The sequence below is a fragment of the Fundulus heteroclitus genome, chromosome 10 (genome assembly GCF_011125445.2).
Source record: "Fundulus heteroclitus isolate FHET01 chromosome 10, MU-UCD_Fhet_4.1, whole genome shotgun sequence".
In the NCBI taxonomy this organism is placed as follows: domain Eukaryota; kingdom Metazoa; phylum Chordata; class Actinopteri; order Cyprinodontiformes; family Fundulidae; genus Fundulus; species Fundulus heteroclitus.
Genome location: NC_046370.1, coordinates 27,766,248 through 27,897,243, shown reverse-complemented (window position 1 = coordinate 27,897,243; position 130,996 = coordinate 27,766,248). Strand labels below are relative to the sequence as shown.

At 40.3% G+C, this 130,996-nt stretch overlaps 2 protein-coding genes across 2 annotated transcripts; one reads left to right on the top strand and one right to left on the bottom strand.

Moving 5' to 3' along the window:
• Nucleotides 1-43,575: 43,575 nt before the first annotated feature.
• Nucleotides 43,576-96,806, bottom strand: LOC105935634 (cytohesin-3). The gene is made up of 13 exons (XM_012876150.3): nucleotides 96,376-96,806; nucleotides 74,130-74,212; nucleotides 72,736-72,800; nucleotides 70,562-70,628; nucleotides 70,256-70,374; nucleotides 67,221-67,301; nucleotides 67,018-67,130; nucleotides 62,760-62,908; nucleotides 62,503-62,614; nucleotides 53,514-53,590; nucleotides 49,444-49,515; nucleotides 49,153-49,307; nucleotides 43,576-44,139 (listed from the first exon to the last, which is right to left on the bottom strand). Exons 1-13 carry the CDS (start codon nucleotides 96,392-96,394, stop codon nucleotides 44,067-44,069), a joined length of 1,185 nt encoding a protein of 394 aa, XP_012731604.1. The 5' UTR covers nucleotides 96,395-96,806; the 3' UTR covers nucleotides 43,576-44,066.
• Nucleotides 96,807-113,040: 16,234 nt separating this feature from the next.
• LOC105935606 (ras-related C3 botulinum toxin substrate 1) lies at nucleotides 113,041-127,526 on the top strand. Its single transcript, XM_012876112.3, has 6 exons — nucleotides 113,041-113,356; nucleotides 118,736-118,807; nucleotides 118,953-119,070; nucleotides 119,513-119,575; nucleotides 119,799-119,958; nucleotides 125,809-127,526. Exons 1-6 carry the CDS (start codon nucleotides 113,322-113,324, stop codon nucleotides 125,940-125,942), a joined length of 582 nt encoding a protein of 193 aa, XP_012731566.2. The 5' UTR covers nucleotides 113,041-113,321; the 3' UTR covers nucleotides 125,943-127,526.
• Nucleotides 127,527-130,996: the final 3,470 nt, after the last annotated feature.

Here is a 130,996-nt window from a genome sequence, read left to right as displayed (position 1 = left end):
GTTATAACAAAATAAAATAATTGCATAACTGAATCAAGCATTGATACTTCCAGAAGGATATTAACACTTGCATTATTAGTGTTGTACCAAACAGGGTAGTGGCACTTAAACTATATATTTCTCAAAATGAGGTCAGAACTATGCCCCTTCTTTTTGGGTTTGCCCAAATTAAGAAAGTTAGAATTGTTGTATTGTAAGTAATAATTTTTTTTATTGTTCAAAAAAACCCTTTTCCTTCAAAAAATATTGCCGCAGTATTGGAAGTGGTATTAAGTATGAATGTATTTGTCAAGTATTGATATTGAGTTTTAAATTTTTGTATTGTGACAACCCTAGGAGCTGATCACAGAAGCTGAAGCTAACATCTAGTGTGAGATGAGGCAAAACCAAAGTAGACTCCATCCTTTTTAAATCCCCTCCAATCTGGAAGGCATTGTAGCAGTTAAGGCCAACTCTATTTTGTGAACCTTTGACCCAACATGATGTTCTGTTATTCACAAAGAAGTGGCTGAATACTAATAATCTACTTTTGTGCTGCCAACAATCTTCTTTTGTAATCTGCTCTGTCTTCTGTAACCCCAGTCGGTCGAGGCAGATGACCGTTCATACTGAGCCCGGTTCTGCCGGAGGTTTTCCTTCCCGTTAATGGGGAGTTTTTCTTCCCACTGTCGCTTCATGCTTGCTCAGTATGAGGGATTGCAGCAAAGCCATGTACAATGCAGACGACTCTCCCTGTGGCTCTACGGTTCTCCAGGAGTGAATGCTGCTTGTCGGGACTTTGATGCAATCAACTGGGTTCCCGTAGATAGGAAATGTTTTTGACCAAAATGTATAATCTGACCCAATCTGTCTAATCTGATTAAATTTGATTTTGGAAAGTGACTTGAGATTACATTTTTCATGAATTGGCGCTATATAAACAAAATTTAATTGAATTGAATTGCATACTGAGAACGGAACTTGTTAAGTGTTTTAAAGTTATTGTCTGAGAAAAAAGATAAGACAATGTAAAAATTTATACACGCAGATTCCCTTAATCTGCTATGATAGTTTTGCTTTTTTTCACAGTTTTACTTTTGTATCAGGCATCTGCTTTGACCAAGTGCTTGTCATGTTCTGTTTTTAGCACATTTCACACAGGAAGCTCTTTGGTGATGCACGCTTACTACCTCTATGTACGCTATGAATATTAGCAGCTTCTAGGTAACCAACCTACCGATGATTTAAAGGTTGATAAAACAATGTTTGTGTAAATTACTATGATATTTTTAAGATAAATATTTTAAGAAGGTAGAAGCCTGCTCTTGATACCTTTTGGACTAGCCTTTGGCTTCAGGACCATCTAATCTGGATTTTGCACTAAGCACTGTTGCTAAGGTAAGATATTACTGCAAGTAAGATATTAACAGTCTATTAACTTTAAATAGAACCTCACTTCATAAACTCTCCCTTTAAATCTGGTACATTAAAAGGCCATATATGTAAGGAAACCATATACAACACAGTAGACAGTAACAATTGGAGATTCAGTCTGCTTAATATTCCTGTTGAAAACAGTCCTTCATAACTTTTTTCAATAGAAAATTGACATTTGTGAGATCTGAGAACAATTTGGGAAAATTAGCGGAGCACACCTTATAGATGGAAAGTCTGCAATTTCTTTCTTAGCCTGACCTCCAAATTGCATTTAAAAATTGCTGTGATACCTCCAGTAACAACGGGTTTATTTGCAATTCTGACTTGAATCTCACTGAACTGGACATATTGTGCAAAATCTATCTTTTTAGCTCCTAAATACAATTTGTTGCATACTTGGGAGTCTCTAGGAGTGGAGAAAAATGTATTTAGTCTGTCAAGGTTCTGTGTACATGTATTTATTCTGTTTGGGTCATATTTTTTAAGCCAGTCAGTTTTCTCTATTCCCTATTACGTCACAGTATTTGCTGTAAAACTGCTAAAAAAGGTTGTGGACTTCCAGCTAACCAATAGGGTGTTTTCACTGACGTCACTGGCCAACGTCCGGTCCGCCATATTGGGTGGCACACTTCCTTATCTCTAGTTGTCTTACACGTATTATCGTATCGCGAATGGATAAGTACGCCAGCACGCTAGAGCGACCAGATAAGGACGTATACCTGAGGAAATGTTCCGTGATTGACCATATGGACCCGTATGCCCTCCACGGTGCCTTGTTTAGCCGTAATCCAGATGCATTACCTGGTGTTCGGTGAAAACCCTCTGCACACTCTTGAGGAAATGAGAGCTTACAAGGGTCTAGAGGCTCACAACCAGTTCACATCTGGTTATGTACATCAAGGAAATCGCCATCATACGTGGACGGGTGAGTTTTAATAAGATGGTAAAAATGTAAACAATCCGACGCAAATGTGTCGCATGCTTCTGCGGTGGCTGGCGGCCGGCGGCGGGCGGTGCGCGAAGGCGCTTGGCTGCAAGGCCGATCGACGCCGCTCGCGGCTTTAATTATTTAAGCAGAACAATGACCAGTGCAAAATTAAGTTGTATTTACCGTATTGGCGCCGGTAGGAGCTGCAGATCATAAAGCCAGCAAACAGTGGGAACACAGCAACTCGTTCAAAGGTAAGCTGCGCTCAGACGGGCTCTGGCCCATGCTAGTTTAGTAGCTGCTAACCGTCAGTGCTAACAACCACTCGCGCATGTAATGTACTTTTAACTTGCTGCTCTGTGTTTCAAACGTTTAGAACACACTCTCATTGACATCGGGATACTGTGGAAAGTTATGTTCGGTCGACTTACAGCCGCGATCCAAGCGAGCCGACGATCTCTTTGTTATCTCTGTAACTCGTTCAAAGGTAAGCTGCGCTCAGACGGGTTAGCACATGCTAACCGTTAGCGCTAACAACCACTCGCGAATGTAATGTACTTTTAACTAGCTGCTATGTGTTTCAAACGTTTAGAACACACTCTCATTGACATCGGGATACTGTGGAAAGTTATGATCGGTCGACTTACAGCCGCGATCCAAGCGAGCCGACGACTCTTTGTTATCTTATCTCTTGTTCTCCGTGGTTGCGCCTCCAGGCAGGAAAGCGGTGGAAAATTAATCTGTTTCTATGTTTTTCCCATGGCGATCATGTGTTGCGCTGTTACAGCCCACAATACAGCAACGGTTTACCATGGTTGAAATCAAGTTAAGGTGAAATTAATCAAATTAAAACACGGCTGAGAGAGGGAGTACAGTATGCGGTAGTAATAGGCAGTAGAGGCGGCGGAGGCAGTCAACATGACAGCCGCGGAAAGTAATAAGTCATAACGCCCAAGCCCTATTATTAATATATTCTTCTTATATGTTTTAAATACTTAACAGTTAATTACCTGTGACAAAGTGAGCACCGCAGACTCTGGCGTATTCCAGCTTAACACCGTCCAAATCGGACCTGGATATCCGTGTCAGCCATAGGTGACGGCTTTGTTCAGACAGCTGTTTTTTTTTTTCACACTGATTCACTATTACGGCTGGTAGGCGATAGAAAGAACGTTGATCTCCACCTCCACGGGCCGTGCAACCAACCATTAAACACGTTTTCCCCATTGTTCACTTCCAATACTGCCTAAGGCGTCATACAATGCAGGTCAACGGTGCGAAACGACTGCCACCCAATATGGCGGACGCGCTGAGTAGTCACGTGAGCGTGACGTCAGCTGAAAACCCTCCATTGCGCAAATCCGCCATTTTTATTGTTGTAGCCCAGGCTCACGCCTCTCGCCAGGTGAAAGCTGGAGATAAACACCAGCAACCCCCACAACCCCATGAGGGATTAAACGGGTCAGAAAATGGATGGATGGATGGATGGATGGATGGATGGATGGATGGATAGCCCAGGCTCAAGGATGTTGAAGCTACAAGTTGATAGGTGAAAGTATTCGGCTGTTAGTTGTATTAACCCACACAATTCATTACATCGTCCCACTGCATAATATAAAAATGGCCCCTTGCAACCACGTGACTCCGTTACCCAGAATCCCTTGCGTGGCGGCCATATTGGTTGGCACGCCATTTGACAAAATGACGAGTTCTCCAGGTATTTTTCTTCTTTAGATAACGTATCACAAGATCGTTTTAAGAGTAAGTTGATGGTTGAGGGTATCAGATTGCCAGATCCACACAGCAAAAGCCTGAAGGGACGGAGCGAGTCTGTGAAATGCTGCCAAGGGTTTCGTATGGCGACACAGCTGCTTTATAAACACGCAGGGCAGTACGGACAAGAGAGCACGAAAGCCATGAAACCACTGGACGGCTGCAATTATTTTATATCAGGAAAAAGGCTCCATCAACGCCCGCGACGCCATGAGGGATTAAGCGGGTCAGAAAATGGATGGATGGATGTTCAGACATGTTTGTGTAACAGCACAAAGCAGAGAGGAAGACCCGCCCGGTAGGTTAAAAAAAAATCACTCACTACGGATTATTTTGGTGTTTTTGTCTTGTTAAAATGGGTGGGGGTGTCGGCGACATTGCAGCGTAAACACAGACATACTAGCTCCCGTGAACGGGCGGAGGGGAGGTGGCGATCGTTACACTGACCGAAGAGCCGCCGCTGTCTGGAGCAGCAGGAAGCGGGTGCTGCTCCAGACAGCTGCGGCTCTACACGGGCCGGAGAGCCGCCTCCGCCGCCGCGGCTGCTGCCTCCGCCGCCGGAGAGCCGCCGCGGCTGCTGCCTCCGCCGTAGCCGCCGCTGTCTGAAGCAGCAGACAGCGGCGGCTCTCCGCCACTGTCTGCTGCTTCAGACAGCGGCGGCTACGGCGGCTGCTATAGCGATCGTTACACTGACCGGAGAGCCGCCGCTGTCTGAAGCAACAGGAAGCGGGTGCAGCAACAGCGGCTCTCCGGCCCGTGTAGCGGGCCGGAGAGCCGCCGCTGTCTGCTGCTTCAGACAGCAGACAGCGGCGGCTCTCCGGCCCGTGTAGCGGGCCGGAGAGCCGCCGCTGTCTGCTGCTTCAGACAGCAGACAGCGGCGGCTCTCCGGCCCGTGTAACGATCGTAACACACGGCCCTTGTAACGATCGCTATAGCAGCCGCCGTAGCGCCGCTGTCTGAAGCAGCAGACAGCGGCGCTACACGGGCCGGAGAAGCGGCCCGTGTAGCGCCGCTGTCTGGAGCAGGCTTCTGCTCCAGACAGCGGCGGCTGCTATAGCAGCAACAGCGGCTTCTCCGGGCCGTGTAGCGATCGCTACCTCCCCTCCGCCGCTATTTAAGTAGAACAATGAATAGAGCAGAATTAAGTTGTATTTACCGGAGATGAAGTGTAGACTGCAAATTCTCTCGTAGTATGATGCGCCCCCCCCCCCCCCCCCCCTCTCCAGTCCATTGGGAGTGTCTGCCTGCGCTCTTTTCATTGAAAATATCCATTTCTTTCTTCGTCCTTTCTCCTTCGGTAAACAACAGAAACGTACATCCGACGATTTGGAATGCCTCTGTGTGCAACCGGGAGCACAACAAGTCGTAGGCATTGCTTAGATTCCAAAAATAAACTAACTAAAAGTACACTCTAAATCACCCGTTTTGTCATGTAGTAGACGGGCTGTCAGGCTAGCCTGCCCACCAAGATGGAGGCGCGCACCCCCGATCACGTGACTGTGACGTCAGATGCAAGGGGTCTATGAGTGGAACGCTCTTCGACCAGGAGGGGGGCAGGGTGTGCAGTGCCTCATTTGCATTTAAAAAGAGCACCAAAACGAGTGGCTCTCAGACAAACCTCAGAACAGGGGTAAAAGAGGAACTTTGGGGCAACAATAACGAGGATTAAAAAGGATGCTAAGTTCCCTTTAAATCAGGCACATGCTTCTGTAAGCCAAAGTGGTGCTATAGTGTTAATACTGCATACATTTAGCAACAACATACTGTATTTGGTTTGTAGTGTTGTTGTTTCCAGATTCAAAAACAGGATTCCCGGGTCAGTTAAATTTGGCATAAAATGTGCAACACTTTAGGCTTTCCTAAAAAAATTGTTTTGTTTTCAAGTTTTGTGTTTTCATTTTGACATTATCTTTAAGAAAAATGCACCTGATCCCAAGTGTGAGTGGGTGGACAATGTGCCAGAGTGTAAAGTGTCAACATCACGGTGCAGCCTTACGTCTGTCCCAGCCCCTGACGCTAAACAGATCGACGCTACGCTTCAAACTAAGAGCTAGACTCCCTCAACTCTGCACAAGACTGATGTCCTGCATGCTGAAAGGAATTTCAGATAACAAAACAACAACAAACAATAAATCTCAACACATCACTTCTCCCGGCTTCACGTTGTTTCACCGTCTATTTAGATTCTGAAAGCCCTCTTAAGCTCCAAATCCTTAACTGCTCTGATATCAGACCCAGTTTTTTAACCACTGATAAGAAAGATTGCTTAACTCTTTTTTTTTAACACGTAGCACATTATTGGCCCTTCACAAACCATCGTTGCACACTGCCAGTCAGCTGGCCCAGAGATTCATCAAATAGTAAGTAAGAAAATGAAAGAAATGCATCACTCAGTTAGATAGAACCAACATTGTGAACTGCTTTGAGATGGCATGTGTTTGGTGCAATATAATTAAACATTAATTGAACTGTATTAAGTTTCTGTCCTTTGAGTTACAGTGCAGGCAGAATTCCCCAGACCCAATTGTAAACCAACACCAGACTTGGTGCAGCCCATGAACAAAGATCCGACTACAGTTCCAGAATCCCCCCTTCTCCAACTCTCTTCACCCACACAGCACACATGGAATGTACTTTGCAATTTATCTCACAGTTTCCTGTTGTTTCCTCACCAATGTGACCACCAGCCCTTCCCCCTCTGTTATACCCCCCCCCCAAGCAAATAAAAGACAATCAAAAAAACTAAATGCACCAGTTCTCCAACTTCTCAAGGCGATCTAGCTTGTCTTTCATTCTCATAAAATCCATTTAATTAAAACGGCTTGTGGCGGTGCGTAGAAAAAAAAATGTCTTTCCTGCAGCTTTGTGGTTTGTCGTATAAGTCGAATGGCTCCACGGAGTCCTCTGAGGGCATCCTTTGAAACAGTGCTGGGGGCTGACAGGGTGGCTGAGTGGATGCTTTGTGGAGTTCCTGATGAGAATGTGTGATAATAAACCAGGAGCTGAGTTCTCCAGATTGCAGCTGAAAAAAGATCAGATAACTGCGGACTTGTTGCTGTCATGTTGTTGTCTGGAGATTTTACAGTCAGTGTTCGGAAACTGAATATACTCATATGAGTAGTGCACAGTGTGGCCTTGTGAGCATGGAACAGACTGGGAAAAAAAGAAAACAGCTGGCAGAAAAGAACGGGGGGCAGCCCGCTGTTGAGCTTCAATGAATATTAATCCACATTAACAACACTGGTGAATGTAACGTACAAGACAAGGACATTGGTTGGATATGAAACACAGCACGCTCTCACAGCAAGTCCTCGATGCCTGTTGCCATGGCTATGAAGCCGGCATGCTCTGATGGCTGGTTGTGTCTGAGTAGAGAGGGGTAGAGAGGCCTGTGTAGACTACCAGCCGGGTCACACGCTGGGCTACAATGACTCTCCAGAAAGCATTAAAAGGTAATCTTCTTTTTTTTTTGTCAGCTAAACAAAGAATTTGTCACCAAAACATACATAGATTTAAGCATGTGTACACAAGCAGTGAATGTGCTGCTTTGGGTTCTTCTGACTTCCACGTAAGGCCATGTTCAGGATGCCAAGTGAGCTTTTCTGTCCACCAACCAGACAAAAGACAATAAATCTAGAACTCTGCTTGTAGTAAATGAACTCTACATGTAATCATCATCCATTCGTTTTTAATGGAGGTTTGTACAATATTATCTCTCCTTATAGCATTTACAGCAGCAAACTGTCAACCAGGCTTAGCAATAAGTACTAATTTATCTAAATCCAGTTTTTTTGAATTCCATATAGAGCACAGTTTCACAACAAATCTCATCAGAAGACCATTTACATTACAAACAGGACAAATTAGCGTCTATTTTGTACAGGTTCTTCTGGTTTAAATTCATATTTATTACATTTGGTCCAATGTAACCCAGTCATTCAGTAGAGCACCATTCATATCCGGTTACATACAGTACAATTCAAACCTAATTACAATACAGTAAAGTCAGATTAAGTCGGCACTTTATTGCCAAATGATAAAAGGTTAGCTTCTGGAAGCCCAGCCAACTGCGTCGAGTTGTCGTTCTTCTTGCAATAGTTCGTCATCCCCACCAACAAAAAAGCTCTACATAGAAGCATTGTAAAAGGAGTAATTTATTTACAAAAGAAAAACCGGGAAAACGCAGAAGTAATGGCAGTAAAAGTTTTCATCCAGGTAGTTCTGGTATATATGGAGATATTCAGAGATTTGTAACTGCTATCCGTCATTCACCATGCAGTCACCACCATGAAACAAGTTTCAACTTTTAAACACAAACATTTGTACTAAATCCAGCATATATAAAACAAGTAAGCTGAGCATTTGTTTTTTATTGGTTATTCTGGTCTGTAGAGGTGGGAGTGTGAAGTCTGAGCGTTTCTTGACAGTGGGTACGTCATCAATGTTTCTGTGTTTTCTATGTGTTTGTGTGCATGTGGCAGGACGTTCAGCTGAAGTTTTGGACTTTCACATGACTTTGCTGATTTCCAGGTCTCCACACAGGGCTCAAGCGAAGGAATGTGTAGCCTGGGGAGCTAGGTGGGGCCGGGGACACACTCCCTATTGTCATGTTGCACCTGTTTTCTTAGCTTAGCTTTCAAATAAAGCCGTGGAAGCCAACAGGAAATGTGGAAGCAATAATCCACCGCTATGCAACATCATGCTATCATCACACTGCTCAGTATTCCACTATAATAAATTATTTTCTGTGTTTTGCAAGAAGCTGAATCATTAAAGATATATCCTAGAATTTAGATGGAAACATTGTAAGCAGGAGCCGAGGAGGAGCTCTAAAGATGTGCAGATTTCACATGTTATTGAAGCTGAACAAAAAAGTACTGTTAACAGCTTAAGGAGGATTTTTTATGTGCCCAGAGCACATAAACACAGGGAGCTTGGCAATCTTGCATTCATAAGCTGTTAGAGAACAACAAATAAAGAATATAATGTTTCTCAGCTTTAGATGGACTTGTCCAGGGTAATTTGGTTACCTACAGATATTCCCAGGCAGTGGTGGTTTTTGCATGGGAAGAACCTGCTTGTTATTCCTTCACACACAACCATTTGTCAAAAGATTTATATAAAAAAAAAAAATCACGTTTTTATAACTGCTAATACACAAAGGTTTAACAAATCCGAAACTGTATTTAGAAGACTTTGAAGAAGCAACCTAATTCAGCTGAGCTTGACCAGTCCAAGTATTTTAGACTTATTACAAATGATTAAAGGTCATCCAGATTTTACATAATCTCTAAATATCACCTTGACATAACACTGAACCTGTCATGATTTCCTTAGGTAAATGTCAGACCCACATGCAGGGCAGTGGCAATTTCTCATTGAATACTATGGAGGCTAAACCTCCTCTGTAAATTTTGTAAAACAAATTTATCATATATGCCTTGTTACACTTCATAAATGTAGTCATTAAACTGCATTGAATGTGTGCTAGAAATGCACTTAGTTTCATAAGTATGTTGCGCATTAATCAGCTGTTGAGTCCGCTCTCGGACGCAGTCTCCCCTCTGCTCTAGAGCAGCAGGACGCTGCCTGTCAGATTCTATGTGAAATCCCTGTTGAGGTTTGAGCCTCCGTGCATTGAAGCAACCAGCGAGAAAGTAGGGGCCTGATTGGAGAACATGCACAATTTCGTCACTTCCAGTGAGGTTAAAGCTCTTAGGGGGTTTATGGAGCAGAGACGGGCGGGTCGGGAAGCTGGCTGCTCGATGCTGACTGGCATCTAAAAGATTTGTGACTGACAGTGGCCAGACAGTGGGGAGGTTTTCCTAATGAGACTCAGACGAGAGGAAAAAGCGATCATTCAGTCAGAACAGTCGCCTTGTGCTTAACTCTTGACGTGGTTTCTGGAATGTATTTTTTCAGAGCGCTTCACAACAGCTATTTTCACCTGTTGTATACACAACATTGTAAATAAATAACAAAATCCCAGCATTATTGCACCATTTGCATCTTGTTAAAGTTTTGTTTGTTCGTTTCTTCACCATTGTAGGGAAGCAACTTGCGAGCTAGCTTGTTGTTAGCCCAGCCACGATGGCAGCAGACAGTGTTGCTGCTAACATTGTGGACACGCTTTTAGGGAAGACATTTGATAGTCTTCCTTATGAGAAAAAAACAACTTAGAATTGAAAGTACAAGGTAGACCAACACCAAATATTAGCTTAGTTCAAAAGAAGGGTAAAGGAAACAGGTCATTTCAACTCTGCTGGTACAATTAGGTTAACTGGCTCACAGGGAGTGCTGCTACAAACAAAATGTATTGTTGGCCATGTCTTTTGATGGAACCATCACAGGGATGTGTTGTTTGGTCAAAGATAGGGGTTTTCAGAAAAAGGATACAAAAAACACGAGCAGAGAAAAGAACAGGTGGTTTCATTTGCACAGTTAAGCTGTTTGGGTTTGAACATACTATCAATAAAGGTGTGCACATTCAGGTAGCAAAACACAATGAAAGGGTGAAACAAATATGGACTTATTGATGTTACGTCTTTACTTGCCAAGAGCTGGCATTCAGGGGGCATGATGAGGGCAGTGAATCAGCTGATAAAGGGAAGTACAGAGAATTTACAGACTGTCTTGGCCTCACAATTCCAATCATTAGCTGTGTTTTCTGGTATGTCTCAGTCCATCCAAAATGATCAGATTTCTGCTATTGCTGCCACTGTTTCTGATGAGCTCAAAAGTGAAAATCAATGTGTCCCATTTATTGGATGGCAGGTGGATGAAACTAAAGATTTATCATGCCATACACAGATGTCTCTCATAGTTCGATAGTGCTGGCAAAATACAGGGACGTTTCATTGGATTTTTTGATGTGTCAGAAGGACGAGATGCTCAGTCTGTGTTTGAAGTTTTAAGCCACAACATGCAGAGCTACAATTTCAGAGAGAAACGAGTGGCCCAAAGCTATGATGGGGCTGTGGTCATGGCTTCTTCACTCAATGGCCTGCAGGCCAGGGTTAAAGAAATAGCCCCCCAGTGCTACATTTGTGCATTGTTATGTACACAGGCTGAAGCTAGGTTGTCTCAGGTTGCTAAATGTAACTCTCACTGGGTTTGCCACTTTTTTCATGGTCTACAAAGGAAATGTAATTTCTTGAGTCTGTAGTAGAGTATTCAAAACAGCCCAAAAATCATCCTACTAGATGGAATTTTACATCTCACATTGTGAGCACTGTGGCAAATAATTGTGATACCATGCTACAGGTTTTTGAAAAGTTTGTATCTGAAAAAAACAAACAAAGGTACACAAGGGTACATAATGAAGATGGAGGACTTTGAATTTGTTTTCCTTTTGTACACATGCAACCAAATCTTCAGTGAAACTGATGTTGTTTTTGACATTGTCCAGCTGAGGGCTATGGATGTGGGGTTTTGCATAATTAAAATTGAATGTCTCCTGGAGAAAAGGTCAGGAGAGGCTTTTCAAGTTGTTTATTCAAAAGCAGCATATCTCACAACAGACCCTCGAAATGAGCCCACGAGAAAACACCACCAGTCACAAATGCGTGACCCTCAGGATCACTACAGAAAAGTGTACATGGCTATCGCTGACAATCTGACAGGACACATTTCAAGGCGTTTTTCAAACTTAGAAAGTCTGCAGTTTCTGGAACTGGTCAATCCAGGGACATTTGATGAAATGAAACAGGTGTTTCCAGAGCAGGCATTCCAAAGTGTCCTGAAAATATATTTAATCTATTTGATTCAGGGAGACTAAAATCCAAACTTCAAGTTATATATTAAAATTTTGACCTACAATGGAAGAGAAGAAAACTGTGTGACTTTTCAGTATTTCTTTAAAGACGTGGAATTAGATGGTGCAATGTCATAGCTGTACCAGCTGTGGTGGTTGGTTGCCACAATAGGAGCTAGATCAGCTGGTGTACCATGTGTCATGATCCAGCATGGATGGCTGCACTCTGGGCATTTCCTGCCTCCTCCTTTCCCAGTGCAGCCCTGATTAGGCACACCTGCCAGACTGCAAATAACTTGGACTGGCTCCACCTGTTCACTCCACTATATAACTCACCTCAGTCTGTTCCTCGTCGCCGGCTCGTTTCCAGTCAATCCAACATCACGCCTGTCAAGTCCGTTCGCTTCTGTCTCCCTCACCACCAAGCCTGTCTGTTCCAGTCCTCATCCGTCATGTCTCGCTCCTCGTCTGCCAAGCTAAGTACATGTTTGCTGCGCTGCTGGATTTTGCTCCTTCTTCATTATTCTCTGGTCTACAGTCCTGGTTCTGCAGCAGTCCAGTTCCCCCGGATTTCTCCTTGCTCCGTTCCTGTCAGCCAGCTCCTGCAGCCAGCTCCAGACTCTGGTCCTCCTCATCAACTACCCACTGTTTACAATAAACTCTCAAAACCGGCTCTGTGTGTGCGTGCTCTGTCCGGGTTTATCTAAGACAAATCATGACACAATGCAGCTTCTCTTGCTTAAAAAGAGTCAAGTCATACACACGCAACACAATGGGCCAAGAGTGTTTAGGCAAATTTGCTCTACTGGCCAAATCAATGGAAAAGACAGTCAGTTGGTATGCCAGGGTCATAGACCATTTCCTGGAACAGCAGAGAAGGGCTGATTTTCTTTATAAGCAATGTGTTTTAACATTTGTTAATGCAATACGTTACGTTTGGATTTGATTAACACCATTGAGCCTCCCCTGTTTCATAGACCAGTAGCCGCCACTGATGCAGAGACACTCTCAGGAGACCAGGGAAAGTTTATTTACAGAGGGTAATTTGAGTTTGGATGGGGAACAGAAGTGGATCCAGGACCAAAGATGGCTGTTGGGCAAACTAGAACGCTGGGGACAGACGGAAACAGGTGAGTTGAAGTATTGGATGGAAAGAGGGTAGGAGGAAAAACTGGGTGCTTACTGAGAGTATAGCGATAGGGATCCACCAGGGAGAGATAAGGAGATCTGTGCACTTGAGGGTTTGAAGCCAGGGAGCACGGTGGAGAGTGGAACAGGTTCAATGGGGCTGGAGGAGGTGGAATTTGTTTGTTTGTTTTTATTTGGATCCCCATTAGCTTCAGCATCAGCTAAAAGCTATTCTTCCTGGGGTCCTCCAGTCTTCCATGTGACAATACAATGTATTACGTCATGTTACACACTATACATACAAGACATATACACAAAATTTAATATATATTTACATTTAACACTATTTATCACTAAAAAGTAAAATAAATAAATAAACATTGTGAGGAGCCAGGAAGTGCCAGTCTTGGTTTGGACTGGCACTTGGAATCTAGGTCTCAGGTCAGAGCAGTTGCAAGTGAGTAAAACGATTGGAGAAAGGAATGGAGTCTAGGAGACGCAGAAAGTTCCTTCAAGTACAAAGCAAAAAATACAATGAGCCAGGTTCGAAAAGAGAGCAAAACATGCAACACATGAAACTCTAGGAGCTTGGAGGGCTAGATGTTACCACAGAAGGCAAACACTCTGGTGACGAACAACTGGCTAAAGGCCCCTTTTAACACTCCACTGATGAGGGTAGATAATTTGCAGGTGTGGTCAGCCGTATCACCTGTATCAAAAACCACCAGGTAAAGGGTTTCCCTCCCAGCCCTAAGGCATATATTCTAAAAGAACAGCAAGAGAAGATCAGTTAAGTACATTTGTCAATTATTTAAATGAAGTATACCAGTAAGATCAGTGACTTTAAGGCAAAATATTCCCATTTCCCTGTGACAAATGTTGTGCAAGTATGTTTTCAATTTAACACCTCAAAAATATCAAGATACAGTATATCAAGGTTTTAAAAAGTTAAATTTTCAAAACAATTATTTTTTGTGCTAATAAACTGTTATTGTTGTAGCCTTTTAGTGCTGTCTACATGTCCTTGTCAATAAGTAATTGCACTGCTTATAACTGTCAAATCTTGTATCTTGTAAGCTGTAAGTCACTGAAAACAATATTTACTCAAGAGATTCAGAATTGTTAGGGATGTTGTTGCTATCACACAGTGTTTGCTATGACCCTAAAGATAATCTAAAATTAGACACATCCTGCCACCACCAGCAAGAGACATCTTAAAGTTTTTTAATGTAGTTGGAAAAAAAGGATATTCCAAATGAAAGAAACAACTGTTATGCCAGAAAAGAATTTTAGAACTAAACATCAGATTGTTTTTGAAAACATTGAAGATGACTTTGAGTCTGATGCAATTTTTATATTAAATTGTTTTTTGTTTTTTTTGTCTTCAACAACATAACCAAGTTAGCGTGCGTCTCTCAAGGTCCCAGGGGTAAAAGTCCACATACGCCCCATCGACGCAGAAGGAGTTAAAACACCTGCTTTACAGTTGCACTGTCTCAGAAATGTTTAATCATTAAAAAAGGGGGAGTCATTCAATTCTGCATTCCTTCCTCCACTGGTGGAAAAAAAACTTTTGTTTGAATGAACAATCCTGTGTGGAGGAGTGGTGCATACAGGAGGAATTGCTTGGTCTGCAGGCCTGGGGCACTGATAAGTTTAACCAACACTCTGTCTGATAGGGCTTTTCTTCTCAGGTTTGAGAATTAACTAGCACACAACTACCAGATTACATACAGCAATAGTCGGATGACCAGGAGATGGACTTTTAGTGACTCACGTTCATTTTTCCTGGGCAAGATTGTTGCATTGTTTCAGGGAGTCGGTCAGGCGAACATTAGAACTCAGTCAAGAGTGGATTTTCCTTTCCTCCTTTGGAACACATTAACTTGATCTTTAACAACCTGGTGAAGGCCACTCTGTCGCTCGCCTGTTATGTTGACTAAAGGAGCAGCCATCTGTGTGCGGCTGTCTGACTCAATGGTCTCATCTTTCACGCGTTTCTGCTGCCTTCAAGGGCACAATGCTGGAAAACATGACCACATCTAGCCCACATTAACACTGTTATCGCTTTAGATTATAGATGCCGAAATATTGTCTAACAATTGTCTGTGAAAGTTGGCTAAGCATGTTCACGTTTCTATAATCTAATTGTTACCAGTCTCGCCACTCCTCGCCCAGCGTAATAGGTAAATATATGGGGCTGTAAACCTGATGCATGGCACTGGTTCCGAGCTTAATGTAATTCTGTGGACAGGCGGTGGAGTGATGACCCAATCTGAAGGCTAAACGCTGTAAATCTGATCCGTAAAAACCAATGCTACCTTGTCGCTTGCTCTCTCTGCCGCGTTGGGAGTGAGCCGCTGTGATTTACGGAGCCCCTCGTAAAGCCTCCTTCCTGTCTGCGCAGCATCAAGGCGGCCTGCTTTCCTGAAGCTGGAACATCTCTGGTTATCCCTCAGAGCTAATGTAAACCCTGGAGATTTCTTTCCTTTTGTCTTTTAATCGCCTCTTTGGCGTGGGTGTTCTGTATAACCACACGGTGCCGTTGGGTTTATGAATTTCATATCATCTGTTTTGACTGCTTCAGAACTGGCAGATGTTTCAGATGTGTGTTCAGGCGGCTGCATTTGCTGATAACAAATTCTACTTCTCCAAAAGTTACATCAGAAAATCTTTTTTCTAGGAAGGAGTTTACATATGCACATCTTTGGCATGAATGTCATATTCATTTTGCGCTGTTAATGATGCATCTGATCTGGTCTTTTTCTTATATTTCTATATAGGTTCAGTCCATTTACCACTTATTTACCATTTAAGGTGGGCAATAATAAAAAATAGACGTTCTCTAATCACCAGCTTCAAAATATTACAGGCTGAAATTTATACAATACAGCTTTATTAATATTTAGATAAATGTCCATTAGAGACATTTATCTCTCCTTAGCCACAAACATTTTGTAACTGTCAACAAGCTCCTGCTAGATATTCAACCACTAATCTTATGAGAACTGGTAAAGCTCATTTGAATATGTTGCCACTGCAGGTTAAAAAATACAACAATATCTACTTCAATATAAATCAAAAAATGCAACGCTATCAAGCATGATGACTCCACAGGATCTCTTTCTGGGGGTTAGTTTGTTTTGCCTGACCGGCACCGCCGACGGGGCAGAAAAGGTGCTTTTAGCTCAGCCCTGCTACATCAGGACAGTGACAGGACCGGGTAAATACGTCTTGTTGTGCTGAAGCTTTTTACTCCATCATGATGCAGTGACATTTATTTATTGGCTTATGATAGGTCCCTTGTCTTCATAAGCCCTGAGACTTCAGCCTCAGGAAACCCGTTCATTAATGCGGGCTTATTAGAGGCTTGTCCTCTAATAGGACACTGATCTTACATAAATAACACATTTTTAACTGGATAAAGCAGGCTAAGATTAAGCTTCTGGAATGGCCCTAACATTAACCGTAATGTAAATTCATGATTCAAAGTAATGTTTGTTCAAAGAAATCAATCAATTTAAATGAACCGTACAATTTCTGAAAAGGAGACTGTTCAAGTATCAAGAATTATGCAAGATGATTTGAATGGTGAGAAAAAGTCTGGGGATTCAGTTGATAGTGTGTGAATCCACGCCGTTCCTCTGTGCTGTTCTTGTCCCTTTGTTTCCTACAACAAGTGGCGTGGAGATGTACTCTGTGGACCTGCACATTTTCCACTCAGCTGAATGGTCCTCTCAGATCATTAAATGTCCATTCATTAGTGAGGGACACAGCGAGGGACTTAGCATCAAGGCAAATACAGAGAGGCCTGGGCTAGGGGAGGGGTGGCTCATTACTTAACAATGGATGACTGCTAGAATAGTGGGTGGCAACAGTAGCCAAGTGTGGAATCTGATATAATCACAACCGAGACACAGTTTCATATGGAAATGTCACATTCTGGTGTCTAAACCCAACCTGTATCAGGTCAAATCAGCAAAAAAACAGCAGAGTAACAGATAGGAAAGAATTTAAAAAAATGAATCCAAGCTAACTTGCTTGATGAGCAGTGTTTAGTTTAGAGAGTTAAACTTCATATGAATGTATAAGTCTGATTCTTCTGTGTCAGCCTGTGAAAAAAAAGAACCCAAAAAGTGATGGGAACTGCCGACGTCTGCCTTGCTCAGACATGCCTGGATGAAACGATGCCTCAGTTGGGTTAACAAGCACACCAAATAAGCAGGTAGGTGTCTTACACAAGACTTTTCTATGATTTCCAATAAGGGGCAAACATAAACCTTTGCCTTTGAATGTTTGATGAGGTAGACACTAGTTGAGGTAAGCCTTGTATTGTTCTGTGTTCGACATAAACTTACGCAATATTTGAACAGGCTTACACGCTGGAATTTTAAAGGTGAGCTTAACTTGACTCAAACAAAAGAACCCTTAGGAGCTTTATATTTTAGTTCTGGAAAATCTTTCCTTCTCTATTCTTACAAAGTGAAAGAATATAAAGCTACAGTGCCTTCTAGAGGGAGACTTTTAAAGCAGCATTGGATTAGAGAACAATATTCCAAGCTCTCTTATGGGGCACAGTTCAATCCATGATCTGAGAATGGAAAGAGTGCAAGACTTCAAGTCAGGACCAGATGCCTGAACCAAAAAACTACTCAAGGAGAGCATTAATCAGAGAGGCAGCCAAGAGGCCTATGGTAATTCTGGAGTAGCTGCAGAGATTACCGGTCCTTAAACTTGCCTGCAAGCTGCATTCTCGCGGTACTTGTGTGTTCACAAACACATGAGGATCCATCTTCTCCCGCTCCCGCCTCAATCGTTCGGGACCGAACCAAAGACGGTTCGGGCCAATCAAGTTCCAGTATTATGGTTGAAGGCCGGACATACAGCTGTGATGATAGCAATAGCTGCCAAACCGAAATAAACATGGCAGCGCAGAGGGGACACATGCGTAGCTGCTGCTATCACATCTGTTTAGTCAGAGTCCACGGTTTCATCATTGAAAGAAGAACAGCAAGAAGTGTCTTTACCAATGTAACTTGTGCTTTCTCATGGCGCCTGCTGCTTGTGGCATTTTAGTTTGATCCCATGCCTGGTTAGAAGCAACCTATTGTAGGCGGGCACTAGTTGTCACTTTGCCCAATCAGCTTGGAGAGTTCTGCTGAAATTCCCACCTTTCCCCGAACGGATTCGATGGAAGCAGTGCCAGATTGATGATGAGCAGAATCTAGAGTGCTATGCATTATCCATCTGCCTTGCAAGGTTAACAAGTCCTGTTTGCAGTCTACTACAAGCCATGCAGGGGTACATGTGGAAGAAGGTGATCTGGTCGGATGAAACCTAAATTAACATTCTTTTCCTTTCCTCCTTTGGAAAACAAAAATATTACGTTTGCAAGTCTAACATTTAGTTTGTCTAAATATTCAGTTTAGAAACTAAATATTTAGTTTCAAGCTAAATATTTAGTTTACAAGCTAAACATCCATCCATCCATTTTCCAACAGGCTTATCCCTATTCGAGTTGCAAGGGGTGCTGTCAATGGGCGTAGATAGCTCCAAATCAAAATATTTAGTTTTAAAACTAAACGTTAATAATAATATTAATAATCTTAATAACAATGATGATGATAATAATAATAATAATAATAATAATAATAATAATAATAATAATAATAATAATAATAATAATAATAATAATAATAATAATAATACATAAAACTTATACAGCGCTTTTGGCTCTCCTCGTCAGCCGGAGTCGGTTATCAGAGACCAACCAAAGTGATGCGGCACTACGGTATTATTTTCCAAACTAAATATGTAGCTCGGACATAAATATTTTGAGCACATCTCAAACCCTTCTTTTTCTGCGTGGTCCTCCTTTATTGCTTTCATTACCTCGTAATATCCGCTTGCGTATTTAATGTTATTAACTCATTTTCTTATTTGAATAGGATACATTTTTTAAGTGTGCGTTTTGTTTTTTAACTGTTGTGTTTGTGTTGTAAAATATTGTTTGAAATGTAAAGAATGATGGAACTATCACTTTGGGTAATGAAGAAAAAAAAAGATGAAATCCTGTGTCCTCTTGCCTTCAGAGGGAGATAATCAGTGGATTGGAGGGAGTTTCATCTAGTCCGCTACATGTCTCTGTCTGAACCAAAACAAACTGCAGGGTGGAGCTTCCTGCTGAAAATCCTAGGAGAGCCAACCCAACGAATCAAGGAGACCACGGTCGTACCCAGGGCCACAATTGCACTCCTTAGTGATAAGCACCAAAAGCTCTGTGACAAAAGGGTGAAGGGTCAAGTTGTGGGCATGTTGCACTTTAATGCTTTAGAGACTAGGGCAAATACTACAAATGAAATTAATCTTAGTGGGAAGTAAAACCTCACTGCTGCAGAAGGTTTTAGGGTACTCATATATATACAAGCAGTGCCTTGTGGATTCCTTTGGCTCTCCGCCCTGTTAGAGAGCTGCTGCAGTGAATAGAAAAGTTTGAGGGGAAGGTGAACAAAGAGGCAGTAATCAAAGAAGTCTCTCCTCTTTCTTTTGATCACCGCTTGAACAGCTGTTTCTGCAGGCCGCTCTTACTCATCCACTCTTGGCAGAGAAGAGCCAGATAATTGATGCATTCTTGCAAGTGAGGCCAGGGTTGCCAGGATGGGAGACACTTATATGGAGTCCTCTGTGTAGCCTCCTGTTTTAGAGCCAGCTGGGAGGACGAGGCAGGGAGGACAAAGAGTGGTCAATAGAGGGCACCGTAAACAGAAATGACTAAATAAAATGTGCGAGCTCAAATGTGAGCCCCCAGAATTGACAAAGACTGCTGGATAGGCGTCAGAACGTTTAAAGAAAGAGCTGAGCGAAAGTCCGGTTGCCTCCGATTCAAGCCTGTTTGCTGTGGCTATGACCCGGATAACTGAGAATTTACACAGGCAAATAAAACGTTATATCTTTTTTCTCATAAAATATATATGACTTAATCTTTTAGCATTCCTATTCCATGTTAGGTTTGGGGTTATACATGTTTCAATGCTGGGAACGCTGGACAGATGAGTATTTACATATAATTGTAACCTATTGTCTTCCATGTAACTTCATGCTGGTCTCTGATTTGACTGCTAAAGATTTCCTCGTGGCACAGCTCTCTGCCCCGTGGATAATCAGCACTTCACCCATTCAGATTAATTCATAATTTAAAAGTCACACACCTGGCAGCTTAGATGTGCAGGTGCAAATGTCCAACATACTGATACAAACGGAAGAGTCAGACAGCAACAATGATAAGACAAGAGAGAATGGTGCAGTGAAAGAGAATTAGGTCATTTTATGTGGAAAATAATAAATTCTCAAGGCTTTCGCTTGTAGAAAAAATAGTGATAAAGGAATTTAAACTGGACCAACAGGATTTATGCTTCATTCAGACCCAAAAAGGCGTCCAAGGCCTCAACTGGGACACTTGTGCACCGCGTCAGCAAAGTGTGAACCGACTGGTCTGATGCGCGTTGGGAGGACCTAACCTGTTTTTTTTCCCTGAAATGCGAGGAAATATTGACCACGTTATAAGTTTTAATAACTTACCCGAGATCCTGACTAATCCTCCTCCAGGCAAGTTCCTTTACTGTCTCTGTAGTGATAGATCGACTGATCATAGATAATAGGATGGGCACAAACAGCAACAATGAGTTTGACTTCCTGCCTTCCTAATTTCACTGTCGACTTCCTGGCTTTTCACTTCCGTCAGGTTGGACATCCGCCACTACCTCACATAGCGGCGTCTCTCTGATTGGTTGACGCTCCGCGTCCAGCTGTGAAAGTTCAGAGCTTCCAACTCAAACATGCGTCCCTTCGGATGCTGGGACGCTTGAAAACTCAAAACACGCCGCGGCCAATGCTTGAAATGTGCCACAGGATCTCTTCACTCTCCTAGAGGCGCATCTACCACAGACTTTGCATGTACACCAGATGCACCTGACGCTCAAAACACATTGGGTGTGAATGCAGCATTAAAAATCAGCAGCAGGTAAGTGACCTGGGACTGATTTATTTTTAAGTATTTATTTCTATTTTATTGATTTATTTAACGTGGACATCCATCCATCCATCCATTTTCCTGACCCGCTTAATCCCTCATGTGGTTACGGGGGTTGCTGGCGCCTATCTCCAGCGTTCATTGGGCGAGTGGCGGGGTTTTAACGAGGACAATGTGTATTAATTAACTTTGCTGTAAGAGCACCAGAGTTAGCCAGTAGGCTATTTCTCATTCAGTGTTCCTGGACAGATGGAAATAAGACTCACTAAAAACAAATAGAAGTTTATACAGTAAAACATTACAAAGTGAAAATAGACATAACTTATAAATTATGTGGATACAGTGTATGAAGTAACCTACAATATAAAGATGTTATGTAAAATAATCAAAAAGATTCAACAGTCAGAACTGTTATAAACATTCACCCATATTACCAGAAGTGCTGACGTGTTTGATGTATTATTAACAAGTTCTTTAAATGTTCTTCAAACAGTTTCTATGTAGTAAGAGCTGTAATTCCTGGGGGGCAGCGTTCCTCTCCTGCGCAGCCATAACTCAAAAGGCACTCTGACTGAAAGCACTTTCCTGGAGACGGACAGTACAGTCATCTCAGGTTGCCCCTCTTGTTGATCAATACGTTTTTTTATTTCTGATTTCTACAAACTGACCGAGCGCTGAAGATGAGAGACGTTTAAACATTTTACACATCAAACAAAGGTCAATAGAGTTTAGTGTTCTAATCCCTGACCTCCAGTGTGCCCCCTCCCTAAAAATGTGTTATCACCAATCTCCACTGACGAGGAGAAGATAGCAGACTGAGGGAGAAAAAGTGGATGTCGGAGGAAAAGGGTGCAGGCAAATTAAGTTGTTGAAAAGATGAATATTTTTGTAACAGCTGTCATCCAAATTTTTATCTTGTTGCAGATGTCGCCACATTGCACAGCACAATTTAAACATACATTCCTACAAAGTAATTACAATGAGTGGAGGGCATTTATATAGAGATTTTCTAGCATTACCTACCACTCAAAGCAATTTATATTAGAGCCATTCCCTCAGTGGCACTCACAAGCACCCATACATGCAAACACCGATTCTCAGATCAGTTGGTAACTTGGGTCAATGCCTTGCTCAGGCTTGCTTGCACAGACACGTTGAACTCACAACCTTTGGATTGCAAGACAACTTCCCAGTGAATTTTCTATGATGTTCTGGGTGAAATCTGTCATTCACAAAGCAAGTCTTTTTTTTCCCCATGGAGAGTATGGCCAGTTCATTCTGCCTCTTCTGGGTCACGGTGTTTCTGAGCAGGATTTTTAGTCTTCCCAAGGTTAAAAAACACTCCTCAGCATCTGCTGCGGTCATGACTGTGGTGATGATCATCTTTAAAAGGGTGGCAGTGTCTGAAAAGATGTCTTCTAGCTTGTTCCCCATGAAAAGCCGAAATAGGTCCACAGAACCACAACAGGTTCTGAACTCTTCTTTGCTTCAGATGAGACCAAGGTCTGTCTTTAGCTAGTTTCTGTCTTGCATCATGCCTGTCTGTTGTTGTTTGGACTGGCCAGCCGTTCGCCGCCTTCTGTGCTGTTCATTCTGTTAATGAGAGTGAGCAGATTCAACCTTTCTCCTGAGTTCCTCCACCTGTTATCCTACAAAGACCTGCCTCTCACAGCCAGATTGTCTTCAACCCTGTTTTCTCGTTGGTGGATTCTCCGGTCTCCCCTTGTCCTTGCTCGGACACCTCATTGGCTCTCTGACTCCTGGACACGACTGTTTTGATCACTTTGATTCCTATGTAGCCCTTTCGGTTCTGTCTGCCACTTCCTGCCTGCCCTTATCGTGCATGAACCCAGTTCTTCTCACAGACCTGCTCCCTGTCTCCTGTCTAATCTGCCCATCATCTCCTGCTGTGAGCAGCCGGCTCTACACACCATCCGTCTACTTATCTACTCTGACCTTTAACCTGCCAACACAAGTTTCTGTTCATTTTTTTGTTCTTTAAATAAACCATTTAAGCAAAACACCATGTCTGAGGTAGGCCTTCATGGTACTGAGAAGTGCATCTTAAGGAAATGTCCTGTGAGGTTCCTCAAACCTGTCTCCCTGCAACAAGGCTGCGTAGGCATGATGGACTGTGATGGAGAAACGTTCCTTGGTGTGTCGGAGAATGATGTTGAGGGCCCACAGAGAGAAGTATACCAAAAAGAAAAAAGAAATATATGTAATTAATTTAAGTTTGTTGACACTTTTACCCTCTATTGCTGCATGATTTTGGAAAAAAGGCAACTGTTTTGACTACTGTAATTATGATATGATTTAAAATATTTGTGAAATATTCTCATTGTGTGTGTGTGTGTGTGTGTGTGTCCTGTCATTAAAAAAGACCCCCAACCCCCCCCCCCCCCCCAAAAAAAAGAAAGAAAAAAAGAAAAGGGTGATAGGCTGGTACACATCTGCAACAAGAAAATGACATATTTAAAATGGTATTTCAAAACATTTCCCCGCTAACGAATATTATAATCTCCAATGAAACATGAACTATGACAGATTTCCACCACATAAACTCACCTCTCACGTCTTTTGCAACATTGACAATATTCTGAACCGAGTACCCAATGAAGCAATAGAGATAATTTCTGTAAAGGATAAAGAAAAGTCATAATTATAATCAAAAAGGGGAAAGAGATAATGATTAAAGAAATCTATGATAATATTACTAACATGAATACTTATTGCTTGATGTTTTGTTTGTCCTGTTCGTCCTGCTGGAGGTTCCCTTTGATGTGGACTGAGTATGCTGTATGTTCTTCTTCTGGAGCTTGGCATAGAAAAGGTCGACATGTGGCAAGATGGGGTGAAAAAGTTCCAAGGAGAACTGAAAGTCCTGATGTTCCAGCAAGTTTGCATTTTTCAGAGGGATCTTCCAGGTCTCTGATCCCCATGGTTGTCCAAAACTTTAGTGCCAACACTTTATTGACACTTGAATAAGCTAACATGAATCAAAGGCATAAAAAAGCATTTCTGATGTCACATCCAGCTAACCAACTGTGTTTGGCATAGCAGAGGTGTCCATCGATGGTCATTTGCCTGCTGTTGGATTTGTAAGTCTAGTCAGTCAGGTTGAAATTACTTCATCCTTTTTTTCTCCAGCAAAACCCTTGTAAAATTATTATTTTGACCAAATGTTCCTTTGACGTCGTCTTTGCTTCCTGTCTTCACTGTTCTAGTCTGACTTATCTGTTTGTGTCATGTGTGAGGGACATTTGTGTCTCGTGACTTTTGATAGGTATCATTAATTAGTCAAATTAGATAAAGGATGACACAAATAGATTATGGAGAATCTTTTGGTAACCAATTGGAGATCAGCATGAAATCACATGGAAGCCACATGTTTAAAGATATACATACACAGTCCTCTCACCATTGAAACACATCCACAAAAAATAACGCCAAAAGTAAAACGGAATGGGAATGCTGAAAAATAAAACTTCAAACAGATTTTGTTAGAGATCAGAGATGATAATGCTGTGTCTATAATTGTTTCCTGCTATTTTGATTGGGTGGCGCCGTAGCACCCCCGTTAACAAGCTGCCACCGTTAAATATAGAAAAAAAGCTAATCTTTGTTAAAGCCACATAAATTACATAAAAGCTATCCGAAACAACTTGGTCTGTGTAGATACAAAACAAATCATGGCTTAACTCTGATTAACCATACATTACGTTTAAAATTCACTAGCTACACTCAGGGCTGAAAGCTGCTTGACCTGTTGAATAAATAACTCAAATAGTGCCTGCCTGACAACATGAAGTAGGCTAAAATATTTTAAAAACCAACACATTCTGTGGAAGTGGTATTGTGATGGTTTGGGGATGCTTTGCTGCTTCAGAACTGATGGAACCACAAATTGATTCCTTAAAGGGGAATTGAAGTGTTTTGAAGTTAACATTACTTAAAAGTAAAAGACGGCTATTACAAAACAATTGTACAAACTTGATTTTAATATTAACAGTATTGAAAGAAAAAAAAACTTCCGGTGTGTTCCGCATTTTCCGTGACCACTAAAATGTGTGACGTTAGTTTTGCCACGGAGGATCACAGCGTACAGCAATTCAACAGCGATTCAATAGTGGAAGTGTAAAGATTCCACATGATTCCTTGGCACCCAAAAAATAAAAAAATGGGCAAACTTGGATGTAAACTCCGATGTGAGAATCACTATCCAAACTTGAGTGACCATCTGTGCAGGGACCACACGCTGAAGATTTCCACAAATAAATAGCTGGAAAGTAATGGTGTTCTTGAGCATGATGTTGCACAACTGGCGTGATATAGCTCCACCCACCAAAATCAGCCTACTGGGGCAGTTACTGACAAAAACTTCAAAACAAGCTATTTAAGTTTGAGGTTAGAGAAATTGTTCCCTGGTATGTTTTGTGGAAGTTTCATTGAATGATATTGCAGCTATCTCTGTATTTGCAGATTTGATTTGATTTCCCGTTTAAAGAAATTGTCCTGCCATCAATTAGGTTAAAAGCATTTCATGGCACTGTATGTATTTGGTGTCGCTGTAGGATATCTGTACAAAATACTTTCTTTGGAAATACATGAATGACTGATGTGGGTTATAGAACATCACCAAAAACGTCATCAAAATGAACATCATCATTTTGGGTTTTTAATTCTAGGTTGAAATGGCTTGTCATCATGACATCAAACCGTATCTGGGAAATATTCATGTTAAAACGCCCTAAATCCTGCTCACGTGTGTACAAACAGTGAATGTGTACAAAGGGAGTCATTGAACCAGAGCGAGCAATGTTAAACGGAAGTGTGTTAACTAAACGTGACAGCAGAGACACTAGTGTCATTAGTGCCTCACTGAAGGGCAGCAGACAGCCAATAGCATCGATTCCCACTTACTTCAGGTCACCGGAGGAGTAGTGTGGGTTGAAGACATCCTGCAGAGGAGTCTTTGGCTTTGGAAGGCGTTCCGGTTATGTTTCCATGTAAGTTTGGAGTGGGGGAAGGATATGCCTTTTAACATCTTGTCACACGTGTCTCGCGTTAGCCTCTTGACTCCTTTGGCAGCTGTTTACCCCAAGGAGCATCTATCCTCTGCTCCTACATGTGTGCCACTTCACAGCAGGGCCTCTTTTCCATAGCTGGACTAATTTACAACGCCACTGGGAACCTGGAAAGATCATTTGTTCCAGGTAGATCCCAGGTCAAGCAATTGAAAAACCATTTAGCGCATTTCCATTTTCACTCTTTACTAAATAAGTCATTGTCTGATTTATCTATTTTCCAACAAATCGACTTAAATGGCAGGAAATGAGCAATGGAGTTTTCTTCAGAAAGTCTCAGGTGATTTTCGGTGCTTGCACACACAGGTTCTCATTACGCAGATGTCCTTGACTCATTCATATTTTCTCCCATTTTATCTCACTCCAGGGCCAAAAGAGGGAGAGGCAGACCTAAAGAGAGATTTAACAGTTAAAAGACTTCCTTGTCTCCTACTCATGAGTGTGCCGTGACTCCTCCAGGGGAGCGTTCACTGGGATCAGCACAAACTGACCGCTGGAACTCAATTATCTGCAGGAGCTCCACGCCGCTCCCTTGAAAATCTTCAAAGGGAGAGGGGATTGCGTTGATGGTTGCGCGTGGGCGTAGGAAGCAATGAGCGGCGTTTGTTTTCATGGCGTCACCCTCTTCCGTAATTACAGTCCCTCTGTCCTCCACAGTGTAGGCGTGCGCTTGTAGGATCATGTGCATGCTAATGACGAGGACCCATTTGTGCTCGTACCATGAGTAGGGGGGTTAAATACACAATGCACTGTTGCTACAAGAAGTCTTTACTGTGTAAGTGGAAGCATTTGTATATACATAAATATATGGTTCTTGACTGTTGTTTTACATAGAACATGTCCAGAACCCTTGAAGTTGTTTTTCTTTTACATTTTGTCCCCATACAACTACAAATCTCAGTGTATTATATTGTTATTTTATGTGACAGAGCAACACAAAACAGTGCATACCTGGGAACTGGAAGGAAAATTATATGTTGTTGTCAATTTGTTTTGCAAATAAAAATCTAAAAAGTGCGGCCAGGATTTGTATTCCCCTAACCTAATAGAAAAAATTGCCTTCAGCCATCACATCCTTAGTTATATAGGTTTCACCTGTGTTTAATTTTATATGAATACAGGTCTTCTTCTTTCTGCTGGTGGCTCAACTGTCTGAACATTAGTGGCGGCTGGCCCATAGGTGGCGCTGCTCCTTCTTATGTGGAAGGGAAAAATATAGTCAAAATATGTATATAAATAAAAAGATTATCATCAATTTCAATCTTAATAGTGTGTATCTGCACGCAATCAGATTTTTTAAACACTATTTACATCAACTTGCTCTAATTTAACAGTGGATTTCCACCGATAGAATTCATTATTTCTACTCCAGGGTGCTGGGAAAAGTGATCCACCAGTGCGCTGAAATAGCCAATAACGTACGGTTACTAGGTGAAATGAATAAATATTTGCCAGATCAGCATTACAAAAAATGATGGTTTTGGGGTGCTGGAAATGTCACCCCTGCTGCAGAAATTGCACATGCATAAAAGTTTTGGACAAGATGGTGACATCAGTGGAGCAAGGTGCAGCTTCCATAAAATTCTCCAAGTCATTGCTGAAGTATCCTTCCGTGACAAAGATGATGGCAGAAAAATCAGCGCTACAGTTGTGACCCGACAAGCCCGAAACCACTCAGCAAACCAAGGAGAAAGATAAACATACAACAGGACTTTTTGCAGGGGTTGGTGTGAGTGTAAGTCATGGCTGACACCCTGTGGAAGTCAGCTTTGTCAGAATGCTGGAAGATGAAGCTTTCTGCTTTTTCTTTTTCCTTGTTTCACAAGATCATTATGCCACATGTAGACATGCTTTGTAACCAGCTGCAGAGCAGAAACATTGATTTTGTCTACATCACAGGAATCATCCAGACATTCATGAGCTGCATCGAGGCTATCAGGTAGGCTAAATGCATTAGCGTGTAGCCTAAACTAAATGTTATTCTGTCTGCATAAATGAGACAAGTAAAACAATGGATTTATCTGTGAAGTTTAGAAATATCAGATGCCGGTAATGTTAACACTGTCTTAGGTTTGATTAATATATCGCTGGACAGTTTTCAGAACTAAATCAAAAATGTATGTATTGGATCACGTAGGCGGTTCCTAATCTGGTCGAGGATGCAGAGCACAGGCGAAGTGTTCAGGAGCCACAAACAAAGGAAGAATGATGGGTGAAGAAGCACAGCAACATTTGGTGTTGGAGCTACGTACTTGATCTGATTTGAATCAGATTGTCAAATCAAATCCACTTAAAATGCTTTCTGTTTCCTATAATGTTCCTGATTGAAATACATATTCTCCTATTATGATACTAGTAGTTACAGTATAGCACTTAAATTTGCTACATAAAACTGCTAGTACTGTTATCATATATTTGATTGGTTACATTTATATATATTAAAACTCCTTCAGAGAGAGACAGCTGAATCCTGGATGCATAAAAGAGCATTATCACAGATCCTTCTTCCCAGCTGCTGTTAGACTTTATAATTATCACTGCTCCCAACAGGCTTAATATGTATTTACATCAATGCTGCTGGTTGTGTTAGTTTATTTATATATTTGTTAATTTTTCTTAATTTTTTTTAACTATTCTTTTTTTCTCTTGCATGACCACAATGCACATTTGTTGTGTCACATATGCCATTTTAAAGACTTCTTTTTCATAGATTTTAATTCTCGTGGTATGCTTTTATTTGCATTTTATTGATGCAAATTTGCCATTTACCTAGATCTTACCCTTTTTACAAAATCCTATATGATTGCATAGGTATGTGACGCCATTAAGAGCCATGCCAAGGAGAGATTTTCTTTCTGTGTGTGTGTGTGTGTGTGTGTGTGTGTGTGTGTGTGTGTGTGTGTGTGTGTGTGTGTGTGTGTGTGTGTGTGTGTGTGTGTCCTGTCTGGCAAGTGTAGCACTAAACTGCTGTCTTAATGCCAAAGAGAGCCCAAGAGATTTTACTTTCACATATGGAGCATTACTGCTTTCACTATAGTGCTCCGCTTGATTTATATATGAATAAAGCTTTATTAGGCTTTATTCTGTTAATATTTCAAGCTCAAACATAAAAGAGAAAAAAAGGAAAGAAAAGATGAGACGAAATGCGAAAAGGCAGAAGAGGTGAAAAGAATAATGGAGCAGAAAAGGAGAGAACAAGTTAACAAGTTAATCATCGGAGTCTGCTTCTACATCTACAAAGAGAGATATAAAAAGAGAAGCAAACTGCTAAAGCATTACAGGTATAAACAACGAACGCCTTGATAATGTCACTGAAAAATGCACAGTATTATTTAATACGAGATGTATAAAGAGAAATGTTTTCTTTCACCAAACACTTCAACCGCATCATTGTGTTCCAAGGAGACTTGTTCCAACAAAGGAGCAGAAATTTCCCGGGTTCAGTTTCAGTATTGAACAACAGTGCGGAAGCCCGTCCCTCATTGGACCAGGCCCAACCTGAATAGAACTGTTCCTGATCTACGAGGATGAGGAATTCCAGCATTGCAGTGGTGCACTGCTTCTCTATCCAGTTTTGATGGAAAGTAACCCACAGCATAAATTCCCCCAAACTGAAAGTCTTTTAAAGGTCCTCATCACCACACTAATGACAACAGAATCCAAGATGTGTTTCTCCACTTTAAAAAGGATCATCCTTCTTTCAAAACACTGTGGCACATGATCGGCTCATTGCTGTATCCATGCTCACCATAGAAAAAGAACTGGCACGGGGCATTGCTGATTTCAACACCAAGGTCAATGAGATATTTGCCACTCAGAAAGACAAGCAGACTAAATAAGACAGACTATCTATAGTTAGCTCCATATATTTGTATTGATAGATTTTCATTGTGTGTGCTGTTCTCTTAATAGATAAATACAAATACAAATTTTATCTACTCTCGGTTTCTGTCTTATCACATCAGTCCCACTTAGAATTTTTTTACCAGCCGCCACTGCTGAACAGTAACTTACCTCTAAACGCATAGACGTGTAGAGAAGATTGTAAAAGTATTTATAAAATGTTAACAGCTACATCACTTTAAAGGGCCTATATCAAGCAAAATCAACTTTTGTAACCTTTTGTTTATGTGATGATGCTATTCCTTCATTAAAATCATGCCTAACGTGTATTTAGCTTGATTGAGTAATCCTGGTGAATTCTGCTCTTTGATCAGCAGTCCCTCCCTCTCCTGGAGAACAGTGGCCATGACCGGACTATGTAGAGCAGTCATTACCCGCCCTGTCCAGGAGGTACCTACCTTGACCGCCGCGCCCCTGCCAAATAAACAACACACCCAGGAGTGGTAATGTGAGGCAAAGCACTATCATTTCTACTTAAAGTTTAGACCAAGAGCCATTTAAGCACCTTATCTGAACAGCAACTGCTCCTTTTCTGATACCATCTTCCTGGATGGAAAAATGACACCTGAAAACAACAACTATTTCATAACATATGAATATTCTGTAGCACCAAAGGCAAAAATATTGTCACATATTTGCCTGTAGTTGACTTAGGAAGGCTTAAAAAAGCATCATATAGAACCTTTAAGCCTAGTTAGTTGCAAACAAAATGTAGAAAAGCATTACTTCAAAATGCCCTAAAATTTGTATTTATTTAACTTATTAACTTGTTAAGTGTGTTCTGATGTTTGTAATACTCTTGTTAATAAATGTGTTATTGATATTGGTGATCCTATCATTCCATCCATCCATTTTCCTACACGTTTATCTCTCTAATTCCATTTTTGGAACACATTGTTTTCAAAGTCCGAGTTTTGAAACAAACAATAATGGAAAATGCCTGTGCAAATTTCCTATTATCCGTGTCATGGCAACAACAAACAGGCTTAAATCAGAGGCAAAGGGACTTTGAATCAGTTTGTCTGAAAATGTTTTATCGCCTACCCAGGAGGCTTTGTCAAGCTTTTCATTTTCACAAAACCTATTCTGAGTAAACTGCTATTTCAGGATGTCCCCAAATGTTTTTTTGTATCACTGATTAGGATTATTGTAGCTTTTTGACCCAAATGGGCTCCCTTAATCACACCCATGACTCATGAAGGTTTGATGGGTTTAAAACCTGAGGAAAATTGCTTTCAGTGAGAGAAAACAGCATCATTTATCATGTACAGAACAAAAGGTATACTTAAGTAAAAGGAAAATATTTGATGGTGATCAGACCAAACCCAGCCGGTAATTGCAGGTTTTTTTCTGCACAAGCTCTGAGCTCTTGTCCCGTGTTGGAACAAAGCCAGTTGTTCCACTTTTACACACTGCATTAGAAAAGCACAAAACATGTCCTGGAATGCTGTCTAATGTTACCTTGTAGTGGAGGAATGAATGGTGGGTTTAGACTTAGTTCGGTTTACAAGTTGTGGGCCTCTTTTAGGAAAGGCCTGAAGACTGATAGATATTTTCCAATACGTTATGTTGAGGATTACTTCAGCTCATTTATAAACTTATATGTACATGTTTACACACAGATAAACATGTAAGTATAAGCTCTTACTTAGATTCAAAGGTTGAGGATCAAAGTTGGCAGAACTATTGGGTTCTATCAGCTAAACCTTTGCAACACAAAGCAACTGGGAAGATTTGTGATCATAAAGCCACACAACCATGCACACACGGTTCCATTGGGTTTACGTCAGGGGTGTCCAAACTTTCCGTCACGTGGGCCAAATTAGTAAAGCCAGAAGTACACAAAGGCCACAAAATATAGACGCTGTATATTAGAAAAACTAAAATGACCAAAAAGTTTATTGTGATTTTTTTACCCTGCTCCACAAAATATGTGCATGAAGTATTCTAAATTAAATTAGTCAGATTTGCTGTTGGAAAGAGAATATGTGAATAGATCCAAAACTTAAAATAGCTTTGCCAAGTTAAAATTTCATCTTCCAGGTTTTAAACTTAAAAGTTGATTGACTTTTTATTTATTTATTTGTCTATTCTCAGTAATAAGAACAGCATTTGGGTCGGCATTTCTCTGAAAACCAATTTTAATAAACAAATAAAAGCAGAGTTTGTGCACCAAAGTCTGCGTTTAAGCCATTGGACAGTTGTTGTCCCATTTGCTATGAAATTAAAGAGAATATAAAAAGTGTAGTTATTAAAAGATAAATGCTTTGTGTTGTTCTTAGTATTATCAACTGAAAGAAACTTTTAACTTGTCTGCAATAACTTTTCCCTAATTAAAAACCGGTGCTGGTGGAACCAAATCGTTTGAGAAAATGCAGTTGGGGGGGCCGCAGAAAATCAGCCCGGGGGCCGCAAATGGCCCGCGGGCCGCACTTTAGACACCCCTGGTTTACATTGTCTGATCACTGTCATGAATGTCACAATCATCATGGCCTTCCAATGATACATTTCTTTTTTGTGTGTGCTCTGATTATATGGATGATTTTAGGGAATTGAAGGAAACTTCTCTGTTTGGAGAAGCCCACTGTTAAACCAACACTTTTTAAACAGCGCCTTTGGATTCAGTTTTAGCATTCAGTCTTCTTTGGTTGGAGTCTATACATGTCCCACATCTCAACTGGTTGATAATTGTCCACTCATCCAGATTTACAATTCTCAGATTATGAATTCATCACTTGCCCTCTGCAGGTGACCCCACAGGTTTTGTCTAATTTCGCTTCGGCCTTTAATTTTCCTCTCACAAAGTCATTGTTTTGCTGACTTAGATGTAAAAGTAAAATCCCTTTTCATCCTCAGCTTTGTAGCAATGACGCGCTTTAGGCTAAAACTGACTGGTATTTGAAACTATTCAGTTGAAAATAGTCAATTCCCTCTGAAGAAAAGATACGCCAGAGCCATGTCCGTCTCTGATTGTAGGTACGGTGCTCTTTTGGTGGTGTGAAGTTTTGTTTTTGTGCTAGATATACCTTAGAAAGACCATAACACTTTGTCTCACAATGATTTGAGAAACAGCTGCCAGACCTGCATGTTTCCAATGGAAGAAAAGGCTCCTCCTTAGTCCAGACCTATGGGCAAACAGGAGTTGTGTTTTTTCACATGTAAAACACAACTGGTAGCTGTTTAAAATGACTACTGCTCATTCACTTGTCTTTTACTTTATATCTGGACTGGATATATGTCATTGTGTATCTAAAAACGTTTTCTCAGGGTCAGTTTTAACCTCCTAGAAACCTGGCTGGCGTTTGATTATCCTTCAGCAAGTTGGATATAAAAAAACAGGGGAGCTCTGAACCCCAATGCAAAACATGGTGTTGGCAGCTTTCTCACAATATTTTTTCAATTGGCTCATATTTAGTGTTTTTTGAAGATCCACGTGCCAAAAATGGCACTGCAGCTTTTTCTCCCGATTAGTGCCACCATCTACTGGCTGATCAATGTTACTACAACATGCAAAACGCAACTCAGATCAAATAACTTCTAAGTCTAAAGGTCTTATGTTGAATGCTAATGAATGGGGGTATTTTTTTTGTAAATTTGCTGAGTATGTGGTTACTGTATAGAAAGCCCCCCACACTTTTCTACATTTTCTTTTTAGAGCTAATTGAGAAACCCAAGTGGACATGCCCACTTAAGTTCCTAATTCATCAACTGAAATATGATTTCTTGAATCTCAGATTATATGAAACAAACAATTACATATTTTCTCACTTTCAGACATACTTATCTGGAGCAAGTTGAAAAAAATTCTAGCTACCTTCTGGCTTGGGTATCATTTTTAATTTCACATCTTGCCTGACGTTAAAGGGATTCAAAGTTCTAGTCAAAATCCGACTAAGAAATTTGTTAAGATCTGGAGGCCTTTCTTGACATGCAGTATTATTGAATAGTGAAGCCAGTGATGCACCTGTTAAACTGTGATGGCCTGAATCTCCTGTGGACTTGACTGGCTTTCCTACAATATAGGATCATGACACATCCAGCTTGGCAGCAATTTGTACCAGCTGGATGACACACCGTAAGCGTTGTGGATGTATATGTATACGTGAAAATGTATCAAGCAACAGCTAACGAGGGTAAAAGGGGTAATTTATGCCCTAATTTATAAGGGTTGTTGTTAATGGGCTGGAAAAATGACAAATTTTGAGAGGTTATTTAAGAATATATATATATATATATATATATATATATATATTTATTTTTTATTGATGGTGATGTTTAATTCTATTACACAGTAAAATAGACAGTTAAACAATCAAACTTTAAAAGATTGCAGTTTATTTTATTGTTTTATGTTTAACTGGAGCTGGCTTTTCTTTGTTCAACTGTAGAAAAGATTGGTGGGAGGGGCGTGCAAAAACTTTCTTTTAAATCACAAGGGGGCCCACTAAAAAAAGTTTGGGAACCACCTGTGTAAGAAAATAGAACCATAACCAGACATAACCATGGCATCAAGACAACTTCTTACAAGAAGGAGCACCTGGTCGACATCACAAAAAAACACCAATAATACCCAAATCCCACCCCCAGATTCCTGCTGAAGAACTGTGGATGTATAGCAGTAGCAAAGCAAAGACAGAAGAACAGGATGCTATGTCGTCCTTTCCATTGGGGAGCGAGAGATCTCAGGCAAATGAAAAGGCCCGGCTGACATTGCCAAAGCATCAGAATATGCAGTGTTAGGAGGTTTACTGAGATGTGGCTACAGTGTTATTTCTCCACTAAAACATTATACTTGATATGGGCACAGAGATTTGAAGAAGATCCACAAAGCGAAGTTAGTTGATTAATAGTGCCTGTCCATAATGGATGGCATAATCCCCCGTGAAACGTTGTCCCTGCAGCCTGGATATTCAACTAGTAGCATAATACCCACCAAGGGATAGTCTGGCTGACTTTGCTGAGGAGAGTAGACAGGGGTTGTGTGGTGTAGCAAGTGGTTTAATTACAGAAATTGAGACAAAAAGTATTCAAAGTTACACAAAACATTCTGAATGTAGAGTTTAATATGACCCAAATAAACGTAAACAAATTTAAAGCATTTAAATCAAATGTTAATATCAAATGAGCTCAGCTACTCTGGCCTGTTCGTCTTTATTAGAAAATCCAAATGTATTTGCTTGAATAACCTAAGCTTATTAATACAAAATGGATCCCAATAGAAATCTGTGTACAATAAATAAGACAAAAAAAACTACATTCATCAAGTTCAGAATCTTACTCTTTATCAGAAACAAAAAAAGTAAAATTTATTAGAGTTTAGCTACTGCTTTAAACATCACACATAAAAAAAAAGTTTGTTACAGGAACACAGGAAGTGACATAGCACTTCTTCCTTATTTTGTTTCAGAAACACAGGCAAGCTGGGTTACAAACAAAAGGAAAAAGGAACAATTATCTTTTGTGAACATAAGCGACGCTGAATAATACATGTAATACTACTAACCCTGGGATAGTGAATGTAGAGAACAGGATGTGATGAGACTAAATAAGATAAAAATGGAAAAATGATAAACTAAACTCTGTCACAAATCCCAGTAGCGGAACTCATCTGTTTGTCATGCTCTACCGTAGAAAACAAAACATAGGATTTACTTTATGGGAGTGTCAGTGGTCCATACATCTCCTCTGCAATACCTCCTGAGAATCTCTACTGGGTTACATTGAGGCTGCAGATTGGGATCCACTCTGTGAGACTGAGGGAAGTTAAATGTGGCTATGCAACAGGTCAAAGTTGTGTTTTTGCTGACAGCATCCCCACAAGAAGAGTGAGATCCTGGATCACCAGAGACCCAAAGGAGCTGCTAAACAAGAAATAAAGGCCTTCAGGAAATGAGACAGGAAATTATTAAGGAGCGTTCAAAAGTTCCTTAGAAGTCAAGATTAGAATCAAGAATCAAGATTTTTTTTTTGTAAGCTGATTCCACCAACAGCACTTCCTGAGAAGCTTAAAGCGTGCAAATAGCCCTTAGCATCTGATAAGATTCATGTTCAAGTTAAAAGGACAGATAGCAGTCAGATGATGGAGATGACTGTTCAGTTGCATGAATGCAACAGACGAACGCTCCATGAGAAGTTAAGAAATGCACGCGGAGTATAGTCGATTCGGGGTGACCCCCCCCCCCCCCCTTTGGTCAGTGTTGGATGTGAGTGTTATGTGGGAATGTGTGTACAGCATCTTTTTTTTTTTTTCTGTGTGTGGTGAGTGGGGCACAAGGGAGGGATGGGGTGAATGAGTTTTCCATTTTTTTTTTTTTTTTTTTTTTTTTTTTTTTTTCACTCCCAGGTATGGGTGTGGTCCGCTCCCTCTCCCAAGAACATCCCCCCACGTCCTGCCCTCCTCCACTTCGTTGGCGGGCGCCTTGGCCCCCTGGCGCATTGGTTGGCTTCGGGTTTGGGGCGGGTTCCCGGGCGTGCGCCGGCCCACTCCCGGCGGCCTCTTCGCGGGGCCTGGCCCCCCGGGGGGCGGCCGGGGCCCCCCTCGCGGGGGCGGGGCGCCCCTGGGGCCTCTGGCCCTCAGGGCCCAAGGTCGGGACCACTTCAGCGGGGCTAGCTGCCGGCGGAGCCCACGGGCTCGTCCCCGCGGCTCTTGAGGGCGTCGGCATTGCGGTGGCTGGGGGATTTCCTCGGGGTCGTCTCTGCTCCTTCCTTGGCGGGGGGGGGTTGCAGATATCCTGTGTCGGACCCTCCTGGGCGACCTGCTTTAGGGGCCCCTTTGGGAGTCCGGGGTTATGGGTCCCCTGACGCCTGCCTCTGTGCTCGGGGAAGGTGGGTCTTCGGTTCTCCACAATCACTATCAAGCTATTTCTGGATAATCTTCACCTAAACTAGTGCACTTTCACATCTCCCACAGGTGCTGGGTCCCAGGTATTAAGTGTTCACTTATATACAGTAATCTTATAATTTATTTATTTATTTATGTTTTTTCACTTTCTTTTTTCAAATATCACATTACACATGTCAGCTTACATAATAATATATATGATTTAGCAATGGCATCTAGGTGTTATTCGAGTGTATCTGTTGCTTTATGTCTGTTGGTTGTGCTGTTCTTTTTGTGTCTCTTTCCAGGTGATGGAGCAGACAAAGAAGGTTTTATCATTCTCTTCCTTTTTTCTCCTCTTTCTTTCACCTCTACTCTTTTTTTTCTTTTCTTTCACTTTTTGTTCTTCCTTTACTCTCCCATTGTCATGTCCATATAATTTGAAATTCTCCTTGCAGGAATCATAATAAAGCTATTTACAAGCATAAATCAAGTGGAGCACTATAGCGAAAGCTGTTCGCTCCACTAGTAAAAGCAAAATCTGTCGAGCTCTATCTGGCATTGAGACATCAATTCCTATTGCCATATTGCTAGACAGGACACTGGGGAAAAAAAAGAAAAAAAAGAAAAGAAATGCACACGGAGTCATTATCAGAAGGCCAAATGTTCAAGTTGAAATGCTTCTCATGACAAAAAAACAGTAGCAGTCAGTTTACAAGATGATGTAAAATGCTGTGTAATTCATTTAAATCTTCAAGTTAGAGAACTGTGCAGTTTGCGTGGTTTTCCCCGCGAAACTAAAGTCTGTGAAGAGACGCATATGAAGATGCTTGAGAGCAAGCTACACATCCCACCACCAAATAGACCTGAACAGAATGCCATCGGCCCACCTGAGTAAGGAAACGAGCAGCTTTCAGGAGCCTCTGGTCTTCACCTATCAACATGGAGCTGGAGTCCAAGGCGCCATCTTTGGCCTGTTCAGATGTTCATTCTGTGCACTTTAGGCCTCCTGACTAGAGGCTGATTACAGAGAACTGATGTAATGCTTTGCTGAATAATTGGAAGCTTACAGCTCATCTTAAATGTGATCTAAACAGAATAGATTTGATTTATATTCATACTTTTCAAGTCCTCTTTCATACTGCACACCCTGTGCACATTCTCCTTATTGTCGTTCTTGCTTTATGTTTTCTAAAATGTAGTTCTTCCCCGAACTCCTAATCCCCCTTTCTTTCAAATATTTTTTTTGTGGTATCTGATTATTATTTTGCTGGTTTTAATTTGACAAGATAGATACATTTTATTATGAAACGTGTGCTTCAGATATCCTACCTTCTGAACTATCCATGTTGCTCATATGTCTAATATGCAATGTGGCTGTAAAGTGCTTTCGCATTCATTTCCTTAAATTTCCTTACAGTAATTTCATTATCAAAACCCTTGAACATTATAGAATCTTTAGAAATTTAGCATATGCTTTGTTTTGCCTGATCTGCAATTGTCTTTGGTATTTTTTGATTTTGCACGTCATACATGCAGTATTGTTGACCCCTTATTTTTAATTTTTCCAACCAAATCCTTTTTTGTTTTATTCAGATTGTTCGACAATTTATTCATGTCAAACCACTATTTCAACTGACTAATTTCAGCTGCTTATCGTCCCAAAAACTGCTGCAAACTCCCCCCTGAGCAAGATACATTGGAATCATCTACAAACTGTATAATGTTCAGCATGTTTTCACATAAATTCATTTTTTCTTTATTGCTCACTTTTAATGTTTTAAATGGCCAAGCCCCATCCCATCTACCTGATCTCCTCAGCATCAACATAGCTTTGAGAGAACTCCGGTCAACCAGCCAGTTTGTCATCGATGTTCTGAGATCAAAGTTAAACAAAGAAAGCATTTGCTGTGGCCGACCCAAGACTGTGGAATATCTTACCTCTACATGTCTATGCAGCGTTCAGAGCATAAAATCATTTAAATGTTAGAAAAAAACATCTGTTTTCCCTGGCCTTTGACTGATTTAGAAGTCAGTCAAAAGTCAGTCTTCTGGATTTTTAATCTATTTGCTATTTTATGGTTGTTGGTGTTATTGTGAAGAACTTTGGTTAAGTGTTTTGTTTTGAAATGTACCATATTAACAGATTTCACATTGACATTCAGTATATTTGACACTTTTCAAGGTTAATATGCTTTACATTTTTTATACGTATAACACATCGCACAATTTAACCAACAGAGATAGACCCTTATTTCAGCAGCTGCAGTTTCTAGTGAGGCAAAAGTCCAGAATATGTCCAGTTCAGACCTGGGTATTCAGAATCTGAAGGGTTGAAAAACAGTTTGAAAGTTGTTGAAATTATGTTTCTTTAAGAAACACATCTGCAGGGAAATTGGTTTGGGGCTGAGGTGGTGTGTGCAGAGTATTTAATGGCCTACATGAAGATTCTGGATTTAAGATTTAGTGAGTTCCTTAAGCCAGGACTCTCCTTAAAGACAAACACAGAGGAGATTCTTGCATTAACTTTTTGTTTGTAGCAGGATGCTGCATATCTTATACGTCTGTTGTGGAGGGTGTAATCTGTTCTGCCATCATCTCTTGTGGGTAGCAGCATCAGAGCCAGTGACTGAAAAAAAACTTCACAGACTGATAAAGAAGGCTGGTTCTGTTCTGGGGACGGTTCTGGAACCACTAGAGATGATTGTGTGATGAAGTATGCTTCATAAAAGGAAAGTAATGGACAACTCCTCATCACCAGACAGTAATTCAACAACAAAGTGTGTTCAGTCAGAGGCTCCTTCACATCCACAGTAACAGGAGTTACTTCCTGTCCATAGCCATCATATTTTATAATAACTCTGTAAAAAACCTAGATAGTTTTAGTCACCACAACATTTAATTTAGCTTTAGGATTAATTAAATTGTTTTGAAATAACTTAAACATTTTCATTATGCGGACCCTATGTATGGTGATTCTGTCAATCTTGATTAAAAACAAAAAAAACATGGTTTCATGATTAAAGTTACTTACTACTTACAAAAATGTGAAAATGTCAAACACAATGGGATTTTATGCAAATACAGTCAGGAAAAGGTTCAGTATAGGTGTTAAAATGACATAAATGATAATTGTATTAATAATTTTGGGTGTTTACACTCTGTCCATTGTAAGTTGGCACTGATAAAAAATGTCTAATAGTGGTGTTGGCACCCCCTGCTGTGATGGACTGTCCCTTGGTGCCTATAAAAGTGTCACATTTCAGTGGCTTTAAGCTTACAGTCTGAGTTTATTCCCAATGGCTGATTGCACAACACTGGCTACTTTGTCCATTTCAACCTGCCTCCCACAACCATTCCTTGCCAGATCATCTCTACTCTCTGCCTGCATGAAGTTCATCTCAGGCATTATGGGCAGCTTGTCTCAGTCATCTTTTAGTCAGCCACCTCTAACTAGCTCACCTACAATATGTTCTACCAGCCTCCAGCCAGTTAAACTGTCATTTTCTGCTCTGGCATCATTTTGCCTGGTCATCCTGTCATATTGAAATATCCCTTTCTACAATAAACATTTTAAGCCCAACTGTGTGCCTGGATTGAATATCTGGTTCACTGATCCTCTGTTTATGTTGCTGTCCATGCTTTCAGCAGTTGGAAATTTTCCTAACAGGGAGCTTTATGGAAGCAAATGTGTCTCCTCAGATTTTAAAATTCAAAAGCATCTGAATCTATATTTAAAGACACAATTTATCCAGTGACAGCGACTTCATAGTTTGGCAGTCCTGAGTTTAAATCCTGGCACAGCATAAAGTTTGCATGTTCTCCCATGAATGTGTGAATTCTCTCTGGGTACTCTGGCTTTCTCCCATAGTCCAAAAACAGGGCCGTTAAGATGTCTGGTCTCTTTTTTTTACCCTAACGTATAAGTGTCTGCATGCAACCAAGGCCCTCTGACAGACTGACAACCTGTCCTGGGTGGACTCCACCTCTTGCCCAATGACTGCTGGGTAAACATAAGCTCTTGGTGACCCTGTAAGGATAGTCAGGTAAGGACAGTAGATGGGTTGTTTTTTTTGTTCGTCTTCAAATCCTAGCCATCAAATTGTTTGGCACCATTTTCAACCTTTTGCTAGCTTTGAAAGATTCAGCCTAAATTTTCCTCTTTTAAAAAACTTACCATTCAAAGTGTGACTGGTATAACATTCACAAGAAAAGGCTTGATGTTACGTGATATTAGGTTGATATATATATATATATATATATATATATATATATATATATATATATATTTTAGGGGAACAAGGAATCTAATTTTTCTGTTTTCACAAATAAAGGTCTTACAGATTACAAAATGTATTTTAAAGCATTTATAACGATTTCTAAGGGTCGACTCGTCCATATGTAATGTTTGTTTATTTGTATAGTTCAGATCCAGTTTTAATGCTAAAACAAAAGCTCTTTTCATGTTTTCAAAAACACAAAAGGTTATCTATATCTCAAAATGTATTTTTAAATTCAGGGAAGAATTATCCAGTATAAGTTTGATCTGTCCAAACATTTCAAATTTCAATCTGGATCTGAAAAACGAAAAAAACTGTGAAATAAACCATATAGCAAGCGCAAAAGTTAGCGGTTACTGGTTAGCTGGTCGTGGCTCTCTCTACAAATCATTCTCATCTAGTCTGTATCTGTTTCTTTTATATAGAGTAACCAAAATGCCATTGAAAAGTTGTGGAGGCTTCTCACAAACCTCTGGATCCATGTTGCCAGAAAGCAAGGTCCATCATACAACCAGAACACGACTGAAGATGTACCTTCTGAAAAGTGCTTTATAAATAAAATTAACTTGTCGTGCCTTCTGGAAAATAAGTGTCCAACAGATTGGACGTTTTAAGCTTAAAGCCCGACCTTCACATCTTGGTCTAAAACAGCAACTGCTTTTTAGCTTTACCGGACAAACTTCAATCTGATGTGACATATTGTGGTGTTTTAATACTGTGAGGTCTCACACTATAAGATCTTGTTGCACCACTACTCATAAAACACACACTAGACCCATTTTAGAACCACAGGATCAGTCATCAGTGCATTTTCTCACTGGGCTCACATGAACACAGAACTTTTTAAGGAGTATGCAATTTTTTTTTATTCCGATTGTACATCAAAGTTTTCAAGGGCTGTTCCCCAAAAGTAAAACACAACCATGACAAAAGCAACTGCTCCATGAGTTTGGTTCGGGCTGCCGGTTGCTCAGATTGAGTCAATGTTGACATGAAGACTCAGCTTGGCCGTCGGTATGGTTACATACTTAATATAGTTTCTTTAATCCAGCGCCAGTTATTCATTTCTCATCAATAACAGGAATGGGAGGAGGCTTCATTTCTCCAGCAGAAGCACAAAAAAGTCCCACTTCCTCTATTATAGGTTGCTGGGTTAAAACGTTGAATGGTGAATGGCTGCAGCCGTGATCAACACTACATGAAAAAAAAAGAACGAAACCTGCACATTTTATACTATACGCACTATCTGTAAGGGGGAGAAATAAAAAATACAAAAGAGTTAAAATTAATGAGGAAGATAGATTCTCAGACACAAAATACTTTCAGGAGGCAGTATACAAACTGAATTAGAGCTTTTAAAAACTACAGTCACTTCAAAAATGTGTTATTACACTCTATTGCAAGGTCTTCGGCCTTCAGTCGTGTTTCCATCTCTTTGCAGTCAGATATTAAATACCTGGGCTTACTATAATTTAAGTATGTGAATACATTTACAGAATAAATCAGAATGATTGCATAATACAGTCATTTGAAGGCTACCAACCAGACCAGCTGACTGATAAGCTTGAGGCTCTCAGAAGTTGCTATAAAATATTGTTAGGTGTTGGCAGTTGAAGGAGGTGGACGTCAGAAATGGCAGCAGGAATGTCGCTGGTACATCCGCCTGGGCGCGAGGGAGGCTGCCGTAAAAGGCAACGCATTCTGGGTTTTCTTTGTTACTCTGCGTGTATACCCTGCAGTGTCTCACAAAAAAAAAAAATACTCCAACCTCTAGAACCTTTTCACTACTTTTCACATTACAGACAGAAACTCCAGTCTGTTTTATTGAGAACGTATGAGATAGACCAACACAAAACAGTGCATCATTTGTGAAGTGGAAGAAGAAAAAAAAAAAAAAGAGTAGTTTTCACAACATTTTACAAACGGGTACCTAAAGAACGTGGGATGCGCATGTATTCAGCCCCTTTTACTCTGATACTCGTAAACCCGTTCTGTGCATGGCTGTCCGGCTAAACTGACGAGCCAGGCAAGCAGATCGCTTATCAGAGAAGCACATGTGAAGAAAATGTATGGCGGAAAACAAACTCATCCTCCAAATTGTGTAATATGGTGATGGCAGCATCATGCTGTGGGAATACTTTTTTGGGGGGTTTTAGAAAGATGTGTCAGACCTGATTGCAGGATGGGTGAAGCTACATAGAGAAGCTGTAAGAAAAACCATTAGAGACTCTGTTTAAGTTCACTTTACAGGAAGAGATCATGCTTCATGCAGCTACGATGGTAGCATGACTTGAAGTCTGATGTTCAGAAATGCTCTCCACTGCATTCTGATGGAATTTGTTTTGCAAGAAGAATGGGCAGAAATGTCTGACTCTAAATTTGCAAAGCTAATAGAGACTTCAGCTGATGTAGCAACAAGTTCCTCTACAAAGTGTTTACTTTGGGGGGGGGGGGGGGGGGCTCAATTCAAATGCATGCTACTCTTCTTAGATTTTTATTGGTTCAGAAAAGAAAACCATGTATTTTTACAATTATGCACTACTTTGTGTTTGTCTGTCACATAATATCCTTTTAATATACATTGAATAGACAAAATATGAAAAAATTCTGAGGGTACCTTTGCAGTTAAGTTGAAGTACATTAAATTTCTGAAGTGACCAGCAGAGGGAAATCCACCCCAAGCATTACAGAAAAAACAGCTCCCTTATTCCAGTAACAGGTGTCTCTTCTTCTGCCATTCTTCATTATAACTCAGGTTGGAGAAGAGTGCATTCACACTTTCCTTCTTCTTCCTGACTTTCACATCAGAAAAGACTTGAGATGCAGCCAGAAATGACCCAGAGTCCCTTGTGTCCCTCAGCCCCGAAATCAATGAACTGTAGACACCTGGGACTTCGGTAAAATAAACACAGAGACGCACAAGGACTTTCAGTCCGAGATACGCAGTCATCATTTTTTATTGGCTATCCTCCTCTTCCTGGTGGCCAGCATGTCATAGAAAGGATCCCTGCTGATGCTCGCCCTGTAAAAGGGGACAGGAAGGCACGGATTAATGACAGCATCCAACTGGTCACTGTGAGGGTCAGTTTGTCAGCGCTGTGAACGTGTTCCTATGACTGTCAGCTTCCTGCAAGGTGTTTGCACTTCATGTTGGTAGAGAATGGGAAAGGAGGAGGGGGGGGGGGGGGGGGGGGGCAGCCAACCTGCTGCAGTTCTGACTCAACAAAAACAAATCATTTTTTTACCTTTTTAATCTCCAAACCCATTTGTCAGTTGGTGGTATTAAATATACGTTAAAATCTCATTGATTGTGTCATTGAACACTAACTGGAATTTTAGTAAATATTTTTTATTTTATCTTTATACTTAATTGTTAAATATTATAATATATATAAAACATATTATATCTACCATTCTGTCACTGTGTTTGTCAAAATGAGGCGTTTGTGCATATATTTAGAATTTTAGTTGGTTTTGGGTTCCACTTTACAGATGCAGTTGCGTTATATTCTATATGCTCATATAGGCTTTCTCCTGACACCAACCACCCACACGTGTCCTTTTTTAATCGTATCATCATTAGCTTGAACATTTGAGAAGCTAAATGAGGTCTTTAGGTTCTGACCAGAGGGGTTATTGAGCTTTTCTCAGGGCTCTGGAACACCTTTGTGGTGTCCAAACAGTTTGCACCACAGTCTGAACTCACGCACTTGAAAGTACTCTGAGGCCACATTATAGTATATATTTATTTCTAAATAAAAACCCAAAAAATATTTTATTGTGAATTCTCTTCTTTTTTTACCTGCTTAGCGATGAATTAATGGCACATTACATTAAGGAAAGTCAGTAGAACATAATACCTGCACAGTAATAGTTGTTGAAAAAGAACCAGAGGCGCTTACCTTAATAAAACAAAAGTGTACAGTTTCCTAACTTCTTGAATCAAAGGTTTTCTCTTTAGTTGGTCTAGAAAATGTTTTCAGTCTCCTCCCAGCATTAAAAACATTTTGCTTAAGAAAGTCTCGTCCTAAAACATTACAATAAGTGTCCATCTGCATCAGCTCCATTCTATGGAGGGCCACATTTTTACCATTCTTGAACTACAGTTGGTGGGAGCCACACACAATTATTCAAATGACCCTCAGCCCCACTTTGGACAACTCCTGCATGGATCCTTTCTCTAACCGGTTCTGACTTAACCTGAACAGGGTTGCCTTTCACACTGCCACCTAGGGCACACAGAGCTCACTGCAGTACAACATGCAGAAGCATCTGCCTGTATTTGATAACTGGTAGAAGAGAAAGTAGAGAAAACGCATTATCTACGGCTCTAACTAACTTGTTTGACCATTTTAAGTGTTCCTTTTAGAAGTTTAGGTTTCATCTTTTTTCAGATAATATTACTTTTAAAGTTTATACTGAATCATGTATATGCTTGTGAAAACACAGTTCTGTCTGTGCCCAGAAAGTTAGAAAGATGGGGTTCTAACTGGCCAGCAACAGGCCAGGAACAGCATCCACTAACCAGGGTCAGGTCTCTTTAGATCAGCGCAAATCAAACTGTGGCCTTAAAATTCTTCCCAGATGTGGAATCAGTTGCTTCTTTCAGGTGATTGCTGCTTTCCACTCTGGCACTGTATTAACATACATTTGTTTGGCTCCTGATCAACAAAAATCAAGAAATTTTGCTTTTATAGAGATGCTCACACTGATGATGAGCAATTTACTCAAGTGCAATCAGGCTCCTTTTGGAAACTTTTATATCCTGAAGCCTTAAAAACATTGAAGTAAGTGAGGGGGACGTTTTCTTTTCAGCATGCCTGTCCGGTGTAAAGCTGGCTCTGTCCGAGGTTGTTATTTGGTGAAAACGGTTTCTTGCTTTGCAGAAAACACTGACATGAGGGTGCAGTGAAACCAAAACAGTGAGCAAAGAGAGGCAAAGTCATTTTACTTATGGGGTCTGCAGAGGACTTTCTCGTTTGTCACCTTTCCAAGTAAATCAATCCGATCACAGCAGCTTTATGCAGAGTGTAAATCCATCTCCACATCAGCCCTCGCTCCGTTTAGAAGAACGGCAGCCTCGTGTTGCACTCAGAGGATGGGAAAAACGCTGAATAATTAGCAGCTGACGGGCCGCTCCCTCCTCTGTATGCATGAACACAGCAGCAGTCCCCGCCGTGGCACATCCATCAGGTCCGGACGGTGTGCGCACGTTCACATACAGGCTATGTGTGTGTAAGAATGTGCTGACTGCTGACTGCTGGGTAGCCGTCTGCCCCCTCAGTCCACACAAGAGTGGGTCCAGTCTGTGACGGTTATTATCCCCACAGTGAAAAGGACGGCCTCTTCATGACGTTTGTCTGGATCTCCCAGTGTCATATTAAGGGAGGCTGATTCTAAATGTTCTAAACGCAGACTAACGAGCTCCTCCGCCTCTGCTCCGAATGTGAAGCAGCCTCAACAAGATGTAAGGAACTCCCTGTAAATGGCACCACTCTCATTTAACAGATACACATCTGTCAGTGCTAAGAGGCTCCATAACATCATTAGTGCATGGAAGAATAGCGTAATATAATTTTCTGCCCTATTATTGATTGTATGTTCCAGTGAAGCAGACGGGAGGAAAGCCAGTGGAGCTGATCAATAACACACTGAGTCCAACTTACAGAGGCATTTCCACTATCCCCCCACTGGATAACAAGGCAGCTTTTTGTTGATAATGTCATTAAAAATGGGCACATCCACAGAAAAAGGCAGCAGCACAACGTCAGGTAAAACCATCTTGATATATGATAAAGGTCTTCACATTGCAGGACTCCATTTCTGGCTCCTTTATCACGCTGTAATGTGGCACCAATGTAATAACAATCTAAAGAACCACGGACAGCGCCCTTTTAAGATCGTATCGCATGATCAAGAGCAGTTTATGTGATGGAGCAACACAAAGTAGTGTTCTATCATTAAGGGGAAAGAAAATTATGCAATCTTTAAAGAACGTTTTACGAGTAAAAATCTGAAAGTGTGGTGTGCATTTATATTTGGCCCCTTTATTCTGATACCTCTCATGAGAAAGTCAACTAATTAGTAGAAGGGTGACCCAACTGGTGTTCTTATTGTTGAGAAACAAATAAATGTTTTCCTGCGATTTTCCATTCGACTGAAAAGAATTTCCTGCATTTCTTTCAATAAGGCAGACATGGAAAACTATTTTTAAGTTTTGGATCAACAATGATTAACATCTCTTTTCTACAAAAATTTGACTTGATAGATTGATTAATCTAATAAAAGATTAAAAAATAAAACAACTGAACTTTATTCTGAAGCTGAAGACGTTTTGCTTTTCATCCAGGATGCTTTCTCATTTCAAAATGTCTGGAGTAGTGTGGAGTTCCAAGCTTTATAGACCTGCTGGCCTCATTAAACCTTAGGTTCACATGAAGATTCACCTGAAATTGTTCACCCCTCACAATGAGGAGTCATTAGGCTCTCCATTGTCTGACTGGCTCACAGGAGGAACGTTGTGGTCACATTCATGGAGGTGTGCATTGGGGTGAAACTTATTGCTGTGTTGTAAGTTTTTGAAAGTTGAAACCTGAGCCCTCCTCCTCTGTTTAAAGCTTTTTTTCTCGCTTTACGTAAATGGCTTCCTTCACCCCTCTCTCAAACCATCTGTCTTCTCTGTCCAAAATGTGAACACTGGTTCATTGGTCCTCAAAAGAGTGTCCTCTGTCTTTGAGGTGCAGGTGGACGGCTGAGTCTTGTCCTGAGGAGGTAGCTCTCCTGTGCACATATGATGCTTTTCAGTTCTTCCTTGTCACATTGAAGTTACTCAGTTGTGTTCTATATAAAGCGGAACTACAATGCTTTTGTTTGAATCCCTCATTAATTTGGCCCTACATTCCCCCTTTTTACCTCTGTTCTGAGGTGAGCCAGAGAGCAGCTGTTTTGGTGCGGTCTCTTTAAATCTAAATGAGGGAGTTCACACCCTAACCCCCCCTCTGGGTCACAGAGTGTTCCACCCCACCCCGTTCCGCCATTTTTATAGTATACTGGTGTAATGAAGAACCAAACATTTTAACTTATCCACTTGTAGCTTCGGCATCCTTCAGCAAAATTGCTCTAAGAAATAAAAATGACATGTTCGCAAAATTGGTGAGTCAGAAGTCTGTCCTTGTTTAGCAGCTCTGTAGCAAATATTGTGATGTTATTGTTTGAAAAATGCAACAGGGAACTGAATGGCTTGATAAATATGACCCAAACTAAATATAAAGATATCTATGTAACTCCTGAACAAACTGCATTCAACTTTTCTGCACTCCAAGAGACTCCAAGTACACAACAAAATGTATTTAAGGGCTAAAAAAAGTGGATTTGATGTAAAATGTCCCCCTTTAAATCTGAGTATTGAGCATGCTATTTCTAATTTCTGTAACGTATATTTTTTCTTAAGGTGTAAATTTGCCCATTCTATACAGTCTCTTATTTTCACTTCTTTGTTTTTATATTATTATTTTTATCTTGGTGTGAATCTGCATGCTTTTTATTTGCCTTTCACTTTGCTGCTGGTACATCTGAATTTTCCCACTGAGGGGAAATAAAGGATATTTGTATTCTATTCTAAATACATTCAGGTTTGTGCTTGTAATTTAAGAAAATGTAAAAAAACAAAAACAAAAAAAACAAAAAAGAAAGAAAGAAGAGGGTTTGGTTCATTTGCAAGGCCCCGTAAATTGTAAATCCTTCCTGAGTCCTTATTTGGGTTTTTCCTCCTTGCTTTTTAAGTCAAAGGGGAGTGACCTTCTTCGGAAGAGCAGGATTACCTCTAAGTGTTTTCTACATGGAAGTGTGAGAAGTAGATTTACATTTAGCCAGCAGCCTCTCTCTCTGTGTTTTGTGATTACACTCCCTTCTGTGTGAACGCTCGCTTCTCACAGTGTGAAGGTCAGACGTGAGAAAGTCTCATGTGGGAGCAGGCCGGCGCAGGGTAAGTGCCCTCTGAGTGTAAATGGATCCACGCCAACGTGCCGGCTCTTACTTGATGGACTTGATCCACTCCTCCTTCTCCTCTGGGGTGGGGGCTGATATCCTGTACACTACGTGGTTACCCTCCACGACCCGCCCGTCAGCCTCCGTCTTGCAGGCCTTGATGACCTGACCTTTGTGGCCGGGGTTGTAAAGCTCGAAGCAGTTCTGGAAGATGTCATACAGGCAAAGTCGGTGTTTCATGGAAACAAACTGAGAAGAAATGTTTTTCTAATTCTTGTTTAGGCAACAATAAGTGCGTAAAGGGAAATGAGGGAGAAGGACTACGAGAATTGCTCCTTACAGGTTTTCTTGGTTCATCCACCTCTCTGATACTGAGGTTTTCAAGGGGAATAATCCCACGAGGCTCTTTATCCTGAGGGCACAAACATAAAATAGTTCAGCATCAACATATTGTTTTTTTTTAATAAATGCATTTGCCTCCACTTAAGATCAGGACCAGGACCACACCTCTGCATAAAGAAGGGCATTAAGAAACTAAGGAACCCCCAAGGAAGCCTTTTTCAAAGGTTTAACCACTGCTTCGGCAAATGTAATCTTGACTGAAGTAGCACAATATAATAATTAGCGATGTCTGACTTTTAACAAAATTACTCCAAGGTAAGGAACCCTTAAAATTTAATCTTCACTGTACTTTAAGAATATCTTAATTGTATAAATGTAGCATAATCTATGGCCTAGGTGGTATAGGCATTTTCAAAATAAGAACATGCAATGCTAGTAAGGTAAATGTGCTCTTCGGAGGTTAGAATACAGCGACAAGAAAATAGCTACCTACCTAAATTTGCTTATATCTATGGTCAGATCTGCAGTTAACATGCCATAAAAAAAAAAACACTTTTCTCCTCTGCCATCTCAAATATAAATGTGGAGTTTGCTAAACGTTACCAGGACCTCTGGTCAGATGGTGATCCATTCCCATCGTAAACACATTAAATGACACATTGTGTCTAATTGAATTGGGACAAGACAGATCACAGCATTTACCTCTATCAGTATTGTCAGAACCAGTGAAGCTTGAAAACAAAACAGTCCTGTAACGGTCTGCTGGGGGGTGCACAGTGAAGCAGAACACAATGATGCTTGCTATGATTTAAAGTATTAGAGAAGTATTATTTGACATAAGTCAGTGCATTTTATGCACAAAAGTTTGTTTTTTGGCAACCCCCCCCCCAAAAAAAATAAAATAAATAAAAATGAAAATAATAGTCCAACAACACTCCAGGGGGTTTGTTTGCAAGTCAAAGTGTAAATATATGGGGGAAAAAACTTCATTGGCCACTATTGAGTATGGTGGAGGATCTATGATGCTATAGGCCCATTTCTCTTCCAAAAAAACTTAAAAACTTGATGGTAATTTTGCATCATGAACTCTGACATATCAGGGTATTGGTAATAAAAGTCTGGTGAACTGTACTAGTAGAAGGAAAATGGGTCATCAGTGGGTGTTATAGGGGGATACTGATCAAAAACCTATAGCAGAGCAGATACCTGGGATGCCAATAAGCGTGGAGATTGTTTTAGAATTTTCAAAATAAAGCAGATTTGGTTACAATTTATTTTCTTTAACTGATAATATATTGTTTTGCCCTCGCTTCCCGCCCATTGACAGCTGGAGATAGGCACCAGCACCGCTTGACACCCCACAAGGGATAGACGTGTTAGAAAATGGATGGATGGATACAAATCCTTAGTATTGCAAGTGTAGTGTAACCTTTATTAGAAACTAGAACAGACTATCAGCATAAAGTTTTATCTTGATTCATCTCATGAATCATTTTTGTTATTAATTCCTACTGTACATAGGAAAACTCAGGAGTCACTAGCCACCAGTAATTTTGTAAAATAAACAATAAACATTCATTTAACTGATTTTTTTAATACACTCTGCTGTCAAATTAAAGTAAGATTAATTTTGAGTGACAGATGATCCTACTGCTATAAAATAGTAGTTGATAAACAGGTTTTTAACACATCTTTACCTGGTAAGTATCGGATTTGCAACAGATCACTACTTTGACAAAGACATATTACAAATAAAAGATTCATCTGAAATAAATTCCATGTCTGATGCACCTCTCCGAAGGATTACTGCTCCTTTTGCTTTGAGTGCAGAGGTTTCTGAAGGAACAACGCAGATGAAGTGAAAACACGCTGAAGGTTTCAATTCATTCCAGTCACATAAAGGACAGCGCCTTAGGGAGACCAAACCTTGTGCTCTACATTCATTCACCTTCCTGTTGTGACTACAGTCACCTGTCTACTGTCGCTACAACTGTTGTAGAGTGATTGTGATTTTATATTTTTCACCTGCCTGCGAGGCATATTTCCTTACAGGGACAACAATAAAGTGATTCTGATGAGTGTTATTAGATGTCGAGCGGGTAACCATGGCCTGCTTGTCATCTCTCGTCTAATGGAGGGGAACCAGGAGCGAGGCAATGCCCCGGGACAGAATCTTACAGCTGGTTTGGTGAGACCCGTGGACCCCGCCACCACAACAGGATCTGTGTACTCTGTGGGATTCCATGCTGTGGGGTTTTGAAAGGGGCTTACATCTTTGCAGTGCCAGATGTGTTGCTGTGGATTTTTGCAGATGTTTTCAGTGAAGCCTCATGTTAATTGCAGGAGTGTGGCTCGTTTATGTTCAAAGGGATGCATCTGTTAAACAGTGAACCTGGAGGGTAAAGAGTTGTGCCACTCTCTGTTATGTATCGGGGACTAGCAGACTACATATATTTCATCTGCTCCACTCAATTCTTCACAACAGCCTTTTGCCACATTTCAATTTTAAAGTTTAAGCATCATTTTTCAACAATTCATCAACATCAACAACAGATGTTGAGAAAAATGCTCTCCTTGAACAAGCCGGTCTAACTTGTTTAAAGTATTTTTCTACTGCGCAGATTCCAAAAAGAAATCTTTTCACATCTAAGAGAGAATGTCATATCAGCAGGAGCTATGTCCTGTAGAGTCTGTTTAAATACTCAGAGAGGTGCTGTCGTAGTATGAATGACTGCAGCTAAAACAAAAAACATTTGAAAGCATGAAACATAAATAAATTGAATCTTAAACTGAAATAGTAGTTTTAAAACACACTTTTATGAAATCTTTTCTTTCTTGCCTATTTTAGTGTGTCAAGGTTCAGTAAAATAGGACAACACTACCACATATGGATTATATACCATTTAAAATGGAGCCATCTGGAAATCTCTTTTGATAAACTGTTTACTTGACAAAAAAATACCTTTTTAATTGAACAACGTTGTATGGATGTGTGACCACTTTCTGGTGATCTAGAAAAAGGATTGAGCTCCTTTCCTATAAAGATTGTCCTTTACAGGAAGTGTGGATGTACTGCATGGAAGTCAACACACGAGAAGAGGGCAGATTTCTCCACACCACAACACACTTTTTGCTCCAGCATGATGAAACAACTGGATTCTTGATTTAAGAGGACAGGACACACTTTTTTCATGGCTACGACCAAGAGCTCAAGCAGAATCATCAACCAGAGCATCAAGCCATCCCAGCTGTTGTTCATGAACACAAAGTTTATCAGGTGATAGCATGATTTCTATTATTGATAATAACAAGAGGTTGTTTTCAGACAACTAATTGTAGATGGCCTTTCACAGTCCGAGTCCTCACACTAACGCTTTGACAACTCAATTACTGTAGTTTAATCCTCAGCAGTAAAACATGGACTGATTTGAAGAAAAGATGATACTTTCAGAATCACTGCATAATTTCCCAACGCAAACTATTCTGCTGATACAGATGTTTGGGAAAGTTGATGCCTAGGGGCTTTAGAGTAAAACTGCTGGACAGAAGCTGAGCAGAAATTGCAACCTTACGCTACCATACGTTGCAGAGTTGCCAGTTTGTTGTGTTGTTTCCAATCCACACATTACTCTCGTCTCCCTCCATCTCACTGAATGAATCTACATATAAATCTTCACTTGATGAACTCAAACTTTCTCATTACTGTCATCTTGGGTGTCGACTTGTGTTATGCATTGATGATCAAGTTTGACATTCCAAATCTAGCATTAATACTCTTCAGCATATTTTCCAGACATAAAACCCTCCCCCCCCCCCCCCCCCCACCTCCCCCCACCCCCCCACCCCCCCACCCCCCACACACACACACACACCTCCCATCAGCCAAAACGGAAAAGCGAATGTAGACAATGGCTGGATGGATGGCTGGATGGATGGATGGATGGATGGATGGATGGATGGATGGATGGATGGATGGATGGATGGATGGATGGATGGATGGATGGATGGATGGATGGATGGATGTGAACCAATCTTGCCTTTAATTCATATACAAATGATGATACTTACTGTTGTGTATTCAAAGTAATAGAGGCAGTTGTCGGTCAGGATAAACCATCTTCTCTTCCACGTTTTGACTCTGCCGCCTGTCGGGGAGAAACAAACAGCTTTTGAGCTACATTTCTGGTAGCTTTTTTTTTTTACCCACTTAGAAGGTAACCTCCAAGAGACCCCAATTTCACGTGCCACATCTGGCTCTAATCATAACATTGGATAAGGGCATCTAACGCTCTGCCCCCTCCCCCTCAGTCCCCAGGGGGGATGCAGGAGAGGTTTGTGGAGTCATTAGAACATTGTGTTGCCTTCAAGAAAAAATATCCAAGACGCAGCACACATGGTGGCCACAGCATCAGGGCAGAGTGTAGTTCCGATCATACATGGTCAAAACGTTGGTGAGTTTGACTTGGGCAGAAAACTGACTTTTCTGAAATGTTCTAAAGAAAGTTTAGTTTTCAAACATACAGATTTATGTAGATAGCTATCTGACCCAAAGCTTTTTTTTTTGTTTCATGTGAGGGAAAATCTCTAAGTGCCACATTAAACTGAAGTAATAGGATTATCAGATCTTGTGTTTATTACCCTGTCTGCACTTTGCCTATGCTATCAATGAACAATCTGCAATTTGTGCTCCATAATAACATGTTTGCTGACTTTGTAGAAAGTACAAAAGAAGAAAAAAAAGCCGTTAGTGATGTAATCAGACACACTATTCTGAGGTAAACTTCCAGGATTAGGTTTAACCTCGCACCACTGCAGTCAGTCCACACGCCTGTGTGCAGAGTTGCTAATCTCCCTCAGCCATATGTTTGATGCTGTCCTCAAAAACTGACATTTATGATGTGATGTAGAGGCTCCTGGATATACAGGCTTCTGGGGAAGAGTTCAATCGATTACCTGCTGAGTTAATTTTAAGACCTGGTATGCTAAATAGTCAGAGGACCGTATAAAGATTTATAGAGCAGCTTATTTCTTTTTTTTTTTTTTTTTTTTACCTTAGTTTGCTTTTAACATCTATAGAGGCAGGAAAAAAACGTTCTGCATTTTATTTCCCATGGCACTGTCCTGCTTTACTTCAGTTTAGAATCTTGTTTTTATTTCGATGATATTCAAATGATGCTCCATTCACTGTACCTCAAAAATGGGGCCGCATAAATATTTCTAAATTAATTTGAAGAATCAAAAATCTTTATTGCCACCATCTGTTACCATAGTGACGTTTATTGAGACAGACAACGGGTCAAGGATGCCCACAGATAACACATAACACGCAGACACAAGATATTTTCACACCTTTAAAAAATAAATGAAATCAGGTTATTGCACTGACCAACACACTTCCTGAGAACCTTAAAGCACGCAAATAGTCTTTCGGGTCTAATAGGATTCTTCTTTTTTTTTTTTACGTGTCCTGTCTGTCAGTGTATCATTAAGAAATGTTGTCTTAATGCCAAAGAGAGCACAACAGATGTTACTTTCACAAGTGGAGCCTTACTGCTTTTTCCATAGTGCTCTGCTTGATTTATATATGCAAGAAGCTTTATTAGAATTTTAGTCTGGGACTATTTCATGCTGAATGGACACAAAAATGGGAAGGTTGGAGAGAAAAAAAGAAGAGAAAAAGTTGAGACAACATGCTAAAATGGAGAAAGGTGAAAAATAGAGAGGAAAAGGAGAGAGTAATATAACATCCTCGGTGTCTGCTTCTACACCAGCAAAGAGAGATATAAAAAGAACAGCAAAACCAACGCCTTGATACCATCACTGAAAAATACTATTATTTAATAGTAGATATAGAGTATTATTATAGAGTATATATAGAGTATTATTTAATACGGGATGTATAAAGTGACAGCTAAAGCTAATGACAGTTTTATGTATAGAAGTGAATCTCTAAGCACCTGGATCCAAGCACATGTAGGTGTTTGCGAGACTGCTCTTGTGTATGTAAGGTTTATCCATAATAAAAATGCTCAGTAGTGGAGGTGAGGAGCCAAAGACCCGCCCCCAGCACGCCGAGTCAAGCACCTTGGGAAACTTAAACCCAAAATGCCAATTTAAACAGTCTCCACAACCCGACCTACTCTGTACATACCCACCCCCACCCCAATCCCAGCTCAGGCGACACATGACCCCATACACCCAGAGATGGGGCCAACATGAACTGAACCAACCAGAGCCCACCCCATGAACCCTGAGACGCTGCCTCCCACACACCCGACCCTCCATTCATAAGTCCTACCCCTGTATGCCGAGGGAGAGCCGAGGCACCAACCCCAGGGGAACCCCCGGGACATAGCGTTCATGCCAGACCCTGGCTAGGTGGCCCACTTTTCTTTGAGTCACCTGACCTGCAGTGCACAGCAAAGCTTGGGAAGGACAAATGGGGCACTACTCTGTGCTCTGTACAACTGGAGAAAACTCGGGTCACTCTGGCACTTAGTCTCACATCTCATTTAAACAACTGTGAAACTCTAGGGGCGGTCCTTAAATGGCTTAGCACCTAAATACATCACAGACTTGTTATCAGTGTATCAACCATCCAGACCACTAAGGTCTTCTGGCTCCAGCCTACTCTGCATACCTAGAACCAGAACCAAACATGGAGAAGCAGCATTTAGTTCCTATGCTCCACTTATCTGGAACAAACTTCCAGAAAATTGTAAAGGTGCGGAAAGCCTGAGTTCCTTTAAATCAAGATTAAAAACACATTTGTTTAAGATTGCCTTCAACTGTTCTAGTTAACTGAATCACCACTTTTTTTGTTCTTTTTTCTATCTACATTTTATTCCTACTTGCTTTTTTTCTGTTTTATTTTGCTATATTTTAATCATGTAAAGCACTTTGCATTGTCTTTTTACTGAATTGTGCTATATAAATAAATGTGCCTTGGCTTGCCTTACAACAGAACATTTCTGTAGTTTTGAAGGCATAACTATTGGTAACTATGACTGTTATGTCTTGGTATCGGTATGAGGCCATACCAAGTCCTAAAATAAGATATGACCAAGACATGTCTTGACATCCTGTCCAGGTTTGATGGTGACAGGATCAGGCAGAGCAGCAGTCTCAGTCCTCGGTAACAGCACGGTGTTGTGAGAGCACAGACATTGGACTTCACAGCAGCAGAGAGCTGACTCCCTCAGAGAGGGCCTTCATTAAGACGTGAACAATAATGTTCCCTCATTATACTAAGCTGAGGTGGCGCTGATGGAGAGTGGAGTAGCAAGGGAACGCATTATGAGGGAAAAAAAACTGTCCTGTTGAAGAGCAGCTGGGTTGCACAGCGAGCAAAACAGGAAGAGATAGGATGTCATCACAAAACAGTGAGAGGCTTGCAGGGCAGCAACACAGGAAGGAGGATGAAAAGGGGCAAGGGTGTTGTTGATTTCACTGCATCAGCAGCCCCACAGCAGTACGTGTGCATTCCCACAGCACAAACTCACGCATCCCCTGAAACTCAGGCATGGCTACGGGTTCCAGCTGCAAAGGAGCATCATCATGTGCAGGACATGGGCTCACCTGTAAAGCTAAGGTGTGGATAAGCTAACCGTACTTACAGGAAAAAGCCAGTTTGTATTCCTGTTAACCTGAAAGGATCGGAATCCTGAAGTTATTAGCTTTTAATTTTATGCTAAGCTGTACTAAACTAATTTGAACATTGGTGTAGCACAAAAACTTTAAAGAAGAGAATATACAGCTGTATGTCAAGCTATTAGAATATCAAAACATTATTTATTTCAATCATTTAGTAGAAGAAAACAGCTGATGATTATGGCTTACTGCTAATGAAAACAAATGATACAGAATCTCAGAACATCTGTAAATGATAAAGACTAATAAAAATGTATTTTAAATTCAGAAATGTCAGTCCTTTCTTGTTGGCTGGGAAAGTCTTTAAATTTAAATTACAGTTATGGAAAAGATAATTTTAATGCCCGGTACAACTAAGGTACATTTGTTTGGACAACTATAATGACAACAACAAAAATACCTTTTTTATGAGCTGATATCAAGCCATTTTTCATGGTTTTCTTGATAACCAAAATACATCTATAGCTGTGACATTGTAATGCCAAAAACAGTGCTTTTAGGCATTCCACGTTTTAGTCACTTGATACACACAGGAGTTAGTACTTGACTGCATAAGCATTCTTTTTAAAGACTACAGGTGGTCTAATCATTTTTTTTAATGACACATTACTCATCTCATAGTATATCACATCTGAACCTTGCTCATCCTGTTACTGGCCAGTCGAACAAACCAAAAGTCATAACTACATCCCTCCATCGACCTGCGAAGCCCCTGTAGAAGTTAGCCTTTAACTGCATCGTTTGGTGAGTCAGGAGAGTAAAAGAAGTACCCCTCGGCACATAAATCCTTTCACAAAGCACATAGAGATGGCAAAAAGGCACCTTAATCCCCTTAGTCCAGTCCTTTACCACCTCAGCCAAAATAATACATTGTTTTTTTTTATTGTTCACCTTTTTTCCTTCCACTAAACCTTCCGGTAGTATGCTTTGATAAGGCACTTTCAACAGCCTTCTTTTTTAGCGGTGAATGGAGTCAATGGCTGTCTGCGGCGTTCCCCATGAGTGTGTAGGCCGTAACGTAAGATCTCTGTATTAAAAGTCTTTAATTGGTTTTAATGTAATAACAACTTTTTCTGAAACACAAATTTTTGGATTTTGATACGCTGTAAGCCATATGCATCAAAATTAACAGAATTAAATGCGTCAGATATATCTCAAATATATCAATATGCGTGTTACCAATTACGGAAATGAATTAACTTTTTGGTTGTATTTTAATTTATTGACATGTGAACTCGTGTGTTTGATGTGAACATTCAAACAAAATTCTGCCCATTTATTTATAGACCCTCAAGTCTTTTGTTTGATTCAAAGGAAAGAAAATGAAGACATAATGAGGAGCACTTGGGTTCTTGGAAAGGTTTGTGTTGGAACAACCTAAGAAAAGCCCAGTGCATCATCCAACCGTCTGCCGAGTCACAAGAATAATGCAGACAATCCCCGTGCAGGTCGAAGACCTCAAACCTGCCTGTGCCTGAGATAACCCATCACCTCACAGTGCTAATAAATCTTTTTGTCCCCTCACAGCTCTGATACCACAAGCCATTTTTATGAGGTGGCTGGCACATTTGGGGCCCCGGCTTGCATGGAGAGATATGGCAGCCGTTGCTGGTACAGGGCTCTCTGCGAACTAGAAGGGAACAGCCATCACGGAAAAGTATGGAAAAAGGCAACAAAGGTTTGACAACAATGTTCTGAGACAAAGAAATGCTGAAGGATTCCAAAAAGAACAGTGAGCATAAGGCAGAAGGATTAACAGAGGTTCCTAGCTTAGACAAAACAAAGAGCCGTTTATGATGTTAGATTGAGAAAGAAAATTGAGAGCCATACGAGAGGCACACAAAGTTACCATGATGAAGTTGCACAATTTTCAGAGCAAAACTTAGCTAAAGCAAAAAAGATTTGAATATTACTGTAATGATCCTGATGCGTTTGGTTATGGTTTTCATTTTGTGCTTGTTTTCAAGCATCTTCCATGGTAATTATTAAATTCTATAGTTCTTGCCGTATTCTTTTAGTTTTGCCATTTGGGAATTGCCACAATGGTTCATTTCCTTGTGCCCATCATTGTCAAGTGTTTTATCTTCTTTATTATTTCTGCTTCCTTGTTGTTTTTGTTCTTTCATTGCTTCCATTTTTATTCACTCAATTGAGATCAGCTTCTTTGTTCGTACCAATGCTCATTTTGTATTCTATTCTGTTAGATTTTGTCCTGTGTTTTCTCCCTGCTCAGCTTCCCCTCAGCTCTCCCCCTCATTGGTTTCAGCTGTTTCTCGTTGCTCTCACCTGCTCTCCATGACTTCTCTACACAATTTTCCTAGTTGATATTCTTTCTGGTTTTCTCTGTTGCCTGGCCGGCTTGTTGCGTTTACTCCAGTTCCTGTGTATCTCTGTGCTAGATATTTTGTAAGAGTTCTTTTTTTAATTATCATTAAACACTCGAACTGATTTTCCATTCTGATCTGCGTTTGAGTCCTTGCAGCCTAATTATGTCTATTTCCCCTAAATTCACTAGGTCAGAAGTCATGAAGTAGAGAAACAGCATTATCTGTGTTCTGATAAACAGAGCTCTCTACAGCCATGCTTAGAAACAGCTATGCTTTGCGATAAAGGTTAGATTTGCATACCAAACATGCCTACAGATACAAAGTTACCATGCACAAGGTTATACAATTAAGAGGTCCCTGCTCCGCACTTTATTCCAAATAAGCAGATTGTTTAGGTATGAAAGTTTATTTTGTTTAAGAAATTGGTACAAGAATTGATTGTAGTATCAAAACTGCTAATGCCCAAATGAAATGGCTAAATCTGTACTGCCGACTCATCTAAAATATCCAACCTTACCAAGGTCCCCATGCTTCCTGTTAGCTTCCTGATGGCAATAATAGCTGTCTGAAATGGAAGTGGTGACCTTCCTCTCAGAGGAAACAAGTTTAAATGGCAAAGAACCTGGCAGGAACCACAAACAACTGCAAACTGACTGAAACATGCTGTTTATGTCTTGTGGTAAATTAGTTTTATATGAGTAAAGATTGGCAGGAGGCCGTAAAGGCAGATGTCACAGCTCAAAAAAAAATACAAATGTGGAAATGTGACTTAAAAAAGCAAGTTATTTCCACTTATTAATAATATATTTCAATAAATAATTGGAATCACCCAAATTCTTGAGTTTTAATCAGAAGCAAGGTGGTGCTAACCTAACTTGAAGATTAGCTTAACACAAAAACTAGAGTAGATCCAAAGAAAACATCACAAAATATCTATTTACAGGAGGATATATATATATATATATATATATATAGATAGATAGATAGATAGATAGATAGATAGATAGATAGATAGATAGATAGATAGATAGATAGATAGATAAGTGGATTAAGGGTATCCAATATACTAAATCTTAAGAATGATGGGAGTGACAGTTGACCATCTATCAATTTATAGAAACCAATTTTTGCCAGTTACACATTCCAAAAAACTCTCGCAGGAAATAAACTACTATTAAGCAAGCTAACAAGAAACCTATATAATTTTATATAAAGAAATCCAAAGTTAACAATTTGATTTGACAACAAAATAAATGTTAATACTTTCAGATGCTATTTTTTGGGTGAAACTCTATTGTGACAGTTATGTTTTGGTTTTGCCGATGGCCTTTTTGCTTTTGCTGCCATCTGTCTTTTGCTTCTGATTTTGACACGAAGGTCACAGCGAAGAGGCCCTGTCAAAGCTTCACGCTCATTGGCTGATACATTTTTAGGAGCCGGCTCAGTGTAACAGATGTTTAATATAGTGGAGTAAAAAGGAAGACACGACTGACATCTTACTTCATCACCTCCATTGGTGGAACAGTTGAAAGATCAGCAGTGATCTCGTCATATCCTGGTTGAGACCTTGTTGCTTATATTTTCAGTAAATCTAAGCATTGCAATCTGTTCTTTAGTAAACAATGTAGTTTTCACAGATATCCCTTGTTAGCTTAGTATGTTGCTAATTGCAGTGTCCAATCCATCTTGTGTGTTACCAAGTAAATACATGAAAAATTTCTAGATGTAATTTCCTTTTTTTTCACTTAACTTGCCTTACAATAATTCACTTGAGTAGGCAACCCCATCTGATTTGTTATTTGTCGCCATTTTATTGCTAAACTATTGTCTTGACTCACTATTGACATATCCTCCTGAGATTAAGATCTTATGTGCCGTATGCATTCAGCATGGTTAGGCTGTTTCAGTCAGACACTTCAGAAAGAAAGACGAGAGAAAAAACTGAGACATTCTGCCACTTAACTTTCCTTTGTGACTGCAAGTACAGCCAAAATATTAGCAAAAAAAAATCTGGCTTTATTACACGTTTATAACTAGCCTTATTGTCCTTTAATTGTTATGATCTTAGGTGTTAGGTTTTGGTTTGTGTTCTCATAATCTCCTTTTTTATTATGTTGTATAAGGTTGTGCCTTATACAGTTCATTTCTCAGTGTTCATTGTTATCGCTAGAGTTTTCCACATTCATTTATTTATTTCTGTTTGCTTTCTTAATTTATTCTTGTATTCTGTTACCTTTCTGTTCTAGTTTATTCCCTGAGGTTGGTATTTCTCCTTTCTCCTTGGTTAAGTGTTTCTCTGTGTCTTAGTTCAGCTCTTTCTGTGCTAATTAATAGTCTCCCTCCCACCATCTCCCTGCGTACCTTCTGCCCTGATTGACCCACTTGTATCCAATATAATTCGCAACACTTCCCTAAGTATTTAAGTTCTCTGTTGGTCATTTTTCTTCACTGTATCTCCTCTTACTCTTCATTGCTATTCTGGCTGAGACTTTGCCCATTTTCCACGTTTTGTTAGTTTCAGTTACAAAGTTTTGTTACATGTCTTGTTACAGCTACAGATTTTCAGCTATTATTATTATTATTAAATCATTATTATGCACATCCCACATTCCTTTCTGCAGCTGGGTCCTACTCCAAACACACATTGGTGTGGGTGGTAGCATCATGACCTGGTGCTTTTTTGGCTCCCTTCTTGGATCAGAGTGTTAGATTAAACAAAATGGATAGAATAATGAAAAAGGAAGAACAGAATTATTCCCATCACCTATCAGACAGGCAATTGATAGAACTGGGAATTACAGCAGCACAATGTCATCAAATTTGGGTGTTCAACTCAAATGTCGAGTATGACACTGCCATGTCATGTATGGGACCTACCTGATCTTTTAAATTTAACAAAGCCACAGATGTTTCCCACCAGAATCTATCAACCTCCAACATGGTCTTTTAAAATCCAGCATTTTTGCAAACAGAACATTTAAACACGCCAGCTCAGCAGGAAATAGAAAACCAAGTTAAAAGTCATTCTGATGCTCTGCTGACAGAAAACAACAAAATCCAGGTTCTGGTAATCCACTTACCCAGCTTTAAGAGCCAGCCCTCTCTGTCCGGGTTGAAGAACGTGTGTGTCAGGTCATTCCCGTCGTCCTCTGGGATTTTGAAGGGCTCGTTTTTGATGCTGTCGTAAAGATTCTGCAGACGAGGCAGGGAAATTATAAATCAAACTGGGGAGCAGGGGAGAGCACGGCTCATTTGTGCTGAGTGCGAGTGCCAGAGGCATTATAGATTATCTATCATCACACAGAGACTCACAGTCCCTCTACAAACAAGCCCTCACCCTGAGAAGCTCTTCTGGCAGATCCCCTCCTTCATTGATGCCTCTGTTCATGGAGATGAAGCGTTCAACAGGGGGCTTGTCTCTGACGTTTGGGTTGTGTAGACTGGTGTTCAGCATGATGATAGCAAACGACAATACGTAGCAGGTATCTGCAACAGGTAGGGACTGAGTATGTTAATTTTAACCTCCGACCATTAGACTCATGTCTTTCTTTGTCTGGATGTAAAGAAATGGGCAACCTGAAGACAGCCTTTCATAGTTTTCTAATTAAAGCATTACTTCAAGTTCATCCGAGTCTTAGCAAGTCGTGACTCCTTTTTTTCTCTGGGGTATAACATAACAACACTGAGGTCCATCTCTCTCCATCAGTGCCACACTTCTGGATAAAGACCCGATTTTAGCCTGTCGTATATGAAGGAAGGTAAGAAAGATTAAAAAAATTATCTAAACCTCACTGTTAGAGATCTGCATCAACGAGTACCATCTCAGGCTGGCTAAGTCTCTATAACAACCATCGGATTATATCAATATGCCAACCAATCACTTTGGAGGTTTCCAAAAAAAGAAGCCTTTTCTGTCCTGCCATCACCAATGTAAATGTTTGCTAATCTCTACTGGGACTTTAACAGGTTCTATATACTTTAGTCTGAACCAATGTTGATATGTGGCAAGGCACTACATTTCCATTGTTAGATATTGTGGAGCAAATGTTCTTACACAGGAATCAAACCAGGGATAACTGCATTGAAGATAGCAGCCTCTGCTTATAGTCCATATGCTCTACCACTATTTGACCAAATCAACACAGAAATGCTTCTGGGACACACTATCAACCTTTTTACACCTTCCCGGGATCTAAATCTTACAGAAAACCTGTGCTGTCATACTAGTGAAATGTGGTTGTACATAGTATTAACAGCATGGGTCCAAGTAATTTTGCCATTTAGAAATACATGTGTGTTGTAACATTCTTTAGAATGTTCAACAGATTGTCGTCAGCAAAATATTTTATCTAGTGCTTCTTGTGAATTTCTCAATTTTTATTTACATGTATACTGTGTACTTTGGACATCATATTACAAATAAAAAATGTACTTCTAAATCTCAAAAATGCAGATTTGACTTAAATGACTTAAAAGCATTAACGGGGGACACATAACCCCTGTAATTGGGTACATTATTTACTTATTGTTTGTGAACGTTGTTGAGAAGAGAGGATTGTGTAGCTACTACTGCTAGTGCAATTTAACATTCTTAGAACATACAACAGATTGTCATCAGCATATCGTCTTATCTCAAGCTTCGCATCGATTTCTGTGTTTGAATCTACTTCTGTCTGTATCGCAGGATTTTGCAATCTGACTTCTGAATCACCAAATGACAGATTTGACATGCAAAAGATTAAAAGCATTAGGTAAAGACACAGAACTGACAGACACATCTCTCCCATAGTTTTTCAAAAATGTTGTTTGAAATTTATCAGACTTAAATTAAAACCTGTGTAGACAAGTGAAAGAAAACACGATCCATATAAATGGTGTTGAGAAGAAGACAGATTCGTGAGATCCAACCTTGTGTGAATAGCCTTAGACTCACACGGGCCAGTGGCTGCTTGTAAATGAATCATTCATGCTTTTTCTGTCTGCTTTCCATGACACGCTTTCTACCCTGTTGTTTCTTTGACTCCCCCAACCCCCCCCCCCAAAAAAAGAAAAACAAACAAAAAAGGTGGAAAGATTTGCTCTTAACTGAACACCACACAGTATAAGGGGATAACTGTGATGGAGGAATTGCCATGCAATCCCCAATAGCAGGGCATAACAAGCCGCTTCCTCATGTTTATGGAAATGAAAGACCTGGAATGGTGTAGACTCTGTGAGCTCAGAGCATCAGCATTGTCAAAGATAGTGTCCCATGTTAATAGTCTGTCTCACATCAACTCTGATTCATTAAAATGTCCCTTTATTTTATCCCAGAGGAGTTGATAGATTAAAGATGTAGGATTAGTTCATTAAACTGTTTAATCAGGGAAAACACACATCACAATTTTTACTCTGATTTTCTTAACCAAATGACTGTACATCCATGTTTCTCCAGATAAAGCTGCTCAGCTGTATATCATCATGCCTTTAAAGCCCCTTTAAATATTCATTGTTAGATGTAGCTGTAGGCTTTTGTTTATCACAACAGCATGTATCACTCAGCCAGGTTGACTCGTCCTGAATAATGGATGAGCCTTGTTTGTTGCTATTGTTTATCGTGCAGCTGCAGATAAAGTGTCATGCAAAAGTATTCATACAGCGTGAAGGCTTTCATATTTTTACACATTATAATCACAGGCTTCAGTGTATTTTTGGGGGATATTATGTGGACAAACAGAAAATGAGTAAATATTTATAATGTTTATTAACATTTTAATGTACAAATATCTAAATATCACGTCTTTGAGGCATGCATTGGTATTCAGTGTGGTATTCAGTCTGATTCCCCTAAATAAAATTTAGTTAAACCAATCGCCTTCAGCAGTCACCTAATAGGTAAATGGGGTCCAGCTGTGTGTAATTTAATCTCATATGAATCCAGCTCTTCTGTGAAGGTTTGTTAGAGAACATTAGTGAAATAACAGCTTCACAAAGACTTACTAAGACATGGCCATCCAACCAAGCTAACAGGCCACGTAAGTCATACAAGCAACCAAGAAAACTATCGTAATTCTTGAGGAGCTCCACAGTTTAAGTGGAACAATATGTCAATAGGACAACTACAAGTCGTGCTTTCCTGGCCTTTGGAGAGGAGGGGCAACAAGCCTTTGTTGATAGAAAGCCATCAGAATTTGTGTTGATAGTTTGCAACAAGCTGTGTACAGAGCAAACATGTGGAAGAAGTTGATTTTATCAATTAAGACCAATACTAAACCTCTTGGCCTTCAAGCAAAATACCATGTGTGGGCAAAATCAGCTTGAACACAACATCCCAAAGGTGAAACTTGATGGCAGAATCATGCTTTGGGAATATATGGAAGATGAATCAAGGTAAATCCTGGAAAAGAAAACATGTTGGAGGCTGTAAAAGACCTAAACCATAGCAGAGGATCACCTATCAGCACGACAACAACCCTACAAATGCAGCCTGAGCGTCAATGAAATCTTTTAGATGGGTGGTTACCCTGCTTAATTTACAGAGAGCCCCCCATTTAGCACTGCCAACAATTCTCTACAACCATCCACCATTTTAGTACCAACGTGCACAGTTGAGCACACAGCCGACTCATATACACACATAAGTATCTGCTTGTGTTTTAATATTTAAAGAGAAATTAGTCTAATGCAGTCATTACCATGTACTTAATCCATTATCTCATTTTAATTTTAGCCCACGTGTAATGTGCAACCGTATGTGTGTAAAAGCAGTATGGGCCTATGATGCAATTAAAGTTAATTGCTCTTTTTGATCATCTTAGTGTGTTATTAATAGGTGTAAAACATGTTGGCAGTCTCTTTGACATTGAAGCCCATGGTCCTTCCATAGTTCCCTGGGGCCCTCCTTGGGGAATCACTGATTTAAATCAAAGCATATTCATGTCTAAAAACGGCTCAATCCAAACTCAGGCCTGAATCTAATGGAGAATCTGTGGCAAGGTTTGAAAACCGATGTTCATTCCATCCAATCAAACAGAGCTTAAGTTATAAATGCAAAACAGAACTGTCAGAAATGTCAGTCTCCAGATGTGCAAAGCTGGTAAAACCCTACCGCAAAGGACTTGCAGCTGTAATTCTGTCAAAGGTGGTTTGACAGTGTTGACTTAAGGGGGCTGAATACCTTGCATGCTTACTTCTATTTTTTTTATATGTAAAACAAATTTCAAAATCTTGTATTATTATTCTCCCTCTTCATAATACGGCACTACTTTGGGTTGGAACACTAATGATATATTTTAAGTTAAAGAATCTTTATCATAAAATCCAAATCAAACACATGATTAGCCAATGTATATTCTGTTCAACTAACAGATAAAAAGATGCAAAGGCTAAAAACCCAGTTATACTCATGCCCTTCGTTTCTGGTTGTTTCTCAGTCTTGCAACCCCCTCCCCCCAATCCCAATATGTCCCTCCACCTTAACACTTGTCATGTGGAAAAAACACACGATGGTGATAGAAGGGGTACAGGAGCTCATCTGACAGCTTTGTGATGGACCACCTGAGAGAAACATTCAGGAATCTTTGGTCTGTTCCACAGTAACCAGCGGCTCATCTGACCTGTCGACTGGAAGACTCCAGGGTTGCACTGGCAGTAGCGCGAGGCAAACGCCTCCATCATACGGTCGATCTTCTGGGCTTCACCTGGCAGGCGGAAACTCCAGAGGAACTGCCTAAAACGGAGAGAAAGTGAGAGGACGCGCACGCCTTAGATATTACACCTTTTCTTCTCTCCAAATACGAGAGGCAGTAACTCTCCTCACCGCAGCGCTTGGACGAGGTTCAGGTCTGCAAACTCGTGCAGCTCCACGAAAGCCTGAAGCACCTTGATGTTAAAGTCGTCCCTGGTTCAGAAAAGAAAGTTTACAGATTGATGTCAGTTAATTGATGTCAGATTGATGTTGTTAATTACTCTCCACATGAGAAGATTCAACTAGGAGGTACAGGAACGATGTGAATGCAGGAGACCGGGTGGAAAATCAGCAATTTTGTTCTCTGCATTCCTGTCGTATTTGTACCCTGTTGTGTCAGAGGTTCTGTTCGTCTGGAAACAATTGAAGCAGCGGGCTCAGTTGTAGGAGGCGGGTGGGTGCGGAACATTTGATGTAGATGGAAAAAAAACATGCAACAAGCTCAGTTTTCTTCCTTTGTCAGAAGTTTGTTTAGGCAGTTGAGGGTTGTCAGAGGGAAGGTTTATCTGCTCGCCGAACGTATTTATCGTAAACGGACCTCATGATCCTGAGCCTGTGTGTCTTCAAACCAAATCAAGACCCTTCTGACAGACATGTTTGTGTGTTACGCAGCGATATGCATCTGAGGACAACAACAATCTCACGTTACAATAACAGTCAGTGATTTATTTGGTGGAAGAGTGGGGAGTTTCTGCTTATTGCCGGGTTGTTGGACCCGTTATTGCTCTGTCTCAGTCGCACCTAAAGACGGCTGTCCTCTGAGGGTAGAAGCGGATTTCCAGACGCCTTTATTGCAAAGAAAGTTCAGTGAAGATAGCTGAAAGTAAAGTACTCATGCATGGCAGAGGATGACAAAAGTAAGCGTACTGTAAAGAGTAACGCTCATTTGCACATCCCCCTGTGTCCCTGTCTTCATCTCCGCCTCTGTTCAGCATGTAATGATAGGCTCCTGCTTCTTGTATTAGTTTAATTAGTGATAATTACGGAGTGCCGACCCTCAGCTTGTGTTTGGTGTGGATTCAGTGGGTAGGTGGCCTCTTTGATGACTCTGAGTGAATAAAGCCTTCAGTAAAACTGACTGCAGCTGCACAAACTGATGCACAAGCAGTAGTTGTGCCCAGACAACTGAAGCAGTGGGATCTAACAGAATACTCGCTTTTGTCAAACAACCCAAGCAAGAACTGCAAATGCACACCTGAAAAGATTACTATCTATATTTTATATGCTATAGATTCTTGGTTTAAGGAGATTTGTTTGGAAAAAATCAGAAAAACAAGCAAGCTTCTGTAGTCTTAACAGCCACCCTCACAATTATTGGCACCCCTGGTAAATAAATGTACTAAACAGAGATGCAGTGATTACGGGTATTGAGGTTCATATCCAACATGCAGTCTCACAAAGCTTTAATCAGCCACAAGCTTCAGACAATTTCTCTGTAAGAACTATAATACAAAAAGATGGAATAACAGCATTTAAAATACTTTCCTAGCCTTCTTGTCATAATGGGTCATTAACATTGGAAACTGACATTGAGATAGTGGACCCATACACGTAGTTGGGTAAACTGGACTTGAGTCACAACACTGATGCTTTTTACAGGAAGGGTCAGAGCGGACCCTCAGATAGCTGCTGAGGACACTGACATATTTTGGACTGCAGGGACCTTTTGGACTCTAGAACATAACTAAGACCCCTTAGAAATTAAGCTCTAAGACAGAGTGGGTGTCTTGTTGTATGAAGTTAACCCATGTGGACTTAAAGTCAGTAAGAAAAAGAACCATCTAGCTCCTCACACCTCAGGCCAGACTGAAAAAAAGAAAGAATTTTCAGTTTCTCTGGAAAAAAAAACCCTGAAAAATCTTCTATGGTGTAGTTCGTTGGAGCAAGGGTTAGGTTAGTGGTTAGATAAACTTTTTAGAGAGACCAGTTCTGATTTGGATGTCCATTCTACACAGCACATTTGGTAGGACCAATATGCTCCCTCGTCCCAGTGCAGGTAGTGGGAGACACTGCCCAACATCACTGCTGGACGGTCTCTCCATTCAGTGACCGATTGCTGCATCCCAGGTGCACGAAGGAGCGTTATCGTAGATCCTTTCTCCCAGAAGCTGTTAGGCTTCCACCAAATTCAGTGCTTACATCTCTGCTGCTTTTACAGTTTTTTCATTTCTCGTAGTCTTGTTGTTTTTTATCTACAGATACGCATGCAAGTTCCATACAGTTTTATAACTCCCAACCTAGTCACACATTTCTATAAATCTGCGTATGCTATGTTTAATAACTGGAGAGTATTATCTTTCTTATGTTGTAATTTTCCATTATTGTATAGTCATTTATTGTTATTTTTTTGCTTTTATTTTTTTTGCCTTTGTGTGTATTTGCATGCTTCCATTTGCCTGCCCCTTTGCCGCTGGAACACCTGAATTTTCCCACTGAGAGACAATGAAAGATATTTCTATTCCATTTTATGATTTGAATTAGGAGAAGAGGTTGGGGTCACACTATGTATGTAAGTAAGTAGTCATAAATAGGGTTTACTATCATTTTAAAACAAAGAGAAAAGTTAAAATTTTTAAATGGATGTATTGTAATTCTATTTGATAAAATATGAGAGCTCAGTCACACATCTTTCAAATATTCACGTTTCCATTTCGTACCAAGATTTAGTTTTTGAAAATAATCCATTCATGCTTTTAAATGGCTTAGATGTCACACTGCACCTGGGACTCATTTAAAATGCATCACTCTGACATATGCACATGCAAATTAGCCCCTCCCCTTTCCAAACAGCCTGCCTGGTCACAGCTGCTGGGTATGTTTAACTGTATTAACTTTACTTCATAAGGCCTCAAGCCTGATAAACTTTACAGACTGTTTCATTCTTGTTTTTTTCAGCCTGGCCTGAGGTGTGAGGAGCTAGATGGTTGTTTTTCTTACCGGCTTTAAGTCCACATGGGTTGACTTCATACAACAAGACACCCACACTGTCTTAGAACTTAATTTCTAAGGGGTCTTAGTCATGTTCTTAATAAGTCAATACAGTAAATGATCTTCTTTAATCACATAGGTGGGTATTAATCTAATGAAAAGAGGATTCCCTCCCTCACCGCTCGCCCAAGTAGTCCCCGATGACGGTCTTGTTGAGCCCCTCCCCTTTGTAGAGGAACTGGGCGATGTCTTCTGGAGTGTTCTGGAGGAGGTCATTCTCCAGTAGGAACTGGATCCCCTGCAGGAGAAGGGAGGAAAACAGGACGGCTGTTCATCATCAGTCCCGTGTGAGTGATGGAAAATGACAGATTTCACTGCTGAGTCTGGATCACTGTGTTCTGCTGCTCTGGAGAGTGGTTCAGCTAAAGGCTGTGCAGACACTGCAGGTTTGGATGAAAGCTTCAGGATGAAACAGAGCAGCATACCTTTTTGGGATCCATGTTAAATTTCTTCCTGCCCATAGCAATCTGCTTGTTCCTCTGGGATGTTTTGCTGGAACACAAACACAGACGTGCTTCATTTAAACTAAACAGGTGTTTTTCAAGGTAGACGTGGACATAAAATTAAAAAAAATATATTTTCACGAATAATTATACTTAAATACAAATGGACAAACATCTAGCAAAGGGGGGATATAATAAAGATCATACTCATTTTGAATTATAATCAATCAGAAACAAGTAATGATGGTTTAGAACTTAGCTGCCAAACCCAACAACAACAGCTATAACAATTAATCTATGCAAAGCTAACACAAGATATGACTCTGAATTCTTGTTCAAATACATCAGGTTTTCTATAACTTTAAGAAGTAAAAGCAGCCTTAGAATCAGTTTTATTTAAAAAGTAAATAAATGTTATATATCATTTTCAAATTGTTTTAGAATAAAAACCTGAAATGTATAGCCTGTATTTGTATCCGTCCCCCTGAGTCAATAATTTGCAGAACCACCTCTTGATGTAATCACATCTGCAAGTCTTTTCTAATTCTTCCCTGCAAAATAGCTAAAGCTCAGTGCTATTAGATGGAGAGACTATGGAAACATACATTTTTTATGTCTTCCCACAGATTCTCCATGGGTTTTATTTCTGGTCTTTAATTGGACGATTATAAAAGATCAACATTTTGAATCTATCTAAACCATTGGATTGTAGCTCTGAATCTAAATTCAGGGTCATTGTCCTGCTGGAAGGTGAACTTCCACCACAGTCCCAACAGGATTTCCTTCAGTTTGGACTACAAAATCGCTCAGAGAAGTAAAAATGGGAGACTGGTACTGGTCCATGACCTTGTTCAGCAGCTCTGCAACAAATACAGGGACGCCATTATTCAAAAATCATGATAGAGAATAGAGAAAACAGAAAGGCTTGAAAAATATGAGCCAACCAGATTATAAAAATATCTATGCAGCTCCTGGACAGACTACATTCAAATTTTATGCCATCCTAGAGACTCCAAGTGCACAACAAAATGTATTTAAGGGCTAATTAAGTACATTTAACCTGATATGTCCCCCATATCTAAGTAGTTTTGCCGTATTTTTATTTTATTTTTGTCCGATAAGTTGAACCATTTCTCCATGAGATGTGCAAAAGGTGGAACATTGTTTTAGAACCTAATCTTGCTTTGGTCTTCGTGACCCCGGTTCTCCAACCTTCTCTAAGATACCTCTGAGGGCAGAAACAGAACTGCTGCATTTATACTGAGACTGTGTTTTACCCATGTGGACTCTATTTACTAATTGGGCAACTTTTTAAATTTTATTTTAATTTATATATATCTTTTCTGGGTTTTTGTGGCACTAGTGCCTCATTTTTACAAAGTAGGCTGACAGGAAACGGGGTTTGAGAGAGGGGGGGAAGACATGCAGCCAAAGGACCTCAGGCCACAATTGAACCCGGGTCAACCGCGCTGAGGACTGAAGGCCTCCGTACATGGGTCATGCTCACTACCCCTGCACCATCGGAGGACACCCATTAGGCATCATCTTAAGGCAGATGATAGCAATACATTCTATCTAGAGGTGGCAGAGTAAAGCAGGCTTTTAATTTGCCAAGAAACTTAAACCATTCGACTCAATGATTATGAGCTTCTGTGTGTATGTCTATCACATAAAATTCCAATAAAATACACTGAAGCTTAGTTATACGGAGACCAAATGTGTAAATATATATATATATATATATATATATATATATATATATATATATATATATATATATATATATATAGAACCATTTCACAACAAAGAGTTACTGTGGCGAACTAAAACACTTCAGACCATCTTTACTCTGTAAAGGTGATTTCCTTTAAATTTATTCTGTTGACAGAAATTTCAACTGAATTGCTACAATTATATAATAGAATCTCATTTTGTACTGGGATTTTTATACTAGAAAACATCTGAATGAAACCAGAAATCCTGCTGCCTGTTGCTTTAAGTTCCACCACTTCTAGCAGAATTGTTTGGATAAGAACATTTAAAACAAAGAGTAGGCCTATCAATAAGAAAAAAAAAACATATACAAAAGTAATTACAAATACAAGTTGATATGCTAAAGCAAAGCAACACAACCATGAACACAGCATTCTGCCTACCTTTCCCCGACACAGGTCAGCTGTTCGATCTCTGTCATGACCTCTGCGATCTCAAATTTCAACCTCTGAGAGAAGGAAAGCAAATCATCATCCAGCTGTTTTCTTTCTTTGTATCAAAAAAAGGAAGTGGTAAATAAGAATGAAGTCGCAGGGTTGGACATCAGTACATCAGTTCTAAGGTGTGAACTGGCTGTGCAAAGATCCACAGTTGGACTATTTGCATTATTCACAGCATGCAAATAGACCCACGGAGCTGCAGCAGAGACACAGGGCAACTGATACTGTTGACATGTAGGACATTTGACTAGGTAAGCACTGAGAATAAAACAGGTACATTTAATTCCCAAAATAAAATACTTTATTCCACCGGTGTAAACAGTGCGTTGCAAAAAGTTTGAGAACTCCAGTATACAGGAGTGAACAGGGTAACCACACATTTAAGTTTTTTTAAAGCCAGCTGCTACAGTGTAAATACGAACTTGACAATGACTCTATGGCACATATATTAAATATGGGACTGCATGGATGGAAATAGACAATTAAGTCTGCAAATACAAATACTGACTATTTATGTAATTTCAAATAGCTTTTTTTGTATTCCTGAAAAATATCAACCATGCAAAGAGCAGTGATAATAAATATCAATTATTATTATTATTGTTATTACTACTACTAATAATATTATATAATAATATATGTTATTATATAATAATATATATTATATATATAATATATATATATATATATATATATATATATATATATATATATATATATATGTATATATATATATATATATATATATATGTTCAGGGTTAATTTGGTATACAAAGGATTTGAAAATATTAAAAATATTAAAAATATTTAATATTTTACATAGGAGAGAAAATGAAAGGGGGCAACATCCTAAAGGTTGAACATCCCAAGAAAGAGCAGTTATTAGTCTGCATTATGGAAGATGCAATAACAGAGGTTAGGTTTTGTGAACACTGACAATTAATGTCTGGTAGATCACATAAACATAATTATCAAAAGCAGAAATAGCTTTTTGAACTTTGGATCACTGTGGATGAAACAGGGAACAGATTGTAACAGAAGCAACATCTCAGATTCCTGCAATATCTGTCACACGGGAATGTGCACAAATATTTGCACTGAATTTAATTTGTTCTTCTAAATTTTAAACTATGAAAGTCCAAACAAAATCTATATAGAGATAATAAAGAAAGTGCCTCATCTTTCTCTTTGTGCTTTTTCAAACTCAGGTCTTAGCTTTTTCAAATTTAGATTTTTCCAGCCCCAGTAAGAAACAATCAATAGACGTGTCGGCAGATATTGATCAGACGGTGGCTCATTGGAGTCCTTACTGTACGATCAGGACTGCAAACACGTACCTCAATGTCATCGAGCAGCTCCCTCTTCCTCCGTCGGATGTTCGACAGCTCATCCCTCTCCTCCAGGGACAGATCCTCGGGGACTGAAAGACATGATGGAAAAAAAAAAACGCATCAAGCTTTAACTTTCATTTCTGAACAGCCGCCACGTCTTTCTATTCAGTGCTTGCCATATCTCACGATGTCACAACAATAAGTAAAAACGAATGACACTTGCCAAGTTCAATGAGAAACAGGGGAAAAAGTGATCCCTAAGTCCGGTCAAGTAGCAAAATGTGCCAGAAGAGCTGGAAAATCAGCATGAGGACTCCGCTCTGTGGAGCAGTAAAGTGAAAAGCTGCAGCTGTTCTACCTCATTCAGCTGGAACAGCACATATCAAGACCCTGGAAGTTCATCTTAATTAACTGCAGAATGAGAGCGGCTGAAGAGTCTTAATTATTCCAGTTGAAAAGCATTTTGCTATGTCCCTCCCTCCTTCTCCATTTAGCCCAGGGGAAAAGGCTATTAATAAAACTAATCCAGATTATCTTTTCTTTCATTAAATGTGAATTTGACAATTTAACACAGCCTACTACTACCCTGATCCCCACACCCTGAGTGTTTTATAGCTCAGAGCAAAAACAGGCAAGTGGAGAGGATGGATTTACTTTGTGTCCGTTTCGTTTTTACATACTTTCATCCCTTTCTTATCTTAACCTGTTTGATTTGCCTCAGTAGATTTTGCTCTCGTCATTTCCCCCCAAGCATTCTTCAAGCACAAATAGGCAAATTCATATTGCTGCTGTATTTACAGGTGTTAAATGCTTGCAAACGTGAGTTTGCATGCCCTTCAAATTTTGAAAATAGTCACAAAAGGTAGACGTGCTCCTAAAATAGCTCCATTAAGCAAATAGGGTCTCTCTATGTGACCCAGTTGGCCCACAAATGCAGTCGCAGGGCACCGCCATTTTTACAATCTATGCGGGGACGTTTTGGGTATTTCTTCTTCTTCGTATATTAGGCAGAGACGGAGAGAAGGGTAGGGAAGCCTAAACCTAAGGTCAGTGGATGTAATTTGACTTCATTAACTTCCTGTTGGACTTCCTGTTGGACTTCCGTCCGATTTTGGGAGCGACTTGCGGTGATTTCCTTTGACCTCCATTGTGTTCATCCGGCGTAGATTGTAAAAATGGCGGTGCCCCGCCGCTGCAGAATGGTACTCTTGCATATATGAGGCACAGCGGATAACCCATATTTATGCATATTCAATTAAAATGACGTCCAAAAGGAAAACGTATGCAACTTTTAGAAAACCACTGACGTTTGCATTCTGCAGAATGTGAAAAAAAAAGATGCCATCGACTGACAGCTACAGGTACTATTAGCACAGGAGCAGAAAAAAAAAACTGCCTGCTATGGTGCGGGTTTTATAGAGTACATAAGGAATACAAATCTTATGATTGCAACAGAGGTTTCATGTGCAGAGGTAAATAAACACAATTAAAAATAAACTATTCTGTGATAAGATCTGTCTGTTTTGCACAACTTAAGTGAGGCTCACTGAGGAATGGTGGCCTGCTTGGAGCTTGCAGGTGAGCCACATGAAAAGAGGGAGGTGGTGTGGGAGGTGCGGTTGGGAGTGAGCATAGAGCCTGAATTCTGCCATACTTAATTCAATTCAAACTTTATTTATACAGAACAATTATAAAAACTAAGTTTAGATGAACTGATGAACAGATACTAAATAAATATATATAAAGAAATTATGCCTATTTGCATAATAATAACAATGTGCATACTGAAATGAATAGATAATGGAAATACAGTGAAATAAATGAACAGAGAATGAGTCCAGCTCAACATGAATTAAAATCCAAGGAGATAAAGCAGGTCTTTAAAGAAGATGGGCCTAATGGGCCCGGGTAGGCCTGTTCCAGTAGAACCCAGGGCCAGCCCAAAGGCTCGGTCACCTCTGGTATTCATCCTTGTCTTGGGACTTCCAGTAGTAGCAGATTTGACGACCTAAGCGCCGTGGCTGGAGTGCGCAACTGCAGAAGGTCAGTGAGACATGTTGGTTTACCAGTGAGAAGATGAGCAGCAGCATTCTACAGCATTTATTTCATTGGGGTTAATAAAGTATTTTTGAATCGAATTTCAGTTCTGAACAAGCTAAAGACAATGTATGATTAGAAACAGAGACATTTTTTTGTCTTTTAAGTGAAAAGCATAGAATGTGATCCCACAAACGTGCTTCTTTCTTATTAGGATATAATTCTAATCTAAAAACAGTATCTTTGTATAGATTATACGTAAAAAAAAATGTATAACTTGCTTATGGCTGGGCCTTTATCGTATCATCTTATCATTATCGTGAAAAATTTCTCATCATATTAAGAATTTGGATTTATCTTGACAACGATTAAATCCAACTAGTGGTGTCTTAAAAAACCAAACACTGCCAGGATTGCTATTTTTAACTATTTCTTCCACTGGGGGTTTATTGAGAGCATCAACAAATATTAATAAATAAAAAATTATAATTAAAAGCAGTTACTGTGTGCAGTCTGGCAATACAATTACACTTCTTTATGTAACTAGAGTCCTGATGAATCATGTTTTGTATTTTGTTTTAATATACATTACATTTTTAAATCTTTTTTAAGGACAGTATTTGGGCTTATCCTGTTATTAATCTGTTATCATCACTTTTATGGTTATCACAACATCACCGCAAAATATATATTGTGACAAAATTTAAAGTCCATTCATTAAAGTCCAAAAAAAAAAAAAAAAGTCCATTCAGCCCACCCCTAAATCTGATAAATTTTTAACTTTTATATTACAACGCAGCATCACTTAAAGCTTTAAAAACAAACAAAAAAAAGATGTTTAAGATTTCTATACTATCTAAAATAATTATTTTTGAGAAGAAAACTGTTCTATATCTGTTCTCTTTATTTCGTTTCCACAGCTGTTGTGTTTGTGGCTAAAAAAAAATAAGAAAAACTACAACCTCCTGCAAAAATACGTACAAACTGCCTTGCTGGACTTGATGGGTGTTTTTAAGTCTGCATAGTGCAGTCTGAGTAGTGGTGAGAAGAAATGAGTAAAATGCACATTCAAAAAATGAATTAACCCCCGTTGGCTTGTAAATCCTAATCTTGCAGGAATCTCCACTAATTAAAATAAAACCGGGTCACTCGGCTCAAGAGGAAGAAGCTTTCAGCCTAGAAGGTGCACCGAGGGGCCGCCAAGTATCGTTACATGTTAGAACAAATAACACTGAAGGGTCTTCCTCAGCCTGTTGTATAGTGATGATGAGCAGCAGGTACACAGGAGAGGATGCTGTGGAATTTCCTCCATGGAGCGTGTATTGACAGACAGCAACAGGGCATATGAGTGAAGAATGGTTGACAGCATAAAAACAAAGATGTTAATTAGCGCTGCGGACCCCCGGCTTCCTCTGCTCTTATGTAACATAACTCTGAGCGGTCAGCCGGGCTTTAAAGCCAATTAGAGCTTTCAAAAAGTTTCAAGGCTGTTTTACCCAATTCTTTGATGTTGTAATGATAGACTGAGTTCTAAACTTTTAGCCCACTGTACTAACATTAAAAATAAAAAGAAACTTTAGTTAGTTTGTCCTACAGCATTGAAACACGGCTAATTAGGCTAATAGCAGCTAACTTGGTTGGATTTCACGGCTTACAAGTAAAACAAAAAAGGAAGATCTTTATTAAACCTATCCTGCTGTATATATGTTACATACATTTTTTATTTAGAAAAACAGAAGCCAAAAGTGTGAATAACTAAGTACACCCCCATGATTCAATGATATGGACAACGACATTCAGCTGTTTTTGAAGGACTGGTTTTCACATTATTGTGGAGGAAATTTGTTTTGCCCTTTTTTCTTAACAACTTTGCTTTAATTCATTGAGGTTTGCTATAATCTCTTCAGTTGTCAGACAGATGGCCTCACAATCAACTCCATAATATTTTGGTATACAAAGGATTCATTGCTGACTCAGCAATGTCAGAGTCCTGTATGTGTTGGGGGAAAAAAGCGTACTTTCTTTTAACCATGGTTATTATCCACAGTTCCCCATGCTTCAACATTTTATTTCTTTCAATGAAAAGTCAGAAAACCTGCATACTAAAAATGCAATATACACAGAAAAAGTATTTATCAAATTATCCATGTAGGCAACGATGTTAGTTCTGAATGATGAAAATGATACAAAAATAAATTAAAAAAACTGCTTGCAGCTGTAACTCAGTTCCCATTATTTGCAGCGGTGAATAGATTTAGTTGATTAGATTTGTCACAGATTTGTAGTTCAGAGCTAACATATTCCAGCAGTGCATAACTCCTTAGTTTTCAACTGTAGCCTAAAGTTTATTGTAGAGGAGAAATCTACCAGAAACCTGTGGTCAATTTAATGCCAGAGTCCAAAATCATGTGAGATGTAAGCAATGTCAAAAGCTATAATAAAGAAACACAGGATGTGTTTCTTTATTATAGGTGTTCTAAATATTTATTAACTAGCTGTCCTGCCCTGAATAACCTCTAATTATTTGCCGCCGTGTGATGAATTACAGAGTTGCATACTAGATTAATTATTAGCGCAGTTAGAGGTACTAAAACAGTTGTTTCAAGACATTGTAGGTATTTACTTTACCTGTAAGATTTCCAAAAACGGTGCAAAAATGTTCAAATCAGGCATGATTCATGAGAGAGAAGAGATGGAAGCTCTGTTCAGCCTTCCTGTTATTTGCTGAAGGTTTGGCTCTCTCACACATTCTGAATAAACTGCAAACAGATTCCAGTCACCGACCAATCTCTCTGTACACCCAGCTGTCTTATAAACAACTTCAACCTTGATTTATTGCAATTTCAACGATAACAAGATTTTTCATGTCAAATTGTTTCTATATCCTGATGGTCTGGATTTCCCGTTTCTCAAAGTTAATTACAAAACAGGCCGACTAATGCTTCTGTTAACGAGTGTTTTTCTTCTACTGTGGTGGGCCACCAATTAAATAATTGAGACACTTCCTCCCACTGAGTCTCTATGACTAACTCAGGAAACAAGTCACCGACAACCAGGTAGTTGCTACCATTCGATTAGTTCAAGGCAATACAGCCACACTTGAATAATCAACAAAATCATGTGAGATGTGAGCAATAGAAAAAAAAAAAAAAACAGACTTTAGAGGGATTCCAAAGTGGGCTCTGAGAAATTCACAGCGGCTACTGAGGGTTTTAAACGTCATGGTGAGTTCCCCAAGAACAAGAGCCTCCAGTAATTTCCCCCTAAAAACAAAATCCCTCAAAATCGACTTTTAAGACCTAATCCCCTGCTGCTCTTCCCACCCAAAACTAACAACTGGTGCTGACCACCCACTGGAACCAGAGGCATTAGTGGTGTCTCAACCAGCGCAGAAAATACCACAAGCCTGCTCCAGTCACTTTAAACAACTCATAGCTCAGCCTGGTTACATGGCAATCTATATTTAGGTCATTTATTGAGGTCCAGATACAGAAAAAAGTCATTGCCAACCTATGGAAAACTGATTCAAGGATTTGACTAAAACCAGCACTGAGTGAAAATCCCACGCTCACTTAACGCTGGCAGCAGACCCAGTCACACTGGCTCAGAGACGAATTATCCAGAATCACTGGCTTTAAACTAACAACTTTACCCTCTGTAATGACTTTAAAAGTGGATGAGCTTTAAAAAGACAAACAGGTAACCCGTTACCCAGCTTGGCCCTGCAGCATACCGTGTCACGTGCATGGAAGCGGGAAAGACGAGGAAACTTCCTCTGGATCCAGATACTAATCTGAGGCCCACTGTCCCAAATCCCTCTGAGACCTGCGCGGGTCATTTGCACAGACAGACGGACATGTGGCGGGACCGCACATGAGCTCAAAGACACCACAGCCAGCTGGCACTAATCCCACGCACACTCACCCTCCCTGACGCTCTTTAAGCCCAATGAGTCCGTCGAAGCAGAAGTTCAACGTATATACACAGATGTTCTGACTGCATGGCCGCTGCTTGACTTTAACCTACTTTACTTCAGTGACGCTGGGTAAAATGAAGAGAAAGTCTGATTAGCAGCGCATAGTACACTGTAGCTGTCTGTAGGGACTGACTGTATTTATGACAAACCATTAGGGTATTGAACAAATAAAGAAAAAGAGTAGACATATTGGCTTTGTAGCAACTTAAAACAGAAAGCCTCTGCATTAATGAAGAAAATGAAGAAAATGAAGAGAGTGATTAAAGAGTTACACTAAGCTGTCTTTAGTATCTAATACTAGTTATTGCCATGAAAAGCGCTGTTAGTATTGCATATGTCAACTCCAGCTTCTGTCTATTACCTACCGTATTTTTCAGACTATAAGGCACACTCAAAATACTTAAATCTCCTCAAAAATTGATGGTGCACCTTATATATGATTACCGTTGTGCTTACTGATCGATTTTATTCGGTAAAATGTGCTCAAAATTCTGTTAAAATGTGTAAGTATGACTTTAGTAAGCAACGAAGCTGCTCCGCTCAATGGATATTCAGAGCATTACGGTACACTACCTGTGTCACTACCTGATTGGACCCCTGAGCTGTCTACAAGACTGCCTGACCGTAATGGAAAAACTAGAAGTACATTCATGCAAAGGCCCTCCACATACTCAGGCATAGTTCTCTCCGCGGAGGTCCGCGCGTACTAGAGGTGTACTGAAGGTGGACTCTGCATGGACTCCGCGCATACAGGTATGTGTCACATTATAAACTTCTCGGCAGCAAGAAGTCTTTACATCAAACTGTTTTATATGTGACACCAAGCTAGACACACTGAGCTGCTCCAAGCAGGCAGTTGCTCTGTTCTCCCTGACAGGTGGGAGCCTGCTGGAAAAGAAATGGCTCTAGGAGCTCAGCTAGCTAATCACACATTTTACCATCCATTACGCCGCTTCGTTCCACTGGCAAAAAGTGTGGGAATTGTAGGAATTTACCACAAGAAATGTAGGCAACAGTACGCTGGACTATGAAGGGTAAAACATCCGCCGAGAGTCAGGGTGGAGAGTCGGCGCGGAGTCCACCAAGCTCACAGTAAGCACACATTATGCCCGATTATGTGAGAGCCTTTAGGCAGCCTGCGTCCGGAGTATGCGCTAGCAACAATAAACCTGGTAAGTTAATTCAATATAAAATTTATGTTTATTTCTAATGTTAGAAACAGAGCAGTGTAGTCCAACTACTCCGTCCTACCGACAGAGACGGCTAGAGAGCGGTGGGCATGGAGGGGTGGAGTGATGTTACACACTTGGGAAGAATATTTAGTGTGCCTTATAGTCCGGTGCGGCTTATGATCCGAAGAATACGGTATACAGTTAGTGGATGCACTACCTTAATAGTGGGAGATTCAATAATTTGTAATCTCGTATGTAGATTTAAACACATTGAAAGGAAACAATGCACACATTTTGTTCGTCCTTTGTCTTCATCTTTAAACACCTCACTGATAAGAGTCTTCTGTCCAAAGTAACAACTTCCACACTGAAAGATGTTTTTGTTACTGCAAAAAAGTCAGCACTTTCCATTGGGAAAATTCACAGCCTAAATAATCAAATCGGCCTTATCAATACACCATTTGCTCTTTCAAATTGCAGAAAAATGCTCAAACAACATACACAAAAACAGGTTTTGGTTTTTACATTCAAATAGCAGCAAATATGTAGCCCTGAACCGATATGTTATCTCGATCAGCTCTACCATCTTTACTTCCTGCATGTAAACAAATTAGGTTTCAGCCAACAGTATGCATGTGTTGCAGATTGTTCAGTAATACATCAGAATAAAACACTAAGCCTTTGCGTGACTGAAGAGATTTGGGGGGTTAATATGACCTTTACTTGTTAACTAACTGTGGGGTCACATGTAGAATCTGGAGCTTGGGGGAGAGGAGGCGCCCCCACACTAAATTGCTGGTTAATCTGCAGTCTTTGAAAGGGCCTCCTGCTGTGCCTGTATTTGTGTAGTTCTGTTGCATAGGAGGTGGTCTATACATTATATCCTCTTTATATCACACATCTGCTCGGCATCTGCCCTACGGCATCATTTGATTTTGTGAGTCTAGGAGCTCCCCGACCATAGGACGGCAGCCAATGCAACCTAAACCTGATGATTTGATTGGCTAACAAAAGGATGAGATTGATGCTGGTTCTTTTGGTATTCTAGCCAGGACGAGAGACTCACTGGCTGTATAGGATCCAAGTTAACTCTGTGCTCTCTCACACCATTTAAATATTGTTTTTTTCTTTATTCTTTTAGGTGTGGAATATCCAATAAAGAGAGGAACCTAGAATGGACCAAAATGATGTCTTTGTGTCTTGTGAACCTAATGTCATGTATCATCTCACCCACTAACTTGGATGTTTTGTTACACGCCTGAGTGAACACCGACCAACACATAAGACCGTTAAGGTGTGATGATGCTGGGTGTTTTCCCTTTCTGTTCAGGCAGAAGCCAAGAAAAACATGTTGCCCCCCCCCCCCCCACCCCCGGACGCCTCCCTGTTCTCATGGTCAGCCGGAACCTGTCTTCTCTTAATTCTCCTTCCACTGACATTAGGTGCAGATTACTGGAACACATTGCATCTCTGCTGCTGTCTCTCAGCGCTGCTCCCAGATTTAATTTGCCATGCCTTTTTATCTTTGCTCGCCATCTTGCCCTTAAAGAGCTTCTTCTCCTACTTACAGCTCTAAGTAATAACTCAAGGCAAAGCTTCGCTCTGTTTACAAGAGCAGAAATGGGGCCTTACAAACAGACACAATGCCTCACCTCTCTCTCTCTCTCTCTCTCTCTCTCTCTCTCTCTCTCTCTCTCTCTCTCTCTCTCTCTCTCATACACACACCCAGACCCAGACTACCATGGAGATGGCGACACATAGGGAACCCTCCAGACTCTTTTCTAATCAGCTCCATATGTAGTCTCTTCTTTCAGCCCCGACTCAATCCTTGCACATGGAGCCACCACTGTCTGTGTGTTTGTGCATTGCCTTGTTACATGTGGTATAATGTACTGTGTGTTTAATCTTCTAATGCTGACCACATAACCCATAATCTTGGCAGTCTAAATAATTTTCAAATCATCCTTTAAGCCTTTAAACACCACCGCCCACCCACTGGGTCAACCGCTGGGGCAGTAAAGAGCATATTTTAGCACCTTATAGCGCCTGTGCTGTAAATCAAACAGGAGTCTCATTTGTCTAAGATAAAATGGGTTTACTTAATGTTTTTGTTAGGTTTACATCACTGTCAATGCAATCATGAGAATAAGTATTTACACCCCTGCTGCTCCCAAGTGCTATCAGAGGGAGAGCAGCAAACAGATGCTGCTAATTAACCCGTCATCGGTGGGGGCGGCTGCCAGGGGAACAAAGGTAAATCCAGCTTATCACAATGAGATGAGACATGACTTAAGCCATAAAAAAACCTATGGCACCCAGTGTTTTGTTTTCTAAAAACGAGAGTGAACCTTTCACAGAATATAAATAGTTTTTTAAAGAATGTGTAATTAGTGCAGATTACTCTGGTCTGTGTTTAATAAATCCATTTATATAGTTTGGTTTTTATACTTGTCTAATTCTAAAGGGGTTCATAGTGCAAAATAAACCAAATTACACTTCTTTTTGGGTTTTCACAACCAGAGTAAAGGTTTAACGAACCTCAAACTATGTTTTAGGCGCTGTTCAGTGTAGAATAATCCAGTTCAACTACTACAGGTGATCAAATGTAGTCCAGACTTGCCACTTTTTGCACTGACAGGAAGTTTAAAAGAAAATGCCAAATTAAACATTTTAAGTGGGTAGCAGTTAGCTGGTCACAGCATCTTCATGGTGCTTTTCAAATTGTTCATGTGCTTCTATGTCCATGTCTATGTGGATGTTTATTTATTCTATTACCCAACTTATTCTAAAGTAGTGAAGGCTTCTTCAGTATAGATGTGTCATGAATGGGTGGATGGATTCACTAATGCATAGATGCAAGTATTGACAGATCAATGGAGAAATAGATTGGTGAATCGATGGAGAGAAAAGTCGAGGGATTGATGGATGGATCAACGAATATATGATGGGTGGATAGACGTATTGGCACTTGGCTGAAGGGATTGAAGATTGGCTGGATTGGTGGATTGATAGAGGAATTGAGGGTTAATGAACAGACAGATGGGCGGATTGACAGGTGGATGGTTTGTGGGCAACCAATTTTTAAAGATCTTGTTATTTATTGTGTTGACGATGGAGAATACAAATGTTTTCTTTTCTTAAAAAACGTATCCAAAATCCTAGAAAATACTTAAATAAACTTCCAATATTTTCCAAACACTGGAAAATCTGAACGTAGATTTGAAAAACGGGTGTCGAGCTTTTTGTACACACCTTCATTTTGTGGTGTCATAATAATTGGTTCCAGTTAAAGTGGAACCTATTAGTGGAAAATATTCTAAACAGTTACATTTCTTTCCAAGAATGGGTAGCCCTGAGAATCATATTCTGAAAAAGCAATATTAAGACAAATGCTAAATATCCCCAAACAGATCCATTTATCTCATAGGCCTTTAGAGTATGTAGGAAATGTTATAGCACATTGATGTAGAATCAGAAACAATTACGTTTTAACTGAAAACAGAAAAAAAGAATATCTATGCCTAGCTTTCTGTTTCTATAATCTATGTTTCAAAGTTGCATCTAAGGGTGTGTTCACACCTTTGGTCCAGACCAGAAGAAGCAATTTTTTGGTTTGGTGTTGTTTGCTTTCACATTTTGTATTTTGCAAGTGAACTTTAAGTTGTAACAAAGCCATGTAAGTGTCAATCATTGCTCCCATTGGACAGATGGAAGGATGTGGCAGAGAACTGGAAAGCGAAACAAACATGGAGGTCCTTTGCACTGCATTGCTGTTTTACATATCTGTGCTGGTTTTACAGCTGCAATCTATTTTTGAATGTCAAGAGCAGCTCATTCAATGCAGGTTTCATGACATTATATTTCTAATTTTGGAGCGACATGAGCGAATGCTTGCTGCAAGCCGAAGAAGATGATGCGCTCTGTGTTGCTTAACCCACTGTAGTAGCATTAGCAGCACTAAGATGTCTTACAACGACACGTTAAGTTCAAACCAGGCATATGTTTCCCGTAGTTTGGGTTGGATCAAGGCCGTTTTGCATTCACACCAGAAGCAAACCGAAGCAGATTGCATTTGGAAGATCACCTCCAAAAGTGGGTCTGATCTGGTTGTTGTGTCTGGACCAGGGTTCGCTTGAGTATATTCATACTTACACAAATGGTCCAGACCAAGGGGGGAAATGAACTTTGGTCAGTGGATCATAAGTGGCAGATGGGAATACAGACTAAATTACTTCCGTTTACAGTCTGTCAGAATTATGTTTGGCGGTAGTGCACAGAGATTGTCAGATCCCGTTCAAATTCATCACAAAAACAGCTAAATAGCCTTTTACTTTGAGACCAGATCAGAAGCTCCAATTTGGATCTCAAGAAGAAACTATTTAAAAGTACTGAGGGTGATTCTTAACCGCAATTTAACCAGAGAAAGTCCTGTTGACAATTAAATGGTGCTTGTTGTTTAGCCATCACTTCAACAAGAAATATCGTTAAATATTGTGAAATCTATAGCTAAAAGCTCTTGCAACATGCCAGTAGTGTTCAGATCTCTGCACTTATGCCTGGTCTGATCACTCATTTCACACAGCTGCTTTGCTCCGCCCATTCCTCTTTACCACTCATCTGATCCACCTGCATCTGTCACTACATAACCAGCCTTCAGACCAGTCATCAGTGCCAGATCATGACAAGCCTTTCGGTGAGACTTATCCAGCATTCTCATTTCTAATGGACCTGTTGATATGGACCCGATTGCCTCCTGATATCTGAGCCAGCCTGATCCGTGTTTACCTGATTGTCCTGCCTGTTTCGAACTGCTAACTTGTGTACCTGACCTAGCCTGTACCTGGACATTCTGAGCTTGCCTGATCACTGTCAGTTATCTCTGCCTGTTGTGTACTGAACCGGACCAGCTACTTGACCACCTAGCTTGCCTGATCTCATCTAGCCTGTTAGCCTGTCCGTGTACCGAACCTGTTTCCGTTTCCTGACTATGTGCTCAGATCCTGTTCTGGACTTTCCTGCACTTCTGATTCCCGGTTTTGACTAAGGACTTCTTATCGATCATGAGCTCTGTCTTGTCATGCCCATCAATCTGTCTGCTTGTAATCCCATTTCCTACCCACTACCTGCCCATAATAAACCCTTTTAAAATATAATTGCTCATCTGGTTGAATACGGTGTCCTTCTGTCCAGCTTCTGACAAATAGAGAGCACGGTTCCCCTGAAAATGGCTCTGAGCAGTATTTACATCAGGAGAAAAGCTCTGAGGATTTCCCAGAATTGGAGCAGTTTCAGATACATTAGTGACAGTTTCTTTGGGTTTTGCTGAATTGATTTGCCTTGGAGTAAACCATATCCCAAAACATTGTATCTGATCCAAAAAAGTCAGTGTATAATGGCATTTGGCCAAACACTTCAGAATCTTTACTGTGTTATTCCAGCCTTTCCCAGGCTGTTTATCAATGGCACACGTCTGTTGCTATGTACAATGGGAGACGTACAAATGTGTAGTAAAGTTTAATGTATCTGTAGTAAAGTAATATCTGTAAAAGGCAACATGTAGCAGTTCAATTATACCGTTACCGTTCTATAGCACTGTGATTTCACTTTTGTTTTTAGAAATAAAAGTCAGTCATTGAGTCACTGAGTTGATGTTGACGGAACCATATTTTTGTGAAATTACAGCGGCAACTGTTTTCTGTTCTATCTCTACTAGGTTAGGACAGCTAGAGAAGAAAATGCCAAATTAAACATTGGTAGTGGCTAGCAGTCAGCCGGTTACAGCATTTTCACAGTCCTTTGCAAATTCTTCATGTATTTCTTTATCCCTTTTTGAACGTTTCTATATTCTACCAAGTAACCAAAAATACTTCCAAATTATTCTAAACTAGTGAAGGCCTCTTCAGTACCATCAGAACTATTTCTCTTGTCAGCTAGCTTTCTCATTCTTTTTGCACAATAGCTCAATCTCAGGCAGGTTGGATTGTCTCTAACAACTTGTCCTTGCAGAGTGGTATAGTCCCTAGTGCCTATCTCCAGCAGTCATTGGGTGAGAGGCAGGAGACACTCTAGACAGGTCAACAGTCAGTCAAAAGGGAACACAAAGACACAGATGACAAATAAGCCATGTATGCACACACACTTCTTTTCTTCAAGGACTACTCTCAATTTGGCTCCATACATCTTTGTATTTTTATAATGTTTAGGGTGCAGGCCAAAAGGTTTTGGTGATACCTTAGCAGAGCACCCTTGTTCCACCTGTTTGCTGTTTATCCTACATGGTTTGAGGCAAAATGCAAAATAGACTTTTTATGGCTTTCTAAGTGCATGACTATTTGAGGCAACTATGGCTCTGTGTGTAGAGCAGTAGTTTTTGAATCAGAATGAACCTCTGGGCAGAGCGATTAACCCCAGGTTGTCTAATGCGTTATGAATGTGTGCATGTTGGTGACTGTGATTGGGTGAATGTGGCTATACTGTAAAACGCTATTTAATTTCAGTCCATTTACCATATACAACTACTGGTTGCATGATCCTAAGCATGATCCTAAGCTCTCACTTGAGCTTAGGATCTCTGCAGCTCATTAAGAGTTACAAAGGGGCCCTTGGCTGCTTCTCTGGGTAAATATGCGTTGATGACTGTCCTTTCAGTTTAGTGGGACGGCCATGTCTTGATAGGTTAGCAGCTGTGTCATACTCGTTTTATTTTCGGGATAATGATTTAACAGAGCTCTGCGAAACACTGGGATTACATTTTGTAACCAAATCCTGCTTTAAACTTCTCATTAAGTTTATCAAGACCCTTCTGTTGTGTTCCTTGGTCTTCATGAAACTGTCTATTATCTAATGTTCTCTGGTGCTTTCAAGGTACATCTGGACTTATACGGACTTATATAGGGCTGCACTGCTGCACAGTGACGCAGTGGGTAGCACTGATGCCTTACAGCAAGAAGGTCCTGGGTTTGAGTCCACCCTGGGTCTTTCTGCATGGAGTTTGCATGTTGTCCAGACGCATGCCTGGGTTCTCTCCAGGTGCTCTGGCTTCCTCCCACAGTCCAAAAACATGACTCTAAATTCTCCTTAGGTGTGAGTGTATGCATGAATGGTTGTTTGTCCTGCTTGTCTCTGTGATAGACTGGTCTCTCGCCCATTGACAGCTGGGGATAGGCACCAGCACCACTCTCGACCCCAGCAGGGATAATTGTGTTGGAAAATGGATGGATGGATCCAGTTGGACACCATTTACAAATTTGGTGATGTCACAAGGCTATTGGTTGTACAGGACTTTTATTTATCGGTATCAGAGTAAAGAGGGCTGAAACCAAATACACACCTCACTTTTTTGATTTTATTTTATTTATTTTTTAAAACACATTTTTAGGTTATTTCAACACTTCTTAATGTTGGTCAAAAAATTCCAAAAATATGTCTGTATATATAATTCAATTTAATAAATGTTATTTATATAGCACCAATTCACAACACTTGTCATATCAAGGCACTCACAAAGTCGCATAATTTAACTAGGCTATTTATGCCACAGTGATCAATGGATCTGCAGCCAAACAGAAGTTGAGCATGTTTACTGAAAGTCTGCAGGTCAACACATGAACATGAGCCCTCCAGTTTTTCTTGGCCGTCATGATGTTTCCCTGCAGTTATTAAAATATGCTGCAGTGATGACGTTCTGTTTCTATAAAATGCTACAAAAACAAGGCACTGAATCAAAGTAGGATTTCAGAGAAAAGATTGTTGGTGAAACTGGTCTATATTTCTAGCGTGGCTGCCTCCTCAGAAGGTTTTAGTTGTTTATTTTGAAAGCCTTAAAAACTATTAGGTGCTGTAGTGTTCAACATAATCTGTGTCCGTTTTGACAAAACAAGGAGAGGATTTTATAAAACTGTAAATTCCTAACCAAGGCTTTTACTTGAGAAACTTCCCTCAGTGCTTTTTCTTCTTTTTTTTTTAAATCAGGCATGTGATTGAGTTTATGACCGGCTTTTGACCCCTCGGGGGTGCAAGAGTGTTTAGGTGTTTAGGGTGCAGACTCTGTGAAAACAATCAGGGAACCGTCCCAAATCGGCATGCCATAAATAGAAACCTTTAACTTCCCGTTCATCGCTTGAGGACAAAGAACAAGGACAATGAAGATATACGGCTAGTTCTGCACGCTCATTATGGCTTTCTTCACAGCAGTTTCACTGAGCGCTCATTCTTAAAACCGCTCTACAACAGAACTGTCTAAGAAAAATATTCATCAACAGCCTAACCTCAGCTCTAATGAGGATTTTGGATTAGCAGAGTCTATGCCTGAAAAAAACAACAACATGCTGAAGTTCTGTTTGAGCTCTGACGAGTCATTCACCACCAACCAGTTACTCCAAGCTTGTCAGCCTCATAAGGAGAGAGCCACAGCTAGCCTCAAGTGACAGCCTGATGTCCTCCCACGTACTCGCCCTGCAGCCACAACAAGCTCCACACCCTAATTACACCAACTTTTCCCTCTTAGCAACTAATCTCCCCCAGAACTGCGGCACTGAATGCCAAGAAATGACACACGCAGTGTCTGACGCTCAAAAGCTGTTTTAGCTCGGGTTTCAGGCCTGCTGGGGCGAATGTGATCGGAAAATTTAGAAACTGCACACAATTAGATGGTCATTAAGTCCAAGGGGGTGATTGCGAAAAATGTGAGGAGATGTGTGTTTTTTTTAGCTTTTAATGGAGCTGTTTAATAGGAAAATCGTAAAAGGAAGGGCTGTGCATTTGTGATTCTGCACAGACTACAATGTGTTCACCATTAACAGCTCCTGGTGATAACTCAGACCTGCTGCAGCCTGATAGGATTTGTTATTTCAACAAATACTAACTCTCTTTGTTATTTCAACAAATACTAACTCTCTTTGTTATTTCAACAAATACTAACTCTTTGGATACAAAAAATGCAGAACAGAAAAGCCTCTCTCATTAACCTTTTTCCACGGTCAGAGAAGAACAATAAAGACAATCAAATATCCATGTATTTCTTTAAGTGTCTTTCTGCTAAGACATTTTGTACACGGGAAAGTCATCATCACCGAAGCTCTACAGAAGAACACAGCCACATATTGAGCGACTGAAGCGCAACGCTGATGCTGTGAAGCAGAGAAACTAGAGGAAGGCCAGCTGTGACAAACCATGGCCTCCATCCAGGCATTCAGTGTTCTGCTTCCCTGACCACTTTGGCTTTTGTGTTTTTTTCACTTCTCCATCCAACTATATAATGTTGCTAAAATTAGACTCAGGAGTAAAAAAAAAAAAAAAAAACTCTTTTCAAGCCTGTTGCTGATTTCCTTCATTCTGAGGCCAGGCCCCGTCTGCTCTGCAGCATGCAAACAGAGGGGACGCGCCAGCTCGGATTGTGAACACAGTACTAACGAATCCCACAATAGTATTCCAGTGGTTTTTAGTTTATTATATAGTCAGCTTGAACTTTGCTTTACAAATGTCTCCATAACTGTTGAACGATTTCACATTTTATCCCGTTATAACGACGCCTCAATCCCAAACTCCCATGGATTTTATTTAAATTCTAGGAGACAGAGCAGCACAAAGCAGTGCATAACTGTTAATTGGAAGAAAAATTCTGGATGGTTTTAACCGGTTTTCACAATAAGAATCTGAAGAACATGGGCTGAATTTGAGACTAAACCTTTGGCCCAAAAACCAAGAAAGCTCAATGTCGGTAAGACTGAATTGATAGAATCAATAACAATATTTAACATTGTATGTCTTCCTGTTTAGGGTTGTTAATCCTGCTGGAAGGTGAACCTCCACCCAGGTCTCAGGACATCTTTCAGAATTGCCCTGTATTTAGCTCCATCTATCTTCCAATCAGCTCTGACCAGTTTACCTGTCCGAGTGTCTGAGTTAGCATGGGCCTCTTGTCTGCTCTTGGATTATTGCTCTTCATGCCCAGGGCTGTCAGTTAAGGTGGACGGTTAGTGGATGATGGATTAAAGAGTTCTCTGTGGGATGTTTGAAACCTACGGAGGTAGGTACATCTGGCTTTAGAAAGTGAAAACCCTGCCTAGTTTTTCCTCATCCTTTTCACTTAATCAGGTGATTTTAAACATTACTCCCTGTCTATGCTGTGGAGCTGGAAATGCAAATGGATGGAACTAATCTCTGTACAGGCTTTTTACTTTCTGAACCTGGATTATTCACCTCTGAAAACCTTATAAAAATGTGTGGGATTTTCCTTTAGCCTATCACATGAATGCTCATTGTTTTCCCCCCCCATTATAACAGGATAAAAATAAAATGAAAACGATTTGTGCATGAATGCTGGGCTAATGTGTTACAACAGCAACACTGTTCTGTCAGTACCGTCACAGAAAGTAAGAAAGCCTTCAAAACTATTGATTTTATCTGCATTTTTCACTGCAAGCAGCATGTGTGGACTACTTTCTTATAATCCACTGTGTTTTGCCACAACGACCGTAAAGCTTAAGACTCATGATTCGTTCACATTAGCTCCAGGGCACTTTGTGTAGACACCTCCTCTGGTTTATCACACCCCATCACATGATTTTGATCCTGAAGAAAGTATAGCAGTCAGCTTAAATATGCCATAAATTCTGCATTTTATTATACCAACACATGTGATGGTCACTAGGTCCTAGATGGAAACCTTTATAATAGTGTTGGAGTATCTTGCTTTTAAAGCATTCAGTATTGGAGATCCATTTGTTATTTCTGTGGTATGTGATGGCATTTGTAGGCTTGTTCCTCTACTGTCGTCAGACTGGTTCGTCTTTTATTGTGGCTGAATAAGCTTTCAGTGGAAACTTGGTGCAGTTCTCTAGACGTGAACTTCTGAGATTTTTGCTTAGCCCCCCTTCCCATGGGCATGCAGTAAACGGATGTCTCACAGTTCCAGTTGTTTAAAACATTTGAATTAAAATAACTGGAACTGAGGTCATCTGGGGCAGGGACTTCTGACTGCAGATTTAGGCGAGTGTTGGTGATGAGCTATTTTCTTCTAGCCATTTCCTGGAGATCAACATACCCTTCCCTTTTCTTGTTCTTCCAATTTTGAAGAGTGGCTAAGAGAAATAGGCCCCGTGTAACATCATATATAACTTGAAAAAAGGGAAGTATAAATAACCAAATTATCAATATGTGTGGTTCTGATAAATTCAAAAAGATATTAATTGTATTAATTAATTGTATTAATTAATTAATTAATGGGACTCCTAACAACCCTAATTGTAATATGGGAACACCCCAAATACATTTACTGTAGGTAAAGGTTACTAAAGTCCCCGAAGTTTTGAGTTTATGCAACTTCAATAGTTATTATTTCCCTATAAACGTTCAGGATGGAGTGTGTGTTTTTATGTAAAATATAGAGCTTCATTATGCCCACATAACCAAACCATGAGCACCTCAGACCAACAAAGCTGAGCTCCAGAAAAATGACCGTTATGTCTGTGGTCTGAGTGACATCTTTATCTAGTCAAATGTCTGTGGGCCTGAACTTGACATAATCTCATTATCATGAACATTTATTCTGCTATAAACCCAAAATAGACACACACCTGACCGTTTTCTAAAAGAAAAAGCTCAAGTTTTTCTTTTCATCAAACGTTGCCAATAGCTTTGTGAAGTGTTTGTCAGAGACAGATATAGCGGCGCTAAGTGCCTGTGTTGTGATAACCTGCATATCAAAGTGTGCATGTGAACAATGTTAAGTGAGGTGTGACAGTCAGTGAGAGTGAGAGCAAACACTCCAGAGCTCTACATTTGTTTTAACATCTACTGTTGGCTGTGTTAATGATTGACTCTATATGGACAGCATGCCTCTGTGTTCTCTGACTTCCTGTCACATGACTCCCTGGCCAGTTCGATTAGAGCACACAGAACGCTCATTCAAATTTGACCGTTTATCATTTAAACTCACTGAGATACAGTTCCTACTTCCTGTATTATGAGTATCGTAATAAAACAGAGCTGCTTTGCCAAAATCAAATTTTCATGCATATTCATCATGCAGGTGAACTCATAAAAAGGTCACATGAGTGTCCCCCCTTGGCTCTTCTAATCTCTCAGTTTAACCGACACGCTGTTATCAGACTACAGCCGCTTGTTTACACCAAGCTTCCTCCGCAGCCTTCAGCCCCACAAGGCGGTTTGGATTATCAGCTCAAAAACGTTCTGCATGCGTCTGTGTGTAGTTCCGAGCAATCATACGATAACCGACACAGAGCTGCAGCCGCTGTGAGAGCAGCTGTACAGGTTCAATGTAAAGACAGCGGGGACATTGGAATAACACAGTCAGGCTGTGATACCACACGGTGTCTGTCAAAGTCCTGATCGGTGCTAACGTTCAGTGACTATGGATGCTGAGAGTCAGATTTTAGTTTGTATTATTTTTAAACATTAATGGCTTTAAAGATTTTACTCTACAGATGCACCGATCAGAGATTATGTGGCTGATTTCAGATTGCCGATTTTGTAAACCTGCCAATATTGATTTAAACTAATTAAAATGGATATTTTATTAACTTTAAATAACAGCACCGTATTTTTTACTACCTTTCCAATTAATTGAAATTGAACGGTCTCAGTGATAAAATGACTACAGTGATCTAAAACAATTTCTCAAAAACAGCAAATCTAGATAAAACCCAAATGACAGATTATAGATTATTTTCTATTAGCATGCATAAAAAAGTATTGCACACTATATCACAACGTTTTTCACAACGTACAAGATAATTTCTAAATAAATAGCTTTGTCAAGTTAATATTTGAGAAAAACCCTTGACCAGCCTCCTGCTATAATCTTTATCGTTCTTAATATTAGGAGCAGAGGCGGTGTCACACTGTGTGTGAGAGGGAGCAGTCAGTGTTACACAGCTCTACATTAAAACAGGATTTTACTAGTATTTCAAAACAAAGTCAAAAATAACTACAAAGTTTTGTACATGGGCTGCATGCACTACCCATGCACCACCGCAGCGTCCCCATGAAGTGATGTAACTTTAAAGCTGTTAGATTGGACAGAGAGCATCTGTGAACACAATTTGTTTAAGTCTTGCCATGAATTTTAAATTAGATGTTGGTCAGAGCTTTGACTGGGCCACTCTACCACATGAAATAGTTTCAAATTAAACCAGGTATTCCCAGGCTTTTCATAACAAGTACCACCTCAGTAAATACAGTATTCCAAGTAGGCACCATTATCAAATATATTTTAGAGCAGAATTGCAACAGGACTTGGACATGTTTAGCATTTCGTTATGTCATAAAAACAATACAAATACCCCATTATCAGTCATTGTGGCTAATAATTGATTGAACGATGCAATGAAGAAACAACCTCTTTTCCACCAAGATTCCAGGGATTTAAATACTTGGGATTTTTTTTTTCCCCAGGTAATTTGTGTGCTTTCGGTTTCCACTGCTCTGAATGGCTGCAGAAATGTATTTAGATCAACCTAATAACAAATGGGGAAGTTGTGAAGAAAATGGCACTACACTTCTAGCCCAGCAAGTGGCCGTATGAAGTCAAAGGCCAAACCAAGAAGCCTGAACTTGACATTTCTTCACAAAATCATATGGAGAATTCGCAACTGGTGTGTGTCCTCTTCGTCTGGTCTATTCTTGTTCACAACAAGCATGCTCAAGAATCTTGTATAAAGTAGAAACAATAAACAACACTCAGGTTTTAAATACAGCAGGTGAGTGCAGGTCAGAACACTGCTAGAAAGGGTCCACCATTAATCATTAAACAGCAAATAACCCCACCCCTCAACAATCCAAGAGTAATCTCAAATTCTTACCCCAAACCAGGACCTTTTATCCGAGAAACTGTGGACCAGGGGAAATTGAAATCACTCGTGTAAAAACTGTGTTGAAACATGTGGCGAGCCTTCAACATGCCAGGTAATGGCTGAAAGTCCCTGAACTGGAAAAGGGGCCAATATGTTTTATTTTAATAACGTCTTTCTTACCAAACCCGACCTCCAATACAGGTGCCCTACGTAAGAAAACCTTCACACATTAATTTGCAATAAAAATCTGGTAATTTCTATCTCTTAAAAGTTGTATCTCATTAAATGCTTAAAAATAGTAATATACAGTCCTATTTGGGAGCATGTTGCTATAGTGTTGGAAGTAACAAATGAAGCAGATTATATTGTCAATGGCTCGTGCCGCCAGTAGATGTTAGCCTATCAATTAGCAAATCCCACTGATTTCCAATCTAGGGATCTAATCAGGTGACAACGTTTAAGGACGATGACATTCTAAAGTCCAAGCTGTGACTTCAGAGTTAAATGCAACATATACAAGGAGTACTTGTACCACAATTTGAGAACCATTCCATTGTAGCTGCTTTGGTTGTGTGTTAAGGGTAGTTGTCCTGATCAAAGGAGGCAGTCACAAGTCCTTGACATTCTCCAACATGATCACCCTGTGTCTAGCTGCAGCCACCTTTCCTGTCCCTGACTTAGACAAGCATCCCCGCAGCATAATGCTGCCACCATCACTATGGTGAGTTCAGGGTAATGTGCAATGCTAGTTTTCAGCACACTTTACATTTGCATGCACAGGACTAATGTTCTCATGTCAACAAATTCTACATCAAGGTTTGTGTTTGTACCATGACAAAATGGGAAAAGTTCCAGGGGCACAGATATGTGTGCAAGCCAGTGTAGATAACGCCAGTCATTCACTTGCTCAATTTCCACCAGTTTGCAGGCTTCAAAAGGTGCCAGATGATAGCGAGAGATAGATCAAAGCCAGACTGATGAAGAGGGAGAAAACATGAATTTCCTCTCGTTCATTACTTTGGCGTTTCTAAACAGGCGCAGCCTCACACTTAGTGATGATGAGCATTGATAAAGCTATCAGGCTCTTTGTTTATTGTCTTCTGAATGGGATAACATCACGATCCTTTCAGGGTGTTTTTCATATGTCTGTAAAAAAAGAATTCTAATAAGCACATCACCGGTCGCAATGACTGACTCACACACAGCATCCATCCATCCATCCATACCGTGGAAACCAGGGAGACCAGCCTTACCGTGATTGTCTTCATCCATTTCGATTGGAGGAGCGACTTTGAAGGTGAAGGTGAAACCTCGCGTGAATTGTGGCTCTGAGTGTTTGTTTTATTGAATTCAATTTAAAAAATCCGTTTTCATCAACAGGATCTTCTCTCCATCCAGTGGTAGGCTACATAAAAGGCAGAACCGGTGCTGCGTTCACAGCCAGATGGGAGAAGCGCACCGATGCCCGGCTGTTGTCAGCGACGAAATGAGGACACGAATGAAGGAGAGCAGAATCCAGACTCTTAACGTGGAATTAAAGCGAACCCTCATGCGTGGACGTGATGTTGTAGGGATGAGATCTGAGACGACCGCTCCTCCGTCCCCCTGCTCCATCATCTGCTCCGCCTGCATTCACGGTCAGACACACGCTGCAAACAGGCTGCCTGCCGTCACCAAGCCCCGCCCACCGCCATCAACGCTTACACCCACACACCCACACACACACACACACACACACACACAAAATTATACGCGTGCACACATATACGTGCGTGCATAACCGGCCTTATAGGCGTGTGGGTTTTGTTTTAGTTCCCAGCTTTAATGCTCAAAGTAATCTATGACTACCTCATACTTAGTTTGTCTATTATTATTATATTATTATATATCTCCACCTATATTTTCATTATTATTTTATTGTGTCCTATAGTATTATATTGTTATTATACGTCAAGGGGTTGTGGAGGGGGTGTGATCCAAACCTGCAGGTGACCAAGAGCGGCAGCATTGTTGATTCTAATAAAGAATAATTTTTTAAGCCATACATTCCTCCAGCTGCGTCCCTCTGCAAGCACAAAAAGTATCTTTTAAATATTACCTTGCAGCATGTTATTTTTGTTCCTAGTTTTCTAAATGATTCGTTTTTTGAAAAGAACTGTGAAGACACAAAAATATATTTTTTAAACGCCTGCATTAACTTCAGCAACTTCACTTATGCAGATATTATGATATTGAACCGATATTCATACATTTTCAGAAGCTTCATCTTTGTTGAATGGCTAGTTTAACAAATACTGTCTTTCTATTCTTTATTTTAAAAAGCACAAGAAGGAGATTTTGTTATAACCCTATAGCAGTGAACTGGAATTTATGAGGGGGTATTGTACCACAATAATGTCAAACATTGTGAGCAACACTGATAATGATCATACCATTCCCTGTATGCAAACCGATGAACATGGGAAAATATTTAATAAAATAGGAAGTTTTGTAAAATAGTATAAAATGTTCTTAGCGCAGAACTTTGTGGTGTTCATAATGCAAACCTTAAAATGAAAGGCTAGTTAAGAAACTAGCAACCCCAGGAAGGCCACCATACTCACAGCATTAGGCCCACCGTCAAGGGGTCAGTTAAATGCAGAGGATGAATTTTGTTGAAAATGTATGTCACAATGACAAATACAGATTATTATTATTATTAGTAGTAGTAGTAGTAGTAGTAGTACATTTTATATTTTTATCTTATTTGATGAGCAGGACCAGGTGTCCTGATTTTACAGAGGATTTCAGCTAATAAGTCAAATGACTTTCTTGCTTATTATAAATCTAACAAGTTCCATGACTTGTAAATACTATTAATGCTTCTCCACTGAGGAGGAGTTGTTCAACAGATGATTGCACATCTTATTTCAAATAAATGTGATTAAAGTCTCCCAAATCATCAAAGACCATTCTGACTCTCCGCATATCCACTCTGCCCTAATAGCTGCAACGTTACTGGCTTCCATACAACCGAAGAACAGTTTGGAAGGAAGGCCTTGTTCTGAGGAGCAAGTCTGTTGTTTTGAGAAAGCTACTCTAATGGCTAAATTAAGTGTTCATCTGGTCTAAATCATAAAACCCAACTGGCTAGCTGTAGCGGGCAGGAGGTCAGGGGGTCTCTGGAGATGAAACATCAAAATGAATTGGTTGTTTCATTCAGCACCTGAGTTCTGTCCCAGAGGCGGGGTGTGTTTAGATGGAGATCATCAGGCTAGAGGAGGAGTTGTTCCCAGATGATTTACTTAATTTCTTAAGGATGCTCATCATATTTTTTATTCAACATTTTTATAAATTGCTCCAAAGAGGTTTTGTTATGATAAAGGTTCTGGTCAGCATTCCTTTTCGGTCTTCCTCCAAGTCCACACCCTAGATTTTGGTGATGTTGGTATGACAACATGTTTTAGGTCAGCCCTGGCAAGGAAATCCAGCTTCCTGCCTTTCCCTACCCATGTGAGCTCACTCATTGACGATTTTCCAGCAAAGACCGGCCACACTGGCTAGCTATCCTACCGAGGGCAGGAACATGGAACTGGGCTGGGCCCGGCTCAGCGTACGGTCCCCGAGTGCAGGAAGGGAGTTGTGCCGAGGACACATTGTGCAGCGCTTCAGGGGCACAATGGAAGAAAGTTACAGAACAGGAAGTGATGAGATGGGCCTGTTCTCCCTCTCCCTCTCAGTATGAACAAATGTAGTCAGTCACATCTAGCAGAGGTTCAGACACAAACCCCACCTTCTCAGTAATATTCATCGTTTTTTATTCACTTTTTATTACACATTTGTACCTTCTATTCTAGAGAAGCAGAAGTAGGCAAGTGCTTGTTACCACTGCTGAAAAATATATATTTAAAAAACTTGCCATACATATGGCATCCTTACTATTTTGTACGCCACCTTCCACATGGAGCTCATCCACGATGAGAAATCACTGAAACGTCAGCAGAGACGTACAAAAAGCTGGTCAGCAATTATCAGAAGGGTTTGACTGCTGTACGGCCAACAAAGACTTTTACCATTGATTATTGAGAGTAACGTAAATGACTAAATGAATAATTTATTAAAACATGTTCATCTTTTTTTGAATAAAATGTAAATAAAACACTTTTTCTCAACTTCAACGTTCGTTTTACATTACTTTATTATCTTTTGAAAGAAGCCTGCTCATTTTCAATTTGAAACGATCTTTTAAGAAGACTTACAAAGACCTGCAGAGATTCGCCGCTGAGGTGGGAAAACTTGTTGAGAGGAAAGCTACTCGTTTAATTCTGGGAAAACGGAAGCCATATGAAGACTTGTTTGCAGTTTTCCACAGCAGGAGACACACTGCACATGTGGAACACATCACCTGCACACCATCCACAGCAGGACGCATGGTGGTGGCAGCATAATGCTGTGGGGATGCTTTTCTTTCAAGAGCAAAGCCCAGTCAAAATCCAGACTTAACTCCAGTTGGAAATCTTTCGTAAGACTTTATACAACTCTGTTCACGTTCTCTATACCCAATCTGACTGAGCAAAGGCTTTTCATCCCTGGATCTGTAAAGCTGATACAGATATTCCCCAATCCCCACAAATACTTTTGCTAAGTTTTGTGTACTGTAAATGTTGTGCTTAAAGTCCCCCTGCTGGCAGTTCAGGTTCTCCCACCGAAATGATTCGTGTCTCCATTGTTTTACACAACAATAATGATGTTATTGTTACTGGAAGGAGCATGAAAAAATTATGGTCATATGTAACTGACTATTAATAGCCATGAAAGCCTTTTGTTACACAACGACACGCTTCCTGTAGGTTTGAACACAGGTCCAGTAATCATAGGTGGACCTGACTGCATATGTTTCAGCAAAAAACTGAATTATTCTTTTAATAAACTTTAAAGTCAAGATGAAGTGTGTCATTTACAATCTTTTTGTTTATCTTATTACCTATAATACCCAAAAAACATTATTATCAAAACATTTTTTTCCCTTAAACACTAAACAAATGTAAAGTTGTATACTCCCTTTTTCTCACAGAAGCTGCAGGCGTAAACAGACGCTGCCTCCGCAGTATTGCAACATGTTCCAGTGAATTCCCCCTATAATCCCCTCAGAGGCCCGTTTCTACACAGAACCCGCCGCTGACTTTGTGTGAATCCTGAAAGAGAAAGTGAGGGGAAGGATAAAAATCTCAGTGGCATCATCACTCTCTGAGGCTATTTTTAGCTGCTTCTCCACAAAACAGCAGGTTTTTGGGAATCATCATGTGTTAACCATGCGAGCAAGTCCAGAGGAGGCGTATTCCCAGAATTCAACTTAGTGGAACTAGACTGGTGGACTTCGGCAGAAAGAGATCCTTCCATATTACAACTGAGTCAAAGGAATGAAAATTAAATCAAGGATCTTGGTTACAATAAAAAAAATTCTTGTGTCTATTTGAAGTTAGTCTTTAGTTGGTCAAGCCTTTTTGTGACTAACGTTTGACCTATTAATTTGGCTTGGTTTTAAAGTCAGAAAAGAGGAGTGATTTATATAGACACGCTCCAGGTTTAAGTTCCTTACAGGCTTCTCCACCCTGTAAGATTTCTTATTCTTTTATTAATAAAAAAAAACTTTTTCAAACAGCCGCTCTCTGCACTTCGGTCCTTCAGTGTGACGAATCGTGACAGGAAGCGTGTTTTCCAGCATATCACTTTCTGTATCTGTGCAGAAGATGTCTCCTGCTTTCAGTCTCATTAGCGCAGCCGTCAGAGTTCTAGTTTCAGTCAAAAAGACGAAGCTCATCCAAAACGCTGCGCCCCCTGACTTTTGAGTCACTTAGCGCAGAAAAGACCCTCTGTTCGCTGCAGTTATGCTCTGTAATTATGTAAGCAAACGGCCTGCTCTCTGACCCATGCTGTTATAATGAGGCTGAGCAATGCAGATCTACACGGTTAGAGTCTTTTGCATGGCTAAAGCCTCCCGATCATACAGTGCTTTATAAAAGTTAAACCTTATTAAATTTTTTCCCATTTGAACCACAAACTATATTTTTTGTAATTTTATGTGGCAGACCAACACAACATAGTACATATGTCACAATCATCAGGGATTTGGGTTATTGGGGATTCGTTAGTTTCTTGGACTAGGCTTTCTTTAGTTTATTTTCCTTTAGTGTTTGTTTATACTGTCTAGTGCAGTTACTTTAGGTCTTCGTGCTCTCTGATTGGAGTTCTGATCATTGTGTTAATTTGCTGTTAGATTCCTGTGTTCTCCCTCCTGTCAGTCCCATTGCTTTCACCTGTCTCCCGTAATTATCATCCAGTTTGTAAGTTTTATCTCATCTTTAAACATCTTTATCTCCATCTGTGTGTGGATCCATCTGCTACTAAACCATGGCAGCATATACACTACCAATAAAAACTCACCTTTGTCATTGAATGGAGTTTCCTTATTTTTATGACTTTCTACATTGCAGATACAAAGTGAAGACAACAAAGCTATGACTCAGAAGTATACAGAGTTATGTATCAAAGGAATGTGTGAAATAAGTCAAATTACCAATAAGTCAAAATAACTCAATAAATCTTGTGAAAAGCCCCCCTCACATTCCTGCTCGTGCAAACACACACGGGTAATGTGTCACACTTCCTGCCTCGCAGTGGTCCAGAGAGGGAAACAGGCAGCGCCGGTAAGGAGAGAACGGAAGGACTAGAGAAAGGGGGGCGAAAAGAAAACCCATGCAGAGGAGGAAGGGACAAAGTAAGCTAATTGTTTCGGCTGAGGGGGGAATGTGCATCAGTTTTTGACCTAGTAAACAAAAAGAGAAAACACTGCATCAATATGTGACTCAGTCCCGCTTCTAATTCTGTCACACTAAAGATAACTCATGAGAAGAAATCACTGTGTAAATACATGGACATGCACTGAAGAAGTAGTTTTGTGGAAGTCCCGTTTGATCTTGTGACTCATGTCTTTCCCGTGCTGTGTGTTGCTGTTGGGGGGGGGGGGGGGTTACTGGAGCTTCCCCACCCCACCTGCTGCTACTGGCTAATAAACAAGCCGATGAAAAGTAGGGCTTGAAAGCACACCTGAAGCAAATCCTGCTGTCAAACAAGGTATTTGAGGAAGCCCCACAGGAAGCAGCTGGAGGCAGTTCACGACTTTCGAAGAATGTCAGCGAGTTTATTCGTTGTTGGCGAGCCACTTTCAAGGAATTCAGGGTGTGAAGTTGTGAGGCTAGGAGTTATAAAATAAGGAAAGTGCATGTACGTTAGGAGAGGGGTTTTAAGAAAATTGCCGTTTGTGTGAAAATTGAGTCATGAATTATATATAGTCACATCAATTATACATGTTTCCATTAACCTGACTGGGCTGTATCTGAAGCTTCTGCATGATAGAAAGCTATGATATCTCAAGTTATCTTAGGTTACAGCAGCGGCATTTACAGATGAAACTAGATACTGTATAAAAACAAGACACTCTTCTCACTGTCTGATGTTAAATGAGTGAAGAGCTTAGGGGAGATTTTGATAGCACCCTGAAGGACAAGGCAGCAGTGGAGGCAGCCCATGTAAAGCTGGGGAAGTTCAAGGCATGGATACACCAGCATGGCATCCTGCATAGACATCTGTGGCCACTACTGATTTACAATTTACTCCCAGTAATCATTGCGAAGATGGCTGTGTCTGCCGAAAAGCCTGAGCAGCATTGCCCTTTATGGGCACACCAACAAGCTGCAGCTTCCTTTGACTGGCATGACGGAGGGGTTCAAAGTCACCAGAGCCAGGGAGGTGTTGCTTTACAGAGACTCGGCTGACGCTAGAGTCTCTTCTGCTGGCATCACGGTCAGAACTAGGAGGAAATGGCGAGCACAAGAGGCAGTCGACCAAGCAGAAGCGAGACAGAGACATAGCGTCTTAGTTGGCTCTGTGGCAGTTGGACGAGCTGGTCTAGGTAGCCACACAAAGCCACGCTACGACCAAGCCCTAGGACGAGAGTGACGTCAGATGGTACAGGGAGAGATCCGTGCAGAGGTGGAGGAGGAACGCCAAAGTAGGACTGTGGCAATGCGCCAGCAAGGAGCCTGGGCCAATTGGGACCATGCAGCTGCCCGGAAGATCACCAGAACAGAACTACGGAAGTCTGAACCAGCAAGACTTAAGTTCCTGATCCAGTCGGTGTATGATATCCTTACAAGTCCACCTGGGGCCTGGCAGAAGCACCAACATGCCCACTGTGCCTGGCTCATGGTTCCCTGGAGCACATCCTGAGCTGCTGCCCTAAAGCGCTGGGAGAGGGGAGGTACACATGGTGCCATAACCAGGTGTCGAAGGCAGCAGCAGACACCATCTGCACCGGAATCCGGGAGTCAAAACATCAGTCCCCATTGACTGTACCTCCTGCACAATACCTCCTTTGTCAGGGCAGGGGAGAAACCTCAGGGACAACGCAAGGCCACAACTGGACTGCTAGCCATGGCCTGTGATTGGCAGTTGCATGTGGACCTTAGGAGGCAGTTAAAGTTCCCAAGCACATTGCAAGGACGTCACTTAGGACAGATCTGGTCTTAACATCTGACTCGACAAAGAAGTTGTGCTATTGGAGCTTACAGTCCCCCTGGGAGGACAGGATGGACGAGGCTCATGAAAGGAAAAAGGCTAAATATCTTGAGCTGATTGAGGCATGCAGAGGCCGTGAATGGAGGGCCTGCTGTGAGCCAATAGAAGTGGGCTGCAGGGTCTTCCTAAGTCAAAACTGTGCATCAGGCATTCAGGCACCTTGGCATCAGAGTGTGGCCTGAGAGAAGAGCCACCAGAAACATCAGTGAGGTCGCTGAAAAAGCCTCAAGGTGGCTGTGGATCAAGAGGGGAGACACATGGAGTAGCGCGCTGCTTGGACACAAACTGGGGCCTGATCCACCCCGGTTGGGTCGCCCAGGCGAGGGTGTCTGAAGATCAAAGACCCTAAACACCCTATGACCCTGGATCCTTCACTGAAGATGTGTTCATGCTGCACCGTCAAGGTGTTTCAAAATCTAAACTTTTCCTGTTTCAAATCAGCTAAGAGTAACTAGATCATTTATATTTTCAGAGATAGAAAGAGATGTATTTTAGAGTGGCCCAGTCATCTACTGTGACTTTACCAATCTCTACACCAGTAGCTGTCTCTGGTTGCGTAAAAAGGTTTTCTGATTAAATTATCACGCCGTGTTGGCTTGTTATATTTTATGTGTTTTACACTTTGTTTTGGCTCTATTTGTTAGTATACAAAGCTCTTTTGTTTATATTTACCATAACAAGATCACATGACTGGAAGTACAATATTGTGCATGGGTGCGGTGAGTTGACAATTAGAAGCAAGGGAGCTTAGTCAGTCAGCAACGCTCAGAGGAGCAAAAAGAAAGGGGTTAAACACCCTAACCCTGTACACCGGGTGGGTCTTGAACCACACTGAGCTGTCACTTTACTGTTGCTTTACTGCGAGGCATTGCAGGACAGTCTACTGGCTCTTACCATCTTATGTATTGTTTTATTGGAAAATGAATATATCTATTTTTATTTGTGGGTGACTGTGTGGAGGGATGGGGGGATTATGGTCATAGTACATGACTAAGCCCCTTTAAAGGCAACCCCTCAAACACACTGTTTCCTTTGACATCATGGAAAATCAGCCTTCAGAAGGCTTCACAAATCAGGTTCATATTTGGGTACAATTTTATGGTGTCTGAGGGTGCCATGTTCATCTGTTCAAATTATTTTATGCAAACAGAAAAAAAAAACAATTGCTATTTAACCATAGAAACAATAGGTAAGGCCTTGCAAAGATGCTGGCTTAGTTTGGTTAGAGTTTCCTTTTCCAACAAAAGTTGTACATGAGTTGAGTGGCCAGTCAGCAAGGAAGAAGCCATTACTCAAAGAGTAAGTTCAGAAGCCAGATAATAGTTTGCAAATGCACTCATGGTCAAAGACCAAACAAAAGTGAAATAAAGGTTTCTGGCCTAAATGACTAATGCTACATTTAGAGGGAGAAGGTAGCACCTGAACACCAAGCCAGCTTCACCAATTCACCAAAATTTGTCTCTCAATTTCTGGCATTTATGTGAAGTATGGGGGTTGTAATATCATGTTGTTTGGGTGTTTTTCTGCAAGGGGGACTGATGCACTTCACACAAATAGATGGCGACAGGAGGAAAGGAGAACTGAAAAGGTGTGTTACTGTCAGAAACGAGAGATTGAGGACCCAGTATTCAGCCAGACACAAGAGTGCAAATAAAAAGGCTTTATTAAGGCTCAAAAGGATCAGACAGGGATAAGCAGGCTCGGTGGTCAAATAACAGTCCAGGATCAATACACAAACAGGCAGACAGGTTCAATAAGGGCAGGCAGATCCGATGGTCAAAAACAGTCCAGAACAGTACACTGATAAGCAAACTAACTAGGCATGGATCAGGCAAACTCAGAAACTCCGCGACAGAAACAGGGTCAGGCAAAAACAGACAGTCAAAAACAGGCAGGAAAACAGGTTCAAGGATCAGGCTGGCTCAGAAGTCAAAAAGGCAAATTGGGTCAATATTCACAGGACTATCAGAAAAGAATACGCTGGACAAGACTCATCAAAAATGGCACAAATTGATCTGGCAGATTGCAGGGGGCAGAGGCAGGTATAAGTAGGGGAGTGATCAGGTGAATGGAGTGAAACTAATTACTGGAATGGGTGGAGCTAATCAGGGGAAGGGAAGTGACTGGGAGTAAACTGAAGCTGATTGGATGGTGACTGGAGAAGGGGCGTGACAGGGTGGTGACTAAGAGGTGAAAGAATGCTGGCAGGTAAACTGAGTAAAGGGTGGTGACAGAAGTGATCGGAGCAGGCCAGAAGAACTGATAACATTAAACAAAATACAAAATCAAACCACAATAAAACCCAATTCATGACAGTTACAAGGTGGTCAACAAAACTTACCGAGTTTTATCAGGAGGAATGGACCAAAATTGTGGCAAATGATTGTGAGAAGCTTGTGGAAGGATATTCAATTTTTATTTTTGCCAAAGACATACTGTCAAAGAAAATTTACTCCATCAAATACAGAGAAAATAAATGTAAACTTCTAAATTAGAGCAAGGTAATGAAAATTCACCAAAATTTGTCTCTCAAATTCTAGCATTTAGCCAATAGAAATAGTTTTGGTGACTGACCTAACCGAGCTAAAACAGAAGAGGTTTGTTGTGATTTAATGGCAGACATGTGTATTTAAATATCTGGTTCCTATTGCCGGCTTAAATTAATCATATAGGAAGACAAAAAAAAAAAAAAAGCCAAAGCATCAGTAGCCCTCAGTTATGTGCTACCTGGGCTCATTTAGCTATCAATCCAATTAAAACATTGACTTTTTGCCTAAATGCTATAATGATGGCTCTGCATCACCTTCCCTGTTGTGTTACCATTACAAAGCACATTCAGGCTGTTAACTGATGATTGCCTGCAGCCAGTTAGTCCGACTCTCGCGCAAATGAGAGCACCGTGCCAAGGGTCATTAAATCCCAGCGCTTATTATGGGACTAATGATGAAATGTAATGAGGCACCAAGAAGCATCTCTGAGATGCTGTTTGAAGGAAGATGCAGATGGACTGACTCACTAAATAAATTACCTGCAGCAGCAGCGGCTCCAGGTCGTTGAGATGATTCTTACATGACAGATGCGTCATTTATAGAGTGGGAACATAAACCTGTTGCATTTGTCAGATCTGGCTCTGCCCAGGATTTGTTTTGGAGACACAGGACAATGAAAAAAAGCTTCACAAAGTGCAAAATTTACTTTATCAAATATCAGTGCAACTGATGCATTCCACTGAATAATTTACATGTATGACCAACAGCAGTTGTGACTTTTGCAACAACAAAAAAAAGCTTGATTAAAATGGTCAAATTCAGTTTACCACCTTAATAAAAAACACTGAAATCAATGTAAATGATTTAGTAGGTCTTGTTGTTGCCAGCCAAGCCTCATTTATGCCAACTCACAATTTCAGCTGAAGCATTTTAAGGATTCTAAGGATGAATCAGATTTAATAAAGATAAATAAATATCAATTGTCAAGTTTTAACACAGATTTCCATTTGGATGCCAAAGTTAGCCCTCAGTCCAGTCTCTTGTTTTACATCATCCAATAGGTTGTTTTCCAGGCTTGTCCTGTAATTAGCTCCATCCACCTTCCCATCATCTCTCTCCATCTGCCCATCTTCTTTTCATTTGGATTTCCACAACAAATATGAACATAACATTTCAAAGATATTGTTTTAGAACCTAATCCTGCTTAAACTTCTCCACAACTTCATCACTCTTTGGTCTTCATGACACTGTTTGATCTCTAATGTTCTCTAACAAACCTCGGAGTCCAGAAGCAGAACAGCTGGATTCATGCTGGGTTTAAATTACACACAGCAGAACTACAGATAAGACGACTTTTGAGTGGAGATGATTGCATTCGATTTTTGTGTGATATAACAGTAAAAAGTACAAATGCATCTCACACTTCTTGTCAAGGATTTTTATTTATGCATTTTTTAAACGATGTATCATTGTCCTTTCATATTTTGCACTGCTTTGTTTTGGTCAATTATATAAAATCCCAATAAAAGAAACTGATATATGTGTAGTAGCATGCTGGAAATAGGCACCAGCAACCCCCGCGACCCCATGAGGGATTTAGCGGGTCAGAAAATGGATGGATGTGTAGTAGCGGGTTTTGGCATGGGCAAAGCGGCCAGCGGACCGGGGCCAAGGTTTTTAAGGCTGCAGGCTGCAAAAGTTGAGTTTGTTTTTTTAATTGTGGAACTGCAGTTCTTTAGTGAACAGACCGAGGTCAGCAAGAGGACACCAGACTGATCAGTATGGTTACAGCAGGTTAGCAAATACTCCCTACATGGTCCCATCCTCCCATCCCACACCTGGCATATGTGTTTGTGTCGTGGAGTTGATGCAGAGGGACAGAATAATGCCGGTCATAGATGTGAGGATGAGGAAGAGGAGGAATAGACAGACGAGGAGGGGCAGGAGAAAGAGGAGGAGAAGGTGAGGAAGAAGGAGAGGGAGCAGGGACCACCAAAAAAACAATGCCAGGTAGGTGCAGGGCTGGGTTGGTAGGTGCTTGCATTAAATTATATTAAACCTCTTGATATCTGAGGATGCAGTCCAAACCAAGGCTTTTTGACATCTTAGGCTGAAAAGGCTGAATAATTTCAGGTCTAGCTGGTCTTTCGGGATATAGTAGATGTTTTAATTGTTGAAAAAGTTGTTTTTATAGGCTACTAGTGTTCATGTCAAAATCCTGGTTCTACTTGCATCTGTCGTGCGATCAAATGCAAGGCCCAAAAACTCCAATGGGGATGAATATATTTGGAAGGCACTGCTCTGATAACCAAAATTTAGCATTTCTGACATATTTTAGCATCTTGCCAAATGTAACATGCGGATCCAAACTCTGGATCCAGCTTAATATTCTAAACCTAACATTATTTCATATTCTAGGTTTTATGTTTATGTTAAGAGAACACTGTTTGCTTCACAGTGTGAGATCTTACAGACATCCTGCATCTGCTGTTCTACAGCCTCCCCGGTGAGCTGCATGGTGATGGTTCTGCTTATCCTTCATTAATCTCTCTCCCAGCTTCTTACCCCCCACCTCACATTGGGATTTATCCTATTAATGCGCTGTTTGCATTAAAACAAAAAAACAAACAAACACTAAAACCCTAATCCACCGTTGAAGTTGAAGACAAGCAGATACATAAATAATTGTGATGGGGTCAATAGATGAAGCTATGGACCCACTGTGTAACAGAACCAGAACACCACACCCTTGAAAAGTGACAAAAAGTAGTCCAAATTTTTGCTGTTTATTCTAATTGTGAGGGAAATGTTTCTTTCCTTTGGCAAAAAAGGGGACAGTATCGCCCTCTGGTGTTTAGAAGCTGAACTGCACGGTCGTGTTCACCAACCGAATTCTACATGTATTCCGGATATGTCAATGTGAGATGAATATTACTCTTTTATTTAAAAAAATAAAGAGATAGGTAATATTTGAAATCTGCATATTTCTTTATTTTAGGTTTTGCTTCATTTTGGTGATAAACAGTGTTACCTAAAAGGCAATTTTTAAATAAACTTTACTTACTTATTATTATATCATGTTTAAAATCCCCTCACACTCTCCTTGCAAATAGAAAAACACATAAATGCTCCTAAAATGTTTTGAAGGGAAAACAGGAATAAATACTAAAACCAAAACAAACATCAAAACAACCAAAGACAGAATTACATGATACCACTGTAAAATACGTAATACAGTTTCATTTAAGTTAGATATAGGTCACTGGGTCAGTAAATTAAAAAGTGACGTTATTTTCTATAACTCACATAAATTAAATGTCTTTCACTTTCTGAGACTTGCGAGAATCCTATGATCCCTCCCAAAGAACTAAGTAAGCATTCACTAATGTGTTTTATGTAATTTACGCATTTTAGGCTACTAGTCTTTTTCAGTCCCAGGTCAACTCATTGTTGTGTGTTAAAGAAATGAAGTGCAGATTAAGGTTAGGGCAGGGATACGCTTTTTTTCTGTCATTATACAGTTATAAGGCTTTGACAAGTGATCTATTAACAAACGTTTGACAGGTAATATAAGATTCAGTTGTATCCTCATAGTACATAAGAGCATGCATACTTTAGACGATGAACAAATATAAAAATATATATGAATGAAATATTTGAGTTGAATTCATTTATTTCGCTCATTTATTTATTCATTTTACCAGCAGGAGAATTTGTGTGCTTATCAAGTCTTGAGAAATTAACATTTTTACAACTTTATGGCTGGAAGGCTTTAATTTTTCATGAGGTTTCATGAGGCCATTGCTACACAAACACCTAAAAATTGGAATACCATGAACATAATCTATATTTTTCTATCTCTCATTTTATAAAATTATTTTAGAAATTTATTACATAAAATGAAAGATTTCAAGCTTTCATTTCTTGTAATTTTGATGATTATCGTGCACGGATAATGAAAACCCCAAATTCTGTGTCAAAAAGATATATACAAAATTGTGAAAAGGTCAAATGTTGTAAGCTCATGGTGTCACACCCTGAAGAGTTAATTAACTCCAAATATCTGCAAAGGTTTCCTGAGCCTTTAAATGGTCTCTCAGTCTGAGTCAGTCGGCGACACAATCACAGGGAAGAGTGCTGACTCGACAGATGTCCATAAGACATCGACAGCCTCACATGGCAGGGAAGTCACTAAAAATCTTTGCTGAAGAAGCTGGTTGTTCTGAGATATGTATCCAAGCACTTTCACAGAAAGTTGAGTGGAAGGAAAACTCATGGGACGAAACTGTGCACCAGCAACAGGGAAAGCCACACAGCCTTCAGAGTGGAAAGACACAAAATCCACATTGCTTGATGTCCAGAGTAAAGTTTCCGGTCATGTTGACCACAGTCAACACATTTATATACCAGGAGATATAATAGAGCACTTCATCCTTCATTCTGTTATCCAAAAGGACTTGGTACTGTTTCAATTCAATTCAATTCAATTTTATTTTATTTATATAGCGCCAAATCATGAAACATGTCATCTCAAGGCACTTTACAAAGTCAAGTTCAATCATATTATACAGATTGGGTCAGATTATACAGATTGGTCAAAAATTTCCTATATAAGGAAATCAGTTGATTGCATCAAAGTCCCGACAAGCAGCATTCACTCCTGGGGAACCGTAGAGCCACAGGGAGAGTCGTCTGCATTGTACATGGCTTTGCTGCAATCCCTCATACTGAGCAAGCATGAAGCGACAGTGGGAAGAGAAACTCCCCATTAACAGGAAGGAAAACCTCCGGCAGAACCGGGCTCAGTATGAACGGTCATCTGCCTCGACCGACTGGGGGTTAGAGAAGACAGAGCAGAGACACAACAAGAGAAACAAAAAAGCACAGAAGCACACATTGATCTAGTAATCTGTTCTACATTAGATGGTAGTAGCGGGTGAGCCGTCTTCTCTGGATGATGTCACAGTTAACAGAACGCCAGACCAGGTGTACCTACTATGAAGAGAAAAGAGAGAGAACAGAAAGTTAAAGCAGAAATGACAACACGTAATGCATAATTGAAGAACAGTAGAACTCTATAGAGTGAGAAAATTAGATCCTGATGTCCTCCAGTAGCCTAAGCCTATAGCAGCAAGACTATAAAGGTAGCTCAGAGTAACATGAGCCACTCTAGTTATAAGTTTTGTCAAAATGGAAAGTTTTAAGATTAGTCTTAAAAGTAGACAGTAGTAGTAGTAGTAGTAGTAGTAGTAGTAGTAGTAGAAGTAGTCTTAAAAGTTTCACACTGTCAAAGGTAACAAAAGCCAGTTCAGGGCCAACGGTACTACTGTGCTTGTTTGGTCAGCAAACTGGTCCGACCTGAACCCCACAGAACATCTATAGAGAATTGCCGAGAGAAAGATAAGAGACACCAGAAGCACCAATGCAGATGACCCAAATGCTGTTATCAAAGCAATCTGAGGTTTCATTACAGCTCAGCGGAACCCCGGGCATATTGCCTAAATGCCACACCATAGTGATGCAAGAATTCATGCACAAGGAGGCCCAACCAAGCACAGAGTGCACAGAAACCAACATACCTTTCAGAACCCTGACATTTCTGTTTTAAATATAATTGTTTTACTTGTAATATTCTACATTTTTGAGACACAAAATTGTGTTTTTCATCATTTGTAAGTTGTAATCATTAAAATAAGAAACACATGTATTAAGTAATATAGGCTTGAAATATTTTACTCTGTGTGTAAGGAATCCATATAATATATGGGCAGTTGCAGCTGGTGATAGGAGATTGCCATAATAATAAACTCTACTTGAAAATAAACTTGTCACTTAACTGCTGCTGGATTTTTAAGTCTGGTTGATCAGGTCCAACTTTCTTTATTCCCTTTTTTCCCATGTTGAAAGCATCATGAGGTTATATTTCATAAATAATTAACAACGTTTCTTTTGCTGCACCACCTTCACCTTGTTGGTGCCTGACTCTTTCGTTTGCATCCATAGGTTTGAGTGACATTTGCGCCCGTGCGTCTAAGCTGCCAGATTAATCTGATTGGATGAAAAATGACACAAAAAGCGTTGATTGGCCGTTGGCACAGACAGCTGCACCCAGAGGAGAATCTTTAAACAACCAATTAGAGACCAGCATGAAGCCACATGGAAGTCCTGGAAGGTAACGACGACTCATACGCACTCATTTGTCTGGCGTCCCACACAATGAAAGATTAAAATTAGGAGGTCTGCTTAAACAAAAACAAAAAGGGAAAAGGAATGCTTAGAAATTGAAAGCCAGACACATTATATGAGAGAACTGGAGTGACATTTTATTTCTGTTTTATTTCCTAATTTATGTTTAACGACTACCCCTCTTTTCTGTGGTTTTGATGGGGTCAGGCTCATAAGCGCTCCCTATAGACCCTTTTCACATGACGTCACTGTGAAAAGGGTCTATTGACAAGCCGCCACTGTATATGAGTTTTAGTTTCTGAAATGGGTAACGAGGAATATTGTACTTTTTCACAATATTCAAATCCTTGGGGATGTAATTAGCAGCAGTCTTTTCTAAGAGCTTTTTCTTTTGAGGGGGGTGGGGTTGTCAATAAATGTTCAAAAACCTCAGTGATGCATTTTATGCTTTCTTATATTGGGGTATTGTGTTGAGAACATTGAAGAAATAAACAATGTGAACGTGGTGGGAATCCTCTCTGAGTACACTTTATGTAAAGGGCCCTGAAGATGCTCCCTGTGACCACCACTAGAGGACAGGCTTTGACCGCCCTGCTCTGACCGGAAGTGACTTCCAGCCGGGATCCAGCTTGGGATCCAGTTTCCAAATCAAACAGTGGGCGTTTTTTTTTTCTTCTTCAATCTGAACTGGACTTTTTTTCAGGGTGTTGCCTGTGTTAGTTATTTCCAACTCTGAGGTTTGACCGTGGTGTTGCACCTGACCAGACCCGGGGAGTCGAGTAGCTCCTTCTATATAGACTTTTTTTTTTTACTCAATCCCGCAGGAGTTATTCTCTTTCTCACGCTGCACTTTTCAGACAGACTGGTTTAGTTTAGCCGCTGTTAGCTGGACCAGCTAACCGGGATCGATGCAGGCCATTAAGTGTGTGGTGGTGGGAGACGGGTGAGTTTATGTATTTTTTTGTTCTCACTTTAGCCCCCATTATTACAGTTGGGGTCACATAGTAAAGAATTAAAGCTTACACGTCGTGGTTTTGGTTTGACCCAGTTAGCAACAGTTAGCTAGCGGCTAACACTGCCAACAGAGCGACAGCTGCTGTCAGTCCAGCTGGGTCACGGATTTAGCGTCAGTCAGACGCAACATGCTGTTTTATGCGTTTCAGGATTAATGGTTGAATGATTAATGCCCCCACGGATGGAATATCGGGTTTTTACCAATTTAAAACAAAGACGAAATGACTTTGAGTTCCCATTTTAAACTTTTAAACAGTTGGCCCAGCCTAGCGTTACTGAAAGAGAAGCATCTGGGTGTGTTAAGAATCTTTGTCATTTTGTAGCCATAATGAAAGTTTGGTGAGACACCGGCTCAGCATTTACTAACGTTACACAGACACAAATCAAGACATAATGTTCAGGTAAATGCACAGACAACGCCCCCCCAGAAGCTACAAAGTGTGCAAATAGTCCTCAGCATTTGACGGGATTTAGAAAGCAGTCCCTTTACAGAACGATGTAAATCAAACATTTCATTAGAAGTGTGTAAAACAGTCATCGGCAAAAAATTTGAATCTTCAGGTTGAAGAAATGTGCATGGATGTCACTGAGAATGTAGATCATTAACTCAGAGAAAGACTGTCAACATTTCCAAACCAGCAAGATCAAAAGCTCAGAAGAGTAACCTAGAGACACTTTGCTTTACTCCGTTCAGATTATAAAAAAACAATTTTAAGTCCAGCCCTGGGCATTTTATGATCTTGCTTAATGACGTATTTTTTTAGATAAAGAACACAAAAAACACTAAATTCAAATTCAACCCTTAATTCAACCGACTTTTTTACCAAACTTTATTTCCAAAATAAAAAAGAACACATGCTCTCTGAACTCTTTGAAGGGGGCGGAGCTTGGTAATCAAGCTTTCCTGGGTCTGTTTGTGATTGGTTGGGAGGATGTAGTTACTGTAGTATCATGTAGGATAGGCTAGAATGCAAAAGGAAGGAAAACTGTTTTCTATTGAACTTTTTATTGACCCTTTTTTTTTCGATAGACAACACGTATATTGATCGATATATATTGTTATTGAATTGTCCTTCAGCCTTCCTGTTATCGGTCAAAAGTCTTGCCCTCTTTTAAACGATAAATAAGTAACCGCAAACAGGCTTAGATCGGAGACAACCAGACTTTCGTTGGCAATTCTGGTGGCTCGCACTTGAGAACTGAACCAAAGTCCGGTTGCCTCCGATTTAAGCCTGCTTGCTGTTGCGATGACCCGGATAACTGAGAACTTGCCCAGGCATGATAAATAAGTAATAATAGATATCAGGCATGTGTTGTCAGTTCTGCCTCTACGTCGTGGGTTAAAGTTCTCAGTCGCTGCAACGGATCTCTGTCCGTTGGAAAACAAGAGCAAAACAACGGATCAACTTGGTTCTGTTTAGACTTTGTATTCAAGGTTTTAAACTGAAGCAGCACTCAACCAATGAAACCTGGCAGAGCCGGGACATTAGCCAATCAGAAAGAGAGGAGGGCGGATCTTTGCAAAGTGGACATCTGCCAGTCTGAGTTTTGTTGGTGTTCCATCATTTTAACTTTTGGAAGAACGTCTCAAACTGAAACACATATGGCATGAATGAAAGTAGTGGTGGTCAAAGGTTTTCTTTGGATTTATGCGAACCAGGAAGTGAGAAAGTTCAGCGCATTGAACATCTGAGAACAAATTTCCCTGTGTGTCTATCGTTGCTCTTGCAGTTAAATTAATGAGTAACCTGTGGCCACGTCAGCTGCCATTACGGACGAGATTGGGATGATTGTCGGTTGTGATGCACAAAGCTTAACCTGCCAGGTGTGTTTATGTGCGTAATATGCCACCAAATACGCACGTTTTCTGCAGCACGTCTCCTCTTTAACTGGGAAACAGCTACAGCTCATTGACTCGATCAAGTCGATTGCTGAAGATCAGAGAGCTCTTTCAAGACTGTCAGTATCAAATTCACATGCGTTCACGGCATTGCTGCCCAGTATAAAAGGGAAATGTCGGCCAAACTACAAAAACAAGTGTTTTGTTTAAATGTAGATGAGCCAACAAATGCAATTGCAAACATCGGTACACCTTCTATTGTACTGGTGCAATACTGTGATAATGACCTGGGTAAAGTGGCCTCCAGAACAGTTAATGTTGCAGATGCAGTTACAGTGTTGAATAAAAATTAATATAAACCTACACACAATTTATTTATATGATAAAATTATCAATTCTGTCCGACTAGCACATAGAAAAAATTCAATTTGAACATGTTAAAGGCAAAATAAGCTTGAAATCACTTTCCTGTTGTCTTCACCTTTTTATTGCAATATAGCATTGTATTTATGGCCACCTTAAGATCGCCCTATGGATAAACATGGTGCTAAATGAAATAATAAAAAGATCAATTGCATAGCAAATAATTTGAACTTGCATTCACTTGGATAGATATGAAAGTCCGAAATTTACAAAAGGACATTGAATGTAACAGGGAGCCAGTGGAGTTAATGTACAGGTGAGATGTAGACAATGTAATGATGCAAGCTGCTGTTTTTGTACCAGCTGCAATTTATGGAGTTTTTTTTCTGGGGGACAGGGAGGGAAGGGAGCTGAAATTGTAAAGTTGAGAGGTGAGTGGACTGTAAACCAGTTTGGCAAAAGTGTGAAGGAAGAACTTGATGCTGCAACGATGAACATAAGTTAACCAGGTGATGTTATGGATGTGGAAAGTAAAGTAGAGGATGGAGAGGGCTGTCCAGGATCACGCCAAGGCTCTGAAGCTGAAAGGTGACAGAGATACAGGAATGTCAATGCATATTTTAAAAGAACCAGATTTGGTTAAAGTTGACTTTCACAATAATTATATTAATAATATTAATAATAATTCACATGTGTGGTACGTAATGTGGCATGACGTCCACGATCCCGGGGAAATATGGGCTGAGTAGAAAATGTTTTCAGTCAAATTGATTATTTTTGCTTTAACCCTTGCTCTACGTAGACATACTTCAACAATTTTGAGCTCTCTGTATCAGAGTTCTGGCGTGATGAGCAGACACATGCAACACATGTGCGTGCACAGTTAAACACACTCTTTAGTAGACACAGACCACACCAAAAAACATGTTCCGGTCACCTGCAAAACAAGTAAAACTACCTGGGGGGTAAATGCCCCCAGGACTCTCATACTCTTATCCAACTGTTAAATAGCCTAAGGACTTCAGCCCCCGCCCCTTGAAAGCTTGTGGGAGGTTAGCATGTCAGAAACAAAACTCTAAGGGTGCAGCTAATTTATCACGTTCTTCGCCTGCCATTGATTGTTTGATGTTTCGTCCGGCTCACTTCACCACATCATCAACGTTCTGCCCAGACATCAAGAACAAGCAGAGAGACCCTCAAAGACACAGCGGAGAGATCAAAATCACATAATTCGCAAATTGTCTCAGTTCTTGTGGAGTATATAGCAGCCATGAGACCCACCCAGTCCGGCGAGTACCACCACCTGTCTGCTTAGGGTTGGGTATTGAATTCTGTACTTTTATAGGTACCGACCAAATCCCGTCGGTACTACAGAGTACCGGTTCACGTAAAATAGCCATGTTTTGGCACCTAAACGCATCACTGTGACTCTTGAGGATTGGAAGAGTGGGCGATTTTCAATGCCAAACACAGCATTGCACGCACAAGAGCATAATGACGTCAGTAGCTGCTGGTCCAGTCAAGAAAGCAAGCATGATTGGTAGAAAGTGGCCGAAAGTATGGCTCCACTTCTCAAAATGCAACACAGATTACGCTCACTGCAATATTTGTGACTTGAAGTACAAGGCCACTGAGGGTAATACTTCTAATCTGAGAAAGCACCTGGTCACTGCTGTCAATTTAGCAAATCACTCACTATATTTAGCGACTTTTCAGACCCATCCACCGACCTTTTTTAAAAAAAAAAACAACTAGAGAAAAATCTAGTGACCTGGTGCCACCTGGTGTCTGGATGACGGTTGCTTCCAGCAGTACTTCCATCAGTCCCGTACCCAGTATAAGGACCTGCGGTCCCACGTCGAGGAACAGACCACCCTCCAGGGCACCAATTACAGACGCTCTAACCCAGCTGCAAAGCACCTTTCCATCTGTCTTTGGTCAGTAAATCAATCAGTTATTAGAAATGTATTTTCCATTTAGAATTAAAAAAAGCTTAGTCTCCGCTGTGCTCCTTCGCCCTACGTCAAGACCGGAACCAGTCCCTGATTGGTAAACGTGACGCTGATCGACAGAAAAGTTCAGATTGTTGAATTCAAGTGAAATTTCAATTTTGTCTAGTTGTGCGTCCACCGCGCCTGTTCGCTTCATTCTGTTTCCCCAATTCTAGCCTGATCGCTAAAAGATCTGCCTCCCATTCTACTTTTAGAGACTCTAGGGACCACCAGCAGACCTGCAGTCTGAGAGCGAAGTGCTCTGTTAGGAACATACGGGGTAATCAGAGCTCTGATCTATGATGGAGCTTGATTATTAAGGGCTTTATACGCGAGAAGGAGAAATTTAAATTATATCCTTGATTTAACAGGAAGCCAATGAAGGGAAGCTAAAACAGGAGAAATGATGAAAGGTGGGGGCTGTGAGCCGTAATTACAAACTATGGAACAGAACATTCTGGAGACAGTTAAAACTTTCAACTCAATAAATGTTCATATAAAAAAGCTGTAATTAAATTAATCTGCCAAAAAAAAAGAGTTCTTCAAGACATATATGAATAAGAAACGAGTTGATATTGGGAATATAAGAAAACGTAGCAACGTTGGCAATATTTTAATCTGCTTTGTCATCGATATGTGGTTGTACTGAGCGAGGCAACAGGGCAGTCAAATACAGGTAGGTATGCGCGGGTATGTGCCTTTCAGTGTAAACAGCGGCTACTACTATCGTAAACAAGCCAGTCGCGAAACTCGACATTGCTATTTATTTATTTTCCATGTGTCATTAAAATAACTCCGTTTAACTTTGGGTCTTTATCTTTACTCCTGAGAGACATTATCGTTGTCTGCTGCCTTACATGTTGAACATAATAACCCCAACCCTGTGGTGGGTGTGAATTTCCATCCCTGCACACCGTATTAGTCAGAAGCGCATTTTCATACTGCTCCTCAGAGCTAAGGTGGTGGACGTCGGACATTATATTGGCCTAACTTCACATGGGTACCCGCCAAAAGAGTTGGACCGAAGCGACTTAACATCTTGTGAAAAGCTATTGCTGCTCAGACGGTGAAAGGAAGTCCAGACTTCTTATTGTTGTCTTCTCTGTCCCCTCAGGGCGGTGGGGAAAACATGTCTTCTCATCAGCTACACCACCAATGCCTTCCCTGGAGAATACATCCCTACAGTGTAAGTCTCACATGGTAGCACCTGTTCTGGTCATTCTGCATTGAAGCATGGGTGGGTTAAATATGAGGGAGGCAGTCTGAGCATGTGATGGCACCAAGGTGTGACAAACGTATTTGTAAACTAATGTTTAGCCCTTTCCTTGCAGATTTGACAACTATTCTGCGAATGTGATGGTGGATGGGAAACCAGTGAACCTGGGTCTGTGGGACACAGCAGGACAGGAGGACTATGACAGACTCAGACCTCTGTCCTACCCTCAGACGGTGGGTTTATAGGCATTCCAAGTGAACACAGCAGAGATATCAACTGCTCATCTCCATCCAGCGCCCTGCAAAGAGCTAGTGGAACATTGTCTCTTCTTTGATTTGGAGATATAGTTAACAAAACAATCCTCCTCTCAGACAAGTACAGTAAATATAGACTGTCTTAAGAAGGGCATAATGGAGTGAAAAGCAGTGCTTGTTTACTCTCCTTGTCTTAACAACAATCTGGTCTTTGTGACAGAGAGAGGCTGGCACTCTTTCTTTAACTAGTACAATGAGTCCTGATTTGTGTTGTGCATTGAAACGGACGGTTTCTATTCTGTTTATTCATTGATTAAACCAATGTGATTTCGAGGATTTTTCACATGAAGATCTAAATACTTGCGTCACTGACAATTTTAAATCACGTTTTTGATCAAATGATTTTCCTTTTTCCTTTCAGGACGTTTTCCTTATTTGCTTTTCACTTGTCAGTCCAGCTTCCTTTGAAAATGTCCGCGCCAAGGTAAGAGAAGCCTGGTTTGATAGTTGAGTTACAATGGGAGGGAGAAGTCTAGCATGAGACAGTAACTTGACTGTCTTATTTTATTTTTTTCTTCAGTAAAAATTGGAAATTAGCCTAAATAAATGGAAATAAATTCAAGATTGACCTAACAATACAGCCACATAAAACTTTTTCACCCAAACATTCCTTACTGTAAGTGATGGCCTCTGTTCTCCCCCTGCAGTGGTATCCAGAGGTCAGACACCACTGCCCCAAGACACCAATAATCCTGGTGGGCACCAAGTTGGACCTGAGGGATGATAAGGACACGGTTGAAAAGCTGAAGGAGAAGAAACTCTCTCCCATCATCTATCCACAGGGCTTGGCCATGGCTAAGGAAATAAGTCAGTTTTTGTTTCACACATGCCCAGATTCATTTTTATTATATTATTCTTATAGTTACTTATATATTATTCTTATAGCTGACACAGCCCACACATGCCATGATACCACACATGGCCACTACTGCACCAGCATTTACACAACTGAGACTCATATTTTAGATCAGTGAGCCATTAATAACATTATTAATCTTATACAATGCTATCTGCACATGCTATCAAGCATCTCAGCATGCTGGTTGCTTGACTGGATGTACCTTCTACATTATTCTTGTATTCCTTGGAGTCACTAGGAGAATTTAAACTATATGGAAATAAAATTAGATGGGATACCGATTCAATAGAACACTGTAAATGCCACACATTTGATCCCAATACACATGCACTATTCAAAATGGGAGCGCATTAGAAGTTCAATTCAATTTTATTTATATAGCGCCAAATCATGAAACATGTCATCTCGAGGCACTTTACAAAATCAAGTTCAATCATATTATACAGATTGGTCAAAATTTTTCTATATAAGGAAACCAGATGATTGCATCAAAGTCCCGACAAGCAGCATTCACTCCTGGGGAAGCGTAGAGCCACAGGGAGAGTCGTCTGCATTGTCCATGGCTTTGCAGCGATCCCTCATACTGAGCAAGCATGAAGCGACAGTGGGAAGAAAAATTACCCATTAACGGGAAGGAAAACCTCCAGCAGAACCAGGCTCAGTATGAACGGTCATCTGCCTCGACCGACTGGGGGTTAGAGAAGACAGAGCAGAGACACAACAAGACAGACAAAAAAGCACAGAAGCACACATTGATCTAGTAATCTGTTCTACATTAGATGGTAGTAGCGGGTGAGCCGTCTTCTCTGGACGATGTCACAGTTAACAGAACGCCAGACCAGGTGTACCTACTATGAAGATAAAAGAGAGAGAACAGAAAGTTAAAGCAGAAATGACAACACGCAATGCATAATGGGGTACCGCGCACGTGACGTCACCGTCTCAAGAGCAACGCCCCTTTTGCCGCTTAGGTAGGGCATACAGGAAAGAACGCACGGATAACCCAGCTATTACAAGCGCAACAGAACCAGCGATATGACCGACTTTACAGCCGTTAAACTTTCCCAAGACGATGTCCCAGGCGCACGGTTTACTGGTCGCACTGTGAAGAACACACCAACCTTCAGCTCAAACGATGGCTTGAGGTTCGAAGATTTAAAAAGACCGGAAAACGGGCCGAGTTGATGAACGGTAAGCTTTGTTTTTTTTTCCTGCGCGGCGGTCATGGCAGCGTCGGCCGTTTTTTTTTTTTTTTTGTTGTTGTTTGCAATCACCGTCCAGGAATGGGTATATGTTTAATGTTTGTCTCATTTCAAATGTTTTTGAGTAAGCTATCCTGGTAGCAGGCTATCATGTTAGCGCCTGCTACCATGATAGCCTATATGCTGTCATGGTAGCAGGCGCTACTTTATTAACATGTCGGCCACCAAAATACTCTTACCTTGACTTGATGTCGCTGGAATTGGGTCAGGATGTTCTTCGGTTGTGCCCTTTCCTCCGACAAAATGCTTGCTACATATGTACTTGAATTGGGTAACTTTTTCCGGGTTGAACTGTTGTGTAGGCCGACCGCCCCGGTGTACCAGGCACACATTTCTCCTTGGCAGTCTTGAAGAAAACATCCTTCATATGCGGCCGATCAGCGTACCTCGAGTCGCTGTTGCACGTTCCATAGCAACAATGTTTAAAAACCATGGTCTTAGATTTGGAAAAAGCAGTCGTTTACCGAGTAAAACCTAGGCTAACGCACGTCTCTTTTACAGCAAAACAGCGGCGGGTTTCCGGAGTTTGCCCCACTGCGTACCACGTGATGTGACGTCATCGTGACGTTGTGTTTCTAAAAATAGCTCGCGCGCGGTACCCCATTGAAGAACAGTAGAACTCTATAGAGTGAGAAAATTAGATCCTGATGTCCTCCAGTAGCCTAAGCCTATAGCAATAAAACTGTAAAGGTAGCTCAGAGTAACATGAGCCACTCTAGGTATAGTTTTAGTTTTGTCAAAAAGGAAAGTTTTAAGATTAGTCTTAAAAGTAGACAGGGTGTCTGCCTCACGGACCAAAACTGGGAGTTGGTTCCACAGGAGAAAAGCCTGATGACTAAAGGATCTGCCTCCCATTCTACTTTTAGAGACTCTAGGAACCACCAGCAGACCTGCAGTCTGAGAGCAAAGTGCTCTGTTAGGAGCATACGGGGTAATCAGAGCTCTGATATATGATGGAGCTTGATTATTAAGGGCTTTATACGTGAGAAGAAGAATTTTAAATTCTATTCTTGATTTAACAGGAAGCCAATGAAGGGAAGCTAAAATTGGAGAAATTTGATCCCTCTTGTTGATTTTCATCAGAACTCTTGCTGCAGCATTTTGGATCAGCTGAAGACTTTGAACTGCATTTTGTGGACTTCCTGATAGTAAAGAATTACAATAGTCCAGCCTTGAAGTAACAAATGCATGGACTAGTTTTCAACACCACCCCTGGACAGAATGTTTCTAATTTTGGCGATTATTCCTGAGGTGAAAAAAGGAAACTCTGGAAACCTGTTTAATTTGGGATTTAAATGTCTTGGTCAAAAATAACACCAAGATTTTTTACTGTATTACCAGAGGCCAAATTAATGCCACCCAGATTAAGTGATTGGTTAAGAGGTTTATTTTTTGAGGACTCTGGCCCAAAGATTACAACTTCTGTCTTGTCAGAATTTAAGTGCAGGAAATTTAAAGTCATCCAGCTTTTGATGTCATCAAGACATGACTGCAGTCGAAGTAATTGATTGGATTCATCAGGATTTATGGATAAATATAGCTGAGTGTCATCAGCATAACAGTGGAAATTAATCCCATGCTGTCTGATAATTTTGCCAATCGGAAGCATATATATAGTAAATAGAATTGGTCCAAGGACTGAACCATGTGGTACTCCTCAGGTGACCCTAGAGTTTGAGGAAGATTTATTATTAACATGAACAAACTGGAATCTGTCCGACAGATATGATTTAAACTAGCCTAATGCTTTCCCCTTAATCCCTACAGTATGCTCAAGTCTTTGTAGGAGAATATTGTGATCAACTGTATCAAACGCAGCACTGAGATCTAACAGGACAAGTATAGACACAAGTCCATTATCTGAGGCCATGAGAATATCATTAATGACCTTCACCAGAGCAGTTTCAGTGCTATGATGAGCTCTGAAGCCTGACTGAAACTCCTCAAGTAGGTCATTGCATTGTAAATGTTCACAAAGTTGATTAGCAACTACTTTCTCAAGAATTTTAGATAAGAAAAGAAGATTAGATATAGGTCTGTAATTTACTAACTCATCTTGATCAAGAGAAGGTTTCTTAAGTAAAGGTTTAATAACAGCTACTTTAAAAACCTGTGGTACATATCCATTTACTAAGGATAGATTAATCATGTCCAAAATAGGGCCACTGATCAAAGGGAATATGCCTTTAAACAACTTGGTTGGGATTGGGTCTAACATACAGGTAGAAGGTTTAGATGAAGCTAAAATTTTAGATAGCTCAGAAAGCTCTACTGCTTCTAAACAGTTCAGACACTGCGCAGGTTCTAAAGATTCATCCAATGCTGCCTCACTTACTGAGGACCAGGTAATCATGTTTGGGAGGATGCCAATTATTTTATCTTTAATGGCATCAATTTTATTTATGAAGAATCCCATAAAATCGTTACTACTAAGAGCTAAGGGAATGGATGGATCAACAGAGCTATGTCTCTGGGTAAGTTTAGCAACCGTACTAAAGAGAAATCTAGGATTATTTTTATTCTCTTCAATTAATGATGAAAAATATGCTGCTCTAACTCTGCGAAGGGTCTTGTTATGCAACAATAGACTGTCCCTCCAGATTAAGTAGGATTCCTCTTGGTGTGTAGAGCGCCATTTTCTCTCCAATTTCCTAACATTGTGCTTCAAGGAACGCAGCTCTGAATTAAACCAGGGAGCCAGCTTCCTGTGAATAATCACCTTCTTTTTCAAGGGAGCTACATTGTCTAATGCAGAACGCAATGAGGAAGTCACACTGTTAGCAAAGTTATCGATTTGTGAATGGGAAGAAACAGCATTGCTGCCATCTACAGGGCATTTCTGCAATACTGAGGATATTAAAAAGGGGACAGACTCTTTAAGTTTTGATACAGCATTATCCGATAAAGATCTACTATAATGGAACCCTCTTTTGGGGGTGGAGAACTCAGTGGCCCACGATTCAGAGATGTGGCACTACTTGATGTTCCACAAAATCTCATTTGATCATGGTTAGACCTCTGTAACACACGGAGCTGGCCGTAAGTCAGGTTAGAGTGTAACCCTGGCAGTTCTTACATTATCTGTTTAACGTCTTGTTTTTAACAATCTGTTTCACCTGCAGCACTAACTTTAACAGCAGTTTTAAAGAAATGTTTTGTCATGGTCTTTTGACTAAAATGTTTAGTATTTGGCACGTTCCAGTCCCTTATAACAATGTAGTCCTTTTTAGTGTAGCTATTGTGGATTTAATCTCACTACAATTTATTCAAATTAGAGATGCACCGATCTGACACCCGGATCAGATATCTGCTCCGACATTGACTAATTGGCTGGATCGGATAAATGATGCCTTTCCAGAATTTCGATCCAGTCATTAAGTTTTTTTTTATTAATATCATACATAGCAATGCAGTTACAGCGATCTATTCAGTTCAATTCTATTTTTAACGTCAGTTACGTCAACATGCAGAGCACGCACAGCAACTAGTGATGAGCGAATATAAAGCACCGGACCAAGCCATGTCTGCTGTTTTTAAAACTTGATACGCCAACAAGTCTGACTGCAACATGTGATATCTGCAAAGTGATAAATTTAGTAAATTACACATCGCAAACTTCTCTCATGTGGCAAGGTATACGGTTTATTCATTCAACAATAGTATCGGGTATCGGCCGATACCTTTGGTCCAACTATCGGATTGGATCAAAAACTGGATTAGTGCATCTGTAATCCAAATGTAGTTATTCAATTTCTGTTGAAAGTAATTCTGTAGATTAATGTTTGTTTTACTTTATTACTTTTCATGTTTGTACCCAGTGTCAGTATTAATCTGTAAGGAATAGATATTAGTTGAATCTTTAGCTGTTTTTTTTGTTTTTTTTTCATTTTTAATTGAACTGTTTGTGGGTGATTATAAATCACTTGATTCTAAAATATGTAAAGAGAGCTCCATAGTTTTATTTCACTGTAGAGATTGCACAATGGAAATTAGTAGTGTCCATCCTTTAACTTACTGATGAGAAGTGATGAGGCTGATTTAGGAACAACATTCTAGTTTATTACACAAATGTATCGATAAGAATTTGAACCATATCCATCCATCCATCTTCTTCCTCTTATCCGGGGTCGGGTCGCGGGGGCATCAATAGGGAGGCCCGGACGTAGGGAGGCCCAGACGTCCCTCTCTCCAGCCACTTGGGCCAGCTCCTCCAGGGGAATCCCAAGGCGTTCCCAGGCCAGCCAAGAGACATAGTCACCCCAGCGTGTCCTGGGCCTCCTCCCGGTGAGACGTGCCCAGAACACCTCACCAGGGATGCGTCCAGGAGGCATCCTAACCAGATGCCTGAGCCACCTCAACTGGCTCCTCTCGCTCCTACAATTTGAGCCATAGTTTGCAAAAATTGAATTAGTGTCCTAACAATTTGAGGAATGCGTTTATGGCATAGCTGTGATCAGTTGCATCTCCCAATCTGTTTCCTACCAATGTTTCAGTATTTCTTCTTAACTGCCTCCCTGGTTTGTTCTTTGAATCCAGCTGCGGTGAAGTACCTGGAGTGCTCGGCTCTGACGCAGCGCGGCCTTAAGACGGTGTTTGATGAAGCCATCAGGGCGGTCCTCTGCCCCCAGCCCACTAAAAAGCCAAGGAGAAGGAAGTGCACCGTACTGTGATGAAGAACGATCCACATTAGGAACCAAATATCTTTTCAGTCTGGGTTCTTGCTAACTTAGAAGCAGTATTAGGTCTGAGTTGCATCTGAAAGGACTTTCTAGATCTAAGCAAAGCTATTTTCTCCCTGTTTTTTATATAAATGGACCCAGATGCTTTTATGGTTGATTACATCGGGTCCTTTCAGATTGACTAATACATTACATTTTTAAAAGACCTCAGGACGTGAGGGTAGAAGACACAATTAAAGATTTTATGAAAAATATTCAAATATGTCATTTGCAATGAAGAAACACTACTTGAATGTGGATTTGTCATATTTCTAGATTTTTACAGAAAAAAGAAGGAAGGTCCAGTGCTGCATTTTGTCCTGAAGCCTAAGATTCCAGCTGCCTTGACTCAATTCTACTTTATGCAAAAATATTTTTAGAGAAACAGTTTTTTTAAATGTCATTTTGTTGCTAGCTGTGATTGGCAGCCTGTTTACATGTGTTGTTCATTTAGACTGAAGTGGTTCTAAAAACCCAGAATTCAGATCATATCCTTGTTTTAAGAAGATGGATTTTTATTCTTCTCCACGTACATCAGCATGTGTAAAATATTATAGCCTCATAAATGACACGACTAACCCTTAAAGTTAAAGGAATATAATTCCTGGAGAGCAGTATTTTAGTAACTGACATGAGAAAATGCAAGGAAGGCAGCCATGTTGCATTCACTCATTTATCTATAAATTTGTTGAATTTTTCATTTAGAAAATGTTTGTTGTTATGAAGGTTCATGATTTTTGACACTATGTTTTAGTTTATGAAGATAATGTTATAATAACTGATTTTATTGCATTTAACTGATTTTTCTTGCGTTTAATGCCGAATCCAAAATAGGCATGGGCTGGTATGAAACTTCCGGACTTTAACTTTGATAAAATTACCCCAGTATCTGTATTTTACCAAAAGTTAAAAACTATTATCTTTAGAGCAGTTAGATCAGTGGAGCAACAACTATCACATAGCATAACAATATTAATTTGAATGATTGTCTTCCCACCTTCTCTTTATTACCTAATACTGGGAATGAAACGAGCAGTTTTTAGCAGCGTAGTCGGGTTGTCTGCTTGAAAAGTCAGCCTGTAAACTGTGCTTTTAAACATGTTTTTAAAACAGCGTTGCCTTAATAAGAGTGCTTGGTGGCGCCACTTTAGTCCCCACACAGCTGGAGCCCTTTTTATCTGACCAACAGTGTGCAGCAACAGGTTGGGGAGGGGCCGTGCTGGTGTTCTGCTCCATTTAGCCAAAGAAAACTTGGGTCCCAATCAATCAATAAAATTTAGTTCATTGTAATTTGAAGAATAATGGAAATAATTGGCAGTTTTAAAACATCCTTTGACAAAAGTGCAACCAGCCCATGCCTAAAGCAAGATTAATCAGAAGCTGCTCAACTGATATATTTTAGTGTGAAATGAGTCCTTCATAAACTGGTAAAGGTACTCTGAAGAGCCATACAGTCTGGACAGTATGGAAGGGTTTCAATACTGCACTATTTATGTAGTGTACTGTTTATGTTGGCAAATAAAGTCTTCACAAAGCGCTGTTGTATTTTTATTTTGTGTGTGTCTCATGGGGTTTTTCCTAAGAATGTTAATTTTCCCATCTATATAAAACAGTGCTGATAAATGCATTATCAGACTGTATTGGCAATATGATGTTTACCATTCTTTTTTCTGCAGTTCTCGTAAAAATGCCCGTCTTTTGAAGAATGGAAATAAACCACTTATTCACCCTGACTCAGGGTGTAGTTGCTGGTAAAGGAAGGGGGTGTTTGAATGGTTCCTGTAGCAAACTGTTCACCAGGCTCCACAGAACCGTCCCGTCAGTGGGCTGAACTTTATGGGCTGCACAAGAACACCAGTTTATGTTGCTCTGTCCTGTCCAGGCTAACTGATCAAACCATCTGAGGCAGGCCATTAAGTGCAGGGGGCGGGGGATAGGTCAGATTTATATTTAACTGGAATCATTACACCAGTTAAAAGTTTGGACTCACCTTTGTCATTTAATGTTTATTTCCTTCACTTTATGATTTTCTACATTATAGAAGCACAGTGAAGGCATCAAAACTATGAGAATAAAAAAAGCTCTATTTTGAGGTGCCTTACTAAATGTAGGGTTCTTCAGGGTAGTACATAGAAGTATGTAGAATTTATTAAGCACAAAATTCTGAAATAACTCAAAAATCCAGTCACCTGAAATGGGTCCAGGCTGTGCTCAGCCCAGATGTCCCACAATGCCAGCCTCTGGGTTGTAAGCAGTCCTACACCCAGCAGCTACCACGTGTTGGACTGTTTCACAGGCATCTTTGCACAGCTTGCCTCTTGGGTCCTGTGATGGGATAAATCATACGTAGGCTGGGGAAAAAACAGAATTGGATTTCAGTATTTTGTAGGTTTGGATAAATAAGAAAAGCTTATTCCAGGAACAGCTTGGGCCCTTGGAGGGAGATACTGGTAGTTCTGTGCTAGAATGTGGCAGAAAGAACAGCAAAAAAGATGACCAGTAGCAAACAAACCTTATAATACCTATACATTGAACAGTGACATGGCTAGATGAAAATAGTGAGATACCTATACTAAAAGAGTCAACACCTCCAAACTAAAATTTTATCTATCAGAATAGAGAGCATAAGAGAGGAGGAGGAGTTGCAACTCAGTTTAACAATTCACTAAATTGTATTAAAAAAAGTACTCCTAGGTGAATTGGACTGTTTTGAATTTTTTTATTTATTTATTTGAATAGGGACAAAGCACATTAATGAACATTAATGAACCGGTATGTGCAGAGGAAGACTGTTCCAGATGTTAGTGGCTCTCACAGAGAGAGTGTTCTGACCAAAAGTTATTCTTCTGTGAGGGACCTCACAGTCTCCTCTGGAGGAGGCCCTGGTTCTCAGGCCACTTGAAGTCTTAGGTTTGAACAGGGTAGACACAGGAGGTGGAGCTATTCCATGTAGCACTTTATAAATGAAGCATACATACTTAAAATTTATAACATTTTCAAAATTAAAGAGATTATATTTGTTCAAGATATTACATACATGGAAAGAATTGGGTTTTTAGTCAAACACTTTAAGAGATTTTTTTGTACAGTTATTTAATTAATTTTAAATTGGTAACTGTGGTGAGAGACCAACTTGTGATGCAGTATTCAATGTGAGATAAAATCATTGAGTGGAGAACTATTCTAGCAGCACCATTTTTAAGGTTAAATTTGACAGTATTGGCAAGTTTTTTATATAATTTTTGAAAGACAAATTGGAACCAAGTATCACGCCGAGGTACTTGAATTCTGTGACAAGTTGTAATTCTTCTCCTCTCAAGAATACTCCAGAGCTTTTTTTTGAGAACATCAAACAGACCGTTTTTTTGGAATTGAGAAGCAAACATGATTTAAAAAGCCAGTCATTTACTTGCTCCATGGCTGAGGTCAGAATAGAAGCTGCCTCTTTAACAATCCTTGCATGAGTATAAATTACAGCGTCATATGCATATGTTTGAAAATTCACATTATTACATGTTTTGGGAAGATCATTTATGTACAGGTAGAATAACAGGGGACCAAGTATTGATCCTTGCGACACACCGACGGAGACATCCAAGACCGATGATTTGATACTGTCAATTTTTACACGTTGTTTTCTTAAAGATAAATATGATTTAAGCCACTGAATTGCCTCTGACGAGAAACTGAAGTCTGACAATTGTTAGAAGAATTTCACGGTTGACAGTGTAGAAAGCCTTTTTATGGTCAAGGAACTCTGCACCAACACAGGGGTATATATCCAATTTACTTTTCACCTTTTCTATAAAAAAGCTGTTTGCTGATTCAGTGGAATGGTTTGCTCTGAAGCCAAATTGCATTGCATGTAGGTTAAAGGGACTATTATTTAAATGTTCATTTATATTATTTGCTACCCATCTCTCAACAACCTTAGAAACAACTGGAAGTATACAGATTGGTTGATAATTGGATATATTTGAACTGTCACCAGATTTAAAGATTGGGGTGACTGTGGCCAGTTTCCAGGATGATGGGACAATTCTCTGTTTAAGTGATAAATTAACCATGTGTGTTATTGGAGCAATAAGGGACTCTTTGCATAATTTTAGGAGATGAGTGTCTAGTCCATGAATGTCTTTAGCTTTTGAAATTTTTTAGTGAACCAATAATTTTGGACACTTCCAGCCCTGTTATTTCACGTAAACAGGCTGTGTGAGATCAATGGACCTTGGTTTGAGATCAGGAGATGGAAATAATTCACTAATTTCTCTTACAGAATTTAGAAGATAATTATTAAATTCATTTGTCAGTAGATCTGGATCAGTCACAGCAATATTGTTAATTTTTAGCTCAATTTCTTGTTTAGCTTTTTTATCCTTCCCTGTTAATTTATTTAAACTTTGCCAGATCTTTTTGGAATTTCTATTTGCTTCAGAAATGATGTTCATGAAAAAAGTTGCTTTAACCTTTCACATAATTTGAGTAACCTTATTTCTTAATGAGGTAAATTTATGCATGTCTGTGATGAGACGGAATTTCATATATTTTTTTAGTTGCTCATCTCTGTCTCTCATCCATTTCTTACATTCTTCATTCATCCATGGTAATAGATATCTCTTTCTTTTGTTGTGGCTACCCCTTTTGGTAAAATTTAACATTACTTCGTTAATTTTCTTGTGAAATAGGCAGCTGCTATTTTCAACATCTTTACTTTGAGTGATTTCGTTCCAATCACAACGTTGCAGAGCTTCCACTAGATTTAGTAGTAATTTTTTGGGAATTATTGTTTTGGGTGAGACTTTTGCATTTGGCCTATATGAATCATTAAAACGTTTTTTTGTAAGTTTTCTTGAGAAGAAGATGGCATTATGGTCAGACAACCCAGTCACTTAATTAAAAGTTTTGATAATTCTTCCAGGTTTATTTATAAAAAGTAAGTCTATCAAAGTTTTGGAGTGTGAAGTTATTCGAGTAGGTTGTTCTATTAACTGTTTAAAATTAAGATG

Excerpts from the sequence above, each read along its gene's own strand:
- LOC105935634 (XM_012876150.3), bottom strand. Across the intron at positions 53,591-62,502 it reads GGGCTGGCTCTTAAAGCTGG|GCGGCAGAGTCAAAACGTGG; the intron begins GTAAGTGGATTA and ends TCTCCCCGACAG. Across the intron at positions 49,308-49,443 it reads TGGATGAACCAAGAAAACCT|AACTGCTTCGAGCTTTACAA; the intron begins GTAAGGAGCAAT and ends GACATCTTCCAG.
- LOC105935606 (XM_012876112.3), top strand. The coding sequence starts at position 113,322 with ATGCAGGCCATTAAGTGTGTGGTGGTGGGAGACGG. Across the intron at positions 113,357-118,735 it reads TGTGTGGTGGTGGGAGACGG|GGCGGTGGGGAAAACATGTC; the intron begins GTGAGTTTATGT and ends CTGTCCCCTCAG. Across the intron at positions 119,071-119,512 it reads CTCTGTCCTACCCTCAGACG|GACGTTTTCCTTATTTGCTT; the intron begins GTGGGTTTATAG and ends TTTTCCTTTCAG.